Consider the following 138,644-nt stretch of genomic DNA (forward strand, 5'->3'; position numbering starts at 1 on the left):
ATTTGGTAAATAGTTGTTGAGAAGTTGCATTAGTGAATGCCTTTGATGAAGTACTGTCTGTCCTCCCTACTAGAGTGTCAGCACCACACAGGGCAGGTGTTTGCTTTGTTCACCGTATTTTCACAGGGCAAGATGTGTAGTCAGTGGAGTAACGTGCCTCCAGGATGGTCCCCAAATGATCTTTGCCCTCTAGTATTCACACCCTTGTATAATCCCCTCCCGCAATGAACAGAGCTGGCCAGTACGTGGCCAATAGCATACTGGTGAGAACGCGTGACTTTCAAAGCGGCTCTGAGGATCACTTGCTCTGGGGTATGCCAGTCCGTATGTCATGAAGACACTCTTAGCAGGCTGGTGGATAGTCCCAGAGGGAGAGGAATTGAGGTCCCCAGCCATCAGCCAACATCAACTCACCAGCCAAAACTATGAGTCATTTTGGAAGGAGATCTCCCCGCACCCCAAGCCATCAGAAAGTTGTAGCCCCAGCTGCCATCTGACTTCGTCCCTATGAAAAACCTTGAGCCAGAACTACCCCGCCAAACTGCTCCTGAATTCCTGATTCACAGAAACTCTAAGAGATAACAAATATCTATTGTTGTTGTAAGTCCTTAAATGTTTATATAATTTGTTCCATAACCATAACCAACACAGTAGGTATTGCTACCCTTTTCTGAATGCCAGAGTCATATTGCAAAAGGGGAAGAAATATCTATCTCTGAGGTTCATAGAGAATGCACCTCACTGGGCAAGGTCATAGAACATGTGCGTGCATGTGACTATGTGCTAAGGTTGCTTCAGTTGTCTGACTCTTTTGAGACCTAGTGGACAGTAGCCCCGCCAGGCTCCTTTGTCCATGGGATTCTCCAGGCAATAATACTGGAGTGGGTTGCCATGCCCTCCTCCAAGGGATTTTTCCGACCCAGGGATTGATCCCATGTCTCCTATGTCTCCTGCATTGGCAGGCAGGTTCTTTACCACTAGGTCAGAGGACATAGTAAGAGCTTAATGTACCACCAGAAGTGTAACTTCCTGAGGAAGCATGTGGGCCTGGGTTTGAATCCTAGCTTCACTACTTCTAAGATATTAAGACTTTGTTTGGGCCACTAATACTTAACTTTGCTGGATCTCATACTCCTCAGCTATGAAATGGGAATACTAAAGGATATATCTACTCTTCCAAGGGTTAGAGAAATAATCCATGTAAAGCCCATTTAAGCTCCATGAGAGGGCAGATACTGTTTTTTCCTTTTCACTGTTCTATCCCTAGCACAAAGATTGGTGGTTGACAGTTTATTAATAAATATTTGTAGACTGAGCCATAAAAAGGCACTTTGCCTAAGTACACATTAGCTATTACTAGCCTATAACATCCTGCACGGGGCTTTCCAGGTGGCTCAGTGCTAAAGAATCCGCCTGCCAATGCATGAGACATAGGTTCAATCCTTGGGTTGGGAAGATCCCCTGGAGAAGGAAATGGCAACCCACTTCAGCATTCTTGACTGGAAAATTCCACAGACAGAGGAGACTAGTAGGCTACATTCCTTGGGGTTGCAAAGAGTCAGACACAACTTAGCGGTGGCGGTGGTTTAGTTGCTAAGTCGTGTCCCACTCTTGCAACCCCATGGACTGTAACCTACCAGGCTTCTCTGTCCATGGAATTCTCTAGGCAAGAATACTGGAGTGGGTTGCCATTTCCTTTTCCAGGGGATCTTCCCAACCCAGGAATCGAACCCTGGTCTCCAGCATTGCAGGCAGATTCTTTACTGACTGAGCTCGGAGGGAAGCCCCACAACTTGGTGACTAAACAACAAAAAAAGTCCTAGTGATTTCCCACCTGCTTCATTTTATGATTTAATCTTGTGCCATTTGCCACCCTCTCACTCTGCTCCATCTGCCCTCCCCTCTCCATAGCTCCTCAAATATGTCACATGTGCCAGCTTCAGGGCTTTTGCACCTGCTGGCCCCACCACCCCAAAGAAATACTCCATCTACATAGCTTGTTATTGCAGGTCCTTCAGCTCTCTACTCAATGTCACCTTTTCTGAGAGACCTCCTCTGGCCGCTCCTGTCACCCTCTAGTCCCATATCCTGTTTTACTTTTCTCCAAAACATTTACTGAGGGCCTGACTTCCCCTCCCTCTTCCCCCCTTAGGGCTCTCTTCAGTGTAATGTAAGCTCCATAAGGGCAGGGCTTTGTCTATTTTACTCGCCACTCTATTTCACAACTCCCGCGTTGCCAGGATTCAGCCGATTTCATTATATTTGCTGAATTAAAATGGCAACCCACTCCAGTACTCTCGTCTGGAAAATCCCATGGACAGAGAAGCCCGGTAGGCTACATTCCATGGGGTCACAAAGAGTCAGACACGACTAAGCGACGACAAATGACCACCTGGCTTCCCTGGTGGCTCAGACGGTAAAGCGTCTGCCTGCAATGTGGGAGACCCGGGTTCGATCCCTGGGTCGGGAAGATCCTCTGGAGAAGGAAATGGCATCCCACTGCTGTACCCTTGCCTGTAAAATCCCAGGGACGGAGGAGCCTGGTATGCTACGGTCCGTGGAGTCGCAGAGAGTCCGACATGATTGAGCAACTTCACTTTCCTTTGCTTTACAAACGACCAGCTGGGTAGCCCCGTGGGGCTAGAAGCCGCGGGGATTTTTGGCCAGGATTGGCCACAGACTCCGTCACATGACTGGCTGTGTCCCGCCCGCCTTGGCGGCTAAGGAGGTCCACGTGGTTTCGACTCCAGGGACGGGGCGGGGTGGGGGTGGGGCGCCTGGAGGCGGTACTGCGCAGGCGCAGTTCGTGGCGCAGGCGCAGACGCCTCCCGGGCGCGCGGCCGGCGGCGGTTGGCGGCGTGTGGGGCCGGCTGGCGGTTGCCGGGAGCGGGACCAGAGCTCAGGCAGCTAGAGCCGGCGCCATGGTGGAGAAGGAGGAGGCGGGCGGCGGTATCAGCGAGGAGGAGGCGGCGCAGTATGACCGGCAGATCCGTCTTTGGGGGTTGGAGGCCCAGAAACGGTCAGGGCTGGTGCGGCTTGTGGAGGCGGGGGGAGGGTGATTGAGGATCTGCAGGGGGCGTCTGGCCTGAGGCGTTGGCGGCCTTCGGGGAGCCGGACGGTTTCATTTGAAAAGAGCAGGCGGGAATCGTGTCAGGCGTGGGCGCCCTCCTGAGAGGACTGGAGGGGGTAGATTTGGTCTGCTTCCTCAGAAGCTTTGGGAAGCAGGGACGTCCCAGGTGGTGGGAGGGTCGTTCCGAGGGGTTGGCGGCCTCTCGAAGGGGAGGTTCAGGGACTCGACGCCCGAAGGGAGTAGTGGTGGGGTTTGGATCGGGGTTGCGGGCTTACGGACTAGGAGAGGGGAGGAATGCCTGGAAACGGTGAAGTGGGGGGGCATAGTTGATTCATTCATAGGTAGCAGGAATCTCGTCTCGGCTGGACGCTGGGGGAGACTGGCGAGCCAAACAGATGCGAACTTGTATTCATTCTTGTGGCCTCTAAGTGGTGGGCCAGTCTGAAAGAATGAGGACTTTTTTCTTTTTTTTTCTTTTTTTTTTTTTTTGAGGAATTTTGGAGCACTTTATTTCAAATGGGCATCCCAAGAGGCTCGGAGGGTCTCGGGGCGCTGGAGGTACCCGAAGAGGCTGCTTATGTGTAGATCTGGGGATGCCTCCAGAGAGGACAGGATTGGGCATGCCTTCGTCTTGGGCGAGTAATTTTCGGAGGGGATGAAGTCTTTCAAAGAGGTGATGGATTTGATCAGATATTTATTGAGCACCTACCACAGACACCGTTGTAGGCACTGAGCGGGTGTCAATGAACGATGGAGACTACATTCTTGTGGGGAACGCAGTAAACCTAAAGAAATAGCAAAATATTGGGCAATGCAAGAGCCAGGGAGAAAAAATAAAGCAGGAAAAGAGGGTCAACAGAGGATGGTGAGGTGGAAGAGCTATTTTAAAATTTTATTTATTTTTGGCTGTGCTGGGTCTTCTTGCTCTGTGGGCTTCTCATTGTGGCGACTTTTGTTGCAGAGCGGGGGCTCTAGGGTTCTCAGGCTTCAGTAGTTGTGTCTCCTGGGCTCTAGAGCCAGGGCTTAGTTGTGGCACACAGGCTCAGTCGCTCCGTGGCATGTAGAATCTTCCCCGGATCAGGGATCGAATCCTTCATTGGTAGACAGGTTCTCCACCATTGAGCCACCAGGGAAACCCTGTTGTGTTTTTTTTTGTTTGTTTGTTTTACTGGAGTATAGTTGCTTTACAGTGTTGTGTTAGTGGGAGAGCTGCTTTGATAGGGTGGCCAGGGGAGTTATCTGAGAGGTAACACTGAGCCTCGGTTCTCTATGCAAGGAAGGAGCCAAAGAGCCGTGTGGTCATCTCGAAGGACCTTCCAAGCCTAGATAACAGCAAAATCCTGGAGGCCAGGGCATGCTTGGCAAAACAGAGCAACAGAAGTGGCTGGAACCAAACCAGGGGAAGCTTTTTAATACTAAGTGCTGAGGAACCTGTTGGAGAGTTTTGAGCAGAGGAGTAACACGATCTGCTTTGTGTTCAAAAAGGATCAGTCTTCTCTGTTCGAGTGTGCAGAAGTGGGAAGAAGGATTCTGTTTAAGAAGTAGCTGCAATAATCCTCTTGAGACGGAAGTAGTGACGGCTTGGAACTCTAGAGAAGGGGTCAAATTAGATTCTTACAATTTGAAGGTAGAGAGAACAGGCTTTGCTGAAGGATTCAGTGTGTGGGGTGTGAAACACAGAACTCAAGGATGCCTCCAAGGTTTTGGGCCTAAGCAAGTGGAAAGATGAAAGTGCCTTTACTGAGTGAGGTGGGGAAATTGGAGGTGTGGTGTGAAGAATCGGGAGTTCACTTTTGGACTTAGGTTTTAACTGTTTACTAGACATATAAGTAGCAATATGAAAGTGGTTGAGTTCAGTGATGAGGTCTGGGTGATGGGGAGTGATTATGTGATGTGAGGGAGTACAAAGTGGAGAATTACTTGATTGAAGGATCGGGGAGGCAGGCAGGTCACGAGAATTTAGTTTGAGGGGTGAGAGCTTGTAGAATTTTTGGGTGAGTGTGTGTGTGGGGGGGGTGAGGTGGGGGTTACTTCAGGCTCATTCTGGAATCTTCTCTGATTGTGGAGGAAGGTACATCATGAGGTATTAGTAAGCAGTGGTCCGAGGGTTGGAGGCACCTGAAATAGACGATTGGTAATTAAATAATGAGAATGGGCCTGAAGACATAGGTGGGGTGGATTGAACTTAGGGTCTCCTGATTGAAGGATTGAAGCGTTAGGAGGTCCTAAAGAATTGGGACGCGAATCCTAGATGTTCTGGAAGGGTTGATCCAAGGGTTTAGGAGCAGCAGGTAGGTCTTATTTGAAGTGGTGTAGTGTCGGTGAGGATTAAAGGGAGCTGTCAGAGGCTTAGGAACCAGTGATTTATCTGAGGAGCAATAAAGGATGGATGGGGGCTCTTGAGGGAGAGAAGACCTAAGGGGCAAATCAGAGTCAGGGTAAGGAATTCTTGGGAGGTTGGAGTTATTCTGAGGAAATGGAGATGTACTGAGCTCAGTGGAGAACCTGTAAAGGGTTGGCTGAGGGTCCTGGGGGAAGGAAGGGGTTACCTATCGTTTGAGAGCTATAGATTTGTAGACAGTCTTACAGAGTTGATAAAATGCTCTTGAGTCTCATAGCAGCTCTTTGGAGAAGGAAGGCAGTGGTTTCCTCCTCTGTTCAGAAAGGAAGGAAGCACCACAAAGCAAACTGATTCGTCTCTAAGGGAACTCCAGGTGGGGTAGGAGAGCTTCGGAGACTGGAGCAACTTGGTGAAATAGAAAGCAGCCTGGGAATCGACAACTGCATTCTGGCTACAGGTTTGCCTCTGACTCTGTCATGTTGGACCAGAGTTGTCAGAGAACTGTAAGGGAGAGAAATTATAATAAAAATGGCCTTCAGGGGAACTCATACAGTCTGGAGGTTAAAAACGGGTGTCTCTCTCATACAGTGTTTTAATTTTTTTGAAATTAGTTGCCAGCATTAAAAATTCTAAAAGAATTGGCCAAATTTGGGACAATTTGAGCATGGAAAGAATAAAATCGACCTCACTTAGAAATATGTAATAATGTATTTTCTGATGTGGTGATATAAGAACCTCAATGCATCATCTTTGATGTTTTCCTACCAAATATCTTTTACCCTAATCATGTTTTTAGAGAACAGGGGAACAGGTTAAAGGACACTATTGAGGTAATGATGAGATGTCCAGCATGTGGAACATTTTACAAGACAGCTGCCCTGGTTCTCTTCCAGAAGTCAGTGTCATGGGAAAAGCAAGCAGTGGGACTGTTCTCAATTAAGAGAGTAAAGTGGTGGAGCCCAATGCAAGGTGTGATCCTAATTGGATCCTGGTTCAAAAAGAAAACTTCTATAAAAAATATCTTTTAGGCAATAGGGAAATTTGAGTATTTAGTCCTGTTAGACGATTTGGGGAATTATTTTCTAGATGTGATAGTAGTGTGGTTATGAAGGAGAACATCATATTTTTGGAGCTGCAAGCTAAAGGTGTGAAGTGCTGCCTCGTCAGCACATGGGTGAAGCCAACAGGGCAGAATATTAACTCTGCTTTCTATTTTTCTGTATGTTGGAATTTTTTAATGAGAAGTTGGGAAAATGTCTCTGTCTCCCAACTACTCTCCATGCTCCCCACATAAGGGGATGTCACAGTTTCTGATTTATGTCTTGAAAAGTAGTTAAGGTCAGACAAACAGTAAGGTCAGCATCTATCCCTATATCGGTTGGATCGAAGTGGAGGCTGCCTGTCTTACAGAGAGCTTATGTGGCCATCGTCTCTGTCAGCTCTGCTTCAATCACTGATGGAACTGCCCGGCCCAAAGCATGTGAGTTTGTAGCTCTTGGTGTGTCCCCAGCCCATGTTGTGGTTGAGGTTCAGGGAAGGGAGCCAGCTCTCCCAAGGTCACGCACCAAGTAAATAGAAGTGGGACTTCTATCTAAGCTGCTAACTTCAGGTTCACTGCCTGTTTCCATGATAGCTCATTTGCCACCCTGAGGGGGCTCATTCTTTCAATTAAAGTAACATAAAGGAGAGTGTTGAAGCTGGCAGCCCTGGTCGTTCTCAGACCATGTGCTTCAGTAGTTTTGCATTGCGTTTGTGCCAGAGGCCCATTTATCCCCTGTTTCAGAGTGAGGAAGAAAGGTGCCTGGGAAGAGAGAAATAGAAGATAAGCTCTGTGAGGGTAGGTGCTTTGAAATGTCCGATAATTGAGATGTGGGTTTTGACTGGTCACTGTGAAATTCCCAGTGCTTTGTTGAGTGGATGGAACGGTTGTACACTGCAAAGACCTGGGAAGTCCAGAAATCTGGGTTCAGTTCCCGGCTCTGCTCACTGGCTCTCTGGCCTTGGGTGCGTCACACAGTTCCTTGGCCTTAGGTCCCATGTGTGCACAAAGGAGGGGTGAGTGTGACTAAATCTTTAAGGACTCAACGTTGAGTTTTAACCTTACAGGATTGGGACTCCCCAAAACTTCGCTGTTTGGAAACACTCATTATCCTACACAGCTGCTGTTGAGACAGCACTTCAGTTGGATCCATGGGCACCTAGTTGTCATGAAAGTGACTGAGCTTGTACTGGAGGCCAGTCCTAATGGTTTCATATAAGGATCCATTTTGTAGTGGTTAATAGTTGAGTTTGAATCCAGAACTTCTTAGTTATCTAACCTTGGATACATTTCATAACTTCTCTGTGCTTCAGTTTTCTCACGTATCAAATGAAAATAACAATCTACGTTATAAGATTTTTGAGAAGATGGGACTTTCCTGGCGGGCCAGTGGTTAGGACTCCTGGCTTTGACTGTGAAGGACCTGGGTTCAGTCCCTGGTTGGGGAACTAAGATCCTACATGCTGTACAGTGCAGGAAAAAAAGAGAAATGAGATGAAGCATGAATAGGGTCCATGCACAAATACCATTATTTGACAAATATAAATTATAGCCACAAAAGACAAGGAACTAAGTAGGAAATGGGTTGTAATAAATAAGATACAGCAGGTGTCTGTGGATGCCAGGAAACTCCAGAAGGACAAGCTAGACTGTGGGAGGAGCAGGTTTGCCCAAGCAGATTGAGGTGGGGAACAGTCTTAAGTTGTATCTTGGATTCTGACAAGACATTGATGTAAGTATAATGAATAGGCAGTTGGATTGAGCGGGATCATAGATTTAAATGACAAGTTCTGTACTGTGTGTCTTGCCTGGTGTCTCAGCAGTAAGAATCCACCTGCCAGTGCAGGAGATGCAGGAGACTTGAGTTCTAGCGCTGGGTCGGGAAGGTCCCCTGGAGGAGGGCGTGGCAACCCACTCCAGTATTCTTGCCTGGAAGTCCCATGGACAGAGGAGCCTGGCATGGGGTCACAGAGAGTTGTATATGACTTAGCAACTAAACAACAACAACTGTACTGTTAATTGAAAAAGAGAAGTATTTTTAGAAGCAGGAAATGGTCAAATCTGCCAAGTGGTCCCATCATTTATCTGGTTGCACTGACCAGAAACCTAGGAGCTCTTTATTGATCTCTGTCCTTTCTGTCTTCGTCCAGTCTGCTGGGAAGTCCTCAGATCTCTGCTTCAAGGTTTATCTCACCTGCCTTTTTTCATTATACCCATCATCTCAGATCACCTCTACAGTTCCTCCTTGGTCTCCCCGTTCCACTCTTGACTCCTTATAATCCATCCTGCACTTAGTAGCCAAACTGATTTAAATGAAAAACAAACAAACAAACATCTTAACATTCCTTCTCAAAGCCTTCCCGGTGATTTTCTGAGTGCTCAGATCTTTTAAATCTGGTGCCCTTCTTGCCCTGCCTGTCTGTCCTTGCCTGCGTCTCCCTGGCTTGCTCCATTCAAGCTAACGGTCCTTGAACCCCTCTGTTCCTCAGATATGCTAAAGCTCTGCCTGTCCTTGGGGACTTTGTGTTTGCCCTACTAGAAATAGTCCTATACAAGATTTTTGCATTAGACTCTCAATAAATGTGGTTTGAATGTGAATTTGGTAGTCTCAGAATTTTTAATCATGAGTGAAGTTCATTGGCTTGACTTACTTTGCAGTATGTTTTGTGAATTTAGATTATGGTATAAAGATTGGTTCCTTCCTTCCCAGAAATTTAAAAGGTATTTCTATACCAGAAGTTAGAGGGAAGTGAATCCACAAATGCTTATGTAGAACCTACTTTATCCTCATTGAAAAAGACCCTGATCCTGGGAAAGATTGAGGGCAGAAGGAGAGGAGGATGACAGAGGACCAGTTGGTTGGGTGGCATTGCCGACTCAGTGGACACAAGTGTGAGCAAGCTCCGGGAGATGGTGGAGGACAGGGAAGCCTGGCATGCTGCAGTCCGTGGGGTCGCAAAGAGTCAGACACGACTGAGCAACAACATGCAAGGCAGCATGGGGGAGATGTTGAAAGAGGGAAAGAAGAGCACAGATCCTGGTTAAAACTGAATTTGGATCCCCAGTGCTGGACACCTGTTAGCTGTGAGAGCTTGGACATCTTTGCTGAACCTCGGTTTTTTTCCTTTCTCAGGATAGGCATGAATCCTTTCCTATGGAAACATAATGGCCCATGCTGGGGCCCGTGGAGCCACCTTGCCTTTTAGGGAGAGAAACTATATGCAACATTTAGCGTGTGTGTGCTTTCTGAGAGAGGAAAATGGTGAACCATAATCAAGGTTTCAGTGAGGCACTGTATGTACATATCTAGCTCAGTGCCTGTACCCTGTGAGCCCTCTGTGGATAGTAATTACTATTATTGTTACTGATAGACTGTACACAATATGTCATAATGTGACTTTACATTTATTTGCTATAGAGAGGCATATAACTTTATTTTTTCCAAAGATTTTCTTATGTGGACCGTTTTTAAAGTCTTTATTGAATTTCTTACAATATTGTTGCTCTTTTATGTTTTGGTTTTTTGGCCCCCAGTCATATGGAATCTTAGCCCTCAGAGCAGGAATTGAACCCGCATCTTTTGGAAGTATGGAGCCTAAATCCTGAGAGGCATGTAACTTGATGAGCAGACTCTGGAGCAGTATTGTGCAAGTTGATATCTGCTTTGCTAAGATCCCACATCCCATGCTGCGGCATGGCCAAAAAAACCACCCAAAAAACACAGTTTTTGAATGCCAAGCACTGTTCTAAGCAACTTAATATATATATTAACTCTGCAAGGTTGGTAGTATTAGGCTCATTTTACAGATAAAGGAAGCTGAGAGTGGCAGACAAAATAATGCCTGTTGGGTAGCTGTTTTATCTTCAGCAAGGTCCCTAAGAACTCCGTGCCTCAATGGGTTAGTTTCCTTTTGGCAGCTGTAACGATTACCACAAATTTAGTGGCCTACAGCAGCCCAAATTCTGGAGGTCAGAAGTTTGGAATCTGTTTCCCTGGCTAAATGAAAGTCAAGGCAGGGCTGTGCTCTCTGGAGGCTCTGGGAAGAATTTGTTTACTTGATTTTTCTAATGTCTAGAAGCCACCTGCATTCCTTGACTTGTGGCCCCTTCCTTCATCTCCAAAGCATCTTCAAGCCTCTCTTCTCTGAGCAAAGCCCTTGCTTTTGTCATCACTTCGCCACCTCTGACCCTTCTGTCTCCCTCTCTAAAGGACCCTTGTGATTATTTGGACCCACCTGGAAAATCCAGGATAATTACCCCTGCCCCTCCCCCAAATGCTTAATTTGATCACATCAGCAAAATTCCTTTTGTCCTGAAGTAATTTATTCATGGACCCCAGGAATTAGGGGCATGGACGTGGCGAGAGCAGGGCTGCATTATTTTGTCTGACACTCTCAGCTTCCTTTATCTGTAAAATGAGACTAATAATGTAGCCTCGCGTTCTGGGAAACAAACTCACTCAGAAGGACAATGCAGATAGTGGAGTGGAGTTTATTACTCCGGTGGGCCCAAGGCAGAGTCTCCTCTTAGCCAAGGACCCCGACCAGTTTTAGTGAAAACCTTATATACCCTAAGTGTACATGCCCAAAGCCACCCCCCAAATTCCCTGAAACTAGTCTGAACAAAGGAAAAGAAAGATACAATCAAAGTTAACCCGTGATTCATATGCCTTAAGCCTGGGTAGGTAACAGAAGATAATTATCAATAGTCCTGTGGTCATACTCCAATAAGCATAATAGAATTTATGATTCTATTTGGTTGCGCAGATAATTAGGGTATTCTTTTAGGAGACGGAGAGTCTAGATACAGGCCCTGGGGCTCTTCCATCCCGGGGGTCTGGTTTTCCAGTTGGTATGTCATTTCCATAGATACTGGGCATATAGTTCAAAGTCCACAGTCCGGGCCAAGATGGAGTCCTGCTTTCAAGATGGAGCCTGTTCTGTTTCCTCCTTCAATAATACTACCAACCTTGCAGAGTTAATACACATAAGTTGCTTAGAACATGGCTTGGCATTCAAACATTGTGTTTTTCGGGTGTTTTTTTTGGCTGTGCCGTGGCGAGGCATGTGGGATCTTAGTTCTCTGACCAGGGCAAACCCATGCATGCCCCCCTGCATTGGAAGTGTGGATTCTTAAGCACTGAACTGCCAAGGAAGTCCCTCAGTAACTGTTTCCTAAGTGTCAACTACTGGTATTTCATTCTGTTTTATGACTGCCTCACGGGCTCCCCTGGTAGCTCAGCTGGTAAATCCACCTGCAATGCGGGAGACCCCAGTTCAATTCCTGGGTTGAGAAGATCCTCTGGAGAAGGAATAGGCTATCCACTCCAGTATTCTTGGGCCTCCGTGGTGGCTCAGATGGTAGAGAATCCACCTGCATCCGCCTGCAATGTGGGAGACTTGGGTTCAATCCCTGGGTTGGGAAGATCCTCTGGAAAAGGGAATGGCTACCCACTCCAGTATTCTGGCCTGGAGAATTCCATGGATAGAGGAGCCTGGCGGGCTACAGTCCATGGGCTCGCAAAGAGCTGGACGTGACTGAATGACTTTCACGTTGATTTTCCTAGCAGGTGCACACCAGGGCGCCGTGGCCTCTGAGCCCACCATCCCAGTCACTCCGCCTTGTTGTTGCCCTTCTCTGCTGCTGGTTCTGTCAGTTACTTTTAGCTGTGTAACCACTGTGTAAGCTAGTTCACTTCTTAGTCCCTGTTTTCTCAGCTCCAGAGTAGGGATAGCAAGGCACCAGCTCATGAGATCCTCATGGGGGTTAAATGGCATTATACAAGTGAAGAGTTTACAACAGAGGTGGGTGGTAGTGTGAGTGTTCACTGACTGTTAACTATTCTTTGTTGTTGTTTTTTTATTTTTTTGCTATCTACCAGGTTTATGTAATTCTGCTGGGATTTCTTTTGCTGTATCTGTAACAGCTACTGGATTAACAGTGTCATATATTTCCAAGCACAGTCATAGACGCTAGAGATACTGTGGTTTCTGAAGCTCGCTTACACTCTAATGGAGGAATGAGCAATGAACACATGAACAAATAGCATAACTCCAGATGTGGACCTATTTTGGATGAGGTGGCCAGTGTGGACCTCTCTTAAGATGGAAACAGTTGAGCTGAGACCTGAAGAATAGGTCATGTTTGAGGTAGGGGAAGAAGCAGAGAGAACAGCTAATGCCAGAATCCAGCAGCGGGAGCCGACGTGGCGGCGCTTTCTAGGATCAAGGATGGCCAGCCGGGCTGTAGGCGATTACCAAGGGCGAGAGTAGGATGAGATGGCAAGGCTGACGGTACCAAGCTGGCCTGGGAACCGTTGAAGGGACTGAGCAGGAGAGTGGCATGATCTGGTGTCGGAGCTCTCTCTTCCTGAGATGGGGACAGCGGCTTGCAGAGGGCAGGGATGGGAGCAGGGAGGCTGGGTATCAGGGTGTTGCGGTTTTACAGGTGAGAAACGGAGGCCAGGGTAGGGTGGTGGCTGTGGAGTGGTGGCCCATGCTGCCGCGAACATCAGTGTGCCTGGTTTTGGCCCACCTCAGTATTTCTGTAGGCTTGATTCCCAGAAGGCAATTCCTGCCTTAGAGTGAGTAATGAGAGCGGACATTCTTTAAGTGCTGACTACGTGCCAGGTACTATTTTAAGTGCTTTTCATCTAATTGAGCCAGAAATAAGCAGTCCTCTCAGGGCCCTAGAATGGTTAAGGATTAAAAACATACCGTGATATTCGGTGTTGTTGGCAGTTGAATAAAAAAACCTCCTGAGCAGTCAGAGTCCGAGGAGCTCTGTAGGATGGAGGGATCCTGGAGAGGCCGTGGGCTCCATGGGATTTCTGTCAGAGGTGTTTATATGGAGCAGGCGCTTGAAGACTTCAGAGAGAACACTGAGTCGGTTGTGATAAGGACTTCTTGAGGAAATGGTGTCTGAGTTGGGATTTGAAGTCTGCAGGAGAGGCTAGGCGAGGCCGAGGGAGGAAGACAGGGTGCGCGTGTCAGCCGGGTGCAGTGCTTCGATTTAAAGTCTGCAGGTGGGGAACTGAAGGCATGTTGGGAGGAAGCTGGTAGTAGTGGAAGATAAGGTGGCGGAAATGGGAGAGAGCCAAGACTGAATGGATTTAAACGTCAGCTTAAATTTTGTTTCTCTGTCAGATTTTTTTTTTTTTAATCAGAATCAAATCGATCACTGAGCCCTTTTGTAATTAAGGCAGTGGAGATTGAAGAGATGTTCAGGTAACTTTTATTCAGCATCTGGTAGTTGGCTGGGCCTACATTAGGTGGTTTTGCACACGTTTGACCAGGTCTTTGGGGAGAGTTAATGATACAAAGTAAGAATGGGTGTCTCCATTTTACAGATGAATGGAATGAGGTTCAGAGAGATGGCTCAGTTTGCCTGGGTCACCAGTTAGGAAGTGGCAGAGCCAGAATTCAAACCCAAGTCTTCACCCCTGAAGGGCGTTAGTGCTGGGCCCTGCCTGTTGCCAAAGGAACGGCAAGGAGAACAGAGCCTGAGAAGTTAGTGGGTTTGGGGGCATCAATTTCTCAAAAGCAAGCGGGGCTGGTCTAGCTATATCCTTGGGGTGATGGAGCAGCCAAACCAGAAAAGACCATCACTCAGACTAAGAGGGACCATGAAACCTGGAATTCCAGGCACAGCAGTGTCGGGGCCAGGTGAAGGGAGATGAAGAACAGTGACAGCAGAGACCTGGGAGGTACCGCTGAATGCATGGCTGCTCAGCCTGTCTGATGTCAAAGGTTGATCTGTGCACAATATCCTCTTTGGAAACATTGCTTGTTTATTATCTGTGCTGTTTCTGGAGGGATCAGAGTGCCTCTGGAAAGATGCATAGCCTCTTTCCTCCTTCCCGCTGCTGGTGTGATGCTGTCAACCTGTAATAAGAGACCCCCCTCATTGCTAGCATCTCTGTTATTTATCTTGCTTGTATGTCATAAGTCCTTTGCCCAGTTACTCTGGTTAAGTGGATTTGTCGCACGAAAGGCTCCTCTCTGCTAGGGTGTGGTTGGCAGTGGCAGGGCAGTGTAGAAGAACAATAGTGAACAAGCTGGAACCAGACATATGTCTCTGAGGGAAATATTGTCAGAGTTCTTTCCCTCCCTCTGATTTTACCCTTTGAGCATACCACTGAAGGAAATCCCAAATCTGCTAGCATCAAGAATCAGTGCAGGACTTGATTTTATCAGCCCTCATTCCCATTCAAGATTTCTAGCCTGATGACATGCAAGTGTCCATAATTATTAGAACCATTTTTGGAAAAGAGTTTCTGCATGTTCTCCCTATAGTGGTACTATATGAGAATGGACTCATTTCCTAAATTAGGAGCAGACTCATTGGCCAGCAGACCCTGAATTTATGTGTGACTGTTCTTAGTTCTTACTCATCCTTGTCAGTGTGAATAATCATAGATTTGCTGCAGAAATATTAATGGGTTTGATTACAAGGTGCTAAGACCTGTAAGACCCTGATGGGGTTTTTCATGATGCAAACTCTTTATTTCCTGTTTCCAATTGGAAAAATTCTGATTCTGAAACACTTTTGGTTCAGGAATTTCACATAAGGGATTGTGGACCTCTGCTGCTTTCTGCTGACCTCACAGTTAAGTCCAGACTTCCTGGGATATAGCCCAGCCTCTGATTACTTTAAGCTTCCTCTTCTGTCACCCTACAGACTTAGAATGGTATAAACACTCCCCAGATGTCCCCCTTCTCATGCCATCTTGTGTGTGATAGCTTAAATAGTGCCCCTTCTCTTCTGCTGTCACACTAGTCCAAGCCATCGTCCTCTCTCAACTCGGACACTCTTCTAACCGCCCCCCCGGCCCCACTCCATGACTTTCCATCTTGTTTAAAGTCCAGCGTCCTGACGGTGCCTTTGTAAGAGCCTTCATGGTGTGAGCCCTGCTTCTCTCTGCAGCCTCATCCGTCATTCTTCCCTTTGCTGTCTGCTCTTCAGCCGCTGTCTCTGCCTTCCTGTTCCTGGAACATACCGCGCACCCCTCTGCTTCAGGGCTCTCGCACTTGGCTGTTTTCTCTACCTGGCACGTGCTTCTCCCAAATACTACCTGTGTGCTTGTCCTTCATTTCATTTTAATTTTTGCTCAGCACCTCTGTGGAATGGCCTTCACGATCAGGCTGACAAAAGTAGCATCGTCCATCACTGATCCATGTCACGCTTGATTTTCGTCACTTTTGGACATGTTATGTGTCTCTCTTTGTCTCTACAAAATACAAGCTCTGAGAGGGCAGGGATTGTGTCTGTTTTTTCACTGCTGTATTTCCACACTTTAGAGGGGTGCCTGGCATTGTAGGTGCTCCATAAACAGTTGTTGAATGAGTTGTTCTCTGTAGGATAGAGTGGAGCCTGTCTCTTTTTCAAGATCTGAGGTCTTGGTGCTTAAGTCCATTCAGTGAAAACCAAGGTTACTTCTCTTTGTCCTGTTTTGTTCTTCAGTGATTCGCGGTACTTCCAATGTTCTCTCTCATCCTGTTAACAATGTCTGCCTTGTAGGCTTCGGGCCTCCCAGGTGCTTCTTGTCGGCATGAAGGGACTTGGGGCTGAAATCGCCAAGAATCTCATCCTGGCTGGAGTGAAAGGACTGACCATGCTGGATCACGAGCAGGTGAGATGCGCTGTCGCGGGATCACTGTCCTTCACGGTCTCCGCCCCTCAGTATAAACACATGGAGATGGCGTGTGTTCCTGCTTGCCCCTTTGGGGCTGTGAAAGAGGAGGGCTGGCGTTAATGACACTGTAGCCGTGGAGACTGACAGTGCCGACGCCAGATTTGAATTCACTGCCACCATATCTTACATGGTCTGCCGGTGGAGACTCCCGTCCCCTCACTGAGCTTGCTTGTCTGTAAGGTGGAGTTACCATCTCCCTTGAAGGGTGATTGGCACCACAGTGCCCCCTAGTGGCAGGAACACCTCACCCAGAAGAAGAATTTGTGACAGAGGAGCCTGGTGGGCTACAGACCATGGGGTTGCTGAGAGTCGGACACGACTGAGCGACTTCACTTTCACTTTTCACTTTCATGCATTGGAGAAGGAAATGGTAACCCACTCCAGTGTTCTTGCCTGGAGAATCCCAGGGACGGGGGAGCCTGGTGGGCTGCCATCTATGGGGTCGCACAGAGTCGGACACGACTGAAGTGACTTGGCGGCAGCAGTAGCAGAGAGGGTAATGGAGAAGGCAATGACACCCCACTCCAGTACTCTTGCCTGGAAAATCCCATGGACGGAGGAGCCTGGTAGGCTACAGTCCATGGGTCGCTAAGAGTCAGACACGACTGAGCGACTTCACTTTGACTTTTCACTTTCATGCATTGGAGAAGGAAATGGCAACCCACTCCAGTGTTCTTGCCTGGAGAATCCCAGGGACGGGGGAGCCTGGTGGGCTGCCGTCTATGGGATCACATAGAATCAGACATGACTGCAGCGACTTAGCAGCAGCCACAGCAGCAGAGAGGGTAGTAGCGAAGGAGAGGAAAGCCTGGCATGCTGCAGTCCCCTGGGGTCGCAGAGAGTTGGACATGTCTGAGCAACTGAACAGCAAGAGAGGGTAAGAGTGGAGACCCAGGGAAGGATGGTTCCAAAACTTGGAGGTCCTTGGTGTGGAAAAACAAAACAACAGTGGGCCGATAGCGTCTTCATTTGGTTGTGTGATTTGAGCATGGGGAACCAGGAGAGAACGCTGAGGGCGAGTAGCCTGCTTCTGCCTCCGCCTCAGCCTGGGGACGAACGCCACTCAGTGTCGGAGCCACCCCTTAGCTCTGCAGTGCGAGCGCTGGTGGTGCTTTCTGCTTGGCTTCCGCTGCAAGGCCTAGCTCCTCTGACTGGTTTTCAAAAGCCTAACATGTGGTTCTCAGTCCCATCTGTGCTGTAGAATATTCGGGTAGTTATTTAAGAATAAAAGTTCCCCAGGTGAGTCTAAAAGTCAGGGAGGGTTGAGAAGCACTGCCTTCGTGTAACCTGGTCCCAGTCAGCTTACCCAGCCTGATGCCCATCTCATAAATTTCGTAGTTCACGAGCACGCCTCAGTAGTTCTGCCTTTTACAGTTTGCTTGAGCTTTTGTCCCTGACTACAGACATCTGTGGGAAATTCTGAAAGAGATGGGAATACCAGACCACATGACCTGCCTCTTGAGAAATCTGTATGCAGGTCAGGCGGCAACAGTTAGAACTGGACATGGAACAATAGACTGGTTCCAAATAGGAAAAGGAGTACATCAAGGCTGTGTATTGTCACCCTGCTTATTTAACTTATATGCAGAGTACATCATGAGAAACGCTGGGCTGGAAGAAACACAAGCTGGAATCAAGATTGCCGGGAGAAATATCAAGAACCTCAGATATGCAGATGACACCACCCTTATGGCAGAAAGTGAAGAGGAACTAAAAAGCCTCTTGATGAAAGTGAAAGTGGAGAGTGAAGAGTTGGCTTAAAGCTCAACATTGAGAAAACGAAGATTATGGCATCCGGTCCCATCACTTCATGGGAAATAGATGGGGAAACAGTGTCAGACTTTATTTTTCTGGGGTCCAAAATCACTGCAGATGGTGACTGCAGCCATGAAATTAAAAGACGCCTACTCCTTGGAAGGAAAGTTATGTCCAACCTAGATAGCATATTCAAAAGCAGAGACGTTACTTTGCCAACAAAGATCCATCTAGTCAAGGCTATGGTTTTTCCTGTGGTCATGTATGGATGTGAGAGTTGGACTGTGAAGGAGGCTGAACACAGAAGAATTGATGCTTTTGAACTGTGGTGTTGGAGAAGACTCTTGAGAGTCCCTTGGACTGCAAGGAGATCCAACCAGTCCATTCTGAAGGAGATCAGCCCTGGGATTTCTTTGGAACAAATGATGCTAAAGCTGTAAGTCCAGTACTTTGGCCACCTCATGTGAAGAGTTGACTCATTGGAAAAGACTGATGCTGGGTGGGATTGGGGGCAGAAGGAGAAAGGGACGACAGAGGATGAGATGGCTGGATGGCATCACTGACTTGATGGATGTGAGTCTGAGTGAACTCCAGGAGTTGGTGATGGACAGGGAGGCCTGGCGTGCTGCGATTCATGGGGTTGCAGAGAGTCGGACATGACTGAGCGACTGAACTGAACTGAACTGAACAGACATCCCAGGGAGACAGTGCTGCATGATGCAAAAACTTTGGAATCGTGCAGACTTGGGCTCAAGTCCCACCTTCTGAAGCTGGGCAAGGGCATTAACCTCCCAGAGACTTAGTTTATACATCTATAAAATGAAGATATTCATTCCCACCCCTTAGAGTTCTTCATTTCAGTTACATCAGCATGCATCCAAGAACACCTGCTGGCTGCCTTGGAGTAGTCTAGGTAGGGGCAATAGAAAAGTCCACAAGAGGGACTTCCCTGGTGGTCTGGTGGTTCAGACTCTGGGTGCAGGTTCCAGCCCTGGTTTGGGAACTAAGATCCCACATGCCATGTGGTGCAGGGAGGTGGGGGGAAGGGAGGGATGCACAAGATTTGTTTCCCATTCTCAGTTTTTTCCAGAAACCAGAGAAGGCTCCCTGACTCAGGTTGTGTCAGGGAGACATGAAAGGCTTCCCGGAGTGGTAAACTCAGTCTTAAAAAACAAGTAGAGATTTTTCAAGGTTAGAGGGGCTGTGTTTTAGGCAGGGGACATTAGCACAGCATGGTAGAAATCAAAAATAACAAGCAGTTTGGTATTTGTAGAGCATGAAGCCCAAGGGATGGGGGTGAGGGTGCAGATTGCAGGTGAGGGCCAAGTCACGAAGGGCCTGCTGGTAAACTCCGCTATGAGCCTTCCCTTACTTCTCTCGGTGGCGTGGAGTCATCGGAGAGTTCCAGATGGGCGAGGCGGGCCTGAGCTTTGGGCCTTGTGTAGATCACTGATATCGTGTAGACTGGATGGCACAAGGCATGGGACAGAAGACTACTTAGAAGGCTGCCTTAGTAGTTTAGGAGAGTTGGAAAGAGTGAGGAATGGCAGTGATGATAGAGATGGCGAGAAGCACCCAGAGGTGAGAGGTGCTTAGGTGGTAGGGGTGGATGGATTCTGTATGGGGAAGCAAGGAGTAACCACGGCCGCTGCCATGGACTGGAGGTGCTGGACACTGTGCTTAGGGCGGTAGGTGTAGTGTATCATTTAGTCTTCAAAACAGCTCTGAGATGCAGGGATTATCATCCCTCTTTTACACATAAGAAAACAGAAGGAAAGGAGGTGAAGCATGGCCCACCCAAGGTCTCAGTAGTTAGTGGGAGCACCAGAACCCAGGCCCCGACTCCTGGCAGAGCCCACCTGCTTAGTCCCGTCACCTGGTGGCTGCTGTCAAGGAAATGTCGAAGATACGAAGACCAGGTTTCTGGCTCGGGTGACTGGTGGGCTCATCAACAAAAACAACAAATGTAGGAATCACATATGATTGGCCCCTGGGATCTACAGCAGGAAATATCCAATGGACAGTTTAACATAAGACTCAAATGGATCAGGACGTCTGTATCAGTAAAAGCAATTTGAGAAACAACAGTAGACTTTGGTAGATACTAAAAGGTATGGAGTTGGTTTATGGAGCTACATAGAGTGAAAATATGAGTGATTCTGAATGGAATCCTGAAGACAGCTGCACTGAAGAGGGCCATATAGAGACTGGGGTGTCCGGTGAGGGGGAAGGAGAGCTGGGAGCTGAGAGGCCAAGGAGCAAGGCCCAGATGACCCAGGTAAGCCAGGCAGAGTGTTGAGTAAGTGCATTGCTTCTAGTAAGGTCGTCATTTTCAGGCTTCTCTGTCCATGGGGATTCTCCAGGCAAGAATCCTGGAGTGGGTTACCATTTCCTTCTTCAGGGGATCTTCCCGACCCAGGGATTGAACCTGGGTCTCCCACATTGGAGGCAGATGCTTTAATCTCTGAGCCACCAGGGAAGCCCCGTTTTACATGGGATTTCTTCATATTTGCTCAAAATCACACATTTAAGTCCTTGAGCCGGGATTTGAATCACAGATTTGAATCCAAGCTTGATTATTCCAGAAACCGCTATGATGTACAATCTCTCTGTGTTGTGAGATCCCAGGATGGGTCACAGGTACTGTTAGACGGCTGGCCTGAAGCGGGAGGAGGACCAGCGCCGTGTGCTTGGAGACAGGATCCTAGGGACAGTGTGTGCTGTGCATAGTTGGCAGGAGAGCAGGATTTCCTCTACTGAGCCCAGTCTTGGTGAAGGTGGTGAGGTCATCCATGGAGATGAATGATTAAATTAGATGTTTGATGTGTGAAGAAATGCATTTTGAACAGTGGAATCTAATCCTACTTGTGGCTATCAGGGGATTATATTATCTGTCTTTGAGGCTCTCTTCTGGTGATGTCCAGCCTTCCGAGTGAAATTGTCCCTCTGCTCCAGCCTCTGCTCATCTCACCTCCTTTCTGAGTTTTAATTGAATTTAAGAGTTCGTTTCCAGCGTTCTTAATTGTGTCTGATTTTTGCATCGGTTTGATTTGAAACCACTTGTAGGCAGGGAGTGCATCTTTTAAGCTACTTATGTTTTTCTATGAATGCTTCAAGTTGGGCACATGGTAGGTATTTTTGGTCAATTCTTAGCACTCATGATTATGTCATTTTGTTGGCAGTTAAAAATTAAGAAAGCATGTACTTTTTTGTTTATAGAGTGAATTTTCATTATAAACACAAGGGGGTGCTCTTTAACCATCAATGCCCAGTTTAAAAAAGAAAAAAAAGTTAAATGTCTGTTTTAAAGCTTCGGGAGGAAAGAATATAGGGAATCTGCGTTGGACAGATTCCTATAGAAATAGTCGTAATACAATTAGATGGTAGATATTTTAGTTACTCTTTAAAATGGAAAAATTCAGGGGAACTTCCCTGGCTGTCCAGTAGTTATGACTTTGCTTTCCAATGCAGGGAGTTCAATCCTTGGTCCAGAAGCTAAGATCCCACATACTCTTAGCCAAAAAACCAAAACATAAAACAAGACACACTGTAACAAATTCATTAAGGAATTAAAAAAATAAAATGGAAAAGTTCATTTGTTATTTCCTGCCAAATTCAAATATTCAAAAAAAAAATTCCTTCCCAGGTATCTCCAGAAGACCCCGGAGCCCAGTTCCTGATCCGTACTGGGTCTGTTGGCCGTAACAGGGCTGAAGCCTCTTTGGAGCGAGCACAGAATCTCAACCCCATGGTGGATGTGAAGGTGGACACTGAGAATATAGAAAAGAAACCAGAGTCATTTTTCACCCAATTTGATGCTGTAAGTTTCATAGAGAATGTAAAGTCTACTGGAGGAATTAAGCCCTAGTTGTATGTATGTTAGGTCCCCTGGGGTATTAGACTCGCAAATCTGAGCTTTTCCCCCATATAGTTTGTAGGCTGTTCTGTTCTTCGCTTTTAGTATTGGGTGGGCCAAAAAGTTGCTTCGGGTTTTTCTGTACTATCTTAAGGAGAAACCCAAACCAGGTTCTTGGGCAACCCAAGCTGTGCCCTAGTTAGGTGAAGTCTTATATTACCTTAGTGCATATATGCCTCATTAGTGTGTGGCCTTAGTTTACTGTGTGTGGGGGGTAGGCAGACCCAGGCTGTTGAATCTGCTTTAGCTGCTTGTGAGTTGCTGCCTTTTGGTTTCTTCTTTGGGCATATTTCCTCCAAGACCAGCTTTCATCATTGGTGTTTTGTCTTCCTTCCAGAATCTCCGCACACAGCTTTAATACATTTCACTGCAAATGTTTTCTTCCAAAAACTTAACAAGTTGGTGATTAATTTCTGTAGCAGAGTCATTTTTTTGTTAGAAATACCAAACTCCAGTCTGTGTTTTGTCTTTTGAAAGAGCACACCTGATCTTGGTCTGTCTATATCTCTCTCCTCCACACAGCCGCTTTGACCATGTTGCCATGGACAACTAGACAGAATCACTGCAGTCATAAGCCAAATGAAGCATATCCGACCTCACTTGATTTTACTGCCAAATCTCTGCAGAGGTGAAAGGATAAGTGAAATTCTGCTTCAGTGTCTACATGACCTTTCAGACATGGTTCCCTCCGCCCTGGAAAAGCTTAGTAAATGTTGGATAACCATGTAATAGTCAGAGATGATCTGCTTGGTTTTTCAATGAAAGACCCATTACATGAGAGGTTAGGATTTGAGTTTGGTTTCCACGCCGTTGTATCTCATATGTGCATGTATTCAAATGTGGGCTTCAAAGGACGGTTCATCTGTGCGTTTTGTCCCTTTAAGATTTTTTTTCACTCTGTTTTGTAAGTCCAGGTATTGGAACATTTTCCATTTGGACATAAGTCATCCTTCATTTCTTTATCCATAGCAACCACATTTGGTTTCTCTAGGTGTCCTTGAACTTCTAGCCACTAAAGCTTTGTTAGAAACGAAACAAGGGGTTGTTGCTTGTATTAATCTGAGGCATGTTCACAGGGCCAGCGTGACTTGTTTGAGCCGTGTTTGACTGGCCCTCATAGGTTTTCACACTCGATTTTGACTGCAGAGCTCCGTTGAGACAGTGTGCATGTTCAGCCGCACCTGTCTTGTCTTTTAGATTTGGTTTCTCCCTGGGTGGCTGCGTCCTTTGAATGGCAGTGGAGACACATGTTTCTCTGAAGCAATTATGTCAGTGTTCAGGCTCCCAGGCAGCAGCAAAGAGGTTTATCAAGTGAAAACATCCTTTGGTAATTTCTTCTCCAACTTTCTCTGTTCAGAAGAAAACATGTACGATTTAGAAGTTGTCTTCTGCTCCTGATCACAAAACTTTTCCTGAAAAGATGGTGTCCTGTGCAGTAAAACTTAGCCGTTTCCAATACCTCAACTTACTGGAACATGACCTGGAGGCCTCAGAGCAACATTGATGATTCCCCTGAGTGAATCACCAGCTCATTGTCTTAACTCTGAATGGGAGGTCACTTGGGCTATAACCTTTTCTTTTGTCCTTAAATTCAGATTAAGTTTCACATCGAAAACTGTGGAAAAATAATCTCAATGGGACTTGTTTACCTTCTTTATCATCACACATCAGTCAAAAGAAGGGGGGGAATAATGCCCTTGTATTTAAACATGACCTTTGGGTAAATTTTAAAAACTGGTTTTGTTTCTTGCTGTAGCTTAATCAGACTTTAATAGGTGTAATGATTTAGAAATAACTTATTCTGAGTTATATTACTGTCTTTTCATGAAAACTGTGAAGTGTGGTTTATGTATGTTCATGGTTTAGGGGAAACAAATTCATTGAGTGCCTGTTACTTAATAGCTCAACGTGTTTCATTTTGGTCGCGGAAGGTGAAATGATAGTCTCAATAATTTACATTTTCTGCACACTGAAGCCTGCAACTGTTCTTTTGTCTTCTAACCTGAGGATCCAAAGAACCTGTTGTACCAGTTTGAAACCGGCTTTAGACATGCCCAGAGAGACTGTTCATTACGGTTTATTTAGACATCTGGGCGGTGAGTCATGGTCTGCCTAACTCACATGCAGCCACTTTCTTTTCTTCTGCAGGTATGTCTGACTTGCTGCTCCAGGGACGTCATAGTGAAAGTTGACCAGATCTGTCACAAAAATAGCATCAAGTTCTTTACAGGAGATGTTTTTGGCTACCATGGATACACGTTTGCCAATCTTGGAGAGCATGAATTTGTAGAGTAAGTTGAGGGAAAGAAGGAGAGAACATAGCATTTTAAAATGTACTTTTATTCACAGGTAGGAAATGACTGAAATGGTTAGATAGCATCACCGACTCAGTGGACATGAATTTGAGCAAACTCTGGGAGATAGTGAAGGACAGGGAAGCCTGGTGTGCCGTAGTCCATGGGATTGAAAAGAGTTGGGCGTGACTTAGCGATTGAACAGCACAACGGCAACAGGAAATGACCCGTTAAAGAAAAGTATTTTACTTTAGGACTTAGAACTTTGGGAAATCAGTTAACAGCTTATTGACTACACAGATTGTGTGTTCAGAATTGTAGGAGATGTGGCTCCTGCCTTCCAAATTGATGGTCTCCTCTAGAGCAGGGGTCCCAAACTCCCAGACCCCCGACCGGTCCCAGTCTTTGACCTGTTAGGAACGAGGCCGTGCAGCAGGAGGTGGGCAGAGCTTCACCACCTGCTCCCCATCACTTGCATTACCACTTGAACCATCCCCTGCCCTGACCATGGAAAGATTGTCTCCACAGAACTGGCGGTGCCCCCCCAACCCCACACCGTGCCAAAAAGGTTGGAAACAGTTGCTCTAGATCATGAGACAGGCATTTCTAAGGTGATCAAAGCACACCACAGGGGTGTCTGATCAGTCTGGATCAGACTGATTTTGCTTTCTGTTTAGGAACGACTTGATTAGATTGTATACATTTGTTCCCCAGCTTGGGCTTGTGTGTGTTTAGGTTTGAGAGCTAATAAAACTGAGTATTAATTAGTTAGATGGGCAACTCTGGAGGCACTCTTAGCCAGAGTCTACCTTGGAACATCTCTAGGGTCCAGAGGCAGCTCTGGTGGAACAAACAGACCTCTTCTTGCATCTTGAGGTTGCAGATCCTGATAAGTCTCACATGATGAGACCTACCATATTTTGAACTTACAGCTTCTAGATGAAAGATGGTGATGATACCATTCTTGTAAGATGACAAGAGTTGGTTTGGGGGCTGTGACTTTTGACCACCGCCTTTCCAATGAGGGATAAAGAGAGACCCTGTGTGGTAGTGAAGCCCCCACCAGGAGTCAAGACAGGAACTGCTTTCTTTCATTGAATTTCTCAGGGGAGCCCCTGAACTCTCTTCAGTTTGCAGGTTTCTTGCCTGTGAAGTCAAGATGGGGGAAGGATAGACATGTTGAGAATCTCTTGTAACTCTAATGTGTGATGGCTTTAAGAAAATCTAGTCTTTGAGCATGTTCTAAATGGATAAAGAAGTCACTGTAGAGAAAAGAAGGCCAGATTATTTGAAGGTGAGCTCCCCATGGTAGATGGGAGGAATTGAATTCAGGGAATGTTTACAGCATTTCTTGAGAACATACTATGTGCTTGGCAGTCTGCTAACAATTGGTTATTTCTCTTAATCCTGCAGAGGTTATTATTCCCACATAGTAGGTAAATGCCACATCAGGTGGTCTTGGCTCCTGGGCTGGGATTTGAGCCCAGATCAGTGTGAGATGTTGCTCTTAACCACCATCCATTCCATGCAGTGAGCTGGTGATGCTCTTTTTGTTCTCATGGCATAATTCACAGAGTAAAACTCGATTCCCCCGCTTGTCATCCTCTAGGGAGAAAACCAAAGTTGCCAAAGTCAGTCAAGGAGTAGAAGATGGACCTGATACCAAGAGAGCCAAACTTGATTCATCTGAGACGACCATGGTCAAGAAGGTGTGTTGATGCAGCTGATTCACTTTGCTGTACAGTAGAAACTAACACAACATTGTAAAGCAACTGTGTAATTGTGTTGTTGTTGTTTTAGTTGCAAAGTCATACTTGTTTTAGTTGCTAAGTCATATCTGACTCTTTTGTAACCCCATGGACTGTGTAGCCTGCCAGGCTCCGCTGCCCACAGGATTTCCCAGGCAAGAATGCTATACTCAGTAAAAATTAAGAAAAAAGTTATGTTGGGGGGAGTGTTAAGTCAAAAAGCCCTGGGGTCCTGTAGGCTCCAGGCCATAACCAGGAAAGGAAACATGTAGTCCTGAAGGGAGGAGTCTGGACAGAGTGGGCCAGCGCTTGTCCCCTTTAAAGGGGGGCAGATATGCTTAGTGCCAGCTAGCTGTTACCATGAGGTTGTGTGTTCAGTAGCTAAGTCATGTCTGAGTCTTTGCGACCGCATGCAGCATGCCAGGCTTCCCTGTCCTTCACTATCTCTCAGAGTTTTCCCAAGCTCGTGTCCATTGAGTTGGTGATGGCATTCAACCATCTTATCCTCTGTGGCCCTCTTCTGCCCTCAGTCTTTCTCAGCATCAGGGTCTTTTCCAATGAGTCAGCTCTTCACATCAAGTGGGCCAAATTATTGGAGCTTCAGCTTCAGCATCAGTCCTTCCAGTGAATGCTCAGGGTTGATTTCCTTTAGGACTGGTTTGATCTCCTTGCAGTCCAAGGGACTCTCAAGAGTCTTCTCTAGCACCACAGTTTGAAAGCATCAGTTCTTCAGTGCTCAACCTTCTCTGTAGTCGAACTGTCACATTCCTACATGACTATTGGAGAAACCGTAGCTTTGGCTATATGGACCTTTGTAGACAAAGTGATGTCTCTGTTTTTTAATATGCTGTCTGGGTTGGTCATAGCTTTTCTTCCAAGGAGCAAGCATCTTTTAATTTCATGGCTGCCGTCATTGTCTGCAGTGATTTTGGAGCCCAAGAAAATAAAATCTGTCACTGTTTCTGCTTTTTCCCCATCTATTTGCCGTGAAGTGATGGGACCAGATGCCATGATCTTAGTTCATTGAATGTTGAGTTTTAAGCCAGCTTTGTCACTCTCCTCTTTCACTCTCAAGAGGCTCTTTAGTTCCTCTTCGCTTTCATAGCTGAGGCTCTTCATATTTCTCCTGGCAATCTTGATTCCAGCTTGTGAGTCATCCAGGCTGGCATTTCACATGGTGTACTCTGCATATCAATTAAATAAGCAGGGTGACAATATACAGCCTTGACGTGCTCCTTTCCTAATTTGGAGCCAGTCTGTTGTTCCATGTCTGGTTCTAGTTGTTGCTTCTCTCAGGGTCAGGTAAGGTGGCCTGGTGCCATCTCTTTAAAAATTTTCCACAGTTTGTTGTGATCTACACAGTCAAAGGGTTTAGCGTAGTCAATGAAGAAGTAGTAGATGTTTTTCTGGAGAAAATGTGGACCGAGTGATGCCCAGAGGTGATTTTTCTTTTCTTTTTTTTCCAGAGGTGATTTTTCAAGAGAGTGGGAAATGTAGAATTTTTTCATATGCCCTGTCCCAGACTTGTTAATGCCAGCAGCCTTTTTGCATGCTGTTCCCTTGCGCCGTGTAGAGACTGAAGAGAACATGTGCCCTCCTTACTCACCTGCTGTGGGCCAGCAGTTTGAACCTTTGGGGTATGGAGTAGCATAAAGAAGACTGTTGTTGAGCATAAGCCATTACTCTTGTACAGATTTTTTTGTTTTCAAATTGGTAGACAATTTAGTAGGCTCCTTAATGGGCAGGGAGACAGTTTAAACTTGAATTGCTTATTGCTTTTTTAAAATAAAGTTTTTGTTTTTTTCCCCACCAAATAACCTTTTAAGAAGAAAGGTCTTGCTATTGACAAGTGTTCTCAGGTGTATATATGTATTTTTTTAACGTAGTTTATGATACTGTAATTCATTTTACATAAGAAAGAGTGGAAAGGGCATCCGTAGATAGATGATGGTTTCATAGCTAGTGCTGGAATTTGAGAAGGGAATTCACGTGATGAGGAAAACAAATCCAAGTGGCCAGAATTGGTTTTGTTAAACCAAGAGGAAAGACATGGGCAAGCCCATATTTACTCTTTACTTTGTAGATTTAAACGTTGAGAAAAAAAATCAACTGGTCAGCGCGTTGAGTTAAAATTGCTCTAAAGGGGAGATTCTAAGAGTGCAGAAACCACAAAAGAGACTGCAAAAAACCACAAAAGTGGAACTCTTGAGTTTCCAGCAAAGCTGCGCTGGAGATTTTCTTTCTCTTGCTCTTTATGTTTGTGTTGGAATAGTTTGATGCTGTGAGTGCGATACAGAGGAATTATTAAGCCCTAATTTTAGTGTCTATTCACAGGACCATAATTATCCAGAGCGAACATTAGTGTTTTGGCCAAAACTTGCGTCTTTTTCTTTCTTCCTTTCTTTCTTTCTTCTTGAGGCCCAGTCAAGCTTTATCTGAATGGCTCCGTGAGTTTGGTTGGGGGAGATAAATTGTTAACTAAGGGAGGAGGACAAAAGCAGCTTTGTGGGTGCTGTCAATTTATAAATCACACCCTCTTACAAGTGTGACACTTGGCCTTGGTGTGAAGGGTTTTATGGCTTAAGGGCCTTCTCTGATTGAGGCGGGCCTTTCACATTCAAATAGAGAGAGCCCTAGCTTTGTGAGCCCTGCACAGCGGGAAGTTTCCTGGGAGTCAGTCTGCTGGTGCCCACTGGGGCGAATCTGGAAACCTCTTTTGGGAGCCACTTTAGCGAGCTATGAGGAGAATGTGGGCAGCCCTGGCAGGCCCTGGGTGGCCTCTGCGTACCATTCTGCGGGCTCTTCAGGCACACAGCTCTTTGTGTAGCCTCTTCCTCCACAGGGCCCAATTTGAAGGTATCAAAATATTCCCCAGCTGACATTGTTAGTCAGCTGTTTCATGGGGACAATTCAGGCTTGGATTCCAACCCTGAGCCGTGAAGGTTGTGAGGCATGCAGGGCATTCCTCATGACAATCTCCGGGATTCCAAACCTTGTCTTTGTGTAGCCTCCCCGGGAGCTGCAGAAGGCCGGGGCTGGGCCGGGGCTCGGCCACCTTGCAAGAATGTGCCGTCTCCATTTTGGCAGTGACTGCTCCACAGTTTTGAAGTTTTCCTCCAATTCAAAAATCCCTGGGTTTAGATTCTGCCCTTTCAACTAGCTGGGCTATGCTCAGCCTTGCAGGATGGGGGTGGGGAAGCAGCCACTTCCTGTTTCCTGTGAAAGGCTTCTGCTGAGGGTTCCCTTCCCCTCCCCCTTTTCCTTAGTCTCAACCCTATGTTGTACACCCACTTGTGCTTGAGGGTACACATTGTGCTCCGAAATTAGAAACATTAAAAAACAAAGAGGAAAAACAGAGCTTGTGGTTTTCACACCGTCTAGGAAGATGCTTGGCCGGGCCTTTCTAGCACCTGTGCTATGGTGAGAACTACAGTGGTGGGCAGATGCCCAGCCCAGAGACTGGTGCTCAGGAGGACACTGTGCGCTTCCTTTGGTGCCCAGGAGGAGTCACAAGAGAGATTTCCCCAGAAACAGGTCTTGGGCACAGGCGTGAAGTGGGTACCCATATACAGCACCTAAAGGAGATGGCAGCGGTTTTATGACGAAGTGTCTGGAAAGGTTTCCCCGAGGAAGAGTTGTCAGAGTTGAAATGTGAAGAACAGACTGGCAAGCACCAAAGCCAGGATCCGCACCCAGTCACAGGAAACAGGGTCAAGAAAAAGCTTAGATGTTGAGACTCTGACTTCCCTGGCTCCAAACAGCCAGTTCTTTATGATTCTGTGAGTTGTAAAATGCCTACTGTGTACAAGGCACTGCATTGGGTGCAAGGAAGTACGTTAGTTGTCTTGTCTCCATTTACAGCAGACCCTGAAGCCCAGAGAAGTTAAAGGACGTGCCTGAGATCACACAGCTGTGTCAGAAGGAAGGACTAGGTGGGCTTCCCTGGTGGCTCAGATGGTAAAGAATCTGCCTACACTGCAGGAGACCTGAGTTCGATTCCTGGGTCAAGACCCCCTGGAGAAGGGAATGGCAACTCACTCCAGTGTTCTTGCATGGAGACTCCCATAGACAGAGGAGCCTGGCGGCTACAGTCCATGGGGTCACAGTGAGTCAGACAGGACTGAGAGGCTGACGCAGGGAGGGGAGAACACAGACAGTGGCCCAGGGTGCAGGTGCGCTGTATCACCACAAGGTGCATCCCCTTGGAGTTTCCAGGATGACTTGAAGTTGGGTTAGGATGCCGGGGTGAAATACCTGAAAATCAGGATCACTTCTGAAAACTTACGGGATGAATGACGACCAGTGTGCTCCCACATTGCTGCTCATGTTTCTTTATTGTTAGGGGGCTGCCGGACAGGAGTGGATAGATTCCTGGGGGTGGATACTCTCTGTGATAGCTTTTTAAAGATTAAACATAAAGATTTGCTTCTGACATGCTAAGGAATACAGACTTAATTTTACCCCTTCTGAAGTAGTGGGTGTCTAATTTTGGCCCTGGAAATCCCTTTTTTCATGAATTAGTTGTGAAATTCCACAGTTGAAGAGTGATTCATTGTTTTGATTTCTCCTTCCTGAGACATTTGTTGACAACTCTCATCCTCCTCTCAGCCCTTTCTTTACAGCAGCATTCCTGGTGGCTGGCTAGTGTGGCTCCCCCTCTCCTGTGGCATGTTGATTGCGGCACCCATTGCCCCTCCGATGACTTGGCAGTGTCTCCCTCGTTCACATAAACTCCATTTGACCTGGGCTGGGGAGTTGTGTTCCCAGCTGTGTCCTGGTGCAGCGCCCACACATTCGCGTTCAGGACAGGTTCAGTGCGCGGTGGTAGTGGCTGTTGCAGCAGCATAATATGACCCAACTTGGGAGATCATTGTCATTGTAGAAAGAATTTGTTCATTAGTTAGAAAGGATTTAACTTTCTTTGTGATTGAATAAATTGATTAGTGTTGTAGTATGTTAGTTCTCATAGTTGAGGTTATTTGAACTGAGCTGAGAGAACAGACTTTTAAAGAAGACAAGGTTCTTGGCGAAGAATGTGTAGAAGTCTGTTACTGAGTTGTTGCCTGGACCAGAACTTGCAGTCCAGAGAGTTCAAAACTCACTGTCAGAGTGACTTGGTATGTTTGTGGCTGGGGGGCAGGCAGGGAGGGGGCAGGGTGTACATTGCAGAGGATTTGGTGGGAAGCTGATGGCAGGTTTTCCAGGTAGAAGAGTTTTGGAGCGGGTGCTGCTGGTGCCTTGTCTCATTGGAGAGAAGTTTCTCGGTTCTATGGATGAGGAATAGAAGTCCCTGCCAGCATGACAGCACAGTGTGTGTGTGATATTTGATACACAAAAATCATGTGACATCAGTGCAAGTTATAAAACATAACAATAAAGCAAACACTATCCACCTTAATAATGAGAAGGTTTCCAGGACCCTTGTACCAATCTGCATGTTCTTTCTCTGTCTCCTCAGGTCTGCTGGTACATTTGTGTGGATTTACTAAGGTATCCAGAAAGAGTAGATATTATAAGCCGGCTTGGCATAGTGTTTTATCATGTGTTTGTAAATCTCAACAATGGAATGATGCTTACTAGGTGATGATGTAGGTTAGAAATTAAGAATGTAGAGCGAAACCACTGTGAAACCACCACCCAGATTAAAGCAGAAAACACTATTGGGTGGTCGAGGCCATTTGGATGCCCCTCGCCCACATGAGTAACCTCTGTCCTCAGTCATGTTTCTCATTCCAGTGTATTTCTTCTTCCTGCTCGCCTATGTTTCCAAGCAATACAGAATTGTTTGGCGTGCTTTTTAATTTCTTAAAAATTGGTTTCACATGCTTTTTTTCCACATGCTTTTCTAAGAGCAGCTTTGTGAGGACATCTGTGTTTGTGTGTAGGTCTGGAGCTTTGCTGTCCATTATGGTAGCCACCAGCCATGTGTGGCCATTCAAATTAAAATTAATAAAATTTAACTTAAAAATTCAGTTCTGCAGTCTCACTAGCCACTTTTCACATGCTCAGTAACCACACACAGCCTATGGCATCCATATTGCAAAGCACCCATATACAGAGTGTTCTTGTCATCATTGCAAGTTCTCTTGGACAACAGTCATTGCAAGACAGTTTTTTTGGTGGGTTTTTTGTTTATTTGTTTTGACCACAGAGTATTTGTTGTGTGAAAACAGTACTATTTATTCTCCTATTAACAGGCATTTAGCTATGTAAGCTATTGCTGTTACAGATGGCGTTGCAGTCAGTGTTGTGTGCGTGCATAGATAATCTCTTTGGGTAGGTGTGTGATTTCTCTAGGGCATAGGAGAATTAGAATGTGCACACCTTCAACTTCACCAGACTCTAAAAAATAAGTCTTAAGGTATTTTCTCTATTTACATTCCAACCCAGCAGCATGTAACAGTAACATTTGGTAACTTTGGGCTCTTTTGCCACTCTGCTGAGTGTGAAAACTGTCTCAGGTTGTGGTTGTCAGTTGTTAAAATGCTTTTGAAAACTATAGTCTCTGATAAGCAGGTGTGGAAATTAGACCTCGAAATCTGTAGTTTGAAAGTTGTTTCAATTCTGATTTACATGCTGCTTTACATCCAGATCTTTATCACTTGTTATAGATGTTCAGCCTAATTTTAAAAAGTAAAATAGGGTACTTCCCTGGTGGTCCAGTGGGTAAGATTCCATGCTTCCATTGCAGGAGGCACGGATTTGATCCCTGGTTGGGGAACTAAGATCTCACATGCTGTGCGGCACAGCCAAAAAAAACCCACAAAAAACAAAATGGTTTCACAAGTTCCAATGTGGAAAATATAGAACAAACTGAGAAAATGTGAATCCTGCTACCCAATAATGTCACTATTCTTTTTATGCATGTACATAATAAATTGGAGTGCTAGTTAATATATGTAAATATATGCAAGACATACATAATGATCTAATGTATGTGGCATATATATATATATGTATTGTCTTTTCCTTTTTTCACTCTGTGTATTTTCATAAGCACTCCTCAAATCTTTGTGTCTACTTTGGAGAGCATGCTTCTGTTCTACTCTATTTTATTTATTGAGGTATAGTTGGCATACAATTGGAGAACATGATTTTTAAGTGGCTGTCTGGTAGGTCTTCCTCGCTTTGCCTTGCTGTGATCTATTGAGCCAGTTCCCTATTGCATAGAGGTTATTGCAGTCTCCCACAATCTAAATGGCTCAGCGAAACCCCTTAATTTGATAGCTGATAGACTGTGTGGAGAATTCATCTTTTATATTTACTGTTGGGCTTTCTGGCAAATGAAAGGCAGGTGGGTCTTATCAACTCCTGGGTATTTGTTGAAAATCTGCTCCATTTAATGCTATGCCTTTCACTGTGGTCTCTGCCTCAGGAAGCTGCTACCCAGTGTAAGAAGGCTTGTTATGAGTCTTAACTAGACTCTCAGATTGAAATCCTCAAGGCCCAGAATGATCAGGGAAGAAAATGGACAGTGGAGGGGAGTGGGTGAGGCCTACCAGACAGGGATTCGTGAGCGGAGGGCATGGTGGAACAGGAGGGGTTACTTCGTTTGGGTGAATGGTGGCAGCTGCTACCTGGGAGGCTTTGTGGCTGCTTCATCTGACGGCTCTTCACTCCCTGAAAGCACTGTCAGGCAGCATATTCTCTTTATAAACTCAATGCCGGTGAGGTGGGTAAGGTAGGCACTGCCTTTTGCATCTGTTCTACTACAGATTAGGCAGCTTGGTTAAGTTTTATTTTTGTTATGAGCCACAATAGTAGAATTTGGATACTTTGAATGAAAAAAGGGGGCATTAATTGAAGGCAGGCTGCAGTAGCCCAAGAAGCATAGAGTTTTATTCCTGTGATCTGAGAAGAAGAAAAAACCAGGGCAGCTGGGAAGCCCTGGAGGCAGCAGGAATCTGGCCTTTCTCTTTAGAGTTCTGCCATGAATGTGTCTCTATTTCCAGCTTTCATATTCTTGATTAAGGAATCTGGTGGGCCTGGCTTGGGTCGTGTGACCACCTCAGACTCTGTCACCTGTGCTGGTGGGTTGGTACACATTAAAGCCAAGGCCACAGGGGCCTCCTCCTTAGATCCCAGGAGACTTCTCTAAAAGTTGTCTGCCACAGACCCAAAAGAGGTGAAGTCATTGGTCCACGGTCACAGACTAGTGGCAGAACTGGGACTAAATCTGCCCTAAAGTTGGGAAGGGCAGAGGGCCTCTACCCTTGGCCATGGTGCTGTAGAAGGTCCCACTCCGGCCTTCCTCCAGCCGTTCCCCTCACAGGGTGAGGCTCCCATGAGATCAAGAAGGTGCATCTGCCTGGGTCCCGTAGCCTTCCCCCAAGTTCTGAACCCCATTCTGGGTACCTGGACCCCTGGAATCTCCTGGCCAGATAGCCTCAGGCTCACTTTCTAGGCTGCTTCCCTGTCTGCCTCTGGAGTGTGGACCTTACCACAGCGTCTGAATGCCTCGGCCTGAGGATTGGATGTTTTGGTGGGGAAGGATGGGCAAAACCTTGTGCAAAGTCAGGTTCAAAGCTCCTTACATTGTGGGTGAGCCAGAATGAGACGGGGGCAACCTTCCCAGGGTACCTCCTCTGACACGGGACTCCCACGGAGTGTGAGAATTCCAAATTTGAACCTAGTTTTCCAGGTGGTTATGAAGGAGGTTTATTTGTCAAGGCAGGAGAATACAATATACTTTACTTAATAGCTTATTAGTGTGATTTATAACTGAATATGTAGACATGATATATGGGTTTTCATTTGTACTCTTACCCTCAGGCCCTGAAAGCGTTAGAGGCAGGCCTGCTTCAGACTGATTCTAAGAACCAACTTTTTCCCCCCTTATTCTTCATATAATGGCCTAACAAATCAGTAGATTCTTAGCATTGGTCTTGGCCAGGCAAACTACAAAAATTTTGAATGAAAGTCTTGGTGGGTTTTGAAACCTGGTAAGACTTTTCTTCATTGTGATGGCATCTCCAGGTCGTACTGCTGATGGCTTGATCTGTGTGGTAAGACTTGTCAGGAAGGGTCTGGCAAGTCTGTACTAAGCACTAAATGTCACTCTGGTTGACTGCATGACTTATCTGCTAAGGTCAGACAGACCCATTGACCAAAAGGTTTGAGGGCAGTAGAGGCATCTTGTATACTAGCTTTTACAGTGGATCCAAACCCCAGAGGAGTGATTATGGGGAGGCAGAAAGCCACCTTACACACCATGGCTGGTTTTTATTTTCACCAGCAGTTTGAGTTTTCATCTTTCAGATCCATTTTGATCTTCAGCAGGGTGTGGAAACTGCCTGGCAGCTAATGGATCTTGGCTCCCTTAGCCTGTAAATTGCGCCATTGTTGTCTTCTTTCTGTTTTCTTTTTCTTTCTGATGTGTGGGGGGGTGGGGAGTTGGTAAAGGAAAAAAAAGAAGACACACACCTCTGTAAGTGTGAAGTTTTATACACTTGGCGCACACACATGTACTAGCTTAAACTTGGTAGAAGTACCTAACAACCATATGAGGATAAGGTGCCACTGCCTTACTCCCAAATATTTTAGTCTGTATTTTCTCAAATAAGGTATTCTCCGTGATCAGAAACCAGCCATCACAGTCAGGAAAAATACATGGATAAGTCACTGCCATCTAAATCCTCAGACCCTGTTTCGGGTTTGCTAGTTATTCCCGTCATGTCCTTAACAGCAAAAGGATCTGGGTCAGAGTCATGGATGATCTAGATTTTCATGACATCTAAAGGTTGCAAGCCGGTTATTTTGTAAAATGTCTCTCAGTTTGGGTTCCTCTGATGTTCCTTGTAATTAGACTCTTGCTACACATCTTTGGCCAAAATAGCACAACATGGATGCTTCTCATTGCATCCTGTGGTCTGGTGCATGGTTTCCATGTGTTGCTTTACTGGTTGTGTTAATTTTGATAATTTGAGTAAAGTTAGTTTCCATACTGGTCCTTTGAAAACAATTTTTTTATCCCTGTGTGACTAATAGGTATTTTCTGAAGAAGTATTTTGAAAATATGTAAATACTTCATTCCTTAAAAAACTTTGCTCATCAGTTACTTTTAGGTCTAAAGGATTATAGTTTACTTAAAAGTATTATCTATTATCCTTTACTTTTATCCTCAGATTGCTCCAGATTTGACCTGAATTTAAGCTGAATTGTTACCTCTTGACATGTCCCATCATTCTTTGGGGCACTTTTCCTTGTCTCAGGCTCCTCTCATGTTGCAGCTTTGAAATCAGTCATTTCTCCAAGGAGAAATGTGTCTCTTAGTGGTGATTAGAAACCAGAGTCTGTGTTTGAGATGTGCTCATTGCTGCTAGAGTATCATTGCTTTTAGACGTTTTCAGTGGACACAGCAGGTAAATATTTGTATGTGTACACATATACTTGCATTTACATTTATTTATCTGTCTGTATATATGGAAAATGAGTTCAGGGCAGTAACTCTTACCACAGGCTTCATTCTAATTCTCTCTGTTTCCATAGTTCTGATTCTCTTCTTTGACAGTGAAGCCTTGCTGCCCAGATTCTCAGCGCATTTTCTTGTTGCATCAAGTCCTTGGATGTGATCGGACTCCCGCTGCTGCCCTCTGGGGATGCCCTCCTTACCCTGCCCTGCTCTGTCCCCTCCAGTCCAGCCACCAGCCCTCCACACACACTTTCTTTACCTGTCTTCCTTCGGTCCCAGAAAACGGCTTTTGGACTTCATTGTTTAGGAAAGGAAAAGAAAACCATTTTCTTATTCATAATTAGTTGTTTGTATTTTAACATATATCTCTCATGGCATTTTTAAAAGAAAATTTGATGTAGGTTACTAGGTTTCAACTGTATTTCCTCCTGCCATAGGGAGAAGGAATGCTGTTATTTATGGGTATTGTTGTTTGTGTCTGTTTACTAACACAGAGAACATTTCATTGAGTATCTTTAGACACATTTTATTGGTCACTTGTGAAGGAATTTCCGTGGCATAAATACCGCCAGAATTCACCAGAGAGTCAGAATGGACAGAGCTTTGCACTGTCTTCCTGCAGTGAAGGGAGTCCGTGGCATTGATCTCTGTGACCCCGGTGCCCAGGGGAGCTCATAGTAAGTGCTCAGGAAGCATTTGTTGGATTTGAGTTGGCCTCAGCTTCTTTTCGGAGAAGGCAATGGCACCCCACTCCAGTACTCTTGCCTGGAAAATCCCATGGAGGGAGGAGCCTGGTGGGCTGCCCGTCTATGGGGTCGCATAGAGTCGGACACGACTGAAGCGACTTAGCAGCAGCAGCTTCTTTTAGTGAACAGGAAACCTAGTAATGGTGATGAGTTACTGCCTGGTGATTTGAAGTCAATGTATTTTATCCTTGGGCTTCCCTTGTGGCTCAGCTGGTAAAGAATCCACCTGCAATGCTGGAGACCTGGGTTCGATCCCTGGGTTGGGAAGATCCCCTGGAGAAGGGAATGGCTACCCACTCCAGTATTCTGGCCTGGAGAATTCCATGGACTGTATTGTCCATGGTGTCACAAAGAGATGGACATGACTGAGCAACTTTCACTATTTTATCCCTAAGCAATCTTGTCTTTTTTTTTTTTTTTTTTACACAGAAGGTGGTCTTCTGCTCCGTCAAAGAGGCGCTGGAAGTGGACTGGAGCAGCGATAAAGCAAAGGCAGCTCTGAAGCGCACGACTCCAGATTACTTCCTCCTTCAAGGTGAGCCCTGAAAGCAGTTTCTCGGCACGCGCTTTGTGCTCTCATTTCTGCATGTGAGTCTGCAGAACCCAGAAGGTTCCTTGAGGTTGCCCTGAGCCTAGTTCCCCCTTAGTTGGTTCTAAGTGGTCACTTAGGACAACAGAGTGAATGGAGAGGAGGCCCATCATTGAGCTCTAGTTTCTTTACAATTTCTGTTTTTTTTTAATTATGTGTTGAAATGAACTGCTTTCTGAAATTGAGCCCAAGATAACAGTGTTATAAATCAAGCTCCTGTCATCACTGTTCCCTCTTTAGAGTTCTTCCTGGTGCTCAAAACCGGCGTTCCTCTCCTGAGAGATTTTCTCCCATCTCTCACCATCATTCAGAGGGCGTTAGGTAGGTGTTGGTTGCCATCTCAGTGTTCTTGTGCTTGGCACTTTATTATTATTATTATTATTTAAAATATCCATGGAATGTGGGATCTTGGGTCCCTGACCAGGGATCGTACCCTTGCCCTCTGCATTGGAAGCACAGAGTCTTAACCACTGGACTCCAGGAAAGTCCCTGTACTTTAATTTTTTAATATTATTTTAAAAACAGTAATCATGAACATCGAGTGCTTACTAGCAAGAGCCAGTGGGAGTTGATGTGTTATCCCTTAGTTCACAGACAAGAGACCTGAGGCACAGAGAAATTGAGGTTGCTCTTGTTCTCAGGGTGAGCAAGTATGTAAATCACATGGGTTTGTTAGCATAAAAATAATCCGTATCTGTTACAGAAAATACCAGAAAAGCCCCCCAAAAAAGAATCACCTTGACATTTTTGTACTGATGGGGATGTGCTTCTCAACTCCCCCTCCTCACTGGTGGTACATAGACACCCCTCTGTAAACAGCTGTTAATTTGCAGAGGTTTGGGCATAGCCTTGGTGTTTCTAACTGCCAGTTATAAGAGGAGTCAGCTAGTATTTGAGTTTACCATAACCTGGGGATCCTCAGCCAGGGGCAGTCTTGCCCTCCAGGCAAGTGTCTGGAGACATTTTTGGTTATTATGACTGGTGTTGGGGTGGGGAGAGAGCCCCCAGAGTCAGCAGTGTTGAGGTTGAGAGACCCTGATCTACAACCCTTTTGCAGTTTCCAGAGTACTTTCTTGTCCACCTCCTCATCACATCTCCCTCATGAGATGGACAAGGTAGGAATTATCCCCAGTTTGGTTTCCGGGGCTGAGGAGGCAGAGACCCAGAGAGGCTTGTGTTTTGCCTTGAGAGGACACCGAGTGAAAGTCACTCAGTCATGTCCAGCTCTGGCCCTGTGGCCTGCAGCCGCCAGGCTCCTCTGTCCATGGCAGTCTCCAGGCAAGAGTGCTGGGGCAGGCTGCCATGCCCTCCAGGGAGCTTCCCAACCCAGGGATCGAACCTGCATCTCTTACATCTCTTCTGCATTGGCAGCTGGGTTCTTTACTACTCGCGTCACCTGGGAAGCCCAAGAGGACACCAAATGCAGATGTAAAAGAGGTGGGACCTGAGCAGCCCGGGTCTTTGAAATCTAATGAATTAAATACCGTATGAGGTACCAGGTAATAAGAGCACGCATGCTCCATTCTCAGTGCCCTGTGAGTGTTAGCTCATTGGATCCTCGCCTCATGCACATGAAGCTGCTGCTGTGCGCTCCTCTATACACACAAGGGATAGACTGGTAAAGACACAGGCCCATGGCCATCACTGCCCTCAGGAGCCTGTCACTGAGATGGGGAGGCAGGACTCATGCCCTGGAGACAGGATGGGGGAACGTGTATATTTCATCCAAGTAGATTCTGCTGAGCATCACCATCAGAAGTTATAAGGGGCAAAAAAAAAAAAAAAAGTTATAAGGGGCTGGGGAGTCAACAGGATGTGATGAAGAAGCAGGAGCTTTATATCACTTCGCACATGGCAGGCAGTGGTTCACGGTCATTCAGAACTGGCGCTTTGGAATCAAAACAGACCTGCCTTCCAGTCCTGGCAGGTGGGTGAGGTTGAGCCACAGACTTCAATTCCCAGAGGCGCCCTCAGATTCCCCTCTGACCATGGGGGTGGTGACAGTGCTGGCCTCAGAGGGCTTTTGTGAGGCTTGGATGATACCCGTGCAAGAGGCTTAGCCCAGAGCGAGTCCTAGAGATCTGTCTAATCTAGCTGTGTGCTTGGAGGTCGGAGGTGCTTTCTAGTGTTAGGGTTGACTCAGTATACCCTTAATTCCATTCTTGAGTAGGTATTATCATAGCAGCAATCCTGTCAGGCTTTAGTTTTTTTGCCCGTAAAAAGCAGTTTGTTTTATAATATACTTCATGTGTTTACTTCCCTCTTCTAAATGGTAACTAATTCTCTTTTTAGTTTCAAAGCTTTGCATTTGGAGATTAAGACTATGTTCGTAATTAATAATATACAGTTTCTTTATTATGATAAAAACACGCACCATAAAGTTTATCACCTTAACCATTTTTATGTGTAGTTTTTTTTTTTCTTTTTGGCTGCATTTGGTCTTGTTGCTGCGTTTTTGCTTTCTCTAGTTGCAGAGAGTGGGGCTACTCTCTAGTTGCGGTGCGCAGGCTTTTTATTGTGGTGGTTTCTCTTGTTGCAGAGCATGGGCTCTAGAATGAGGGCTCAGTAGTTGTGACTCACAGACTTGGTTGCTCTGCGGCATGTGGAATCTTCCCAGACCAGGAATCAAACCCATGTACCCTGCATCGGCAGGCAGATTCCTAACCACTGGACCATCAGGGAAGTCCATGTGTATAGTTTTGTAACATGCGTGTGTGTGTGTGCCACTGAGTCATGTCCGACTCTTTGCGAACCCATGGACTGTATGTAGCCTGCCAGGCTCCTCTGTCCATGGGATTCTCCAGGCAAGAATACCGGAGTGGATTGCCATTTCCTTCTCCAGAGGATCTTCGCCACCCAGGGATCTAACCCAGGTCTCCTGCATTGCAGGCAGATTCTTTACCATCTGAGCCATGAGGGAAGTCCATAGTTTTGTAATAGGGAATTTTAAAAAAGGAGGCAACTCCACACGTCATACCATCTTGGTCAAGGCTGGCAGCCGTGTGCTTCCCACTCTTCCCTCCACCCCTGGGGCAGATGTGGCTAAGAAATCGTCCTTGTTGACCGGCCACTTCTCCCAGAGCCTCAGAATCCTCTCGACAGCACTGCCTGCAGTCCTCTCTGACTGGGCATACAGATGAGTCCACTTCTAAACTTATAAGAATAAGGCCTAGAAGGGAAGTGACTCCTCCTCCTCCTGGCTATACAGCACACCAGTGGCAATATCAGGCCTAAAACCCAATTCTCCTGATTTTGTTCTTTTACACCACCGCGTGCGTCCGCGCCCCACACACCCAATTCTCCTGATTTTGTTATTTTCCTTCGCTTTTCTCTCTGTAGCAGATGACGTGTCCTAACTTTTCTTGTGTGTTGTCACCTGCGTATTCCTGATGTTTTGCTTTATTTTGCCCTCATGGGTCATCCTGTGCCCTGTTTGTTTTTCCAGATATGCTGCACCTGGAACTCTTAGTGTCCCAGCAGTGAGCATAAGGGGCTGGTTAGCTTTCTGGGGGCTTTTCACATGTGATTAACTGCTTGATTAAGGACTGGACTGAGCTTCTGGAAGTGGAGGGCAATGGCTCTCATGATCTCTTTCCCTAGGGGAGTCTGGCCGGCAGGTTAGACTTCTGCCAGAATTCAGCTTGTAAGTGTTAAGCGACTTCCTTTCTTTCACTTGATGGCCTTACGTGCTTCGGAAAAGATCTTGGAGCATACATAGAATGACCTCATTTGTCTTGTTGGCTGCAAAATGTGTTTCTCTGGGTATGCTGTCTTTTGTGACTCGTCTTATCAAATGTAAGTTTTCAGCTTTTCTCAGTCCTTGGAGTTTGTCCCCAAGAGCCTTTCTAGGAATGTGACTGATACACCTGATGATGCCTTAGGAATTCCTGGTGAGGTCAGAGTGCAAGGTCAGAGTACTTGACTGTGATACGTATAGGAGGATACCTTGCAGATAACCCAAATGGAACACTTAGTAGGTGCTCGACAAGTAGTTTATACTTGAGTGACTAGTCTGCCTGTCTGGTCATTTCTTCCCCCTCCCTGCTGCTGTCCCCAGAGGCCCCTCCTGCCTCCCTGCTCCCCTGGGAGCCATCAGGCTTTCAATCCCAGTGCCACCCGGCTCTGGCTTGTCCCGCACGTGTGGACGGTCCTCACCCCATTCACCATCCAGCCCCCGGTGAGACAGTAGCCCTGCTGTCCGTATGCGTGTGTTTGCCTTGTTGGGGTGTGAGTGTTTTTCCAGTTTACTTCATAAGATAGTGGCCAGACTGCACGTTTCCTGCTGCATTTTCCACTATCTCAAGAGTCAGCCTTACCAACTGTGAGCAAAAGGTCTCATCTTTTTATTATTCTCCCATGGCATGTTGCAAAACATTAAGTGTGAGCTGGTTTCCTGTGGCAAAAAGTTGACTTTGATTTGTTCTTTTTGAGGTTACTGTGAGTTTATCATAACAGGAGTGCTAAAAATAATTGAGTCTTGTATGGAAACAGCATTCACTTAACAGCATGAACAATAACACGCAGGTTTAGCCCAGAGCAGGAAGATATGGACTTCATCTCGAGATGTGAATTACTGAGCAGAGAATCTTTGGCAATCCTAACTTTTCTCAGTCTGTTCTGACGAGTCATGGAAAAGTACTTGGGCTGTCTTTGAACCACAGAATTAATGCTGAAAATAATCTTAGACCATTTTTGGAGCACCTGCCATGCACCAGATCTCGTGCCTGGAGATCGTCACGGGAAGAAGAAGCCTCCTTGCCAATGGAAAAGACAGCATAGATAATCCTGCTCACGAGGGGAGCTGTAACAGAGGGCTATTGACAAAGCTGTCGTGTTGTGCTGGTCTGTTTTTCAATATGTGTGAATTATTCGGCAGTCGAAAGCAAACTGTTCTGAGAGCTCAAGGAACTTGAGGTCTGGGTGTCTTTGGGGAATTGGGAAGGCTTCAGAGAGGAGGAGACACCTGAGCCAGATTTTAAAGAATAGGTATTTGCCAGGTGGTAGAGGGAGGTGAGAGCGTTGTGGGCCAGAGAAGCAGCGCCTGCAGGCGGCCAGCAGGGTGGAGACCATGGTCCCGCAAGGCTGGAGCTTGGTGCGAGCCAGCCAGACATGAGACTGGGGCCTCACTTTTTTATGTTTTTATTCTTAGAGCCAGTGGTTTCCCCAGAGGATATCAGGCTCCCTCAGGGAACGTTTGAAATACAGATCCCTTGGCTGTAGCTCAGATGTACTGAATCGGAGCAGCTCAGAGTGGCTGGCATCTGCAGTGTTGCACACCTCCCAGGTTTCTAAAGGACCAGTCAGTCGGAGGGAGACCATTGCCCTAGGAGAAGGGGAGCCCTGGCCTGTGTCAAAGCCTCGCTTTACTCATCTGCAGTTTTATTTTAAGACATGTTAAATGCTGTATTTCAGGCGAGGACATGACTGAGGCAGGGCTAAGATGATAACCCCATGTGGCTCTTGAATGTGCTGTTTTGTCTATAGACCCTCATACTAAAAAAATAACTGTAAACAAATATTGAACTCGAGTTAGGTTTGTTTTTTACAGTGGTGTGGGTTAGAAATTCTGAAACTTATTTACTCTTTATTCTAGGATACCGTCTCAGCCACCAGGGAAGCCCTGGATGGAGCAAATAGGCAAATATATTGTGGATAATGAGACTTGCATTTTTTTATTGCCAGAAAGGGGAGTTCGTTACTTCCCCTTGTTTTAGTCGCTCAGTCGTGTCTGACTCTTTGTGACCCCATGGACTGTAGCCCTCAGGCTCCTCTGTCCCTGAGATTTTTCAGGCAAGAATACTGGAGTGGGTTTTAATTTCCGTCTCCAGGGGATCTTCCTGACCGAGGGATTGAACCCGTGTCCCATGAATTGTCAGGAGGATTTTTTACCATTGAGCCACCTGGGAAACCCTCTCTAGTTCAATTGGAATTGGAGTCATCTGGATGAACTCATGGTTTTTTTATATGTAGGTACAGAAATAGATGCGTGTGTGTCCATGTATTTACATTTTTTATTATTTTTAAAAACATTTATTTATTTAGCTGCTCCGGATCTTAGTTGCGGCATGCAAGATCTTTTTAGTCGTGGGCGGTGGGATCTAGTTCCCTGACCAGAGCTAGAACTCAGGTCCCTTACATTGGGAGTGCAGAGTCTTAGCCACTGGACCACCAGGAAAGTCCTCATGTGTTCACATTTATACATATGTATTTTCCAGCTCTAACCAATTGAGAGGGCTTTTAGAACTAATAGCCATGAACAGACTTCATGGTTGTTAACATGCTGAGAACCAGGACTCCTTGGAGAAAGGGCTGGTTTTGGGCCTGGGGTAGGAAATTTACAGATGTGCTTGGAACATCCTGCACTGCCCGAAAGTGAGGACGTGTACAGAGAATCACAGTCGTGTCTGCGTGAAGGTCACAGGAGTCAGTTTGAAGGGGCGCCTACTGATCAAATCTGGGAGAATTTGAGGATCAGGTAAATCATGATCGTAGTTGATTACAGCCCATAGAATAAAATAACTCATGAACCTATACTGATAAATATATAAGTAAATGAGGGAGAATAAATAAATAAATGAGGGAGAGGGGAGAGTTTATTTTTTTTTAAACAGAAGAAGAAGAATAAATACAGCAAGAATGAGGAAGATTAAAAGAAATCTGTGTTTGGCCATCATAGTAGTAGTTTTAAGGATCATTGTTTTAAGGATCATTGATGGATGCTAAAAGTAGGCTGTGAAGCAGCGTAGATGTCTTCCCAAGATACTTTTTGATTTATTACAGAGAGAGACTAGAGAACCCAGCAGGTTGTCCCTCCACCAAGAGATCACAGTTAACATTCCAAGAATAGGACAGTAGGTCTCACGCATCCCGCGTGGACGCACTGAGCAGGTAGGAGATAGTGTAAGTAGCGCCGCTCTGCTGAGCCAGCCAGCGGTGGCCTCTGGTTCTCGGCCCAACATGGGTGATCTCAGCCCAATTATGGGGAAACATCAGACACACTTGGACTGAAGAAGATTCTATAAAATAAATGGCCTGTACTCTTCAAAAGTGTCATTAAAGACCCAGGAACTCCATTTCAGATTAAAGAAGGATGAAGAGACAGGGTAACTAAATGGAACACGGACTTCCCAGACTGGATCTGAAAGCAGATATATTTTTTTTTTGCTTTTGCTTTCAAAGACATCAGTGAGACTGTCAGTAAAATTTGAAAAAGATCTGTTGAGTACATAGTAATACTCTATCGATGGTTAATTTTCAGTTTTGATAACTTTTGTGGTTCTATGAGAATATTCTTGTTTGGGGGAAATACACAGTGAAGTGGGCTTCCTTGGAACTGGTAGGTCAGACCTTGGGCCCGCTGTGGGGGAATTAGAATCTTTTCTAAGGTGGCCGATTGTTCTTGGTTCATAAGTCTAGCCCAGCAAGTTTGGAGTTCATGTCTACTTTCTGCTACCCCTAGAACCTTGATGTCTCCAGATTTGGATTTGGAAGAAAGGCATTTTGGTTCCACTCTGTCGTATAGTTCACCTTATGGCCTCTGTTTTCTCATATAGCAATGGGGGAGACGTTGATAACCTCCTCCCAAAGATCATGTATAGGAGAGCCTTAGAAATCGTTCTGTCTTCTTTTAATGTTAACCTTCTTAATAAAATACTCGGATGTCTCAGAGGAAACTGCCATTTCATGTGTATTCTTCCAGAACTTTCTAGTATTTTGTGCCTCATTCTTCCTCATCACTGCAGAGATTCTTTGGCAAGGTTTCTTATAATGGACAGTTTTAACTTTTTTATGGTTAGAAAACTTAGTTTCCTTGACTCCTCCTTCCTCAGTTCCCCCTGCCCCCGCCACACTCCCAGCCTACCTGTTTTTATGATTTTTAACTGACTTTGTCTCTAGACCTCAGCTTGATTGGGTGATCAGTTCTCTTCAGGAGGAACTTCTTATTTTAGAACCTGTAACCTTTGCACACCAGCCATTGCCAGTAGCTGGGCCCGGCGCTACCCTGCCGGTGTTTTGCTGTCCAGCGATGACAAGAATTGCTGAGGAAGAGACGGCCACAGGGAAATGGGTTCCGATAATGGGGCAGCCTCTGAGTGCTTGTTGATTTGCTGCTGTCATAACCACAGATGTTTAAAAATAATTTGTAGGGAGGGAAGAAGAAAGAAGTGGTGGGTTTTGTTGTGTTTCTTTTTTTTTTGTTTGGTTTTTTTTTTCTGGTGCCACTTGTCTTATCAGTGGTACAAAACGCAGACCACAGTCATTCAGAAAGGAAGAAGGCAGTGCCACACAGAGTGGAGAGGTGAGGGGGAGGGCAGAGGTGAGCCATGAGTGCAGTCCTGGGCTTCACTGCCGTCAGCGGGTAGAGACTCTTGCTGGAGAACCAGCTCTGTTAGGCTTGTGCTCCATTCCTCAACCTGAAAAAGAGGCACATAACCTGGAGTCTGCCACTGGGGTCACAGGGATTAACAAATGCGGGCCAGGCACATCTTGTGCATTCATAATTTTTTTTACTTTTTAATTTTTATTGGCATATAATTGATTTACAATGTTGTGTTAGTTCCAGGTGTACAACCCAAGTGACTCAGATATACATATACATGTGTTCATTCTTTTTCAGATTCTTTACTGATAGAGATTCTTACAGAATATTGAGTAGAGCCCCTGTGCTATACAGTAGGTCCTTGTTGATTAACCAACAAGGCACTCTCATGAGAGCAGATCTTACTATGACCATCTCATTTTCATAGACGGAAATAGAGTCTGAAAGAAGCTTAAGTCATTTGTCCAGGGTCACCAAACCTAGTAAGTGTTTAAGCATCCCCCAATAAATACCACGTCCCTCAAAGCGCTCAGTCAGACTTCAGCTATTCACCTTACTAATTAATACTTATGGCATTATGTCCATTTTTTAAAGTCTGAACATCACAAGAACCCGTGACGTTTTCTTGTTCCACTTCTGCAGATGGGAAACTGAGGCCCACCGTGGCCAGATTGAAATAATGGGCAACATTGTCAGCAACCTGCCTTGTCTTCTCTGCAGGCCCGTGTCTCCCCCACCCCCGTTGTTAGCTTGTGTTTGAGCTGCTCTCGGGCCCCAGCCCAGCTGCGATTCTGGTTGAAAGCCTCACATCTCTTCCCTGACTGTCAGACAACAGTCACGGGAATGTCCTGTGCCATCTTCCCTGGGTAAGAGCGGTTGGTGGAGAGCAGCAGATGCCCAGAGTCAAGGTCATGTGCCACTCAAGTGCTGGGCTGGAGAAAAGCCCCTGTCTCCCTGCTGCTTGTGACCAGGCAGGGGAGTGTGAATGGAGAGGGTTCTGTCAGAACAGCTCTGTGAGCCGAGGGTGCGGCTGGCCACGCTGGGAGACGGGGCCAAGCACTCGGGGTCCAGGGAGCTCCACACTTGGCCTCTATATAACCTGCCTCAGCATTTCAGAATGTTTATGTCCCCTTCTTTTTGTAAGTTACAGACTTCTCAGACTGCTCCATTGTAAAGATGAGAGTCAAGCTCAGGAATCATTAGACCGTTGTTTTGTGGGTTTTGTTTTTTTTTTTTAAAGAAGAGAAATGGGGGACTTCCCTGGTGGTTGGGATTCATGCTTCCACTGCAGGGGTCACGGGTTTGATCCCTGGCTGGGAATGCTGCACAGCACAACTGGGGGAAAAAAATTGTTTTTAATTTTTGTTTTAAAATAATAATTGTTTTTTGTTGTTGTTGTCTTTTAAGGAGAAATAGAATATTTGGCCAGATGGAGTCTGAATGGGTGGTTTGCATTATTCTAAACTGATGGATTCTGGGATGGGAAACTAAGTTCATTTGAAGTGGTTTTCTTTTTTCTTTTCTTTCTTTTTTTTTTAATTTAATTTTATTTTTAAACTTTACAATATTGTATTAGTTTTGCCAAATATCAAAATGAATCCGCCACAGGTATACCTGTGTTCCCCATCCTGAACCCTCCTCCCTCCTCCCTCCCCATACCCTCCCTCTGGGTCGTCCCAGTACACTTTCTTTTCTTTTTTTAAACCAGTCTGTATTCTCTCTTCTCTCTGCTTCCAGGGAGGCAGTACAACATAGAGGTTAGAGGTGTAGTGATTTTGGAATCTATCAGAAGCCCAAGCCTTAGTTTCCCACCTTGGACAGGAGGATGGTCACAGTTGCACCCACCTCATTCTGTTTTTATTAGAAGAGCTCGTTCTGAGTATAGGCTATTACCTGCCCCTGTTTTAAAAACCTAAATGTTAAGGAAACAAACATGTGACCGAAAACTGCTTAAACATAATTTTGATAGCTGAATAATACTCCATTTGGTCAATCTGTCATATTTTATATGCGTGCTTAGTTGCTCAGTCATGTCCAACTCTTTGTGATCCTATGGGCCGTAGCCCACCAGGCTCCTCTGACCATGGGATTCTCCAGGCAAGAATACTAGAGTGGGTTGCCATTTCCTACTCCAATCATATTTTATGTAATCATCCTATTATTGGATGTGAGATTGTTTCCAGATTGTGGCATAAATAACGGCGGCAACCATTTGCACATAATTAAATCACTGGCCACAGGGCCTGACCTTTTATAAAGCCGCTCAGTACTGCACCTTTGCACGGCTGGGTGAGCCAGTCTCTCCGCTGCATGCTCAGGTTGAGTAATCTGGGTCTTTCATTTGGTAGGCAAAACCCAGCAGGTCATTTCTGAGAAGCAGGACTCCCCTTTCTCCCATCAACAACTTTCATCCAGCTGCCTCAGGTTTTCTTCAGAAGACAGCAAGCTGTAAATAACCAGACAGCTTTCTTTCTCTCTCTGCTGAACTGAGATGGAATGTGGTCAGAGACTAGCTTTCATTGGCGAGATGAAAGGATGGCCAGGACTTGGTGCTCAGCAGGGGTGTTTCAGAAAAAGTCTTCAGGGCAGGCCAATCTGGGGGTGAAGTTCTCTGGAGAAAGAGGTCAAAGGCCCGGGCGGCCGTGGTGACAGACAGGGGCTTATGTGCGTGCCCTCTGTGGACTGTGATCTCCGCCTTTTGGGTCCCAGCACGGCTCAGCATATGGGGTGGAGGTGGTGTGCAGGTGCTCAGGAAATGTTTGTGGACAAGAAAATGAATGAAGGAATATGTGCATGCACATACTTTCAAGTTTCTGGGTTAAAGAGGAACACTAAGAAAGGTAAATGAAGCGGGTAGTGGGGTGGAGCTGAGCTGAGCAGATGACCAGATGCCACCAGATGCCTTGAAAGGTGAGAGAGGCTGAGAGCCAGTAGGCCCTCATGGGGGTTCCCGGAGACCGTGCCTCTGCTTCCTCCAGCCCAGCCCCTTCCCTCCTTTGAGCTCCACGCCCGTGGATCGGCTCTTCTGCATCTTTGGCCCTCAAATGTGGCCTTGAAAGGCAGGCTTCTATCTTGTTTCCCTCTTGAGGCAGATGTGGTACACTGTGTGTCTTTTTTTTTTTTTTTTCCTTTTTTTCTCTGGCTGAACATTCCTTGGTAAGAAACAGAACCATCCTGGGTATCTTGCGGTCTCCATTCAGTTCAGTCAGCATAGGAACAGGCTGGTTAGATCTTTGGGGGCCTGTGCCACCTTGTTGTGAGCCTTCTCGCCCTGTGACTCCTTTCCTTCCTTCTCCAAGCACCGACACTTGCTCAGTGTGTGCCGTGGGGGCCCGCCCCGTGCTGGGCACTCAGTAGGTAATGGTGAATGTGACAGATGTGTGTCTGCCCCGCAGAGCCCCAGAGGCTGGTGAGGAGATGGGTCCATCTTCGTACAGGTGAGCCGACACTTTGACTATGAAGTTTCAAATTGTGATCGAGACCATGAAGGCCAAGAGCAAGGTGCGGAGAGTTACTGGAGTATGCACAATTTAGAGCCAAAGCACGGTCGCATGCTGAGCTCACTGTTGAGTTGGTGGTGGTCTCAGTCATGTGAGGAGTCACAGCATAGGCCAGTGTGTCAGCCTCTCTGAGGGCCATGTGGGTGGGTTTATGGAGGTCGGACAGTTCCGGAGTAGCACCATGGACCCGACACTCCCCTGGCACCGGCCAAGGTGCCTGGCCTGTATTCATTCTGTTCATCCTTAAACCGCATGAGTTCAGTGCTGTGATGCTTCCCATTTTATGGAGGAGGCTTAGGGATGTTGTCAGGGTCCAGTGTTACAGTGATTTAGATCAGGGGTCAGAGCTATCTGCTGGTTCCAGGCTGCCCAGGCCCGGGGAAGGGCTCTGCACAGAGAGGGCACAGTGGTCCCTGATGAGCAGCACGGGCAAGTTCCAAGGGCAGGAGGTGGCAAGGGTCAGCGTTCAGGCCTGGAGGACCTGCCGAAATGTGGTGGTTGTGCCTGGTGGGCAGGGGGTGTCCGGCTGCTCGGGGAGACCGCCCTCTCCTCCCTGTCGTGCTCGCTCAGCTCCTCCTCTCGTGCTGCCTCTCGTTACCGTGCGTTGTGATGTGTGTCGCCCTCACACATACTCGGAACGGCAGAGCGTGCAGCTTGCTCTGTTGCACTCGGGCCCCGGCACAGAGGCTGTGCTCGCTGTGTGTTTATTGAATGAACAGTTGACTAAAGAGGAGACCTGGTGTCTTGCCTTAGGAAATGGGCTGCTGGCTAAGAGGATAACTCGCCTTTTCATTTTCTTGGAGATGTATGTCACCCAGGAGTGGATCCGATTTCCAGGCCATTCCCAGAGATAATGAGTCTCTTGAGTGAGCCAGTTTGGGGAGAATGTTGGGAAGCACCAGTGGTGTGAGGCAGGGGTGTCTGGTATAGAACAGTTCTAGGCACCAGCCAGGCAGTTTTACAGAGATTTGGCTTTTTTCCTTTAGATGAATTCTTTTGGGGAACAGCAATTGGGTTGGAGCTAGTTTGCAACGTTGACTTCATTTTTTTTCCTACAAAAATAATGGAGTTTTTGAATGGCCTTAGTGATTATGCTAAATATAGTTGTGCCATTTAAATGCAATGAAAGTTTTCAGAAAGAAATAGAATAATTAATAATATAGCTTCCCAGATTCCTATTATAACACTAATCTAGTAGTCTGATTCAGATTAAATTTGAATTTGGGTTAATTTCTCTTTGCAAAAGTAGTAGTTTATCCACATGTACAGGTTTTCTTCCTCCAGGAAAAGGTGCTTAGTGTCTCCCTTTCAGAGTTTGTCTCCTCCGTTGCATGGGCGAGTCCTGAACTCTAGCAGAGACCCCAGTCTGTCCTCAGTAGCAGTGAATGTCACCCCCCACCTCCGGACTTCAGCAGCCTGAGTTAATTAAAAGGTTCAGAGGAAGTTAATCAAGTTTGGAACTCTGATTTTGTGCAGTGTTTTGATATGTTTCGATGAGTCATCTTTTGGCATCCCTAACAGTATTTGATCTTCACAGAATAGTTTCATAATCTGGAAACTGGCTGGGAGGTGCTCTCCAGAAATGCAGAGTCAACAGTGATGTGTGTATGTCTGGCCATTTGGGAGGGCAGATGACAGAACAAAGAGGAGACTTTAATAAGCAAGAACCCGTCAGGGGCTCCGGTCAGTTCTGAGGCTGCTGCCCGTCTAGAACACTGGGCTTCTTCCCGCCCCCTCCAGCCCTGCTCACTGGAGTGCTGACATTAAAGGAAGAAAAAAAAAAAAAGAGTACAGAATACAGCCTCTGTTTGCTTTGCTGCAAATAAGTGGCTGGAGTGACTGGCCCCCGTCCCGGAGACCCTGCGCGAACTTCAGATGTGGTCAGTGAGGCCTCTAGACGGTGCCAGGCTGCCGGCCCACGTCCAGGCGGCCCGCACCAGGAACAGGCAAGGGGCCCAGAGAAACAGCAGGGCCAGCTGCTGGCGGCCTCTGCTCGTCCTCTGAGCGCCGCCTTCTTTTTTTCCGAGATGAAACCGGTCTTACCCTCTGAAGATGGATGGGCCAGGGCTCGTATGGCCCCTGCCTCCTCTTCTCACCCGAAGAGCTAGGAACTTAAAATGAATGGACCAGTTGAGAGAGAGCAGGGCCCGTCTGGAAAATGCATCTCACCAAAATGTGGTCGAGAAGGAGTTCTCTTAAGGTGGCGGGCAAAGAGCCAGACCACCTGGGGTCCTTGGGCTGCATTCCTCATGGTCCTGGATTTCTGCTGCGTCAGTTAGGGTTCAGAAGCAGAGATTCTGAGTGCCAGCATTGGCAGTTCTGTGCCACTCCTCATTGGCAGTCCCATGGAAAAAACTGTTCAGTCTCTGGACTTCAGTTTCTTCACCTGTGAAGGGGGGAAGCGAGCGTATCAGGACCTCCCTCCCTCCCTTGGTTATTGTGGACATAAAAGGTTTAGAAAGGTGCCTGGCATGGAGTAGGCACCGTTTGTTTTGGAGTTGTTACAATAGTCTGAGTTTGCTTCAAGAGCTGTGTTCCATAACCAGAAGGTGAAAAGTTTTTCGGCGAGGGCTTAAAAAATGAGCCTTTCTGGTGTCCCTTGTGACAGTTCGTGCTTCTGCCCCAGTGACACAGAAGAGGCAGGGCCCCAGCTGCAGTCCTGCAGCCTCATTCGCTTCCCACCTGCTTCTCCCTGGCCCTTGGACTGTGCATTACAAGCATCTGCTCAGGCAACACTGACGTGCACACTGGGTCTGTCTTCTCCAGAGTGATGGACAGGATGAGGGCTGACATTTGATACCGTCCGCTTAGAATGTCCTCTTGACTGGACCGGAGATTTCCAGGTTCATTTGTCTTCACAGGACCTTGTTGGCAAAGAGGCTCGGTCTCAGCGATTCCTCACCACTTCCACAGCCTTTCCTCCACCCTGTCCCCACACACTCGCCTGAAGGCACTTGTTTAGTCCAGATCAGAATCCCAGCGACACATCTGCAGAGGTAGAAGTTGAACTTAGGTAATGGCATGTCCGTGTTAGCCAGCATCCGGATGGACATTGGCTTTGAGTTGGCTGCCAAATGGTCGGGCCGAATCAAGGGTTGTAGAAGCTATATTCTTGGAAGAGAGAGGAGAGTAACATTCCCAGACTGCAAACAGTATCCGAAGCAGGTGTTCTGGAACCTTCTAAAGAAAAGAGGACAAGCCCTCTGATGTGCAGAGCCCTGTCCAGGGCGTGTGACTAGCAGTCTTTCTCTGATACTGGCACTGAGAAAAGCATAGCCCAGCAGCAGTTTGCATCTTCTTTAACCCGGACCTCCGCTGTGTGGGGTCTTCTGAGAACTCTGTATAACTGTTTATGAACTTCTCTCAGGCTGCAGTGGAGCTGTCTGTCCTGGCCTTTAATATCCTGTCCTCCCCCATCACCTTCAGGCTGCAGAGACCTTGCTCACCACTGGACTCTGGCACCTAAGTCCACCGGGCACACCTAGGTCAGCCCTGCTCACTTATGCTGGCGAATGAATGAATTCTTACTACTTCTTGGAGAGCTGTTCTCCACTGGGCTGCTCATCACAAAAATTGTGTGTGAGTCTGAAGAAAACAAAGAGAAGGTTGATGATTCCCTAGTCTGAGGTTAGATCCAAACATTTGCATTTTTAAAGAGCCCCACGACAATTGCCCATTCACCTTTAACTTTTTCCATTCACCTTTAACTTTTAGAGGAGAGCTCCTTGTACTGAGAGGGAGGAAGTATGATTTGGGGGATGAGTTCACTTTTTCAGTGAACTCGTCAGCAAACACTGATGAGACTTAGTGGAAGCACTTGGTGAACTGTGAGTGTGAAGGGCCCTCCCAGGGCCCCCCAGGATCTACTGTCTCTCCCTTTGCTCCAAAACAGCCTGTGTGCTGTGGGAGGAGCACTGCCTGGAGAGGAGGCTCTGCCTGCCTTGGAGAGCATGGTGGGGACAAGAGTGCCCCCCAGCCCGCCTGCAGTAACATCTGGACGAGGCAGTGGAAGGGGCTCATGTTTTGATCGGTCTTCTGTTCATGCCTGTGTCTTTTCATTTGGCTTACAAGTTCAAGTCTTGTTCAGGGCTCGTTCCACGGTAGCTCTGATTTGCTGCCATCATCTGAACACTTCCTCTAGTTCACATCCAAAATGAAACATCCCTTTCTGGAGGTTGACATAGCAGTTGTATTAAGTACGGGAGGGTTTGTTTGTAACGATCCGCCTGTCTGATGTGTCCGAGCCCTTGGCTGGCCTCTTCTGGCTGGAAGCAGTTCATCCTTTGAACTTGTGCCTAGCATGCATGCCTCCTCCACCTGACGTCTCTCCTGGGTCAGAACAGGGCCTTTTCCCTGCGCTAAAAGCTTCTTGGACCTTTCTTCCCAAACCCACACAGACTTCACTCATGGTGCTGACGCAGGGAAGCTTTGCTTAACAGACCCTATAGAGGATGTCAGACTCTGTTGTACTGTCATGGCTCTCGTCACAGGAATTTTAGTCATTTTTGTCATTATTTGATTACCTTTCTGACTATGTTTGTTGAATAAATGAAAAGTGTTAACCTTTCACTTGGCCCACATTTTAATTAATGTACTTCCTGTAGAATGAAAAAAATTTGTTTTATTATCAACATTTGTAAGTATTTATTACGAAAAAAATTATTGAAGTACTGTTGATTTAGTGTTGTGTTAATTTCTGCTCTACAGCAAAGTTGATTCACATATACAGACATTCTTTTCCACTGTGCTTTATCACAGGTTATTGAATATAGTTCCCTGAGCTATACCTTAGGATCTTGTTGTTATTCCGTTCTATATATAATAACTTACATCTGCTAATCCCAAACTCTCAATCCGTCCTTCCCCTTTAGCAGCCACGAGTCTGTTCCCTGGGTCTGTGAGCCTGTTACTATTTCGTAGATAAGTTCATTTGTGTCGCATTTTAGATCCCACGTATAAGTGATATGTGGTTTTTGTCTTTCTCTTTTTGACGTACTTCACTTGGTATGATAATCTCTGGGTCCATCCCTCTTGCTGCACATGGCTTTATTTCATTCTGTTTTGTGGCTGAATCAATATTCCATTGTGTATACACACCACAGCCTCTTTATCCGTTCATCTGTCGATGGACATTTAGGTTGTTTCCATGTCTTGGTTATTGTGAATAGTGCTGCTTTGAATATGGGGCTGCATGTGTCTTTTTGAATTGCAGTTTTGTCTAGATACATGCCCAGGAGTGGATTGCTGGATCATATGGCAACTTTTTTTTTTTTTTTGAGGAACCTCCATACTGTTTGCCATAGTGGCTGCACCAGTTTACATTCCCACCAGCAATGTAGGAGGGTTCCCTCTTCTCTGTAGCCTCTCCAGCATTTATTATTTGCGGATTTTTTTTTAAATTGAGGGCCATTCTGACCAGTGTGGGGTGGTACCTACCTCTTTGTAGTTTTGATTTGCATTTCTCTGTTGGTTAGTGACATTGAGCGTCTTTTCACGAGCCTGACAGCCACATGTATGTCTTCTTTAGAGAGATGTTCATTCAGGTCTTCTGCCCATTTGAGTTCTATGAGCTCTTTGTATGTTTTGGAAATTAAGACCTTTTTTGATCACATCATTTTCTTTTCAGTTGTGAAAAGACTTGCTTTTTTAACCTGGCTTCTTCCTTTCCCAGTGCTCCTGAAGTTTCGCACAGATAAAGGAAGAGATCCTAGTTCTGATACCTTTGGGGAAGATTCTGAGTTGTTGCTCCAGATACGGAATGATGTGCTTGACGCCCTGGGTGTCAATCCTGATCTGCTTCCTGAAGACTTTGTCAGGTTGGTCTGACTATTTATCACAGTTGAGTTTAGATTGATAAATGTCTGTGTTTAGCATTTGCCTTAATTTGGAGAGATGCTTTATTAAGACTGAAAAGCCCTGAGGAGAGAGCCTCCTTTGCCACATTCTGCCACACACACACCCACACCCACACCCACCCCGCAGCCCTCCGCCCCTCTGTTGGTATAACAACAGTATATGAAAAATGGAGGTGACCTTGTATGTGTTCAGAAATAACTGCAGGGTCAAGGGAGTGGCGGGTCAGAAGGATGGGTTTATCATTTGGTAGATACTGCCCTTGCCCTCCGCTGATGACCCATCAGTTTATACCCTCGGCTGCAATGGCATCCTTGTTCCCAGCATCTTCACCCCTGGGCACTGCGATGCTTTCAGCCTCAGGGACCAGTCCTTTGTTCTTATACACAGTCAGGTTTTGGGTTTGTTGGTCTCTCCAAAGGGAGACTAAGTTAGGAATCCCTCCCAGACAGTTTTGGGATCATCTGCTTACTTCCACTCTCTCTCCGCATCTTTGAGGGACTCTATAAGCTGCCTTGCCGTGCCCCGCTTGTAGCTGCAATAATGATGGCTAGAATCTACTGAGCAGCTATTACAGTACCAGGCACTGTGGTAGCTGCTTTGTGTATGTGCCCTGTCTTGACAAGACCCCATTTTATAGGAGAGGGGAAGCTGAGTTAGAGCTCAGAGAAGTCCAGTCACTAGCCTGAGGTTACACAGATAATAATGGAAGCACGGTGTAGTGAAGGCTTTCAGTGCTTTACCAGTGCAGCCATATGGTTGTTAAAGTCCTTGAAGGGTGTATTATTATTTCCCTGTGAGTTAACTGAGGCTCCGAAAGATACAGTCACGTGTCCAAGGTTTTAGTAAGTAGCTGACCAAGATTTGCCCACACCACTGATCCCTGGGAACAGCCTAGTACCTTGGTTCCTATTCATCAAGAAAGTGAATGGTGGTCCCACCCTTCCCTAGTCTTTTCCTTGTGTACTCATGTCTGGGGACCTCACTTAGACACTGACAAGCCTCAGCCAGTTTAAGACCAGCAGTGGGGCTTTGAATCGCCTGCTGAGCCCTCAGCCAGAAAGAGGCACCTGGATACCAGGCACTCTTGTAAGTTGGCACCGGGAGGGAGTTCAGGGGCTAATGACACCACCGCCTGGGATGGGGTCCCTGTCCCGGGGGACGGCCCACGGAGAACAGGTTCCCACAGGTGTCCGGCTTCAGTAGTCCCATCCGGGCCAGTGAGCACACCTAGTGCCAGTGCCAGGCCATGAGTGTGCAGCCGAGTGACCGATTTGGGCATTGAGAGTGATGAATGGCCTGCTTAGGCATCACCAGCCAGTGGCAGAGCCCCCACTTCCCAGAAGGAGAGAGCCACAGCCTCACTGCTCACAGCCTGTCTCGCTGCTGGCTGGTTTCCTCTCCACAGAGTGTTGTATTCCCCCCACCCTCCCAGTCCTCTTTGCAGAAACAGCTCTCCCGTGTCTATGCCCTCATGTCTATGCCCTCCCGTGCTCAGGCACTCCCTCTCTATTGCCCTTTAAGTGAGAGGTGTTTGATGGCCTCTTAACAGCCGGCCATGGCCAGTGCAGATAAGGCTGGGGGAGATGCGCTGGGGATGTGGCGGGGAATCGAGCTGCCGTCTGGCAGCTGAGCTGCCTGCACAAATTGCCCACTGCCAGCTCCAAGCAGGGTGCGCTCACTTGAGGAGGGAAAGCTGTGCCCAAGTCTCCATTTCCCTCATCTGTCTGTGATCTGCTTGTCCCGTCCTTCATGTTATTTATTCTCTTCAGAGAGCTCAGTTGCTTTTCTGATTATGAAGGTAACAGATGCCCATTGCCAAAAAATAGAAAAGGGAAGAAAAGGATCTCCCATAGCTCCTCCCAGTGAGAAGTCACCAGTGCTGGCTTGGGGTTTAATTTGGGGGTTTAGCCTCTCAGACATCTGTGTGTGTATTTACTCATGTATCTTCTCTTTTTAAATACCAAAATGATCACACTTTTCATACCACAGCCTTCCTTTTCCAGCATCTCATGGATCTGTTTGTGTCACAAGTAAAGACCCGTAACCTCGCTTGTACTGCCGCATGTGTCATTGTCTACTGAATGGTTTTCATTTAACCGTTACCTGCTTGGTGGGTACTTCAGTTATTTGTAGTTTTTCACTGTTATAAACATCTATGACAAACATTCATAATGTATATATGTAATATAACTTGTGCTGTTAAATTTTTGCATTATGGTAAAATGCACACATCATAAATTCTAACACTTTAGCCATTCTTAAATGGACAGATCAGTGGCGTGAAGTCCATTCGCACTCTTGTCGCCTGTCACTGATACCCGTCTCCAGAACTTGGTCCTCATCCCAAAGTGAACCTCTGTCCCCACTGAACACTGACTTCCCATTGTGTGTCCCCAGCCCCTTGCAGCCTCTTTCTTTCTTGATGAATTTGACCGTTGTGGGCATCTTGTTTAAGTGGAATTGGAATGTAGTATATGTCCTTTGGTGAACTTACTGGTCCTTAAGTTTCAGAGATAATAGACATATTATGGAAAAAAACAGATAGTATGGAATGAATCCAAAGATGGAGATGAGGGGAGGTGGGAGGCACAGAGGGTGGGATATAACATAGGCTCGAGGATGCACTGTGTAACACACGGAATATTAGCCAGTATTTTTAATAACTGTAAATGGAAAATGACCTTTAAAACTGTATAAAAAATTTTTTAAATAGGGACTTCCCTGGTGGTTCAGTGATTAAGATTCTGCACTTCACCACTTCTGGGGGTGCAGGGTCAGTGCCTGGTCAGGAAACACAGGATCCCACATGCTGGGTGGTGTGGTCAAAATTTTTTTGTTTTTAAAATAATTTTAAAAGAAATTTAAAATTACTCATTCATGAACCAGAGAGGGGGGAAAATCACTGAATTTGTCCTGTGCCGTACTACACTGTCTTGATTACTGGAGCTTTGTAGTAGGAAGTTTGAAATTGGGACGGGGGTTCTCCAACGTTAGCTCTTCTTTTCCAAGATTATTTGACTATTCTGGGTCTCATGCAGAATTTTAGGGTGGATTTTCCCATTTCTACAAAAAAGGTTAGCTGGAATTTTGAGAGGAATTATGTCAAATATGTATAGAATAATTTGGAAAGTATTGCTGTCTTAACAAAGTTAAGTTTTCTGATCCATGAACATGGGAATATCTTTCCATTTATTTAAGTCTTTTATTTCTTTCAACAGTAGTCTTCAGAGAGTAAGTCTTAAACATCTGTTGTTAAATTTATTCCGAAATTTTTTATTCTTTTGGATGCTGTTGTAAATGGAATTCTTCATTTCATCTTGAGGGTGTTCGTTGCTGATGTATAGAAATAGATTGTTGTTGTTGTTGTTGTTTTTGTATGTTAATCTTGTATTCTGCAGCCTTGATTCAAATAATTCAGTAGTTCAGATAATTTCTCTGTGGTTTCCTTAGTACTGTCTGTGTACCAGATCGTGTCATCTGTGAAGACATATCACTTCTTTCTTTCCGGTCTGGATGCCCCTTGTGCCTCTTTCCTGCCTTCCTTAAATGCCCTGGCTGGAACCTCCAGGACAGTGTTGAATAGAAGTGGTGATAGCAGACATCCTTGTTTTGTTCCTGATATTTCAGTGTTTTGCCGTTAAGTGTGATATTAGCTGTGGATTTTTGTAGATGTCCTTTATCAGTTTGAAGAAATTTCCTTCTGTTCCCAGTTGTTGAGTGTGTTTATCACGAAAGGGTGCTGTGTTTTGTCCCATGCTTTTTCTGTGTCAGTTGAAGTGATCATGTGTATGTTGCTGTTTTGATTTACTGGCATTTTGTTGAGATGATACTCTTTATTTTTTAAGATTATATTCTTTTAAGAGAAAAAAAGTAGAACATTAAATTTTTATAGTAGGATCACATAGAATAAAGGAGAATTTTTTTAAAGGAAAAAATTGACTATCTTTGAGGAGTAGAATTATGGCGACTAGTTTCTCCTGGCTATAGTTTTCTCTGTTAGGTTTTATAGTTCCTCAGAGGACCTTGGTATGCAAGAGGAAAAGTTGCCTCCGTAGATTAACGGATGGGGGTGCTGGTCCCAGTCAGGGGGTAAGGAGATGGTCACCCCAAGCCTAGTTAGTGGGAGTTGAATGGATCGAGCCTTTCTGGAGAGCATCAGGACTCAGCAATTCTATATTTAGGAATTTGCCATAAGGAGCTGTTTGGACGGCTCTACCAAGGTGTATGACCACAGAGTCCACCAGCTTAAATATCCCTCCGTAGGTCATGGGGCACAGTGAATAGTAGTTGCTGTGACCTGGGTTTTCAATTATATATATTTAGATATGTGCCCTTTTAAAAATGTCTGGAAGGGTGTGTACCAAAGCAAGAAGACTGGAAGTGTTCTCTCAGTAGGGCTCCAGAGAGAAGTTTTCCGTTTAACTTGCCTGCACCTCAATCAATTCTAGAAACCCCTTTGTGTTCAGGAGTGGGAGCTGGCGAGGCAGGCTTCCTGGAGGGAGGTGGTGGGAGACAGCGTTTGACTGTCTGGGATGGATGATTGGGAGGGGCAGGTGACAGTATTAGCTAAAATTTGTCCTCTGGGTTCCCCCTCTTGGCCCAGAAGGGTTGGTATCTATGTGGGTAGTGAAGACTTTTCTTTCCTCCCGTGCTTTAATTTCAGACCCCGACTTTGCCAAGCTGTCTGCATGTTAACACAGGCCTGCTCTGGACATTTGTCTGGGACTAGCATATTGAACCCACTGCCCATTGTGGGACAGAAGAGAATTGCGAGAATGTGACCGGGGCACCAAAACATCTGGTATTTGTAGGGCTTTATTTTTAGGATGCACAGATATAGTCTTATCCTTTAACTTCAAAAAAAAAAAGAAGTTGTGAAACAGTTCTTGCCTGCCAAGGTTCAGATGTCTTTCTCGCCACCTACTAACCTGGATCAGATTTACTTTTCACACCTAGATACCAGTATTAGCATTGCTGTCTGAATTGACTCCTCCTGGTGGAAGATGTTTTCATTCAGGCAAACCCACCACTGACCTCTCCCAGATGTCCACACCAGCCTTCCTGTTGCTCAGAGCTCTGTTTCACATGTCTTCTCTTTTAGGTACTGCTTCTCTGAGATGGCCCCAGTGTGTGCAGTGGTTGGAGGGATCCTGGCCCAGGAAATTGTGAAGGTAAAAAGTCCCTGTGGCATGGAAGATCATTGGCCCTCCGCACTAGGACCTTGGATGTGCTGACAGAGAACCCAGAGCTGTCTTAGAGAGCTGCCTGGTTTCTCAGACCCCAGTCATCCTTGTCTCCTGACCTCCCTGTTCCCTTTCTCCCTCCCTTTTTCCACTTCATCCCCTTCTCTCCAGCCCATTCACGTGGGCCTTCAGCAAATGGCCTTGGGAGTGCCTACTTCGTGCTGATAAGCCCAGAACTGGACACAGAGCCCACGGGGCTGTCTGCCGTCCCCTAACTATACCACCCAGCTATCTGGTGTTGTGACATTTGCCACAGATTCTGCTCACAGCTCTGTAAAGTGGGCACTGTCCTGATTCACACTTAAGGGGTGGACACTGAAGCCCAAAGAAGGGCCTCCACAGCCTGTACTGCTCCTGTCTGCTCCAGTTTCCCTCCGCTCATGCCATGGCGTCAGAGTTCCCTCTCATTACTTCGCACCCCGTGGGCGAGTGTAGAGCAGGGGAGTCAGCACCAGAGGAACTCAAGCCCTGTGCCCAGAGCCCACAAGGCTCTGCCCAGCGTGCCCTGTACCCACGTTAGGCAGATGTCCTTCTCCCTCTCGAAAGGGGAGCTTTCACACAGGGTCATGTGTTTAGTACCTGGCACGGCACTTTGAAGTCTCTTCTGGAGCATTTGGGTTATCAGAACTGTAGCATACCCCCCAGTATGTGTTCCTTTCTTGGGGGACTTTGATATTTTCCTAAAGTGATGAATTTGCCTTGTGCACATCTTAACCACCGAAGTGGACTTGGAACAGTGGACCAACTTCCCCTGCTTTGTCTTGGTTTGCACACTTGCTTCAAAAACAGTTGACGCAATCTCATGGTCCCACCATCTTCTTAAGGCTTTTTCCCTCTCTTTTCTTCCCTGATCATTCTCTGGATCAGATTCTTTCTGAGTCTCACTCTGTGGCGTAGGCAGTGGGAGGCACAGTGGGAGGAGAGGAGAGGCACGCGCTGCTGTGTGCGGCCTCACCCCGCTTCTGCCTGCCCAGGCTGCTGGCAGGGTTCGGCTTGGGCCCCCGGCCTGGGGAGCTGGTGGTGGCTGCGGGAGGACTGTGTTGAGAAGGACTCTCAGACTGCCTGTGGAGAGACTTGGCAGGAAAGAGTACAGTGATGGAACAGCAAGGGGAGAGTGGGAACCTAGTATGTTTTTGTATCCTACGATGATGAGAGCATAGATAACACTTATTTATTTTAAACATAGTTTTCTCTAGGACTTTCTTTTTTTGACTCTGCTGGGTCCTTGTTGCTGCCAGAGGGCTTTCTCTGGTTGCAGAGAGTCAGGACTACTCTCCAGTTGTGGGGCATGGACTGCTCATTGTGGTGGCTTCTCGAGGACATGTGGGTTCCCTAGTTGTGGTGCACGGGCTTAATTGTCTGTCCCTCGGTGCGTGGAATCGTCCCAGACCTGGGATCGAACACGTGTTCCGTGCATTGGCAGGTCGACTGCCCACCACTAGACCATCAGTGAAGTCGCTAGATAGCATTTGTTGAAAGCCCATTCTGCACCCACTGCTTGGACTCCTTGTTCTCAACTTGATAGACTCGTTTGATCCTCACAACAGCGCATGAGGTAGGAGCCGCTGCGATCCCTGCACTGAGATGCAGAGCAGCGGTGAGGCCGGGATTCAAGCTCATGCCGTCCGGCTCCTGGGCCCATGCTCTTCAGCCCTTGGCCAGCAGGTCTCGGGTGCCCTCAGCCTCACCTCCACGCATCCCGCTGAGATGCTGCTTCCTGACTTTCTTGCATGGGATGGAGGTGGTGGGCTGGGCAGGCGGTCTTGCCCCGCTGTGTGCAGGGGCACGCGGCGCCTGCGCCCCAGTCCCGCCTCCGGGCGCCCCTCCTCCTGCCGCCGGGCACAGCTGTGGCCCGCATCTTGTTCCTGTCTGTCCCATGGCCAGAGCGTTCTGCGTTCCTGGCTGCAGGCGTGTTTGGAATCTCCCCTCCCCCTTCGGAAGTACATTCCCCCTGGCCCCGCGTTCACCCCATGCCCTGCTGTCTTGTCCCTGCCACTCCCCCTCACTTAACACCGGTCCAGCTCCAGCCAGCTGGCGGTAAAGGCCTGCCATCTGAGGGCGGCAGACCTCCGCCCTCTCCCTGGTGGGGCCCTCTTACCACAGTAAAACGTAAACATTGGGAGATGGGGGCAGATGTACAAGTCTGTTCCCTGGGAATCGTCTGTTCCCCTCCTTTCTTGTATCTTTCCAGACACCACACATTCTAGTCCTGTCCTGTCTCATCCTCCTTCCTTGGGTTTAATCATTCTTCTTTACCTTTCACTGTTGGTGGCCAGTCTCCCCTCCTACAGCACTAGAGGTGAGAGTTGACAGCAGCAGCCTTACCAGGCTCCATGTGAAAATGCGTCGTGCCATCTCCTGGACCGCGGGTTCTTGCGTCTGGGATCCACCTGTGTGTCCTTCGACCTGGCTGAGTGCCTGGGGGCCTCAGATATTGGGAAAGGACCTCCTGTTCGAGCAGTAGCAGCTCCCATTTATTGAGAATCTACTCTGTGGCCGGCATGTTACAAGCTGGATCGCGTTTCATACTCACCAGGAACCCTAACAGGCTGAGGCCGTTTGTTTGGGTTTTCCTCTGCAAGCTCAGAGAGCCACCCTCTGACACCAGGTCAACACCTCCTCTCCAGAAGAACAGTTTGTTCCAGAGTAAGCACTTGGAATAGGTATAATCATCTCCATTTTACAGACGAGGACTGGAATTGGCGCTTAGTTCAAGGAGGAGAGGTTCAGGGCCCAGCTTTGTAAAGGCAGGCCTGCCTGAGGAGTGACTGACTGCATGGAGCTCCCGGGCACCTTGGCAGGTTGCAGTTTGCGTGGGTGATGTCCTCCTCTTTAAACAGTAACCCTTCTTGGGTTGAGAATGTCTTAGAAAACTCACTGTCACCTCTGGACCTTGCCCTGGTCCACACAGGTCACTCGTGGTCCAGCATGTAATCCCAGGGACTGTCACTCCGTCTCTTAAAAGTGCTCTGACCTGTTAACCCGATGAAATGATGACCATTTCCATGGCCGACTAAAATCTCCCAGGCCCTCTGGATGCCCACCCTGGTGTGTCCCGTGGAGGGCCAGCAACACTGCCTTCCCCTCGGAGTGTCGGTGTGTGTCCCCCCAGGTGACAGAGGCTGTGCTCCCAGATGGGTCAGAATGATCATTCACTGCCTTTCTCAGTGGAATGTTCATAAGTAATTATTACGGCCATTTGCCATTGGTGCTTCTCTGAGTTAAGCATTGTTTTAGATATTGGAGGTAAAGCATCTCTCTTAATCCCCAGGATAAAACAGTTGTTGTTTTCATTTTACGCGGGGAACGTAAAGGTCTGAGAGGCTAAATGGTCTGCTCAAGGGCACACAGCTGGTAGGGGACAGAGTGCAGGGACAGGAGAGTCACAGTCAGAACTGTTTTCTGACCTGGCCAAATAGCCCCTGGGGAGCAAAGTCGGCCTCTTTCGAGAACCACTCTCCACGTTGCTTTGGGAAGGTCTCGGTTCAGGGGTCTATTCTCTTTTCTCCCTCGTATCCCCTTTTAAGCACTTGAGCTGAACCTTCTTATTTCCCTCCGCAGGCCCTGTCTCAGAGGGACCCCCCTCACAACAACTTCTTCTTCTTCGATGGCATGAAGGGGAACGGGATTGTGGAGTGCCTGGGCCCCAACTGAACCCAAGACTCTGCGGCCCCAGAGATGCTGACCGCACGGCGCCCTTGTGCGATCGATCCCCTCCCCTCCCCCATGAAGGCCTCTCCAGGCGAGGGAAAAACCAAGTCACTGAACCAGTACCAACCATTTCCTGTGAGGCACGAGGCTGCGCAGCACTAGTGGCTGCACAGCACTAGTGGCTGCACAGGGGCCTGGGTCCTGACAGTCTTCTCCTCGCCCCAGGCCTCCCAGCTCGCCTGCGAGGCCAGTTCCTGGAAGTCCCCAGCCAGGAACCAGCACACTTGGTTGCCTAGGAGCCTCTCGCCACCTTCTTGTCCTCAGTCCCCACCTGATGTCACACAGCGAGGAGCGTGACTTCAGGTGGGGAATAATGCCCTGGGCCGTGAAACCACACGTCAGAACCACAGTTCCAAGTGTAGACAGGTGCCCTTAAGAGAGCCAAAAACATGGCGGGCGGAGTGTATCTCCACCAAAGGTTGAAGCTCTGCGAAACAACAGGTGCCATCTGGTGTGCTGTTCTTGAGTTTTAGTTTAGGATTAGTTGAGTTCCAGCCTGGATTTTGAAAGAGAGGAAGTATTACCAAATTCTCTTGGGTATTAGGGTGAGGCCTTGCCAGTGGAATATTAATGGGAAAGCTTGTTTAAAAAGGCAGATTCCTGGGTCCCACCCCTGGGAAGCCAGCCTGACTCTTTGGCTTTGAGGTGGGACGGGGGAGCCGGCCTGTCTTCCTGCAGAGCCCCTCACAGGTGAAGGCAGTCGTGCTGCAGGCTGTCGCATTGAAGGGCTGCGTTGGTCCTTCTTGTTACCCCCCTGAATCGCAGCTGTTCGTGTGTTTTTTATATTTTCTATATTTCTTTGGTTCTTCAAAAAGGAATGACAGAAATAAAGTTATTTGCTTTAAGATTTGTTTTTCTTCCATGTGAGAAACTTCTTCCTCTGACAGGGAGCAATGGCCTGTTTAAACCTGAAGATGTATCCCTGGATGCTTGAACACAACACCGAGGCCCTCCCCTCTGTCACCATTCCTGCCACTGTTTTCCTGAGCAATGCAGCAAAAGTTAGCATGCTCATATTCTAAAGCACATAGAAGCTTGAGTCTTGTTGTCAAATAATTCCGTTAAGTAGTGGCTGTTCGCAGTGACAGCAATTGTAATGTAATAATAGTGGGAAAGGAGTAAAAGTGAGCAGTGATCTCATAGCAGTTAAGTGAGACCGAAGTAAAATGCCCCAAGTCCCACAGCTGGACGGGTCAGAGCGGTCGCTGGAGTGCCAAATGTATCTTTACTCAGCAGCCCGAGCGTGTGTCCACCTGGAATGCGTTCCTCACCCACACTTGGCTTTCTCCCCATATGTAAATTGGCTGGTTAGAATGAATAAATCAGCTTCTCTGTTTCAGCCCTGTTGATGTCAGTGAGAAAAGAAAAGCACGGATCTCCTCTGGGAGGAGGGACTCAATTCTCCCCCCTCCTGGTTCTCTCTGCCCCCTCCTGAGGTGAGGCTAGGCTCTATTTCTGGAGCAGCCCTTTTCTGGGCCCTAGAGTGTTGAATCAGGGGTTCCTTGCAAAAATTTCACAGGGTCTTGGAAAATCTGAGCTAATTACACCCTTTATTTTGCAATGTGGGGTGTCGGTCACAAGGGGGAGCAGAAGGGTCTGGATGGATTAAAAACAAAACTGTCTTAGAATCTTCTCTGCAACTTTTCAAACTTTTCCTCCCCTGTACCTGTAATGGCAGAGACTTGAGTGACCCCGAAATGACCCCTTGGGAATCTGGAGGGTGGTGCTGGAAACTTCCAGCCCTGGACAAGAAAAAGGCTTAATTCGCCTTGCTTTCAGATTTCATATTTTTCCATATTACAAGTTGGTGTTACCTTAAGAATAGATTTCCCTAAGTCTCCAGGAAGTCCACGGTGATTATCCTGTGGGTTCAAACACCTCGGGACATGCAGCCCACTTGGGAAGAAGGATCCTGTCTGAAGGTAGCGTATGTTTGGTGGGGGAGGTGCTGAAGTTAGCAAATGAAATGGTTCTGCCAGGCCTCTCCACTCCATACCCCACTTCTCTTGTCTCTGGTGTGCGTAATAACCAAACTTAGGTTCTCAGTGGTTGAACATTCTAGTGAACAGGTGGCTACTCAGAAAAGCCTCCCTTGTCTTAGACGTTAAGAATCCACCTGCCAATGCAGGCGACCTGCATTCGATCCCTGGTCCAGGAAGACCCTACATGCTGCCGAGCGGCTATGCTGGAGCGCCACAGCTGCTGAGCCCGAATTCTAGAGCCCCTGAGCTGCAGCTGGAGGAGGCTGGTGCACAGCAGCAAAGACCCAGCGCGGCCAAAAATCGTAAACCTTTGGCCCCATCACAGCCTTACAGTCCATGATTTCCCTTTCCACTGCGGACCCTTTTTTTCAGTTTTTTGCATTTTATTGAAAAGTATAAATGTCCCATCTATTGAGGTGTCCCCTACTTGGCCCTCCACAGGTAGGGAAATGTAAGTTTATGTATTAGTTGGCAAAGAGTAATAACAGCTGAAGTCCTCACACGACCCACTTGATACCTTTCAAAATAATGAGACTTCAGCTAAATTGCTTGAATCCTCACAGCAACTATGGGGGTAGATACTGTTGTACCCATAGCACAGATAAGGCAACAGCCTCACCCACCCAAGTCTGGCGTAAATAGAGAAAAAAATTTTTTCCTTTTATTTCTTACTGTTTAAAGCAAAAAATACATGTCTAAGGATGTCCCTGCAGGGGGACCTGGGTTTGAGCCCTAGTCAGAAAACTAAATCCTGCAAGCCACAGCTAAGACCTGGCACAGACGGGTAAATACATATTTTTTAAAAAGTTAATACTTGTGGGCATTTGTAAGGGGTGTTGATATGCTCCGTATGACAACTACAGCATGAAATGATGGGGAGAAGAGGGTTAGCAGGGCTGTGTGTTGGCAGAGCTTCTGCGCTGTAAGTGATGTGACAATCCATAAATAACGAATAGGTAAGGATATGTTTGTGATCCCGGGAGCAATACTAAAAGATGCTGATACACCTAAAGATAAATTTAAAAGAAAGTATTCAAATAATCCAAGAGGAGGCAGGAGAGAGGAAACACAAAAACCTGATGAAGAGAAAACAAGAAAACGACCTGATCCAAACAGATCAATAGTTCAACGAGGGGACTTCTCTGGTTGTTCAGGGGTCAGGACTCCCAGCTCCCACTGGGCATGGGTGCAATCCCTCCCTGGTCGGGGAACTAGGATCCCACAAGACTTGTGACACAACCAACATGCTCCCCGCCCCCTCCCCCCCAAAAAAAAAAAAAACCTTGGGGCCTTGGGCCCTGTGTGTATGTAAGCATGAAGGAAATACAGAGAGGCACAAGATGAATACCCAGTACCCACCCACCATCATTTCGCTACTTGCTGTTTCTGCTCACCATTATTTGCTGTTTATTCATCGTGATAAATTTCAAGTTTATTCCAGTTCACTGCTGTGTGTTGTATTGTGTGACAGCAGACTTGATTTACCCTTCAAACTGATGGCTCTTGCTACTTAGATGGTGGCTTTGTGTCTTGCCAACCCTTGGACACCTGTGCACGTCCCCTTCTTTTTATTTATTTCTGGCTGTGCTGGGTCTTCGTTGCTGCACAGGCTCTTTTCTATTTGCGGAGAGTGGGGGCTCCTTCCTAGTTGCGATGCTTGAGCTTCTCTTGTGGAGCACGGGCTCTAGGGTGTGCCGGCTTCAATTGCTGTGGCACGTGGGCTCGGTAGTTGCGGCTCCCGGGCTCCAGAGCACGGGCTTAGTTGCTCGGTGGCACGTGAGATCCTCCCAGATCAGGGGATCGAAGCCGCTTCTCCTGCACTGGCAGGTGGATTCCTTACTGACCCACCAAGAAAGCCCCGAACATCCACTTGTGAAGGAGACACCCAGGAAGGCGCTTATTGCCATAGGCAGGTACATCCTCAGCTTGACAAGCTTTTGCCAAATTCCTGTCCAAATGATGGTTCGCGTTTCCGTTTCCCTCAGCCTGCCCTTTGAGAAGAGCCACTTCCGGGGAATGCCCTGGTGGTCCAGTGGTTAGGACGCTGCTCTTCTACTACAGCGGGTGCACATTCGATCCCTGGTTGGGAAACAAAGGTCCATGTGCACCACACCCCCACCAAAAAAAAAAACATTTTCTCTGAACTGCCCCTTTACTGGGATACCCAGGGGAAGGGGCAAGGCTGGGGTCTGAGCCTGTCTGGGCCAGTCCTCTGGAAGATGCCACAGGAGAAACATTTGGCCCATTACCCTGTTTTCCAGAAGATAGCAGTAGCAGCGCCCCTTCTTATATTTTCCTTTTTGTGGGGGGCGGCCATACCACTTTGCTCTTGGGATCTTAGTTCCCCTGACCAGAAATGGAACATGGGCCCCCTGCAGTGGAAGTGAGGCATCCTAACCACTGGCCCACCGGGGAAATCCCTCCCCTTCTTGTATTAATTCAACACAGGGCTTTTGTGTTTTTAATTTGGCTGCACCTAGTTGTGACATGCAGGAATTTTGGCACTTGGGATCTAGTTCCCTGACCAGGGATCGAACCCAGGCCCCCTGCATTGGGAACGCGGAGTATTAACCACTGGATCGCCAGGGAAGTCCCTCCCCTTGTATTAATTCAACACAGGGTTTTAACACTAGATTAGAGTGTCAGACTTTATTTTTTGGGACTCCAAAAATCACTGCAGATGGTGACTGCAGCCATGAAATTAAAAGACGCTTACTCCTTGGAAGGAAAGTTATGACCAACCTAGATAGCATATTGAAAAGCAGAGACATTACTTTGCCAGTAAAGGTCCGTCTAGTCAAGACTATGGTTTTTCCAATAGTCATGTATGGATGTGAGTGTTGGACTGTGAAGAAAGCTGAGCGCCGAAGAATTGATGCTTTTGAACTGTGGTGTTGGAGAAGACTCTTGAGAGTCCCTTGGGCTGCAACCAGTCCATTCTGAAGGAGATCAGCCCTGGGATTTCTTTGGAAGGAATGATGCTAAAGTTGAAACTCCAGTACTTTGGCCACCTCATGCGAAGAGTTGACTCATTGGAAAAGACTCTAATGCTGGGAGGGATTGGGGGCAGGAGGAGAAGGGGATGACAGAGGATGAGACGGCTGGATGGCATCACTGACTCAATGGACGTGAGTCTGAGTGAACTCTGAGAGTTGGTGATGGACAGGGAAGCCTGGCGTGCTGCGATTCATGGGGTCGCAAAGAGTCGGACATGACTGAGCGTCTGAACTGAACTGAACTGGAGGGTGCTTTGGCTTCCCAAGTGTCACTGGCGGTGAAGAACCTGCCTGCCAGTGCCCACCAGGTCTATCTCAGGACTGACACATTCCCCAGGGCTCCTCATGGTGGGACTTCTGAGTAAGTTAAAGGTCATTCACTCATTCTGTGAATCTTGAGCCCCCTGATGTTTTATCCAATAGGAATAAAGTGAGAAAGTCCCCCCAAAGCCCTGTCTTTGCAGGGCTTAGCTTTTAGTGGGAGCCCAGGTGGGGTGCATGAAGGTTGGGCTCCCACAATGGCACAGAGCCATCTTTTAACCAGAGTGACAGACACCCCAGGGTGCTCCAGGCACCACCCACCCACCTCCTCCCAGCAAAGGGTCACAGGCTGGGCCCAGGCCCCGCCGCGGGGAAGGACAGCTGACAAGAGTATCCACTGTTCCAATCTGATTTTATTGAAAAGGAAACATACAAAAATCATGTACAAAAAAAATTAACCAAACATGTACAGAAAATTCATTCCGGTATCTACAGCAGCGCATATACAGTATTTTACAGGCTGGGCCATCCCTCCCCACTCCCAGACTCCTCCCTCTTCTGAGATTTTCCCCCCCTCCCTGACTCCCCGTCTTCCCCCAGCGCTTCGCCCTGGGGACTAAGGCTGGGGTGGCTTCCGCCAAAATATCCCACCCCCCAAATGAATGCCAGTGGTCACGCGTGCTCTCTCTAAACCTATGCAATGGGATTGATGGGGGGGAGCGGGGGGTGGTCACGGGCAGAGCACAGGATTCACAGTCTGGGCCCCTCCTGGCCACCCACCCCCAGATGAAGGTGAGGCAGGCATGCCCACCACCTACCGGCTGGCTCAGGGAAGATGGCTGGGCGCTGGGCCGGGGCACCCGTCAGGACGCACCCCACTCTCTGGCTCCAGGAGGCTAGTGGTCACGTTTGGCTCATTTGCTCTTCATGGGCCCCCTCCCCAGGAGGAGGGGGGGGAAGCACCAGGGGCCTGAGGCCAGGCCCAAAGTGAAGGAGCGCCGGGGGGAGAGACCCCCGCTCCCCAGTGTCACCGCTGCAGCTGGAATGGGCAGCCAGCACCAGCAGCCTTTCCTGAGATGGTGGTGGGCAGCAGAGGGAGGCAGCTCAGGCCCTGCCCCCTTGGTCCCCGCCGCCTTCAGACGCCAAGTCCGTCAGCCCTCTCTCCCCTGGCCCCTCAGCCAGGGGCCCAGGAGTCCACGTCTCCATCAGTGCTCCCCGGGGCTACGCCAGGGCTGGGTCGGGAGTGGCTGCCCTGGCCCGCCCCTGGGTCGGGCAGGGCTGTAGTCCAGTATGCTACATGGTGCAGAAAGAGTCCCCCGCGCTGGCCAGGGCATCAGGAGTTGGGAGGGTCCTGCCCCCCTGGGTCCCCGACGTCCACCGGGCGGGTACAGGCACCTAATTGGGCTCCACCTCGGGGGCTCCGCGGCCCCCGGGAAAGGGCAGGAGTCCCATGATGAGATTGTACAGGACCCTCCAGGGTGAGGGGCGGTGTCGCTGCCGCTCCTCTTGTCTCTGGGGAAAGGGAGCAGACAGGAAGTTAGACGGGCTAGAGCCGGACAGGTGGGTGGGGCGCGCAAGGGGGTCAGGCTGAAGGGCAGCGAGGCAGGAGGCATAGACCCTCCACCAACCTGCTCAGGGCGGTACTGTTATTATCGTTCATTGGGTCATCTCCTGGCCTGGAAGAGACTAGGAGGGACAGGATGTGGATGAGGCCCTCAGCATAGGGCCCGTGGGTATCAGCTCTGATCTCCTAGTTCCTGGTCTCCAGATGAAGACAGTCACTCGACCGAAGTCACCCAGGCTTGAGGGGTAGGCTGGACCACAGCCCACCTGCCCTCCCATTGAAAGCTGATGAGACACACAGAAGGGAGCATAGAGTCCCCCTGTCTCAGTGATTCTAGAACACTCTGTGTAAGAACCGGGAACTATTCAGTGCTGAAGCTGTACAGAAATATGTTTGGGTCAAGCAAACCCCCAGCCCTTTCCCGAGTGGCAGGATAAAGGCTGGGGGCAGCCTCCGGGACTGTCGCAGCTCCACAATGCTAGAAAAGGGAGAACGAAGAAAGCTAGATACAAGAAAAAGTTGCCCTCCAATAAAAATCAACAATACTCAATACTTATGGAAAGCTACAGTTCTCTCCACTCTGTGCTGAGTGCAGGCCTAGGTCCTGTGCCAAGGAACTAATCTCATCCCCACCAGATGGGAAGAAGAAACCCATTTTACAGATGCGAACAAGAAGGTCAGATCAACCATGCTAATCTTACTGGGTGCCTGGGGGTGTGCTGCCTGGTACCAATCTGTCTCTGCCTCAGTCCCCACCGAATTTTCCAGCCAGGAGAAGGTGACCAAGGGGTCACATGAGATTGGCAGAAATGCCACCGTCCCACTGTGGAGTGCCACTTGGCATAGTCACCTTGCTGAGCAAGCCAACTATTATTTACCAAGGCTAGGGGCTGGCAGACCACCCAGGTATCTACTGGGGAGACATGTGTGTGCCTGGAGATACGCATTTTTTGGAACAGCCAAAAGAAATAACAATAAAATTAAATTACGTTAAAAAATTTGAGACACTTCTGGAATATCCTAAATACCCACCAATGAGAAAATGAAGATGGATACTACATGGTGATCCAACAGAATGCTACGCTATGTGGCAGTAAAAATGAATGAACTGAAGCTCCCTTGCCCGTGGATGTATCTCAAGCACAACACTGAGGGGGTGGGAGCAGCTTTGAGAACACACCAGATCACGTTTATTAACTCTGAAACGCCTCGCAATCCTAAGTATTGTTTGTGGCCTGGTGAATGTGTTGTAAAAGAATCAACACCTACAGACCAATGGGACAAGCCAATCTGTGAGGTTTCCTTTGAAAGGGGTGGGGGGGGTCAAGGGGCTTCGCAACATCCGGTTTTTGTTTTTTGCCTCGAATAAGCAAGCAGTGTGGCTGTAATGTTCAGGTTGGACAGAGCTGGGTGGTGGGCGCCCCGGTGTCTGTTATTCTCCGTTCCACCGCCTTAGGCTTCAAGTATCTGGTAGTAATGAGAGGCCTGGCTGCGGGCCCCGGGGGCGGGGCCTCCGGCGGGGCGGAGCCCCAGGCTCCGCCCCCAGTCCCCCGGGAAGCAGGGTGGCGCGCCGCCGCCGCCGCCGCCGCCGCGCTGGCGGGCGGGAGGGGCGGGCGCGGCCGCGCCGCCGCTGCTGACTCATCGGCTATAAATAGCCCGGGATATATGAGCCGCTCCACCTAGCGCCGCCCTCAGTCCCCACGGCCGCTGGCCCCGGGCGCGCAGCGGCGCTCGCGGACGCTCCGGCCCCGGCCCTCAAGCCGGGCCGTGCCGGCCGCGCCGCGGGCCCTACGGCGGCGGCTCGGCGACCACGCCGCCCCTCCCAGCTGCCTGTCCCCGGCGCGACCCCGCCGCGCAGGGCAGCAGCTGCCGCACATCTGGCTGGGCCGCCGCACCCCCTCCCCAGCGGGAAGTCCCACCTGCCGTCTGCCCCTCCCCCAGCACTCACCCGCCGCTCGTATAGCGCGTTGAGGTCGTCCGCCATCCGCCGCAGCTGGGCCCCGATCTCTCGGGCCCACTGCTCCTCCTCCCCCCGGACTCCCGGGGCCGCTTGGGTGGGGCCGCCCGCCAGGGCCCCCGGGGCGCTGGGCACTGGTGATTCCAGGTGCTGCTCCGCGGGCGAGAGTGAAGGCTGAGGACCTGGGAAAAGCCGGGGCTGGGGTCACACCCACCACCCCTCTAAGGTCCTGCAGTGGCCCGGAGGAGGGCCGGCTGGCTAGGACTTGCTTCTCCCTTTTCCCGTCGCCTGACTTCTCTTCGGCTCCCCACCTCATCTCGAGCGATGCCACTTTGCCCTCTTAAGAGCTAGATGTTTTAGCTCCTACTTCCCGGGGGAGAACAAAAGTGCTGGGGGGGCCTTCCTGGGCTCACCTGTCTAGCCAGCTACCACCCCACTCCCCGTGTTATTCTGGAAGTGCTTCCTCTTATCCTACCGAAGTTGTTTGTTGATGTTTAAGTCGCTCAGTCGTGTCCGACTCTTTTTGCGACCCCATGGACCATGGCCGGCCAAGCTCCTTCCAAAACGATTGCCAAATTTTGACTGCTCTACTCAACCGACAGGGAAACTGAGGCTCCCCCTAGGAAGTTGCCCAAGGTCACACTGGGATACGGTGACTGACTACACCCCGAGTCACAAGCCTCAGGTCTCCTGCCCTCTAGTGTCCAACCACAGTGAGGCCACACCCCCGGATGTGGCAGAGGCCTGGAAACCCAGAAGGCCGGCCTGTGGCCCCCTGTGAGCCTGGAGGATAGGATGCGGGACGTCCCCACGCATTTTCTGAGTTCCTCTGACGACTCTTTCTCCCTCTGTCACGCCGGGTCCTGGCTTGAGGGATCCCTGAGAACTAACCTCAGGGCCTCAGTTTCCATGCCTGTCACTCTGGTCTAGGAACCGTGTCTCCTCCAGCCTCCGCTGGCCAGGGAAGTCTGCCCTCTCCTGACCTCTCCGGGCTCCGGGGACAGGTGGGGAGGGGAGTGGAGACAACCTCTCCCTTGCCAGCGTGCGGGCCGGCCGGGCACCACGGAGTTAACAGCCCAGCAGGCAGGGGACCTTTAACCCTTCCCTCCCCAAGACCCGCCCCCCCCTACCCTTTCCCCCAGACAATGGACCCTCCCCCTCCTTCCTCCTCTCTGACTGCAGAGAGGGCGGGCCCTGGTCAAAGAGATGCAGATAAAGGCACCAGGCCACCCTCGACCCCTCCCCGAAGTCCTGAGAGTGACAGTCCCCTCTGCCCACACTCTTTCCAGCTGCAGTCCTCAAGAGGCTCCCGGGGACCCAGAACTGGAGAGGGTGGGGGGCTGGAAAACAGCTGTTGCCCCGGGCCCGGAAAAGGCAGTGGGCTGCAGCTCGCGGACTGCAGTCCGATTCCAGGAGGGACTTCCCAGTCGGCCTCCCCCCACCCCCCAGCCTCCCACTCCGTCTTCCTGCTTCTTGCAACACAAAGACCACACTGGCCACACCCTCCCAGTGGCCCCGCCGGCTCACCACCTCCCCCGACTCGCTCCCCTTTCCCGGGTTCCTCGGGGTCTCTCTTTCCCCAGCTCCCGGCATCTCGGGTTGGGGGCAGGCACTCACCGTCGGGTCGCGGGCCTCGGGGCCGGCTGCGGGGACCCCCAGGCCAGCGGGGGGCCCCCAGGGCGGCGGTGACGGCGGGCGGGGCGGTGGGGGCGCAGAGGTAGGCGGCGGGCAGCAGGGCGGGGGCGGCGGGGGCAGCAGGCAGGCCGGGTTCGCAGAGGCCGCAGGACACCGCCGAGGGCACCAGGCGGCTGAGCGGGAAGGGGCGCGGGCCGTCGCGGGCCAGGCCCTCTACGGGCTCCGGGGAGCTGCCCTCCTGGCGTGCTCGGGCCATGGCGCTCCCTGGGGCCTGCGGGACAGGGCAGACGGGCGCGGTCAGCAGCGGGGCAGTGCAGGGGGAGCCCCACAAGGTACACAGGGTACCCCACTTCTGCCCTCACGGCGGGCTGGGGCAGCCCACGAGGGTCCACGACACACAGAGCTGTGATGGAGGGAGCTGTAGGTGTGTGTGATGGCCCCTCAGACAGCCCCCTCCCCAGGCTGACCCCAGGCCCAGCCAACCCAGACAGCCTCCCCCAAACGTGGTGACCAGCACACAGGAGGGACCAGGGACAACATGGTGACCGGCATACAGAAGGGACCAGGGATGAGGAGGCACAGGACGGTTCTCATAGCAAGGACAGGGGCTCACGCAGGTCCCAGACTCGTGGGCCTGTCAGCAGTGTGTGTATAAGGGCTGACAGCCCCCTAACACAAACTCACCCAACCTGGGACTCACAAAGGGCCTGGGCTGGCAGGGTTAACTTTTGGAACACAGCGATGGGCACGCGCGCACGCGCGCGCGCGCGCACACACACACACACACACGGAGGGCAGCCAGGCACTGCGATTGCTCCCACAACAAACACCAGGACTCACACAGGACCAAGAGGAGGTGTATGTGGAGCGAACACAACGCACACACAGGACTCAAGCAGGACTGGCCCGCCCGACCTCCCACCAGGCCTCCTATTTGCACCCCAAGACACCGAAAGGTCCCAGGACACACACACACACAGACCACGGAACAGCTATCCACACACTGCATGCTGGCTGGTACACCCCATCTCAAAAACACAGATACGCAAACTGTCAGGATGTCACCCACTGACCCGCTGTTAATATACCCACAGAGCCACAGAGACTCACAATGTGGCCGTCACAAGCACAGACAGAAACACATACCAGCTAGGGCACTGTCCCTTCTCAGGCACACGTGCCCCTCCCCGTAACGCACCCGCAATAGATAAGACCTACACCCCTCAGGACTCACACACATATCAACACAAAACAGACCTCCGTGGACACACAGGGAGCTGTACAACTGCAACACACCCACTTGTCACCAACTCTTAGGTCCCGGGACACATGTAAAGCAGGCACACATGTCATGAGATCCGGATGAACCACCGCATGCCAGCAGCAACACGGAAACACAACAGCAGACATCAGCCTACCCTCCTCCCCGAACCTCCAAACACCATTACCAACTGTCAGCCCTGGACACACGCGCGCACACACACTACAGCTAATCCCACACTGGCCTGGCAGGGCGCACACCTGAAGCACCCTCAGAAAACACTGGTCTCACGTGACTGACATAAACACTACACACACACACAGCCCACATGACACACACGAGCCAGCCGATCACAGAGACAAGCCCCTCAGACTCAACACACACACTCTCTCTCTCTCACACACACACACACACACACACACACACACACACACACACACACGGGCTCAGACACATCCCTGTACAAGAGGCTGCCAGCAGCATCTACTGACTTTCTACTCAGACCCCACAGAGCCTAGCTCCTCAATTCCCAGACGCGATGCCAGACACACAAGCCAAACACAGACTGAGACAACCCCCCACCACACACACACACACACACACACACACACACACACGACGCAGAACTCACACAGACACCTGGACAGAAAACAGACATCCGCAAACGCTGAGCTGAGCCAGATGCCCTGGAGATAGACACAGATACAGTCCACACTGACAGGACACACAAGCACTCACAAACACAGCCCGTCGGGCAAGACGCACACGTAAACACACAAACAGCTCACTCAGGCAACGCACACACACACTATAGCGCAAGCAGGCAACCAGGAGCCACAGACTCACCCCCAAACAGCACACACAGACAACTCTCAGAGAGAACACACACAAGTACACCACACATCAACAGAGCGCCCAGCCCTCAGGCACGGCAGCACACACGGAGAGAACCCCCTCACACACACAGGGGGACGGCGCCGCACACCCCGACGGGGCCACAGTCCCAACATGCCCCGGGACTGGCACAACCACTCCCTGCAGACCCCAGCACAAACTCGGAGCCAGACACGCGCACACACCCAGGCGAGACACCTGCAGATCCACCACCCCGCACACGCGCGCTCCCACGGCGGGCCCAGACGCCCCCCTGCGCTGTCACAGTCCCCCCACCCCCCACGCCGCCGCCGCCACGTGCGCCCGCCCCGCCCGCCAGGCGAGCGCGGGGCCAATAACCGGCTGTTGCTGGGGCGCAGCCCCCGCCCGCAGGAGCCGCAGACTCCACGGCCCGCGAGCCGCCCCCTGTCGCCGCCCCCAGCGGGCGCGCGCCCGGGGTGTGGCTGCCCCTCCACGCCGTCCCCCCCACCCCCACCCCCCGCCCCTCCGGGACTGCAGGGGCCGGGGCAGTCCGGGGCGACTTACTTCCCCGGGCCCGCACTGGCCACCAGGGGGCGCTGCCGAGCCCGCACCCCATTGTTTGTAAACAAACCCGCCGGACCGCGGAGGCACCTGCGCTCTTGGACCCTCAGTGCCTCCCGCCCAGGGACCCCAGCCTCGTGGAGGGTAGGGAGGGCAGGGAGAGAGGGGAGCCCGGTGTGGGGACGCAGCGCGCCCTGCCCCCGCACTGTCTATCCGAGTGCACTCCCGCCACCTCCTCCAGGGAGCCCACCCGGCTTGGCCAATCGCGGCTGGCGGGGACTCGGGGTGCGCACACTCACCCCGGGGGCATGAACACGCCGGAGGGGATGGTGATGGGGGGCGGGCGGCTTCCTTCAGGAGGGCGCGCCCGCCGAGCGCCGCTCGCTGCGGCTGCTGCCGCTCTAACTGCAGTGGCTGTTGCTGTTGCTGCCGCAGCTGCTCCTCGAACCTCAGGCGCGTTCGCGTCCTGGACGCTGCTGCTGCTGCTGCTGCTGCTGCTGCTACTGCTTGCTGCTGCTACTATCGCTGTTGCTGCCGCCGCCGCTAGGCGCCCGCTCGCATGTGGCTCGCGCCGCGTCTCAGGCCGCCGGGCTGATCCCGGGCCCGCTCGGAGGCCGCCCCGCCCCGCCCCGCCCCCGCCTGGCGGGTCCCACGCCCCGCCCCCGAGTGACGCCACGGCCGGGCCCGCCCGCCCGCCCGCCGCGGACAAGTCGGGACTTGCAGGCGCGCGCCGCGCCCCCTACCTCGGCGCGGGGGGTTTCCCTGCAGCCGGGGGCGGGGCAAGGCTTGGGCCTGGGGGCGGAGGCGCGCCGATCGGCGGTCCAGGCGGGCGGAACAGCTGGACACACACACACTGACACACTGACACACTGACTGGGACCCACAGACACACACCCCGAAACGTGTATGCGGGCTGACCGTCTGGCGCTCCAGGGTACATAAAGTCACGTGCTGTCAGGGCCACGGGGCCAAGCCCACTCGCAGACACGCCAGATACACTCCCTGGACAGGGGCGTGGACACACAAACTCACGCACTGACGAGGCACTCTCCCATTCAGGCACAAATACATACGTAACATGACTTCCTACCAGTCTCACTGGGACGCAGTGTCACAGACACAGAAGTTGCACAAACACCCGCACCGCTGAGCACACCTAGGCTCACAAACCAATCCTGTTCACAAGCTCTGTTTAGGTACCCACAACACACACACCCACTAAGAGCTTGTCTTGTCGGCACACAGAAACTTCCTGATAGAGCAGGACACACACACACACACACACACACACGACACCTGTCACTGGGACACCTGGACACACTGCTTGATCTATAGTGTGTAGAAACACCTACAGGGACACACCTCCAGCAGCTCACACACAAACACACCCCCAGCAACTCATAGCTGACACATGAAAACTGTCAGAAATTGACCCTCCCGGACACAGATCAAGCTAGACATAAAAAGACGGACTCCCCCAACAGACAGTCACAAAGTCACACCTGTGACAGGTTCCTAAGTGGCCCACTGCTGGGACACGCTCCGGAAGCATGTGCACCTGTCCGCACTCACCACGAATCTGGTGGGGGACCCAGGGGGAGAAGAAAGCCCCGGGCAGCTGGCAGGGGACATGCCCGGGCAGCCTCTGCAGTGGCTCTCACCCGGGGTTTTCTGCCTTTCAGTTCCCTTTCCTTTCTCAGTCTCCCTTCGTCACTCCTTCCCCCACTCTGATGTGGTGAGGTGACGCAAGGTGGTGTCTAAAGGCTCTGGGGCTCTGTCTCCCCTGCACCCTCCATTCCCTTTGCATCACCCCCAAACCCCACGGCATCATCAGAGGGCAAGGGGCCTCTGAGTGCCCAGCAAAGGGGGGTTCTCAGGGGGTTGTCCAGGTTCTCAAGTTTGGCCAGATGCTTCGATTTCCCAAGAGCAGAGAAGGCAGGTCTCACATGTGATCTCCCTCCTTCAAATACTGGGGACCAGTTCACCCTCCCTCTCTGCTTCCTTTCCTTCATTCATTCAATCATTCATTCATTGACCTTTCCTTCCTTTCTTTCTTCCAGTGTGTTTTATTTTTCTTTTCTTTTTTTCAATTTATTTTTATTTATTTATTTTGGCTGTGCCACCCAGCTTGTGGGATCTTAGTTCCCTGACCAGGGATTGGACTCGGGTCCTTGGCAGTGAAAACAGTGTAGTCCTAACCACTGGACCAGATCATCAGGGAATTCCCCTTCCAAGCTGTGGGTCATGACCCTTGTGTGTGAACCATGTATTGTGAAATCACTGGTGTGGATCTTATTCTGAGTTCACTGAGATGTATTTACATATCATAACATTTACTCTTTTTACGTGTATAGTTTGGGGAGTTGGGACAAATGACACTGTTGCACATCACCACATCCAGATTTGGACCCTGTCTGTCGCCCTCCGCAAGACTTCTCTTGTGCTCCCCCTGTTTTATTTTTTGATATTTTATTTATGTATTTATTTGGCTGTGTAAGGTCTTAGTTGCGGCACACAGGATCTTTGATTGTGGCATGTGAGCCTTTGTTGTGGCATGTGGGTTGCTGCAGGCAAACTCTTAGTTGCCACATGTGGGATCTAGTTCCCTGACCAAGGGTCGAATCCAGGTCCCCTGCATTGAGAGCACGGAGTCTTAGCCACTGGACCACACCAGGGAAATCCCCCCTTGTGCCCCTTTATAGTTAATCCCTTCTGCCTGCAACTTTAGTGGCTCTTGACCAGACTCAAAACAAAACAAAATGATACCATTTTAAAAATGTTGAAGTCAAAGGAAAATATTGTTTTTGTGAAAATTTTATTATAGCAGTTACATCCCAAGTCACAAAGAAAATGGATGTATTGCTGCCTCTGGATCGAACTTAAAGGCGTTTTAGAAATGCTGCTGTAGACATTTATTAAATGAGATCATGCGTGGAAGTCAGTGAGCACAGTGTCTCGTATGTATGTGCATGTGTATATGCTCACACGGTGTAAGTGCCTAATAAATGTTAACTCCAGGGAGGTTTCCAGGTGATGCTAGTGGTAAAGAATCCACCTGCCAATGCAGGTGATGTAAGAGACATGGGTTTGATTCCTGGGTTGGGAAGGTCCCCTGGAGGAGGTCATGGCAGCCCACTCCAGTGTTCTCGCCTGGAGAATCTCATGGAGGGAAGAACCTGGCAGGCTATAGTCCACGGGTTCACAAAGAATCAGACACGACTGAAGTGACTTGGCACGTGTGCACACACACAGTATCACTAGTATAACTAATTATTGTCAATGTTTGCTCTGGACCTGGCAGTGATGCAATCGGGAGAAAGGCTCATAGACCAGCCTGGACTTCTTATCCACTGGCCAGTGCCCTAAAGCTGCCTTGTCTCTGGCTGGACACCAGGAGGTCAGATGTGCTGGAATGTTCTTCTGAGAAGAAAATGAGGGTGAAGGAATCTGGCTTGGTGAGTAAGGGTGGGAGAGGAGAAGGCCAAGAATCTACCAGGCCACAAGCAGTGGCACCAGTCAGGACCCTTCCCACAATCTAGTCCAGATCCTGTTCCAAATTCTGGTATCCTCTCACCCACCAGACCGGAGGGTCTCAAACTCAAGACCATCATGAAATAAATGAGAGAAATGAGTCCAGTGTAAGACAACAGGGCATGGTGGGGACTGTGGCTAAGTGGAAAAAATATGTGTTTTTTGGAGGCCTACAAAGTCAAAATTAGAAACTATATGAGCAGGCTTGCCTGGCAGTCCAGTGGTTAAGAATCTGTCTTGCAATGCAGGGGACACTGGTTCGATTCCTGGTCTAGGAAGATCTGACATGCTGCGGGGCAACTAAGCCTGTGCGCCACAACTACTGAGCTCGTGCCCTAGAGCCTTGGAGCCGCAACTGCCGAAGCTGATGCGCATAGAGCCTGTGCTGCGCAATGAGAGAAGCCACTGTAAGGAGAAGCCTGAGCACTGAAACTAGCGGCTCCTCCTGCTCACCGTAACTGGAGAAAGTCTGTACAGCAACAAAGACCCAGCACAGCCAAAACTAAAAAAATAAATAAAATTTAAAAACCCTATATGGGGGAAAAAAAAAATTGTGACTGGCTGAAGGGCTGCCTTTTTGAGACCCGCATCCTAGGGGCCCAAGGAGGGATAAGTCCCAACCTCCACTTTCCAGACTAAATTTCCGCCCCCCACCACCCCAGCAGGTCTTCTGAGGGACCCAGGGACTCCCTCCTCTAATTTTCTGAAGAACCATTCCCTCCAACCCTGCCTCTGGTCCCTGCTCCCCTGGAGAGGGGACAGAGGGTTCTGAAGCTCTGAGGGGTCACCAATACCTTTGACAGAGGACGAGCAACAGAGGCAAACAGAGATACAAACAGAGACAGGAAGACCCAGACCAGGGGAGTGGAGGGAGTTGGAAAGAGACCAGGTGGAGAGAAAATAAGAGGGGTCAGGGATGGGTTGGCTGAGGGTGGGGGAGGTCAGGCTTGGCAGAGAGCAAAGTTCTGCTTTTCGGCCCACCGGCACACAGGATCTTAGTTCCCAGACCAGGGATGGAACCCATGCCCCCTGCAGTGGAGGCGCAGAGTCCTAACCACTGGACCGCCAGGGAAGTCCCTAGAGCAGCCTGTTAATCTCCTCTCTACTGACATGTGAGGTCGGATGAGTCTTTGTTGTGGGGACTGTCTGGTGCTTTGTAGGATATTTAGCATTCACCCTGACCTCTATCCCCTGGAGGCCAGTAGCAGCCTCTCCCTTTGTGACAATCAAAAATGTCTGCCAAAATTAAAAAAGTCTGCAAACACTGCTTAATATCACCCACATGCATGCTAAGTCGCTTCAGTTGTGTCCGACTCTTTGCAACCCTATGGACTGTAGCCCGCCAGGCTCTTCTGTCCATGGGATTCTCCAGGCATGAATACTGAAGTGGGTCGCCATGCCCTCCTCCGGGGGATCTTCCCGACCCAGGGACTGAACCCTCGTCTCTTACATCTCCTTCATTGGCAGGCAGGTTCTTTACCACTAGTGTCACGTGGGAATCACCTGGGGGAGGCAAAAATCATTGAGAACCACTGGCTAAAAGAAAGTCACCAGAATCTCCATAACTGAAGCTCATTTCTCCCCTCCCCCAAGAATGCACAGAATCTCACCAAGGAGCTGATGCTCTGTGGACTTGATGGTCTGACCTAGAATCTCCAGCTCTGCCACCTTCGGGCTGTGTGACCCTGGGCAAGTGGTCCCATCTCTGTTCCTCGATTAATTTCCTCCCCTGTGAGTTGGGACAGCACAGGTCCCTACCTCAGAGGATTCTTCTGAGTAAGGTCAGTAAAAATAACGCACTGGGCTCTAATAAGTCCTTCACACATCATTTCTGTGTGGGGGAGCTATTGATTCTGAGAATCCAGACAAGGTCTTCCTGCTAAGACCCTCAGGTTGGGGAAGGGGTTTCAAGTCTGGCCTGTGGGCCAGCCATTAGTGTGTTTCACTGGCTGGCACAGTTTCTCATTTTGAATGTTTTCTTTATTTATTTGGCTGCACTGGGTCTTTAGTTGTAGCATGTGAGATCTAGCACCCCAACCAGACCAGGGCTTGAACCTGGGCCTCCTGCATTGGGAGTGCAGAGTCTTAGCCACTGAGCCACCCGGGAAGTCCCTCATTTGGACTATTAATGCCTCTCAAAGGGACAGTCAACACAGTCTGTTGATATACACCATCCAGATTTTGGATCCAGGCTGCCTAGGTTCAAACGATGACCTTGAGGAAGTAGCTTCCTCCTTCTGCGCCTCAGTTTCCCCACGTGTACAAAGACGATCGCCATAGGACCCCAACTTCAATGTGAAGATTAATAAATGAGTTCCGATTTGTAACGCAGGTAGGACAGTATCGTGTCGGGCAGTGCTGGGCTCCAGGTGAAGTGCTGGGTGAAGAAAAACAACGTCCCAGCTAGTTTACTGCGGACCCGCAACCTGCCCCGGTATCTTGAATGCCGTTCCGGAGAAGGAGATTTCTCAGCATCGGAGAGGGAGTTGGGAAGGACTTAACTTTTCAGAGCAGGCTGTGAGTCCTGGCTTTCCGCGGTAGGGAGGGGGGCCTCCTGGGTCCCCTCGGTGCGGCCGGCCTCCCAGGCCCCGGGGCTGGACTGGAGCCGGGTGGGGGCTGGGCGGGGGCGTCGGTGTCCGCAGGGTCCGAGCGGCCGGCGCGTGTGAAGGTTACCGCTCCCCGGCGGGGCGGGGGCCGCGCGCTGTTGCTGGGGTCTGCGGGGCCTGCCCGTGCCCGCGCCCCCCCTCCTTCCCGGCCAGCCAGTGAGCGGTACCCGCCGCCGTTGCCAGGGGAAACTCGCCGCCCCGTTACCCAGCAACAAGCCTGGCCCAACCAGGCGCGAGGAGCCCCCAGGCCCCGCCCGCCGCTGCCCACCGCGTGCCCAATGCCAGGCGGGCAGAGCCGGCCCGGCTCCCGGAGACGGCGAGCGCGCTCATTGGCCGCCGACGCGCCCGCGCGCCTGCCCGCCCGGATCTGGGGGAGCCCTCGGCGCGGGGGGCGGGGAGGCGGGCCCCGGGGAGCTGCCGGGCTCACTGCCTGCAAGCCTGCGGCCGGCTGGGGTGAGGCCCGGGCTGGGCACTGCCGCTCTCCCTCCCCGCCCCCCCGCCGGCCTGCCCCGTACTCGCACTCCCTGACGAGGATGGGCACTTGGGATGGGTTGGAAATAGGGGCCGCGCATCCCGTCCCTCCCCAGGACGGCACGCTGGAGGCGGCCTTGTGGAAACAGGGAGCAAGCCTCCCCTTCTCAGAGGGAGACCTGGGCATCCTGACCCCGCAAAGATAGGAGCTGGTTGTCTGCACATAAACCCCCCAGACCCTCCCCAAACAGGATTTAGGCATCTTGACTTTTTAAAAAAAACAGGGGCTGGGGAATCTCTCCCAGAAAAAGATCCCATAAAAATAGGGGTCTCCCCTTCTCCCCAAAGGACTCAAGCATGCCCTGTCCTGTGACAACGAAGATATGAACCCCCCACCAAGGGATGCTAGTTTCCCAGCCCCTGGAAAGAAGCATTCAGGATGCCCCCAGAAGGGAACCCAGGCAGGGCTGCTTCTGAGAAAGTTAGAACTGAGCTCCCCACCCCCACAGGAAGCAGGGACTCTGGTCTTTGGGCTCTCAGGCAACGAGATGGCTCAGAGTCCCTGGGCATCCTGGCGCCTCACCGTACTGATGCTGGGAGACCCCACAGGTACACCAGTTACCAGATCCTCAGGTGTCCAGTTCATCCAGAGTACCACCTGCCCAGCCCCAAGGGGTAGACTACGAGCTCGCCTCCCCTCCGAGTCATTTCCCCCAGGGTCTAGCTTGTTGATCTCCTAGGTCGCCAACATCTGACCCCACAGCCACGCCCTCTGCTCCCTGGCACTCAACCTCCCCCCTTCCCCCACCACGCACATGCCAGGAACCCAGGAGTCTAAGCCCCAAGTGTCACAGAGACTCCCCCTCTTCCAGACACCTGGCGAAGTGACCCAGCCCCTCACAGTGTCCAGGGGGTCCTTTCCAGGTCCTGGGGTCCTGGGATGCCCAGGACCCTAGGTCTGGTAGATCCTGTCTCCCAGTGCTTTTAGTTGGCCACCAGGGATCCGGGACTGCGAGCCTGCAGCCTCAAGGGACCCTGATGTGAGCGCCCAGGCTACTCCAGAGAGGCTCAGATTCCTCAGTCCTCACCCCCAGGAGACCCAAGCAGCCGAGCCCCCAGCTCCAGACGCGGGTTGAGTCCAGGTGCGGCCCGCCCCTACCCTGGTACCTGGGGGGGTGGGGGGTGGAGTCGAGGATTACTCAGCCTCCAGAATGAGGCGATGACATCATCCTGGGGGGGGTGACTAATGGCCGCGCTGGGGGGGGGGCGGGGAAGTTTACCCGGTAACAGCGGCTGCCGCACGGCCCCGCCCCCGGGGAAGGGCCGGGAGAGGGAGGCATAAGCACACACACACATACACACATACACACAAGCACACACATACATACACAAGCCCACTTAGCATTCCCCCTTCCCCCGAGCATCCCACATCACACACATCCTATTGGGGCAAGGGCAGGGATGAGTGCCTGTGTGTGTGTGTGTGTGTGTGTGAGACTGTGTATTTGCGTGACTGTGTGGTTTGTGTACTGGAGAGTTCTCTGTCAGTCTGCTGGGCTACTGTGCTGTGTGTCCAGGGGTTGACTTATCTGAGCTGTGTTTGTGTAAAGTTGTGGTGTGGGACTGTGTCAGTGTACTGTTGTGTATCAGTTGATGGTGTGTGTCAGAGGGATGATGTTGTATGATGGCATTTGTCCCACGGGATGGCTCTGACTCTGCGATTGTGTGTCAGTGTGCTATTTGGGCATGCTGTGTGTGAGTGTGATGGTGTATCTGTGTGTTTGTGTTCATGTGCTGTTTTGTGCAACTTCCTGGTGTGCATAGATGAGATGATGTATGTCCCTGTGGTTGTGTTGGTGTGACAGTGGGATTGGATACGCATTGAGTGCTGTTGTGCATTAGCAGAAATGTTTGTGGACGTGCTGTCGTTGTATGCAACAGTGTAACACTGTGTGATTGCATCACTATGATTGTGTCTGCAATGTGTCTGTGACGGTGGAATTGTGTGTGTGTACCATCATGGTTGTGTGTGTGCACAAAACTTCACATCCTTGGGATTATCTAGGCCACTCTGTGCCTCAGTGGAATTGTGAGATTTTGTGTGGTATGTTTGCGTCACTGTGATAGTGTGTGCCTGAGTGCTTTGCTGTGTGGCAAGGGGAAAATGTGTGTGCCTGTCACTGCTAATGGGTATGTTTGGACAATGCTGTGTATAGCAGGACACGCTTGTCATTGTACTGGAAATGTTGTGAGTCTGTGGGACTGTGTGTTACTGAGAGTATGTACATCAGTGCAGTGCTGTGTGTCCTGATTTTGTGTGTCGTTGTGATTGTGTTTGTCAGTGTGGTGTGTGTCCATGGGACTGTGCCTTTGTTAATAAGGTTGTGTGTCTGTGCAGTCTTGTGTCACTGTGATTGAATGAGTCATTGTGATTGTGTGTATCACTGCGATAATGTGTGTGCCATGACCTCTGGCATTGTGTGTGCCACTTATATTGTGTGCTCTAGGGTCTAAGTCGTGAAGAATGCATGGGTCTGGGCAACACTGGGTTTCAGTGTGCTGTGTGTTAGGGTAATGTTGTGTGTCATTGTGATTGTGGATCTGGGCAGTGCTGTGTGTCCTGGAACTGCGAGTGTGTCCCTGAGATTTTGTGCGTCTGCGATGCTGTGTGTCTCTGCGTGTTCCTGGGGCCGCGTGTGTATGACACGATGTGTGTCTCTGTGATTGTGTGCGTATAGGGGGCAGGCGATGCTGCGTGTCCCTGGGACAGGGTAAGTGTGTGAGCCACTGTGATTGTGTGGCCGCGTGCTTCGCTGGGTGTCGGGGGAAGGTGCATCTCCAGGCCTCCTGCCCGAGAACAGCGACGCTGCTCTCTGATTGGCTGCGGCCTCGCCAGTGAGAAGCTTCCGAATCCTGCGGTAACTTGGTAACTCGGAACTCGGCCGCCGCCGCCGCCGCCGTGGTGGGGATTGGGGGGTAGGGAGGGGCCCCGCCTATATCCCGCAGGGCCCGCCCCTGCAGGCGACCCTAACCCCGAGTGCCCCTCCCGGATCGCCCTCACCCCACCGCTCCCCAAACTCACCTCGGTCTCTGCAGCACTGACTCCCTCTCCCTCTCCTTCCCCATCTCGGCCACTCGCTAGGACTCTCTCCGCCTCTGTCTTCCCCGTTTGTTTCTCCCTATGTGTGTGTCCTCGTTTGTCTCTTTCTCTTTTTGTTTCTGTCTCCCACCTCCCCAGCTCTGTCTCTCCCTGTCTCTCCCCTACCTCTGTCTCTCCTTGATCTCTCTCTCCCCCCATCTCTCTCTTCCTGTCTCTGTCCCTCCTGAGACTTTCTCGGGCTCTCTGTCTCCCCCTCCTCTGCCTCAGTCTCCCCATCTTTGCGTCTTCCCACGTCTTGGCTCTGCCTCCCTCCCTTCCCCGTCCCCTTTCTCTCTCACTCCCACACCAAGCTCAGAATTCACTTTTCATTCTGCGGAAGCCCGAGGACCGACCATTTGCTACTTCACCCTCGCCCCTCCCCGCAAACCCAGGCAGGCTTCAGCCAGCAGGCCCCACGCAGGGCAGACTTCAGGAAGGACTTCCCTCCCTGGTTCAGCACTGGAGTTTTATCGCTCGGGCCAGGCAGAGCCCCGGAGGCCCCGTGGCTTCCGGAGGCGCCCGGGCGGGATGAGCTCACTGCAAGTTGGCTTGGATTTCATCAGCTTCCTCCGCCGGAGTTGCCCCCGTTCCTCATCCCGCGCGGGCCGAGCCGGTGAATCCGCTGGGCGCCTGCTGCCTCCGAGCGGCGAAAGGAGGAAGCGCAGGCTCCGGCGTAAAAACCCAACCTTTGCAGTTAACGATGTCACCAGCTCACGAGTGCGGCAAATAGGAATCCATTTCATCCTCACAGCAACCCCAGGAGACAGAGACAATTTTGTATCCCATTTACAACTGGGAAACTGAGGTCAGAGCCTTGAGGTCGGCCGCCTGAGGTCACATATAGGGTCATAAAGGGTGAATGGAGCCCTTTAGAGGTTCACATGTGAGAAGGGAATGCTAGTAATCACCCAGATGTCTGCGGTCATTTCTTCTTTTTGTTTTTAAGATTTTTTTTTGATGTGGGCCATTTTTAAAGTCTTTATTGAATTTGCTACAGTACTGCTTCTTTTTTATGTCTTGGCTCTTGGCTGCCAGGCATGTGGGCTCCTGGCTCCCCGACCTGGGACAGAACCCGCCCCCCCCCCCCCCCGCAACGTTGGAAGGTTAAGTCTTAACCACTGGACCACCAGGGAAGTCCTTCATTTATTCGTATATTCAGCAAAGATTTGACTTTCTGTGCCAGGCACTGTTACAGGCGCTGGGGACACAGGAGTGAAGAAAACAGACAAAAACCCCTGCCTTCCTGGGGCTGATACTCTAATCTGGAGGAGATAGGCAATGGATAATAAAATTAACAATACAAAGTGAGTCTCAAAGTAGATAAAAGAAGCAGGGAAGGTGGACCGAGAGTGTTGAGAGTGGTCTTAATCACCATAGTGACCAGGGAAGATCTTCCAGAGAAAGTGATACTGGAAGGAAGAGCCCAAAGGAGGTGCCCCTGCAGAGGGAAAGGCAGGTACAAAGGTCCTAAGGCAAGAGTGGACATGTCCAGAAGAAACAGGAGCGTCTGTGGGGCTGGAAGGGCGTGAGTAAAGAGAGAGGGTGAAGTCCATACACGATTAGATCGTGGTGAGGACTTTACTTTTTACTCGGCGTCAGGTGGCAGCCACTGGAGAGTTCCCAGCAGAGACGGGAGGTGAGCTGACGTCGTTCTTAAGGCGCCCCCTGGCGGCCAAATGGGAAACAGGTTGTAGGGTTGTGGGCGGAGCGAGCAGAGAGCCCCGGGAGGATGCGACAGGTTGGGATGGTGGAGATTGGACCGGAGTGGGTGCTGTGGAGTCAGGCTGAACGTGGAGCCGATAGGATTTGCCGAGGCACTGGGTGTGGATGTGTGGGAAAGAGGGATTTAGAGGGTTTTGTCCTGAGCATCTGGAAGGATAAAAAGACGGGGATGATAATAATATCATTATAATGGTAATTCCCACATTCTGTGCACCTACTATGTGCCAAACTCGGTGACAACTCACCACGTTAACACCCGTCCTGGTTAAATCCTTCTGACCATCCTGAGAAGCCAGAGGTGGAGGGGGCCAGTGTAGCGTTCTGGATTTATTGAGATTTTATTTTGAAAGTAGAATTACATGATTTACTCAGTAGCTATGTGTGGATTTGATGGATAATAACAATAATAGCCTACACATAGAGTGTGTGTCTGGAACTGTTCTCAGCACTTTAACTGTATCATCTTATTTAATCCTCACAGCCTGCCATCATTAGCACCATTTTACATACGTGGAAACCGAGGCAAGAAGGATTAAGTATCTTGTCTAAGCACAACTAGTAATTACAAACACTTATTATAGAGGTGTTAGTGTGGGCTCTAGGAATTAGAAGGATAGCTTTGGGTTCAAATCCCAGCTGGATGTATGACCTTAAACAGCTCACAAGGACTCCGGGTTTTGGTATCCTGCTTTATAAAATGGAGATTGCAAGAGTACCATTTTCACCAGGACTTGGGAATGAATTGCTGAGGAACAAAAGAGAACCACAGAGAGACTTCACTGGCGGTCCAATGGTCAGTGCATTGGATTGCCATGCTTCCAATGCATCAATGTAGGGGGATGTGGGTTCGATCTCTGGTCCGGGAACTAAGATTCCTCATGCAACACGACAAGACAAAACAAACAAACAAAAAACAAAACTCAGCGGCAAGAAAGACATATGTTAGTACAGACTCCTTTTGGGGCTTCCCAGGTGGCGCTAGTGGTAAAGAACCCATCTGCCAGTGCATAAGAGATGCAGGTTCGATTCCTGGGTTGGGAAGATCTCCTGGAGGAGTGCATGGCAACGCACTCCAGTATTCTTGCCTGGAGAATCCCATGGACAGAGGAGCCTCGAGAGCTACGGTTCACAGGGTCACAAAGAGTCAGACACGACTGAAGCGACTTAGCAGGCACACACAGACTCTCTTTAAGGCCTGGGGCTACAGAGACACGCTCTTAAAACAATCCTGATAAAACAAATATTCAGTCACCTCAGAGGGCCTACAAGGTGTCGTGGCCAGAGGGCAAAAGAACAAGATAAGCCCAAAGGGCCTCAGAACGCAGGAACGGAAAGCAGCAGACCCTTCCTGCCTTTCCCTCCAGGTTGCAGCTGATGCAGAATATCTGAGCCCTTTTTGTCTAAAGGTATCTGTCCTGTGCTTCTTCCCCATATAAGGAAAGTATACATACCTCATCCAATCAGCAAAGGACTCGCAAGCTGTCTAGTCCATTCTTTCGTTCCCTGGTTATAAAAACAGGCAAATGACCCATATTCCTTATCGCGCTCCCTTGAGCTGGCCCGCTGTTCTAAGTGTCTCCCACTCTGATAAATTCTATTCTCCTCTTGTTCTGCCTCCTGTCTGAAAATTCTTTTCAGGGACCACAACACAAGGTTTGAGTCTTGCGAGGACTCCTCCAGGTAGGACTCCCCGGTTGCCTCCTTGCTTCCCCAGGCTCATAGGAGCTCTGTCTTGTCTGTAGCTCTGCCTGCGCAGCTTGTGTCAGGGAATATGCCTCCCAGTGCCTCTTACTGGGCCTGGATGGGCCTACCTCAGCCTCCCTTTCTATCTTACAGCTGGGAATGGAGCCACCATATTCCCTCTCTTCACCCGGGACACGGCACTATTCACTTGGCTTGCCCCCACGTTTCACTCTGATCTCTACTGAAACCGCCTTCCCCAAGAAGCCTTCCAGGACCATCTTTGTCCCCTCACTCTGCCTTATTTTGCTCCACAGCTCTCCTTTTACATATTCATTTGTTTAGCTAGTTACAGTCTGTTTTCTTTAGTTGAAAGTCACCGCCATGGCGGCAGGGACATAACTGTACCTTCGACTTTCCATTTCACAAATTGAAAAAAAAAAAAAAAACAGATCAAGGCTCCTCCGCAAAGCAGGTTTCATGGTTCAAGGACTATTTGTTGAATGAATGCGTCTGGGGTGGAAAGCAGAGCGGAATGCGCCACACCGCCCCCTGGTGGCGAGTGAGAAACTCGCACCGCGGAAGTACCCTGCAGGCTGTCCCAATTTTCTACAGACGTTCAGGCCTTCTGTTATTACCTGTGTACTAATACTAGGACGTAACTCCATTTCACGTTAAACACCAAGTATTGTTTACGATTATTTTTTGAACTTTCAAATTTTAGTTTTAAAATGCTTTAAAACGTTGCTTCAACTGAGGCATAACTTCCATACTTTTGTAAGGCTCACAAATCCCACACGTGAAACTCCATGTAATGCGTACACTCTGCCCAGGGTCCGAGATGGGGGATGCAAGACACAGACATTACCCCTAGGAGCTTCCCTCAGACCCCCTCTAGTCACTTCCCCCGGGGGAACCATTATCCTGAATGCTAACAGCAGAGATTAGTGTTGCCTTTTCCAGAACTTCAGACAAACGGCACCATGCATGTGTGCCCCTTGTTGTCTGTCTGGCTCTTGTCGCTCGGCTTCATGTCTGTGCCATTCATCATGTCGCTGTGCATCATCGGAGGCCGTTTGTTTTCTGTTTCCTTTTTGGCTGCGCCTCGCTGGCACGTGGGATCTTATTTCCCTGGCCAGGGATCGAACTCACAACCCCTGCATTGAAAGCGCAGAACCTTAACCACTGGACCACCGGGGATGTCCCCGTTTTCGTTTTCGTATAGTATTCCCTGGTGGGAAAACACCACAGTGTGACTATCCCCTTCCCTGACAGGCATTTGAGTTGCTTCCGGTTTGGGATTGGGTTAGTCTACTTAGGGCTGCCAGAAGAAAATAGCACAGACTGGATGGCCTAAACAACAGATACTTATTTTTTCAGAGTTCTCAGACATCCGGATGTCTGAGATCCAGGTCCCGGTGGGGTTGATTTCTTCTGAGGCCTCTCTTGGTTGGTAGAGGGCCACTTTCTCTCTGTGGGTTCCAGTGGTCTTCTCTGTGTGTGTCTTAACCTCTTCTCATTCATTTTTTTTGGCCTCAGCACAGGGCATGTGGGATCTTAGATCCCCTACCAAGTATTGAACCCACACTCCCTGCATTGGACGTGCCAAGTCTTAACCACTAGATAGCTGTGAAGTTCCCCCAATCTGCTTTTCTTATAAGAATACCAGTCATATTAAGTGATCTCATATTCACTTAACTACCTCGGCAAAGAGCTGAGAGACACGTAATCTGTCTCAGTGAGGTCACACGCTGGGGTCCTGAGGTGGGGGTTAAGACTTCAAGATACACATTTTGCGGTGATACAAATCAGCCCCTAAGAGGGTCTATTATGTAAAAGCTGCTATGAACATTCTGATTCGTGGCATATCTTTTGGGGCTCACATGTATGCGGAGCATGTGTTCTCAGTTGCTTCAATTGTGTCCGACTCTTGCGACCCCATGGGTTCTAGCCCACCAGGCTCCTCTGTCCATGGGATTCTCCAGGCAAGAACACTGGCGTGGGTTGTCCTGCTTGACCGCAGACTAAGTCAGGTGCTCCTCAAGGCTGACCCTGCCAAGGAGGGCTTCCTTGCTTCCCTTTTTTGTAAATTATTTATTTATTTGGCTGCACTGAGTCTTAGTTGGGGCACATGGGATCTTTCATCTTAGTTGCGGCATGCGGGATCTAGTTCCCTGACCAGGAATCAAACCCAGTCCCTTTGCACTGGGAGTGGGGAGTCTTAGCCACTGGACCACCGGGGAAGTCCCAAAGGAGGGCTTCCTGGAGGAGGTGACATCAGAGCTGAGCTCTGAAGGATGAAGAAGACTTAGTGGAAGAGGCTGTGAAGGGTGTTCCAAGCAAGAGGAATGGCTTATTTCCAAGGCTCAGATGAGGGAGAGCATGTTATTTTCAAGGAGCTAAAAATATTGTTCTGTATGGCTAGAGGAGTGTTTCTCGGCGTCAGTTCTATTGACTTTCGGGGCTGGATAAGTCTTTGTTGTGAGGGCTATTCTGTTCATTGGAGGATGTTCTACAGGTTCCTGGCCTCGACCCAACAGATGCTAGGGGGACCCTCTCCTTAATCTTCTCTAATCCAAGATGATCTGGGCTCCACCTCCTTGCTGTAACCACATTGGCAAGGCCCCTTTATTCCAAATAAGGTCACAGTCTGGGGTTTTAGTTGTGATAACCAAAAATGTCTCCAGACATTGTCAAATGTCACCTGGGGGGCAAAACCGTCCCTGTTGAGAACCAGGAGGTAAAACCGTGGAGGGTGAGGATGGCAGAAAGGGAAAGAGGAGGACCGAGAGGTCAGCAGAGGGCTGGGCACCCTCAAGTCTGCTCTTTCCGCCTGAGGGACTCTATGGAGGATGGGCCATATGGAGGCTGGCCAGCCTGGGGACTGGGTTCAAATTCTGACCCCACCACTGCAGTGACTGGATTGTGGTCTCCAAGATAGGTCCACTTGGAACCTCAAAACGTGACCTTATTGGACTTCCCTGGTGGCGCAGTGTATGAGAATCCATCTGCCCACGCAGGGGACACAGGTTCGATCCCTGGTCCGGGAAGATCCCACTCGACAGAGGAAGTAATCCCGTGTGCCACAACTACTGAAGCCCGTGCGCCTGGAGCCTGTGCTCTGCAAACAAGAAAAGCCACCACGATAAGAAGCCTGTGCACTGCAACTAGAGAGTAGCCCCCACTCAACTAGAGAAAAGCCCGTACACAGCAACGGAGACCCAGTGCAACCAAAAATAAAACAAGAATAAGTACATTTAAGAAATGTGAACTTACTGGGAATAGGGTCTTTTCAGATGTAGTGAAATTTAGGAACTCAAGCTGAGATCATTCAGGATTAGGGTGGGGCCTGAATTGAATGACAGGTGTCCTTATAAGAGACAGACAAGGAGAAGATACAGAGAAATCCAGAAAGGAAGTCCTGGTGAAGGCTGAGGTGGAGACTGGAGCCATGGGTCTGTAAGCCAAGGGGAATACTTGCCGGCAGCCTCCAGAGGCTGGGACAGAAGCAGGGCTTCCAGAAGGAAGCATCTCTGCTGACACCTTGATTTCAGACCTCTGGCCACCAGAACTGCAAAAGAATGTATGTCTGCTATTTTGAGTCATGCTGTTTGTGGTCATTTGTTACCCGACACCAACCCAGCCGCTCAGCAGCTGTGACACCGTGGATGGAGAAGCCTCACTGCCCTGTCTTCTTTTTCTGTAAAATGGGTATAAACAAGGCACCCACCTTTTAGGACTATGACGCAGATGAAAAGAGAGTATCCTTTTAATCAATAAGTTAGCAAACATTTGTGACATGTTCATAGATCATCAGTTGGCCTGTTATGTGGTCAGTGGTATTACACGTAACAGAAATATAATCAAACCCCGGTCTCCCACATTGTAGGCAGAGTCTTTACCAACTGAGTCACCAGGGAAGCCCAACAGAAATATAATAGTGGCAGTTAAATGCACTTAATGTGTTTTGGGGACAGGTTTTTTTTTTTTTTTTTTAATTTATTTAGCTGCGCTGGGTCTTTGTTGCGGCACATGGGATCTTCGCTCTTTGACGCAGCTTGTGGGATCTTTTAGCTGTGGCACGTGAACTCTTAGCTGTGGCATGTGGGATCTAGTTCCCTGACCAGGGATCAAATCCCAGCCTCCTGCATTGACATTATGGAGTTTTAGCCACTGGACCATTAGGGAAGTTCCTGGTCACAGTGCTAAGTGCCTCTTGCTGCTATCAAACAACACATGTGTATTCTCTTACCATTCTGGGAGTCAGAGATGCAAAGTCTATTTCACTGGACCAAAATCAAGGTGTCGGCGGGACCACACTCCTTGCAAGGCTTGCGGGGAGAATTGCTCACTAACCGTTTCCAGCTGCTGTTCCAGCTGTGGTCTGTGCATTCTCTGACTTCTGGTTCCTTCCTCCCTCTTCAATATGAGCAGTGGCTGCTGCTGCTGCTGCTAATTCACTTCAGTCGTGTCTGACTCTGTGCGACCCCATAGACGGCAGCCCACCAGGTTCCCCCGTCCCTGGGATTCTCCAGGCAAGAACACTAGAGTGGGTTGCCATTTCCTTCTCCAATGCATGAAAGTGAAAAGTGAAAGCGAAGTCGCTCAGTCATGTCTGACTCTTAGCGACCGCATGGACTGCAGCCTACCAGGCTCCTCTGTCCATGGGATTTTCCAGGCAAGAGTACTGGAGTGGGGTGCCATTGCCTTCTCCCATGAGCAGCAGAGCATTTGCTTTATCGGCATGTGACCTTCTTCCTTGTCAAATCTCCCTCTGCTTCCCCCTCTTTTATTTGAAAAATGTAATTAAATTAATTATTTTAATTTCTTGGTCATCCCGTGTGGCATATGTGGGGGTCTAGTTCCCTGACCAAGGATTGAACCTGGGCCTCCTGCACTGGCAGCATGCAGTGTGAGCCACTGGACCACCAGGGAAGATCCTGCTTCCTTCTTCTGAGGACCCTTGTGATTGGCATTGGATCCACCCTGATGGTGGATGGTGCAGGGTTATCTCTCCATCTCAGGTTTCTTGACATGATCATATCAGCAAAGTCCCTTTTGCCACATAACATAATGTTCTCAGGCTCCAGGGATCAGAAGGTGGGTATCTTTGGGAACCACTATTTATATGAGATCCTTGGTGGCTCAGTGGTAAAGAATCCACCTGCAGTGCAAGAGATGCAGGTTCGATCCCTGGGCTGGAAAGATCCGTTGGAGGAGGAAATGGCAACTCACTCCAGTAGTCTTGCCTGGGAAATCCCATGGACAGAGGAGCCTGGCAGGTTACAGTTCACAGGGTCACAAACAGTTGGACATGACTTAGCAACTAAATTACGACTACTATTCAGCTTGCAACACCCCCTGGCCAGTAGCCCACTGGGGTGGGCACTTTATTTGTCACTCTACAGATGAGGACCCTAGGGTTCAGAGAAGTTAAGTGACTTCCTTGTGGTCCCACAGCTCAAGTGGCAGAGCAGGGATTTGAACCTAGACAACCCGGTCTCAGAGCCAAGATATCACTTGTTCTCCTCACTGTCTCTCTGGGGTCAGGCAGCCTCAGGTTCAAATTCCAGGTCGGCTGCTGATCAGCTGGATGACTGGGGGCCAGCACCACCAGCTGAGTCGTCATGTGTAACGTGTGTGTGAACACACTACTCCAGATAAAAGTGATAAACAATAAGTGTCTACTGTAGAGCACCGGGAACTGTATTCAATATCTTGTAATAACGTATAATGGAAAAGAATCAGAAAAAAGGACACATAGGTATGAGTACTTATGCTAGGTTGCTTTAGTCGTCTCCACCTCTGTACGACCCCATGGACTGCAGCCCACCGGGCTCCTGTGTTCATGGGATTCTCCAGGCTAGAATACTGGAGTGGGTTGCCATTCCCTTCTCCAAGGAATCTTCCTGACCCAGGGATCGAACTTGGGTCTCCTGCATTGGAGATGGATTCTTTACCAATCTGAGCCACTAGGGACATCCACTTTATATCAACATATATACACAACGGAATCACTTTGCTCACCTGAAACTAACACAACATTGTAAATCAACTATACTTCAATTAAAAATTAAAAGAAAAAAAAATAGAGACGTCTCTAATGGTCCAGTGGTTAAGACTCTGAGCTTCTACAGCAGGGGGCGTGGGTTCGAGCCCTAGCTATGGAGCTCAGATCCCACAAACCCCAGCAGTGCAGTCAAAAGAAATAAAACTAAATAAAAAATTTATTTAATAAAAATATAAAATGGGAGTGAGAATGCTCACCTCTTTGACTGGCTGGGTGGGGCAAAGGGATCAAGACCATGTGGGGCCTGAACCCGTGGCTTTGCTTCAGGCAGCGACCCAGGCACTGGAAGCTTTGTGGACCTTTGAGTTCTTCTTACTGGGCCTCTGTGCTCTCCTCTGTAAAGTGGAGACGATAAAGAATTCCCTTCATTGCCCGGAGTTCTGGTGAAGATGCTGAGTTTCTCAAGGAGGGATTCTCAAGGTCTGGCTCACTCTTACATCTCATCTTCTCATCCCCAGTAGACATACCAAAAGTGCTCAGTTTCTCTTTTGAAAAATAATTAATTTTTGGCTGTGCTGGGACCTCATTGCTGCGTGGGCTTTGCTTCAGTTGCAGTGAGCGGGGGCTACTCTTTAGATGCGGTGCGCCGGCTTCTCATTACAGTGGCTGCTCTTGTTGCGGAGCACGGGCTCCAGGGCGCGTGGGCTTCAGGAGTTGTGGTTCACGGGCTTAGTTGCTCAGAGGTGTGTGGGATCTTCCGGGATCAGGGATCAAACCTGTGTGTCCGGCACTGGCAGGCGGATTCGTTATCATGGAGCCACCAAGGAAGCCTGAAGTCTCACTTTTCAATCAGAGAGTGGCCAAACTACACTGAGACAGACTCTTTGGCTGTGATATTGGCAAAGATCAATGAGTGAGAATACCCCTGTCCGTGAGGCTGCCAGGGGACCGTGCACCACTGTCCTGCCTGGAAAAGTGGAAGTGAGCACTAGGCCTTTCCTGAGTGGCCACCATCAGAGGTGGCTTTCCTGTGAAACGGAGGAAGTGCAAGCCTCCGGGTCCCCCCTTTCCACAGCTTCGCCCAACACCCTGGGAGGTGCCCTTGAGGTCTTGTACATTTTTTTTAAGGCTGTGGGATCTTAATTCGCTGACCAGGGATCGAACCCTGCCCCCAGCAGTGAAAGCGCCAAGCCCTAACCACTGGACCACCAGGGAATTTCCTACTCCTTTTTTTCAGGAGGGTTTCCAACTGGTATAAACTTCAGGTTCTACAAACCCTGGGTCCACCTCTTTTCATTCTTTTTTTCCCCTGGAAAATAAAAATGGGAATTAACCTGTGATTCAGCAATCTGCTTTCCTAGAACACAGAAGAATGGTTTCCATTTATTGAGAACTTACAATATTTCAGGCCAAGCACTGGGTGTCTATTAATTCATGAATCCATTGAATTCTGCACAACAAACAGTAGGATGGTGTTATGATCTCCGTTTACAGATGGAGAAGATGAAGGCCAGAGAAGTTTCCTATGCGTGTTGCCCAAGATCACACAGTTGGTAAATGACAGAGCCAGGATTCAGAGCCAGATTTTCTGGCTTCAGAGTCAACAGCCTTAATCATGACATTAGGAGCCCTTTTTTGAACAAGATCACAGATCATGTGATCACATCAAGCTATGTGCCTATAGAAATTCAGTGCCGCATTGTTGGCAACCTCCCCAGTTGGAAACAACTCAAACATCCATGAGACCAGTTGGACTAAATTATGGCTCATCTATAGGACAGAATTTCACGTGGCAGTTTAAAAGGCAGTCAACCATCCATGGCTAACTTCAAGGTATAGAATTTCAGTGCATACGTTCTGTTTCATAAACAAGGAAGAAAATAATAGTACTAGCCAAGATTCAGTCAGGGACTTCCCTGGTGGTCCAGTGGTGAGGACTCCTCGATCTCACTGCCAAGGGTTGGGTTCAGTTCCTGGTCGGGGACCTAAATTCCAACCCCCTGCCCCCAAAATCACTCATTTATTAAACAAATAGATTTTGAGAGACTCTTATGTATGAAGCACTGTTGGAGGTACTGCAGACATAACACAGACCATATAGTCGAGAAAAAAGTCAGTAAACAGTCAATCCTATAGGAAATCAACCTTCAGTATTTACTGGAAGGACTGATGCTGAAGCTGAAGCTCCAACTCTTTGGCCACCTGATGCGAGAACTGACTCATTGGAAAAAACCCTGATGCTGGATAAGACTGAAGGCAGAAGGAGAAGAAGATGACTGAGGATGAGATAGCTGGATGCCATCAGTGATTCAATAGATATGAGTTTCAGCAAACTCCAGGAGATAGTGAAGGACAGGGAAACCTGGGGTGCTGAAGTCCATGGAGTTGCAAAGAGTCGGACATGACTTAGAGACTGAACAAGAAGACAATAAAGTGAAACATGGTAGTTTAGAGGGTAAACAGTAAGATGGAGAAATAAAATTGAAAGAGAAAAGGATGAGAGATTTTGAAATTTTCAAACGAGTGGTTTCAAGGAAGACCTCTAAGAAGAGGCGACAATTGAACGCACAACTGAAGCAGGTGATGCAGTGATTTGGAAGGTATTTGAAAATTTTTTATTTATCTATTTATTTTTGTGGCTGTGCCTCGAGGCTTGTGGGATCTTAGTTCCTGATCAGAGATTGAACGTGGGCCCCATCAGTGAAAACACCCAGTCCTACCCACTGGCCCACCAGGGAATTCTTGGGGAATTTTAACAGAATTAAATTGTATGTGTAGAGAAGGTCTCTGAAAGGCTGTTAATGATAACCATATAGGGGCAGTGGGTTGCCAGGTATTTTCCCTTTCCATGTTTTAGACCACAAACTAAATTTATCACCAATCTCAGGAAATCTGGTCTGCCCACTTACAACTGTCATCACCTCCTGTAAGGGTGTTCCATAGCATTTATCGTCACTTGTAACAATAAATTATGTCTAAGCTTTGTTTAATGTATGTAACCCTCTTGACTCTGTTGCCAAACCCAGTAGATCCTCCTCTGAGCATCTTCCAGTTCCCTAGAAGCACCAGTTCACCCACCACAGAGCCTTTGCACAGGCTGTGTCCCCTGCCTTGACAGCCACCCCCTCACTCTATCCTCATCTCTCTCACAAGACATCCCCACAGTTCTGTTTTCTGTCATTTCACATGGACTTGTGCCTTCCCTCAAGAGTCCAGGGATGGGGTCTGCCTTGTTCATCACCTTAACCCCCACTTCCCTATCCCCCCAGTACAGAGCTGGCACTCAATGCTGATTCAGAGGATGAAGGAGAGATTCTTTCCATTGAAAACTGTGAGCTCCTACAACTAACTATAAGGTTTCACTGGCAGGAGGGTGGGGGACCCCCGCCCACCTCCCAGCACAAGCTGGCAGGTCAGGCTTTCAGGAGTCAGTCCAGCGCCTGGCACTACTTGTAGGAACCAAGAAAGACGAGACGCAAATAGAGACCAGAGAGAGGATGGTGTTTTCTTTCCCTGGAATGAGGTCATTCAGGTAGAAGACAGTAGAACAAGCTTGCAGAACACTCTGTGCACCCGCTCAGCCCACTCCCGCTTCACCGGCGTGGGGGGTTCGGAGGAGGGGGGGTTGGGAGGAGGGGGAGTTGGAGAGGAGGAGCGCCGCGCCTTTAAGGCTCCCGGAAACAGGCCTGCAAGACCGGAAGTAACCCGCTTTAGTTCCCTTCTTCACGTGGTGCAGGCCGGAAGTGACGCGCGTGGCCCGGGAGCTGCAGACGCGGAGGCCGACGGAGCCGGAGTAGCGGACGCCGCGGGGTCTCCGGGACAGGTGACCGGGGGAGGGGGCCGGGAGCGCGCCCGGAGAGGGCGGGGCCTGATGCCCCACGTGGGGGGAGCGGGCGCCGGCGCTGGCGGGGTAGCCCGCCGGCCGCGGGGCGGGGTCAGAGTACTCCGCGGGGGGCGGGGACTGGACGCCCACATGGGAAGCTAGAAGGGTGCTGAGGGGGCGGGCCGTCGGTGGGGCAGGGCCTGGGTGGGCCGGGCTCCGGACGCGTGCGGAGCTTTGGTGGGCAGCTGGGGCGGGCCCGAAAAAAGTTATGCCGCGGCTGGGGGCGGGGCCAAATAGTACCCGGCGGACTAGGAGCGGGGCCGGAAAGTTTCGCGTGTTCTGGAAGTGGGTCCTGGAAGTCAGGGGCGGGGCCAGGGGCTGACCCGAGGGTCGGGGCGGGGCCAGGCGCCGGTAGGGCGGAGCCAAAAAGTTGCGCAGGAACCCGGCCGCTGAGCCAGAATTTAGGGGCGCCGGGTACGGGGCCAGATACGGGGCCAGATACTGACGTGCGGAGCGGGGGCGGAGCCAGGGGGCGTGACCAGAGGCTGGGCTCAGCAAATCGGAGGCGGGGCCAAAGTGTTGGCTGGTGAGCCGGGGGCGGGACCGGTGCCAGAAGGCGAGGAGGAGGGGGCGGGTTTAGGCTACTGCCTGGGGCTCCTGTGGGCGGGACCAGGAAGTTGGCCGGGGCGGTCGGACGCCGGAAGGGGGTGGGATTAGTGACGCGAATGTGGGCGGGGCCAGATGTTTGGCGGGAAAGGCGGGGCCGGAAAGTTTGCCTCTCTTCGGGGCGGGGCTGTGGCGTTCTGGACCGGGTGGAGACTGGAGCCTTTCCCTAGAAAGCCGCGTGAGGGCGGGGCAGTTTTGTCTGCGCCTGGGCGGGGAGGGTATTCACCCGGGAGACCGAACCAGACCCGGGAAGCCTCGCCAGGGGGTCCTGGGTCTGTTGGAGGAATCTTTGTTGGGGTGCTGGCGGCGGGGCTTTAATATCCCTGAGGGTAGGGGCAGCGAATAGGAATGGGGCTCGGACTATTTTTTGAGTGTAGGGTTGTAAGACGTCACTGAAATTCCGGGGGAAGAGTTAGGTGTAGATTATTAAACGGGATGTGAGCAGCACCAGGTTGGGCGTGGGGAGTCGGGCTTTCTCGCTTAGGTCGTGAGAGAGGCTCTTCCTAAAGCTCTCTTGGGGTAGAGGCCTGGGTTTTAAACTCCCGGCACAGGGGTGTGGAGACTGAACTAGGATTTTCGTTTTGAAGGGAGCAGTGTCGGGTGTTTCCCTAAGTGGTGGGGCGGGCCCAGAACTTTCCCAGGGCGTGTGTGACTACATTGTTTACAGAGGAATGGATGGGTCCAAAATCCTCTGGAGAGTACTGAGTCTAAACTTTTCCTGGTAGAGGGTGGGCTAGAAGAGGGGCTTCGAGAAGAGGGACTGGGAGTGAGGGCGAGAATTCCCTTGGAGTGAAGGGTGTGTGTGTGTGTATGTGTCCCTTGGAGTGAAGGGTGTGTGTCTGTGTGTGTGTGTCCCTTGGAGTGAAGGGGTGTGTGGTGTGTGTGTGTGTGTGCGCACATTTGAGGAGCCCCCAGTCTGGGACAGGAAGAGACAGATTGAGTGGAGCCATTGGCCTTAGTCCTTCTGTTCCCTCTGCCCTCAGGAGCCCCCAGTGCTGTGTCCAGATTCTGCAGGGGAGGTTTGCTGGGACCCAGGTCCCACCCTGCCAGTGGAATGGTGAGAAGAAAAATGGGGTGTTTGAGATCTGAGCTTTGGGGCAGGGGGCTTGGGAGGAGAGGTTCCCGGCCCACAGACCCTGGGGCGGGTAGAGATTTCCAGCCTCTTATCTGTCCGCCCCTCTCAGTCAGCCGCACTGGATCTGAAATCGAAGGAGGAGAAGGATGCTGAGCTGGACAAGAGGATCGAGGCTCTTCGGCGGAAGAATGAGGCCCTCATCCGGCGCTACCAGGTGCCCTAGCCCCGCCCTGGGAGACCCCATCCCCTCTCCTCCCCGCAGTGAGTTTCCCTCACCTCTCCCTTCCTTAAAACGTTTTCATGACTCCTCATCACTGTCAGGGTAAAAGCCGAGGGCCTTAGCCTGGGATTCCTCCTTTCATTCCATCATTGGTTTGTTCGTTCACAAATATTCACCAGGGCCCATTGCTCAGTGGCACTGTGGTGGCAGCGGTGATGGAGGGGACCCCGGGCCTGCCTTTCCAGGGCTCACAGGCCAGTAGGGGCCCAGCCATGGCTTCAGTCAGTGATGAGCAAGTGGGCCAGCCTGGGATGGAGGAGCTCAGGGTTCTTTGAGAGCCCAGGTGGGGCTCTTCACCCAGCCTGGGGGATATTAAGGAGGACTTCCTGGAGGAGGGGATTCTGAGACTTGAAAGGTGAGTAGATGTTAGCCGGTCTTTTTTTTTTTGGCTGCACTGCATGTCTTGTGGGGAGTCTTAGTTCCCTGATTAGGGACTGAATCCGGGCCCATGAAAGGGGAGCATGGGGTCCTAACCACTAGACCACCAGGGAAGTCCCAGCTAGTTGAAAAGGAGAGCAGAACACACTTCACACAGAGGGGCAGGTTGTGCAAAAACTTGGAGCTTAAAGTTGGAGGGTCAGATGGAGGATATTGACCTGGAGAGACCCTCTGGGGCCCAGCCACACAGGGCCCAGAAGGCCATAAGGCTAAGAGTTTGGACTTTTTCCTAAGGACACTAGGGAGCCATCGAGGGCTTTGAGTAGAAGTGGGGCCAGGTCAGAATAGGTTTGTAGGAGGACTCCTTTAGTTGCTGTGTGGTGGTAGATGGGAGGAGAGGACTCTGGATACAAGGAGGAACCTGGGGCAGGGACTTTGGGGGGGGCGAGGGGTGGGGGCCATATGGAGAGGAGGTGCCTGGCCTGGGACAGGGCTGTTGGGAGGGACTCAGTGACTGATGGGCGGTGGCGGGAGAGGATCCAGGATGAGGCCCAGGTCCCTGTCACAGGTGTCAGAGTAGGTGTTGGGGCTGTCCCTGAGATAGGAGGAGGAGTAGGTTTCATTTATTCATTCTTCATGCATTCATTCATTTAAAAAAAAAAAAAAAAAAAGGATGTTGAGCCTCTGTTGTGTGCCAGGCGGTGTTCCAGGCTTGGGGTATACATCAGTGAACGATACAGATATCCCTGACGCAGAGTAGATTCTGTTATGGGGAGGAACCAGATAAGAAGCAAAATAGACATAATGTCATGATGTGAAGGGGGTGGGTGGTGTGTGGAGAATGGCAGGCGAGCTGGTCAGGGTAGGCCTTCCTGAGAAGGAGACCTTTGAGCAGAGACCTGCAGGAGGTGAGGGATTGGAGAATCTATGGAGAAGGGGCATTTCCAGCAAAGGGAACAGCAGGTGCAAAGGCCCTGAGGCAGGTTTGAACCTAGTATGTTCCAGGTACAGTGAGAGGGTCACAGTGAGCCAGAGGAGAGAGTGGGAGATGAGGATGGGATGGTAACGAGACCACACCCTGTGAAGCCCCATTGGCTGTGGGGGAGCCTTTGGCTCAGAGGGTCTGAGCAGGGGCACCGCCTGGTTCGCTTAGAGGGAAGAAGTGACCAGCTTTCTTGTCTAGAGCTCCAGACAGAGGTCTGCGCTGGGGCCGACTTGGGGCTATTCAGGGGGCTGTGGGAATCTGGCTGGTACACAGGACCCCTGATAGCCGCTATCTCTGATCTCCCAGGAGATTGAGGAGGATCGGAAGAAAGCTGAACTGGAGGGAGTAGCAGTGACAGGTCCCCGGAAGAGCCGCTCGGTGGAGAAGGAGAATGTGGCAGTGGTGAGCTCCACGCCAGGGTGGGACTCGCGAGAACGGGCGGGTGAGAGTGAGACCTAAGAGCCTTCCCCGCTGCCCCAGGCCTGTGGGGCCTCGACCCTGGCAGCCGCCCTCTGGGCCTGTGGTGTCCTGGTCTCCCTGCCCCAGTGACCTTTCCCCCCTCCCCCCTTTCCAGGAGAAGAACCTGGGTCCTTCCCGGAGGTCTCCAGGGACCCCTCGGCCTCCAGGGGTCAGCAAGGGAGGCCGGATCCCCCCTCAGCACGGAGGCCGGGCAGGCATGGGCCGGACATCCCGCAGCTGGGAAGACAGTCCCGGGGAGCAGCCTCGGGGAGGTGCTGGGGGCCGCAGCCGGAGGGGTCGGGGCAGGGGGTCCCCTCATCTCTCTGGAGGTGGCGATGCCTCGACTGCCGACCGCAAATCCAAGGTAGGAGCCGAGGGGGCTGACGTCTGCCTGACGTCCATTGGGAAGGCTCAGTGTTGCCTGTTGCTCTTTCTGTTCTGCTCACAAATGGATTTTCTCCTTCATCCGTCGTTTACTGTCTCTGTTTTCTTTTTTGGACCCTCACTCCGGCTCTTTTTCATCTCTTTCCCTTTCTTCTTCTCTCCCCCAGACCAGCACTGTGGTCCCTGTCTCTTTCTGTCTCCCATTTTGTGCTCTGCTGTGTGCTTGGTCATCTGCCTTCCCTACCCTTTGTCTCTTTTTGGTGGTATCTGGTGGGTTCTGTCCACCGTGCGTGCTTTGCTCATTCGTGTGTGCGTGCACATGTGCTCTCTCTCTGTCATTCTCTGAATTAGTTGGTAGGGAGCGGTGAGGTTCTTACTGTACCTGCTCTCAGCACCCCACCACGCAGATTAGCAGAGGGGGAAGTTGCCAAGCCTGGTCATTTAGAGGACAACTTTCTATGAGTTCCGTGTCCTTGGGCAGCTCACTTCCCCTCTAGGAGATTCCAGTTCTCACTCTTAAATAGGAATGAAAATCAGGTTTAAAGTTTTTTATAAGCATCGTGTGACATCAGGCATAGAAACCCTCAGATTAAACGCTCAATGTATGTTGCTTAAGGATGTTTAGAAAGACGCCAAAGTGCCATGGCGTTAATCAAATGGAAGTTTATTTCTCTCTTGTATGCTGAGTCTTGGAAATGCAAGTGTTCCCAGCATCTTGGGCACATGCTCATCTAAAATTCTGTTGTCACCTAGGGGGGGAAAATTGACCTAAGAAAGGGAGGAGAGAGGATCGTGGGGATCACCTGGCCATCTGTCAGGTTGTTACTGTGGCAGCCATTGCAGGGGTCCCCAGCCCCTCTCCCAGGTTCAGCATTTTGCCAGAAGGATTAACAACTGAGATTTATTACAGGGAAAGGATAGAAAGCAAAATCAGTAAAGGGAAAAGGCCCATGAGCCAGAGTCTGGAGGATACCAGGCACTAGCTTCCAAGAGTCTGCGTCCAGTGGAGACACAAATTGTTGTTTAGTCACTGAGTTGTGTCTGCCTCTGTGACCCCGTGGGCTGTAGCCCGCCAGGCTCTTCTGTTCATGGGATTTTCCAGGCAAGAATACTGGAGTGGGTTGCCATTTCCTACTCCAGGGGATCTCCCCCCCCCGACCCAGGGATCAAACCTGTGTCTCCTGCATTGGCAGGCAGATTCTTCACCACTGAGCTGCCAGGGAAGCCCAAAGACACATAGGCTGCACTTAATTGTTCTTCATTGACAACATATGTCAAAGTTCATCTACTGGGGACTCATTAGAGAGCTAGTACCCAGGCTTCTTATCCGAGGCTGGTCACATAGGTCCCCTCTGCCTAGTACACACCCAAATTCCAGACCCTAGAAGGAAAGTGGGTGTTCAGCATACACTGTATTGTTTGCAGAAAAAGTCTAGGCACGTGGAGCCCCGCTTACTGGTTAACTGTTGACAGGACGTGCAGAGAGCCAGTGTCCAGGTGCCAGCCAGGGGCTGCCTTGCATAACAGGTCTAAGGAGGGAGCCTCAGATGGTGACGAACGCTCAGATTGAGTGATTCTTTCTGACGCTCTGTGTGTGTCTCTCTTTGTCCTCCCCTCCTCCCCCGAACAAGGAGTGGGAGGAGCGGCGGAAGCAGAACATCGAGAAGATGAACGAGGAGATGGAGAAGATTGCAGAGTACGAGCGCAACCAGCGGGTCAGTGCCACGGGCGCCCCCTGGCTGCGGGGCGGAGCCGCCGGGTCGGGGGAGCGCTCCAACACCCCCACCCCCAACTAACTCCGCCTGCCCGCAGGAAGGCGTGCTGGAGCCCAACCCGGTGCGGAACTTCCTGGACGACCCCCGGCGACGCAGTGGGCCCCTGGAGGAGCCTGAGCGGGACCGCCGGGAAGGCAGCCGCCGGCACGGGCGCAACTGGGGGGGCTCTGACTTTGAGCGGGTGCGCTACGGCCTCGAGCAGGAGCGGCAGGTGGGTGCGGGCGGCTGGGCCATGACTGCTGCCCAGCAGCCGGTCCCTGGGTTCCACGGGGAGGGATGTGTGTTGAATGCGGGGCTCAGAGTAGGAAGAGGCTGCAGCCCTACGCTCAGGCTACCCTCCAGTTGATGGTTGCCCCAGAGCCATACTACCTTCTTTTTGTAGCTTTATGATCTGTTTTGGTGTGATTTTCCTCCTTACTAACGTTAATGATGTTTACTGGGTACCGGTCGAGGGCCAGGCACTGTTTAGGGTGCTGGGGCTAAATCAGTGGCCATGTAATAAGATGTCAGATAATGCTGAATGTTGGGAAGAAGGCTCCAGCCCAGCCAGGTGAGGGCACGGAGAATAGAAAAGGATCTGGGGTGGCCTCTCTGAGGTGCCACGTGAGCAGATACGGCTTTGATCTCCATCCTGTCACCTCCTCCTCCTATGACCTTGAGCCAGGGGCTCTACCCAGGAGCTTAGAAGGCCTCAGGAAAGGGGTGCAGGGGCGAGAGTGGTGGGCGGAGCCCTGACTGCCCATCTGCTTGGGGCAGGGCCGCCGGGCCGGCCTGGGCGGCGCCGGGGACATGACGCTCTCCATGACTGGCCGAGAGCGGTCTGAGTATCTGCGCTGGAAGCAGGAGCGGGAGAAGATAGACCAGGAGCGGCTGCAGAGGCACCGCAAGCCCACCGGCCAGTGGCGGCGGGAGTGGGATGCTGAGAAGACGGATGGCATGTGAGTCTCCGCCCTGCCCACCCCTGTGGGGCTCCTCTGCCTTCGCGCTGACTTCTGACTCCTTGGCCTTTCTTGGGTTTTTCATAGTGTGTATCAGTTAGCACGAGCTGGGTAACACTGCATAACCATCGCCAAATCTCAGGGCCACAGAAAGCGTTTCTTTTTCTTAAACACCTAAAGCATTTTGTATTGGGGTATTGCCAGTGTAACAACAGATGTTGTGATAGTTTCAGGTGAACGGCAGAAGGACTCAGCCATACTTTTTTACAACCGTTTGTTTATTTATGTATTGGCTGCGTCGGGACTCAGTTATGGTGTGTAGGCTCTTCACTGTGACCCGCAGGCGCCAGGGGGCCTGGGCTCAGCTCTTGCGGGAGGCAGGCTTAGTTGCTCCAAGGCCTGTAGGGTCTTAGCTTGCCCGATCAGGGATTGAGCCCAGATCCTCTGCCCTGGAAGGTGGATTCTTAACCACTGGACCGCCAGGGAAGTCCCGAAACATTTCTTTTTCCTGTGCTCACCGGTCTTCTAAGTTGGGCTGATTCAGGCTGGACTGGAAGCTGTGGGTCCAGCTGGGGTTGAACTCACTTCTGCCCTGCATGTGTGCATTCTAGGGTTCACGCTGAGGGATGGGGCTACTGGGGGAACCACTGGCCATAGTATTGGCAGATGTGCAGGAGGGAGAGTGAGACACTTCCCCGTTCTGTTAGCCAGCAGACCCCACCTTGCTGTGGCAGGAAATTAAACTGTCAGCTCGATAGTACTGCCGTGGTTCTACAGCCAAGGGTGCGGATGTGAGTTCTCATGCAGGGAGGGCATGAAGAATTACAGCGATGGCCCCTTGGCATCCTCCCTTCATCCCTCTGTGTCCCCCACCTACCCAAGCACCTTATCCTGGTGGCATTATTATTCTCAGGTCTGACTCTGTTGCTTTTCGGGTCCCAGGAAACATCCCATTAGTCAAAGCAAAGGCATCATCCACAGGAGGGCTAACTGCCATAGCAAAGGTGGAGAAGATTCCGGAAGAGCTGTTGAACGGCAGTCTTAAGATGGACAGCTGTCGTTTTTACATCATCCTCTATCCTTTGCCACAGCGTTGGCTAAAGAAAGAGGATCTTGTCTGTGTGCCTGGAGGTCGGAGCATTTATTTTTGGATTGTGAGCTAAGCCTTTGCCAGCGTGAGAAACATTTTGCACAGATACCGTAGCTGATGTTTCTGAGGGGGAGGCAGGTGAGCTTTTTGGAGATGTTCTTGGGCTTAAGACTGAGAAAGTCCTCTTACGTCCCCACAGCAGCCTGCATCAAGTCTCAGGTTTGCATTGAATAGAGCAAATTGTGCAGTGAATAGAGCTAATGTCACATGCTGAAGAATAATGAAGCAGAGTATGGAGAGGTTTGGAGGCTTCTGTTTTAGACCTAGATAATGTATGTAATTGGGCTTCCCAGGTGGCACTAGTGGTAAAGAACCCGCCTGCCAATGCAGGAGATGTAAGATATGAGGATTCAGTCCCTGGGTCAGGAAGACCCCCTGGAGGAGGGCATGGCAACCCACTCCAGTATTCTTGCCTGGAGAATCCCATGGACAGTGGAGCCTGGTGGGCTGCAGTCCATGGGGTCGCAAAGAGTTGGACACGACTGAAGCAACTTAGCATGCAACACAGTGTATGTAATAATACGTGATTGGAAAGGTTAGGAAGGCCTCTGAGTTGAGGCCTGAAGGAGGTAACGGAGCGGGCCCCGGAGAGATCGGAGGAAGCGAGCCCCAGAAGCAGCACGTGCAAAGGTCATGCGGCAGGAGCTCTGTGGTAGGAGAACTTGCTAAGCTCGGGAGGTGAGAGAGAGAGATTTAGATGAGGCTGGACAGGAAGCTGGCGATGTTGAACTTGCACATTCTTGTTGAGGTGGGGAATTGCTGTCAAATACTGACCATTTTTCTGCGTTTGTACTACCATGTCACACCTGCCTTTTGTCTTTCACCTGATTCTGAGCTTTAATCAGTGACATGCTCCCCCATTCGGTTGATGACCTTGTGGTCTGTGATCTTGATTTCTAACCGTGGCCCCCACCTCCCCCAGTGACTCTTCCCGCCCTACCTGTTCTCCCTGTGCCACCAGCTGCCTGCTCACCCCTTTCTCTTTACCCAGGTTCAAGGATGGCCCAGCTGTGGCCCTGGAACCATCCCACCGCTATGGTGAGTGGGAGTTCTTGGGTGGGGTGAGGCAGCTGGCTGGGCCGGGGGAGTTGGGGCAGGGTGGGGTGGGGGTAGCTTGTACTGTGCCCTCCACCCCTGACTTCCCCTGGGTTTTGTTGCAGATGACCAGGCTTGGGCCCGGCCCCCCAAGCCCCCCACTTTCAGGGAGTTCCTGTCCCAGCACAAAACTGAGGTCAGCCGCAGAAAGAAGAAGAGCAGCCGACCCCAGCCTAAGGCGGCGCCCCGTGCCTACAGGTGGGGGCCCCCTTCCCCTTGCACGTGCACAACCCTAGCGGGCCTGTGTGCCTCTACCCCTGCTTGTTCTCTGGCTGTGGGTTTTGGGGATATTTCTGTCCTTTCTTGGCCCTATCTGTCTCTCAGGCACTTGTCTCCCTGTGGGTCAGGCACTTGGTTTCGGGGGTGTCGGGGCTGGCTGTCACTTTACCCTCATCTGTCCCCTCCTGCCCTCCCACCCATCTCTTCTGCCTGCCTGGCCCCTCTCTGCCTGGTCACCTCTGACACTGGGACACACGCCCTGTTTCCTCCTCGGTGCTCTAGCCTGCCAGCTCCTTGTCTGGAAATCCCGAAGACCCGCTCTCTCCACCTGTTGAATTTTGCAGCTCCGTGTCTGGGGACGAGCCTGGTGTGGGAAGCCCCTTCCTCCTGTCCATCTGGGTTTTATTCCTTTCCTCTGTGCCCTCCAGTGACCACGATGACCGCTGGGAGATGAAGGAGGCCGTGTCCACAGCTCCTGAGCCCCCGCAACCTGCTCTCCCCAAGGAGGCGCCCACGCAGGTAGGGCGGACTGTCAGCTCCCGGCAGGCAGCACGGTGTGGGGGTGCCTGGGGCCTGCAGCCTCTCCCTGACCTGCCTTGTGTTCTCACAGCTGCCTGAGACCCCAGCCCCTGCCCATCGACCTCCTGAGGATGAGGGCGAGGAGGGCGAGGATGAGGGGGAGGATGAGGAGTGGGAAGACGTGAGTGAGGATGAGGAGGAGGAGGAGATCGAGGAAGAAGAGGAGGCTGATGATGAGGAAGAAGAACCAGCCGGAGATCACCAACCCCAGGAGGCTGAGCCCAGCGGGAGCCCCGCCAGGGAACATGGTGACAAAGAGCCCGCCAGGCCGGAAGAGCCCCTGCCGCTCCCCCAGGCCCCTGCCACGCCTTCCAGCCCCTTCTCGCCCCCTGGGGGCCACCAGCCTGTGTCCGACTGGGGTGAAGAGATGGAGCTGAATTCTCCCCGGACCGCCCACCCGGCAGATGCTGTCTCTCCGGGTGAGGCCTGGCCGTTTGAAAATGCATGAAGCTGGCTGCTTGTGTGTGTGCTCGAGGGGTGCATGGAGGACCCTGGGACCCCGTGTGCCCTGATGGCTAGGGAGGACAGTCCATGCCTGTCTCTAGAAGGCCCACCCCCAGATCCTGCCCTGCCCTGAGCCATTCAGAGTGCCCTCCCCAATAAAGAGATCACTTCCTCAAATGACACTTCCACGTGTGTCCTTAAACCCCCTCTCACTCCCCCAGAGCCTTTGTCTTGGTGGGGGGCGGGGGGGTGGTATTTGGAGGGGAATGGGCTTGATTGGGCCTCCCCCTTTCCCAGGAGGTGACCAGCCAGCCCCTGCCTCCTTGGAGAGTGGGCCCAGCGCCCCAGGAGCCCAGAAAGCTGAAGAGGAGGGGTCTGAGGCAGCTCCAGGTTGGGGGAGTGGCTGGGGTGGTGAAGGTGGCTTTCCTTCCGCTTCCTCTTGGGTTGAGGGGAGGAGGGTTTGGGGGCAGTAGAATGGAGTGGATGCGTCTCCATTATGGGTGTGGGGTAGCTGCTGGCCCGGGGATGGGGCGAGGGGGGCGGGGCTAGGCTGCTGGGTGGGAACGAATCCAGGGTCAAGGGGGTGGAGCTATAGGGAGGACCTCCCGGAGGAGCCACTAGGAATTGAGTGTGTTTGGGGGTGAGGGGGTGGAGCCAGGGTGGGATTAGGAGGTAGAGGGCTACCCCAGGGGTTCTGCAAAGTAATCTAGAAACAAGGGGGTGGGTTAAATTGATAGGAGCTCAGAGCAGGATTTGAAATACAAATCGGTCAAAAAGAACCGGGGAGGAGTAATGGATCTAGCTGTGGGTGTGGTTACAGTTTGGAGGTGTAAATTAGTAAATGGGGTAAATTAGAAATACGTAACATATTGAGGTAAAAATTGTGGAGTCTAGCGGACCTGGAGCAACAGGCAGAACCCAGTCTCCACCTCCACCAGGCGGAAGCCGGGTTGTGGACCTCCGACCTCCCCAAGGAGTAGGGGTTAGGATTTGGGGGCATAGCCAAGGAAGGTCTGGTTAGGACTCAGAAGGTGGGCAAGGGAAGTGGAGGTAGATCCTGTAGGGCAGGCTTGCTAGAGGTTGGCATATGTCCGTGGGGTGAGTCTGGGATGGGAGAGGACAGAGTTTAGGATGGCGGATGAGGTCGGGGCATCCGGAGCGCTTTGTCTTTGGGTCACGTGACTTCGATCTCGCTCTGTCAGATTATGTATTCGATTGTAAACAGGGATCTGTTGCGGGGGGTGTGTGTCTCCGTAGATCCTCTCCGAGGATTAAAGGAGCCTGAGACTCGTAAACCGCTTAACGCAGGGTGGGCGGCTGCCAGGGTTGGTGGGGCGGAGGGGCGGGGCTAGGGTGTTCGGGGCCGGCGGTGGGGGGCGGGGTTACTGTTGCCCTCAGGTGACCGCCCCTTCTCTTCGCAGAGGCGGACCCCGAGGGCCAAGAGACAGCAGAGATCGCCGACTTCCAGAGGGTGCGTTTCTGCAAGGTGGTAGCGGCCGCTTCGCCACCGGGGGCCGCCCGCTGACCGCGCCCGCCGACTGCGGCCTCCGCGCTCTGCACTAACCTTCCGCCGCCTCGCTCCTCTACCCTCTGCTTCCGCCACTCCAGCCAGGAGAGGGTTAAATGTAAGGGCGGGGGGAGGAGCCAGGGATAGTGAACCGGGTGGGGCCAGGGCAATAGTCCAGTCTCACAAATAGGGGGCGCCGTGGCACCAGGGTGTCTTGAGACACCCCTGAGTTACCCACTTTTGGAGGCCATGGGGGTATAGGTGCCAGTTCCCGGGCCGTTTTCCGCCTCCAGGAGCTTACATCTGGGGCATGGCTTAATAACCGGTGACTCTTGACGGACCTGATTTCCCCGGCCGCAGAACTGGTCCTTATTAAACGCAGTGCTTCCGCTAACCTTTGAACTGTGTTTCTGGCGGGGGCAGGCTGGGTTGCTGTGCTTGTGGGTTTGTCCGTGGTGACAGAGGCGGGAGGAAGGGGCTCGCTCTTTCTCCACCCCCCTGATACGTCTTCCCTCCCCCCCTCCCACAGGCCTCCCCGAATTCCTGAAGACGCTGCTGGGAGGGGACTGACGCTTCCCCGCCTTGATGGGGAGGGGGCGGCAGGAGGGGCTTAGTCTGGATCTCCGAGCTGTGCTCTGTCCTCCCCGAAGCCCACTTTGGACCCCATGGTTTTAGAGAGGGAGAAATTGAGGGTGGTGGGGAAGGAGACGGGGAGGGGGCGTGGCTGGGTTGTGGGGCGGAGCTGGAGCTTCGGGGCCTGAATTTAGACCTGAACACAGAAAATGTGGAGGAAGAGGCGCGTCCAGCGAGGGGCGTGGTTAGGGTGTTTGGGGCCCGCATTCTAATGGAGTTTAAAACAAGGAAAGGTGTTAGGAAGTGAGGTAGAACCACAGCGCAGATTTAGATGGGAATCCCTAACGCTGGTGTGGGGCGCAGCCAGCAGCAGAGAGCTTGGTTTAGAATGGGGTGCTCAAACTAGTGGAGTGAGGAGGAGAAAAGAGGCGGAATCTGGATTGAAGATAGATGAGGGTAGGGGGAGAAGACGGCGAAATCGAATGCTGGAGTAGCGTTTAACTTGGCTAAAGGCACATTACAACTGGGGCAGGACTTAAAAGGCTTGAGCTTGGCAAGGGAGCGGCGGAGCTAGATGCCGGGGAGAAGTCTGAGTTCCGAAAGGGAATGGGTAGGGCGTGGGGAGGAGAAGAAAAGAAGAGAGCGGAGGTAAGCTCCGGGGCCGGTATAACACCGAAGCCTGGTAGAAGTCGGCTGGGCCGAGACCAACGTTTGAGAAAAAGCGAGGTATTGCATGCTTGGGGCGGGGTCAGAACGCTGTGGTTAAGCCTTAGCTTGCTAGTGTTTGGCCGGAGGCTGAGGAGGGGGCGGGACTAGAGCGCGGAAGAGGCCCGCCCTGCAGGGGCGGGCCCACGCTGGCGGGGGCGGGGTTGGACGGGGGAGAGTTAGAGGCCGCAGGAGGCCCGCCTACGCGGGGGCGTGGCCACGCTGGCGGGGGCGGGGTTGGACGGGGAGAGTTTAGCGCGGAGGCGGGCCTCCGGAGGGGGGCGGGCCCTGTGCGGGCTGTGGCTCGGGGCCGAGTGGGCTGCGGGGATGCGGGGCACGAGCTGCGTGGGCGGCGGCGGCGAGAGCCCGGGTGGCGCAGGGCTGAGCGAGGGCCCGCGGGGCCGTTGGCTGCGCCTAGCACCGGTCTGTGCCTACTTTCTCTGCGTCTCGTTGGCTGCTGTGCTGCTCGCTGTCTACTACGGTCTCATTTGGGTTCCCACGCGGCCCCCTGCAGCCCCAGGCGGCCCACCGCCTAGCGCGCAGTCCTCTCCGTGCGGCGGTCGCGCGGGTGCGCTGCCTGCCCCAGCGCCCGCCGCCGCCTCGGTGTCTTGTCTTCTGGGAGCCCCTGGCGGGCCGAGACCCCAGCTCGAGCTGCCGCGCAGCCGCCGCCGACGCCACAGCGACCCCAGCCGCCGCCGCCCGAGCCACCAGACGCTGGGGGAGACGCCGGAGGCCACAGGGGGGCGAGGACCCGGGTAACCTTCCTTTTCACCCAAAATGGACCGCCAGCCTTCGAGAGCCTGGCGCCCTCGCCGCGGATGCGCCGGTCCCGAATTGGTGTCTGGCTCCTCCTTCATGACATCGTCTAACGTCTGCGGAGCTGTCATCCTGAAGAATGGGGGGCGAAGGGGAGCCGGCCCTGGTTCTCGATCGTCGCAGCTCCTCCGCCGTCAGGCCGGGTCCTCCACCAGGCAGACCCCATACTGATCACTGCCTCCTGCTCCTCCCTCCTAGGATTCTGTGCACGGACCCCTCAGCCTGCCCCTCTCCTTCCTCCCTGAATCTCCGTGTGCATCTATCCACCTGCAATAAACTCCAGCCCCAGCTGCCTCGTGCTTGTTTGTCGTGTTGTCTGCAGAGGGGCCTCCCCTCTCAAGTTTGTGAGGGCAAGCCTTTCCTGGCATCAGGGCATCGCCTCTCACTCTGGGTGGGCTGTGTGCGTTCTCCCCTTCCCTGGCGGGGTGGTGGTGTCATTTTTTTCTTCCATCGCCATCGTGTATTTTCTGGGTTGGGATGAGAAGACGCTTATCCGCAATAAGGTAGTTGAAGGTCAGACGGTATGAAGGGCTTAGCAGGTTTTTGCATGCTTGCAGAGGACAAGTGCCTCTGGAGGGGAGAAGAGGCCTGGCCTCCGGTAATAGCACAGGAGACAAGACAAGAGATGGGGTGATCTCAGCGAGAACTGGGTTTCTGGGGACTGTGATTTGTATAACTATAGTGTCCGGCACGGAAGCTAAATCACCTGGAGAAATCAGGATACTGCTGGAAGAGCATGAGTTCACATTCCTGGGAGCTGAGAGATGAGCGTGGACAGGGGTGGTGGTAGGACCCTTCTGGAAATCACAGAGAAAGCTATCAAAGCACCCAGCTGTCTTTGAAGCTTAGTACTGCCTCTCTGGTCTGCAATGTTGCCTGCAAACCAAGGCTGAGCAACCTGAGTCCTGCTAAAAGAGTCAGAAGTGGCTGAGTCTGTTTTCCTACCCAGACGACTAAGGTCTAGCTCTGGGCAGGGTATAGGACCCTACCCTAAGCAGGAAGTGATTTCATATCTGACCACCTCCCTTGAACTGGAGACTTCCTTAGGATGGTGAAGTGGAGCCTCCTCCTTCAGACTGGGACAGCTGTCCCTCTGTACCCGGCTAGGAACGTCAATCTGTTTACCTCCCCTCCTTCTTTCTACGCCTTCCAGCACCACTTCCCAGAGGGTGTCTCCAGGATGAATGGAATTCAGGAAGCTGGCACCCCTTTCCAGTTAGTATAGATGGTAGTTAGGAGCACTGATCTTGGGGCCAACATACCCAGGTTCAAATCCCAGCTCTTCCTCTCACTAGCTGTGTGACTGGGCAGCTAACCCAACCTCTCTGGTCCTGTAGAATGAAGATGATCATAGTATTTATCTCATAAAGTTTTTCTGAGGATTGAGGAAGCTGGTGATCTGAAGCCTTTAGAGTACCATGACATGTTCTTGCTCACCACTCTCTTCTGTCCGTGGGGCTTTAAAAGCCACAGCTTGGATCCCAAGGGATTGCCAGTCAGTCTAGAGCTCTGGACCTCAGCCAATGGTGAGTTAGAGGGAGGGACTCTATCCTTGTTCCCACCGGCTCCCCTCTCTGATTCTCAACGCTCTTCTCCCAGCCCGTTATCCTGCTCTCTTTTCTCTGTGTTTCCCTCACCACCTTTTCCTCTATCTTCTTTCTGTCTGTTTTTGTCTCTTTGTTTTTCAACGTTTGTGTGTCTCTGTCTCTCTCTCACGTCTCTCCATGTCTGTTTCTATCCCTCACTCTGTTCTGACTCATTTTCTCAGCTCTGATGCTCTTGCTTCAGCTCTCTATTTCTTCTCCCTTCCTCACTTTTCTCCTCCATCTTTTTTTTTTTAACTTTGGGCTGTGCCACATGGCATGTGGGATCTTCCCTGACCAGGAATGGAATGCACCCTCCCCCCCACCCCATTGGAAATGTGGTATCTTAACCACTGGATCAGCAGGAAAGTCCCCTCTCCTAAACATCTCGACCCAACCCTCCTCTCTCTCCCCTAGTTCAGCTCCCCTCACTCCCCTATCTTCTCCCCGCCCCCTCCCTTTTTGGTCTCTCTTCTCTCTTCCTGTTCCTCTCAGGCTCTGTTTTGGTCGCTTTTAATCTTTCATTTAACAAATATTTATGCAGCATTTACCATGTGCCAGGCTCTATTTTAAGCACTGGGGAAACAGCAAACAAAACAGGGAGACATTTATACTCAGTGGAGCCAGTATATCAGTGGGGAGACAGACAAGAAACAGAGATGAATAACTTACATATGTGTTATGTCAGGTAATAATAAACACAGAGGAGAAAACTAATCAGGGGATAGGGAGTGATGAAGTTGCTGGTTACTGGCTAGAAGCCTCAGAGAAGTGAGGGCAGGACCTGCAGGTCTTGGGGGAATAGTGGTCTAGGGATCGGGAACAGCAAGTGCAAAGGCCCTGAGGCTGGAGGTGCTCAGCTTGTCCAAGGAACGGCAACGATGTCAGTGTGGTTGGACCAGAGTGAATGAGGGGGCTAGAGGGAGGAAAGAGAATGCAGGTAGTTTGTACAGAACCCCATGGGCCGGGGTGAGGAGTTTGGCTTTTAGTGAGGTGGAGGCTTAACCTCTGTTAAGAGGTCCTCTTAACGGGACCCTCTGACTGCCCCGTGGGGAATGAAATGTAGGGCCCAGAAAGGAGATCACTGCGGTGAGTTGGATGAGGGACAATGGTGACTAGACCAGGGTGGTGATGGAGAGGAAAGGAGGGGTGGGTGGTCAAAATGTGTGCATATGAAATACATATGGCATGTGAAAGAAAGTGAAAAGTGAAGTCGCTCAGTTGTGTCTGACTCTTTGCGACCCCGTGGACTGTAGCCCACCAGGCTCCTCCGTCCATGGGATTCTCCAAGCAAGAATACTGGAGTGGGTTGCCATTTCCTTCTCCAGGGGATCGTCCCAACCTAGGGATCCAACCCAGGTCTCCCACATTGCTGGCAGACGCTTTAACCTTTGAGCCACCGGGGAAGCCCGATACATATGGCATAAAAGTTAATATTTCCACCAGTCTGAACTGTGCAATTCAGGATATTAAGTACAGTGTGTGCAACCATGACCCATCAGTCTGACAGTTGTGAAAGGACAGAGGGAGGGGCTTCCCGGGTGGTCCAGTGGCTAAGACTCTGCACTCCCAATGCAGGGGTCCTGGGTTCGATCCCTGGTGGGGAACTCGATCTCTTAAGAGATTGCATGCCGCAAGTAAAGATCCTGCATGCCCAAACGAAGATAGAAGATCCCACCTGCCGCAACTAAGGCCCGATGCAGCCAAATAAATAAATATATAAAAAAATAAAAAAGAGAGGAGGGAATGGGTCAGGGGAGCCTCTGGCTGTACCTCTCTGGGTGCGGTGGGGCTTATGTGTCTATGGAGCTGTCCTTGAGAAAGAATTGCCCATCAGAGGACTCCTGGATGGGGCTGCAATGGACTGGTGTAAATACCCACTGTGTTGAGCCCAAGGGAGGCATGGCCTTGGCACCAATGCGGTAGGGCTGTCAGACGGCTGTGCTGTCAACCTTAAAGGGAGAGCTGCTCAGTGCTATTCAATGGCCACCAGAGGGATCTAAACTGTTCCCGGTTCTTTCTGGCCTCATCCCCAAGCGGCTTCACCTGGTGCCCACAGATCCAGGCACCTAAGCACTTCTCATTACCGTCCTTCAGAGATAAAGGAGGCCTGGTGGCTTTCCTTCAATCTGATTGGATCAGCTTGGGTCACATGACAACCCCAGAGCCAATGCTTGTGCCAGCGACCTGTCCCTGTCAGTTGCTAATTGGTTAAGATGTGGGTCCCTGAGCCACTCACTGTTAAGTGAAGGCGGGATTACGCTGAAGGTTTAGACCAATCAGGACCTACCGCGGTATCTGGCCCAAGCCGGTAGACAGCCCAACTCCTCAGCCAAACTGCAAGGACTGGGGCTGCCAGGAAGGGGCGCTAAAGAGCCGCCGTCCCCCAGGCTCCTGGCATCTTCCCTCACGTCCAAGTTGAAGTGGAAGATCGTAGATAATGTGTGAAGGGCCTCCGGATAGAATCCGCTATTGCTTATTTGAAATTCCGAATTTCAAAAATCCCTGAAAACCAAAAAAAAAAAATTTTTTTTTGTTCTTCTTTTGGGGGTTATTTTGGCCCAGACTTACATGGTGGCAAACCAGCTAATCTGCATTCTTTTTTTTTTTTAATATAATTTTATTTTATTCTTAAACTTTACAATATTGTATTAGTTTTGCCAAACATCGAAATGAATCCTCCACGGGTATAATCCGTGCTCCCCACTAATCTGCATTCTTAACAGTCTTTATTTATCTCCGTTGGCGTGAATTTTCACACGTTTTGCTGCAAATATATTAACATGTCTGATGGAGAGGGGTCGGCTTCAAGCCCCTGGGAGTGTTACATAATATACGGCATTCGCTCAGAATTACCCTTCTAAAATTAGAACATTTCTGAGTTCTGAAACGCGTCTGTCCCCAAAGACTACAGCTAAGGGATTGTGGGCCTCTAATTGGGCACGCTGCCAAACCTAGATTCATCTTAATTATTTGTTCAACATTTATTTAATGGCTTTGGGAAGAAACTCATTTTCCATTACAATCTTTTTTTTAAAATAGAGGATGATGTTCATTTACTTGGTCCCCTTTGTTAACAACGCGCTATTTTTAGCGTGTGTGTGTGTGCATGTAAAACTGTCTGTGTGTATGACTCTATGAGTGTGTCTGTGTGTGAAACTGTGTCTCTTTGTGTGTGTGACAATATTTCTGTGTGTATGTATGGGGGGGTCTGTGTGAGAGATTGTGTGTAAATGAGTACATTTGATCTTGTCTGTGTGACTGTATTTGTGAACATCTACTTATGTCTGTGTGTAATTTTGTGTGTGTGAATGTGACTGTGGGTTTCCGAATGAATATGTGTGTGTGTGTGTGTGTGAATGTGCAGGAGAGGAGGCATAGTTCAGAGTTTAAAGTTAAAATGCTGAAATAAAGTCCTCATTTCATGAGACCATCTCTGCCTCCGTTTTAGAATTTCAGCAAACTACAAATGACTCAGAAATTTTGCGTTGCCAAGCAATACCTTATATGTCCACCAGAGGGCGCCTGTCTACTTGAGCCAGAAGAAACTTTAATTCCTGGGAGTTTGCAGATTCTTGCAATGGCATCCCCCTCCAGTACTCTTGCCTGGAAAATCCCATGGACGGAGGAGCCTGGTAGGCTGCAGTCCATGGGGTCGCTAAGAGTCGGACACGACTGAGTGACTTCCCTTTCACTTTTCACTTTCACGCATTAGAGAAGGAAATGGCAACCCACTCCAGTGTCTTGCCTGGAGAATCCCAGGGACGGTGGAGTCTGGTGGGCTGCCGTCTATGGGGTCGCACAGAGTCGGACACAACTGTAGTGACTTAGCAGCAGCAGCAGCAGCAGAGAAGTGCCAGGGGCAGCTAGCTCAGGCTCACCTCAGTTGTACGTGGAACAGCAGTTCTCACACTTGTTGGTCTCAGGATTCATTTTACACCCTTAAAAATTCTTGAGGACCGAGGAGTTTTTTTCTTTTTTGTATATGTGTTACATCTATCAATAATAAGTATTACCATTGAGAAGTTAAAAAATTTAGTAATTCATTTAAAAATAACCATGGTAGGTCCATTGCATTTCTTCACCGATTTAATTGTGGTAAGAGATACACAAAAATTTTGTTGTTGTTTAGTTGCTAAGTCCTGTCTGACTCTTTTGCAACCCCACAGACTGTTACTCACCAGGCTCCTCTGTCCATGGGATCCTCCAGGCAAGAATACTGGAGTGGGTTACCATTTCTTTCTCCAGGGGATCTTTCCCACCCAGGGATGGAACCCATGTCTCCCGCACTGCAGGTGGATTTTTACTGCTGAGGCACCAGGAAAGGTGGTATAAATGGTTAAAATGGTACATTTTTTAAGTATGTAAGTTCAGAGGCATCAAGTAAATTCACATTGTTGTGCAAGCATCACTACTATTCATTTCCACATCTTTTTATCTTCCCAAACTAAAATTCTGTACCCATCAAACAATAATTCCTCATCTTCCCAATCCCAGGTCACTTCTATTCTACTTCAGGTCTCTGAGAATTTGCCTATTCTACTACCTAATGTATAGGAAATCATGCAACATTTGTTCTTCTGCATCTGTCTCATTTCACTTAGCATCATGTTTTCAAAGTTTATTCATGTTGTAGGTGTCTCAGGCTTTCCTTCCTTTTTAAGATTGAATTGTATGTTATTGATGCCGCATTCACAGATACCACATTTTGTTTACCTATTTGTCTGTTGATAGACATTCAGAAATCAAATTTTGACATAACACTTTAAATGAGAAATGCTGTATTGTCCAAAATAAAAAAAATTAATGAGAAGATTGACAGTATTATACATTTCTGAGAATGTGTAATGTCTGGCTCAAGAGAAAACAACTGGATTTTCACAGTCGCTTCTGCATTTGATCTGTTGCAATATCACAAGTCATCTGGCCTCTGGAAAAATCTGGGTGAAGTCCAGTCAAGTCATGGGGAATCCTGAGCATGGGCTTTTCCAGCCTGTTAACCCCCAACCACACTACCCTGAAACTTCTGTGGTTGCAAAACCACCTTTAGCCTTCCTTGTCATCTGCACTTAACATCTGGTCTGGGTACAATTAATTACGATTTTGCCAGTGCCATCTTGCTATGTGGTCCATGGATCAAAAATAAAATAAAAATAATATGGAGGTCATGAGGTCACATTGTAGCTATGTAATGATGATAAGTCTATGGATATATAAGTCTGGTAATATATCAGATGGGCTTCTCCTCTGGCTCAGCAGTAAAGAATCTGCCTGCAAAGCAGGAGACTTGGGTTCGACCCCTGGGTCAGGAAGATCCCCTGGAGAACGAAATGGCTACCCAGTCCAGTGTTCTTGCCTGGGAAATCCCATGGACAGAGGAGCCTGGTAGGCTACAGTCTATGGGGTCACAAAGAGTCAGACACGACTTAGTGACTAAAACAACAACAGTATGTCAAATATATTAAAAAACTATTTAGTAATAATTGAGTAATTAACTATCATTGGATAACAAACAACCAAAACCTGTGTGTTGATGTACACACGTTGCATGTAACTGAAAGTGAATGGGGTCTGGCTGCTTGCCATTCAGAAGCCAACAAAGAGGCAAGGTTGGTGGAGAGGAACGTTTGCTTTATTTTGGATGCCAGCAACCAGGGGTGGGGGAGGGGAGACTGCTCCGCTGACATTCAGAGCGTTACTGTAAACGGTAAGAGCGTTTATAGACAGAGGGAGGGGGCTCCACACAGAAACAGCACAATCAGCTCTGACAGTCACCTTGAAACGGGTCATCGATGGTGTGCTTAGCGTCATCTTAAATACAGTCAGCCTTCAGGTCCAGTTCCCATTTCCTTGATGTGAACTCTCAGAATTGTGGCAGCGTGTCTCAGGGCTACACTTTGGTCATTATGTAGTTAACTTCTTCCACCTGGTGGGGGTTTCAGTATCTACCAGACAGATCACAGGATATGGCTCAGAATATTATCCATAGCCCTTGAGGAGAAAGGTCCTTGATGATGCTGAATGACTCAACTATTATTATTTAGTCTTGTGGGGCTGTTTCCCTTTGCTTCTGCATTTTCTCACTTCTCTGATTAAACTGATTCTTTGGCTAAAGTTTTTCCACAGACAACAGGCAGGTGGAGGACACGACGGGGAAGGACCATAGTGTCCTGCTCCATTTCAATACGAACATGTATTGAGCTCACGCTGAGAGTCAGCTGATTGTGGCTGGAGGCTCTGCTGATCTTGGCTGGGCTCTCCCATGCGTCTGAGGTCATCTGGGGCTGGAGGTGACTGTCTGCCTTGCTGATCTTGACTGGGCTGCCCCAGGTGGTTCTGGATGGGCCGATCTTGGCTGGCCTTGGCGGGTACAACCAATGCTTGGCACTTGCAGTCTATTCCAGGAATGTTCCTCTTACTGTGATGGCAGAAGTGTGAGTTTAACTATACAGGTACACGTCAAGCCTCTGTGTTCTGTGTACCATCATGCTATTGGCCAAACAAGTCACACGGCCAAGCCCAGTATAGAGTGGCAGAAGTACATTCCTTCCAAGGTGATGAGGTGGATGGAGTGAAGGTTTCCAAAGAGGAACCTAATCTGCTGTGTGCTAAGTCACTTCAGTTGAGTCTCTCTTCTGTCCATGGTATTCTCCAGGCAAGAATACTAGAGTGGGTCGCCTTGTCCTTCAGGGGATCTTCCCCACCCAGGGACCGAACCCTCATCTCTTATGTCTCCTGTGGTTCTTTACCAGTAGCGCCACCTGGGAAGCCCCAATCTAATCTGCCACAGGTGGTCATGTCCCGGCCTAGGCCTCATGGAGGACAGTAGGGGTCTGGAAAGGACCTGGATATTGTGCTGAAACTTGAAATTGAGAACCGAAGTATGAGCATCCAGCAGGGATGATATGAATGGCATTAACATTAATATTGTGCCTCAGAGGGGTTTGATAGCAATTTGCAGAACAGTAAGTGTGTGTGTTGGGGTGGTGGGTGGGTGGGAGGATGAAAACCCAGGCCATCTGACTCTGAACAGTTTCATTTCACTATTCATTTTGCTTCTTAGCCCAAACCATATGGAGAGCCCACATGTAGGCACTCTGGTTAAAAATCCCTGCTGTGCTCCCACTTGACAGACAGAATCGACTGCCAGCTGGGTGAGCAAGCCCCCTGCGAAGGTTCAGTCGAACCTTCAGATGAGTTCTGTCCCAGCCCACATGTGATTGGCCAAAGGAAAATTCACAGGATGGTCAAGCACGTGCATGCTCACGCACGATCAGCATTGTCTGCCTCTTTGTGACTCCACGGAGTGTAGCCCACCGGGCTCCTCTCTCCATGGGGTTCTTCAGGCAAGAATCCTGGAATTCTTCAGGGTTGCCATTCCCTCCTCCAGGAGATCTTCCCCACCCGGGGATTGAACCTGCATCCTCTGCGTTTCCTGCATTGGCAGGCAGATTCTGTATTCCTGAGTCACCTGGGAAGCTCCAGGTCGAGCATGTGGTAGTTCTTAAAATCCCCATACTGAATTGGCACGTATTCCTTCTTCTCACATTTCACTGGGCAAGGAAAGTCACATGGCCCCGCCAAACCTCCAACAGGCAGACATGTGGAACCATACTGTGTGCCCCGGAGGGCTGGAATGTTTGAGACCATCTTTTTTTTTTTTTTTTAAACTTTATATAATTGTATTAGTTTTGCCAAATATCAAAATGAATCCGCCACAGGTATACATGTGTTCCCCATCCTGAACCCTCCTCCCTCCTCCCTCCCCATACCCTCCCTCTGGGTCGTCCCAGTGCACTAGCCCCAAGCATCCAGTATCGTGCATCGAACCTGGCCTGGCATCTCATTTCTTACATGATATTTTACGTGTTTCAATGTCATTCTCCCAAATCTTCCCACCCTCTCCCTCTCCCACAGAGTCCATAAGACTGTTCTATACATCAGTGTGAGACCATCTTTAATGACTATTGCAACGGGTTGTTTCTTGCTCTGAAATACCAGTCACACCTTCTGCAGATCCTCCTGTGAAAGGCACACGTTTTGACTAGTAGTTGGGCTTGTTTTCTTTATCTTTGTTGTTCAGTCGCTCAGTCGTGTCCCACTTTTTGCGACCCCACGGACTGCAGCACGCCAGGCTTTCTTTATATATTTCTCTAAAAGAATAGAATCATCATCATCCATTAGTGTCACAAGCAAAACGTGGCCAAAATCCCCCTCACTTACGCCCTTTGAATTGTGACTTTGCAGGTCCTCCTTTCAAGGGGTAGGATCAGTTCCCCCTCTCCTTGAACTTGAGCTGGCCTTGACCAGTAGAATATGGCAGACGTGATGCTATGTCAGTTCTGAGTCTACATTTTGAGAGTCTTTGTACCTTCCATTTGCTTCCCTGGAAAGTTGTCACTGCCATGGGAATAAGACTCGGCTAAGCCTGTTGCGCTATAGTCCCTGGGGTCACAAAGAGCGGGACACGACTGAACGACTTTCACTCACTCACAGCCTGCTGCTGCAGGAGGGCTTCCCATGTGGCCCTAGAGTTTGTAAGGAACCCACCTGCCAATGCGGGGGGAGTAAGAGATTCGGGTTCCATCCCTGGGCTGGGATGATCCCCTGGAGGAGGGTATGACAACCCCCTCCAGTATTCTTGCCTGGAAAATCCCATGGACAGAGGAGCCTGGCGGGCGACAGTCCATGGAGTTGCAGAGTCAGACACGACTGAAGTGACTGAGCTCGCACACACAGCCTACTGGGGGATGAGTGCCTTCACCAGACAGACCACAAGCACCCATTGAGCTCCCAGAACAGAGCCGCCTACCCAGCCCCCAGTTGACTGCAGATGTAAGGATGAGCTCACTCAAGACAAAAACCCATCCAGCTGACCCATGGACTTGTAAGCAACAAAAATAGTTATCGGGGCTTACCTGGCGGGTCCAGTGGTTAAGACTGTGCTTCCACTGCAAGGGGCATGAGTTCAATTCCTGATTGGGGAACTAAGATCCCCCTTGCATGCAGAGCAGCCAAAAAAACCCCACCTCAGAGTAGTTATTGTTTTCAACCATTATTATTTGGGGATATTTGTTACACAGCTGTTGGGGTCCATTTGGGCTCCTGTAACAAATGATCAGAGACTGGGTGGCTTAAACAACAAATATTTATTTCTCATAGCTCTGGAGGCCGGAAAGTCTAGGATCAAGGGCCAACAGGTTCCGAGTCTGATGAGGGGTCACTTCCTGGTTTGTGGACACCTGTGTTCTTGCAGAAAGAGACAGAGAGCTCTCTGAGATCTCTTTTATAAAGGCACCAACCCCATTCATCAGGCTTCCTTGGTGGCTCAGTGGTAAAGAATCCGCCTGAAAGGCAGAAGACTCGGGAAGGAAATGGCAATCCACCCCCGTATCCTTGCCTGGGAAATCCCACGGACAGAGGAGACTGGTGGGCTATAGTCAGTGGGGTCACAAAAGAGTCAAACACAGCTGAGCGACCAAACAACAATGCCATTCGTGAGGAATTCCTCATGACTTAGTCACCCCAAAGGCCCTACCTCCTAGTTCTATCACATTTGAGATTAGGTTTCATCATATGAAGTTTGAGGTGGGAGACACAAATATTCAGTCTGTAGCAATAGCCACAGTTAACTGATACGCTATGGGTTCTTCATTTTTTCTCTTGGTGCGACAATAAAGGTCTTGGAATGTTTTAACCCTCTGTTATCCTGTCCTCTTTCAGGACAGGAGAGGAAAAATGTGCAGACCATGAGAAATCTCTTTGTTGTCGGTCCCTACCGCCTAGGAACCCTGGGGCTTGCGGCTGTGGACGATTGAAGAGTCCACTCGCTGGCAGAGGACGGGAGCATGAATGTTACCACCTAGGGATTCTTGGCACTGAGTTTGATAGGGAACCAGGGAAGAGTGTTTCTTGTTATCTACTCTCTGTTTTCTGATGTTCTAAAATCCCCACTTTGTTGTATTATTATAAAAATAATCAAAGTGAAGGGCTTCCCTGGCAGTCCATTGGTTAGGACTCCACACTTCCAATGCAGGAGATGCGCGTTTGATCCTGGGTCTAAGATTCCACATGCTGCAGGATCAAATAAATAAATGAATCTTAATAAAAATAATCAGTGTGTGGTTTACATCAAGAGAGAAGAGGTGGCTGTAATTCTGGCCATCAGATCAATAGAAAGAGAAGGTGTTGTGAGGAAATGGAGAAGAGGGAGGGACAGGGAAAATGAAACGTGGAAAGACCTGGGAGATGGGTTTGGGAGATGGAAATAGAGATGGAGACTGAGATGAAACTGAAATGAAGTCGCTGGCATTCTGAGAAGTATAAACCGAGAAACCTCTAGACATGTGTGTGGGGTCCCCAAGACAACTGTCAGGTCCGGAGACTCACTAGAAGGAGAGCTCACAGGAGTCTGAAAGGCTGTCATGACCACGTTTATGGTGTACTGCCGTGGAAAGCTAGAGATTAAAATCCGCAAAGGTGAAAGGCGCACGGACTAGAGTCCAGGAGAGAGCAGGCACAAGCTCCCCAGGGGTCTCTCCCAGTGGAGTCGTAGGTCTGTGCTTCTTCCTTTCAGGCATGTCATGTGATGACCTGCCCAGAGTATTGCCAGCCAGAGATGCTCCCCTGAGCCTCTGGGTCCAGGGTTTTCACTGGGGCTCAGTCACGTAGGCATGAAGAAGCCAGGGACCATTATTCTACCACACTGTTCCATGGAAAGCTAGAAAGAACAGAGGTATAAACTCCTGGTACTTGCAATGACATGATGAACCCCCCAGAGCATTATACTGAGTGATAGAAGCAGGTCAAAAGAAACCCGTCCACATACTGTATGCTTCCACCCATGTGAAATTCTAGAAGACGCAAACTAATCTGTAGTGACACCACCGAGGGACTGAGCTGAACTGAACTGAATCTATAGTGACAGGAAGCAGATCAGTGGTTTCCTGAAAATGAGGGTGGAGGGAGTGAGGGGTAGATCGAAAAAGGCCTCAGAGGAGCTTCTGGGTACCATGGAAATGTTTGTTAAATCGATCGTGGTGATGGTTTCCCATGCATATTTCATTGTAAATATATGCTGTTTATGGTACCTCAACTATACTGCAATAAAGCTGCAAAAAAGATAGTGTCTAGTGACTGTATTATTATAAGGTTAATGTATTTACCAAGAGACTAATTAAATATCTTACTTCAGTTTCAAATCCTCAGCTTTTAGTCAATTGCCACGGTCACCCTACAGTCATTAAAACAATTTTCTATTTGACCATGACCTTCTGACAATAACTCTATGAGGTAAATGTTCTTCCTCTCACTCTACGAATGAGGACTAGGGCTTACAGGGAGTCAGAAACCTGTCTAGAGTCATATTTGTTGTTGTTCAGTCACTAAGTCGTGTCCATCTTTTTGTGACCCCTCCAGGCTCCTCTGTCCATGGGATTCTCCAGGCAAGAATACCGGAGTGGGTTGCCATTTCTTTCTCCAAGGGATCTTCCCAACCCAGGGATCAAACTGGCATCTCCTGCAAAGGCAGGCGGATTCTTTACCTCTGAGCCACCAGGGAAGCCCCCATAGAATCATATTTCAAAGTTTATTTATCTGACTGCAAAGACCTCTGTGAGTTCTGAATTCTTTAAAAATATTGATATATAAATGACATAACATTATATTAGTTTCAAGGGCACAGCACGAGTCAACATTTGTATATATTGTGAAATGATCGCTGCAATAAATCTAGCTGATATCTATCACGATTTATTGTTATGACTTGTTTTCCTGTGATGAGCACTTTCCAGATATGACCCTGGGAGCTCATATCTCACTCTGGTTTGCTTTGCATTTCCCTGATAATTAGTCAAGGTGAGCATATTTTCTTGGCCCTGTTGGCTATCTGTTATGTCTTCTTTGGAAAAACGTCTGTTCAGATTCTCTGCCCATTTAAAAATTAGACTGGATGAACTTACTTAACAAAGCAGAGACAGACTTTGAGAGCGAGCTTATAGTTGCCAGTGGGAAGGGGAAAGGATGGAGGAAGGGATAGTTAGAGAGTTTGGGATGGACATGTACTCACTGGTATATTTCTTCATTATTTTTTAAAATACATATTCTTTTTGGCTGTGCTGGGTCTTGATTGCTGTGCAGGCTTTTCTCCAGTCTCGGTGAGGAGGGGCTGCTGTCTAGGTACCGTGCGTGGCCTTCTTGCCCCGGCTCCTCCTGTGGTGGAGCTCGGGCTCTAGGATGTGTGGGCTCTAGGTATGTTTCGGCTCCCGGGCTCCAGAGCACAGTCTCAGTAGCTGTGGCGCACAGGCTTAGTTGCTCCGGGGCATGTGGGATCTTCCTGTATCAGGGATCGAACCTGTGTCTCCTGCACTGGCTGAGGGATTCTTTACCACTGAGCCACCAGGGAAGCCCACTCACTGGTATATGTAAGAAGGATCACCAGCAAGGACCTACTGCAGAGCACGTGGAACTCTGTGCAGTGTTATGTGGCAGCCTGGATGGGAGAGGAGTTTGGGGGAGAATGGGTACGTGTACATGCATGGCTGAGGCCCTTTGCTGTTCACCTGAAATTATCACAGCGTTGTTTTGTTAAACGGCTATACCCCAGTACAAAATAAAAAAGTTAAAAAAATCATTTGCTCTTTTGCTATTGAGTGGTGTGAATTCTTTACGTATTTTGGATGCTAACCCCTTTTCAGATATGAGGTTTGCAGATGTCTCCTCCCGCTCGGGACACTGCATTTTAACTCCGTCGATAGCTTCCTTTGTTGTGCAGGAGCTTTTTAGTTTGATGCGGTCCCACTTGTTTATTCTTGCTTTGGTTGTCTTTGCTTTTGTGTCCACACCAGGCTCTTGGATTGTTTTTTACTCCCATGTTTCACTGAGTCTATCAGTTATATTCCTGCTACAGCTTTGAAAATTTATTTTAAAATTCACTTTAGTTTTAAAAGGTTCTTGGCTGCATTGTGTGGCATGTGATGTCAGGGATCAAACCCTCGCCCCCTGCAATGGAAACTCAGAGTCTTAATGACTGTGCTGCCAGGGAAGTCTCTGAAAGTTTTAATATCATCCTTTAGTGATTCCCCTTATTGAGAGGCAATACTGAATTCTTATTTTTTTCTTGTTAGTGTTTGAATCATCAGGCTTCACTGGTAGCTCAGCTGGTAAAGAATCCTCCTGCAATGCAGGAAACCCCGGTTTGATTCCTGGGTTGGGAAGATCCTCTGGAGAAGGGATAGGCTACCCACTCCAGTAATCTTGGACTTCCCTGGTGGCTCAGCTGGTAAAGAATCCACCTGCAATGCAGGAGATCTGGGTTTGATCCCTGGGTTGGGAAGATCCCCTGGAGAAGGGAAAGGTTCACTCCAGTACTCTGGCCTGGAGAATTTCATGGACTGCATAATCATATCAGTATCTATGTTTTCCCCCTAAACAAGACAAAATCTAAGCATCCTTTCATCTTCTCCTCCACACAGTCCACCCACATCATGCAACTCCCATTTGGATATCATCTCGAGTTTTATATATAAATTTACATGGACAAGCATTTCTTTTCCTGAGTGGCTTGGGTGGTAAAGAATCTGCCTGCAATGTGGGAGACCCGGGTTTGATCCCTGGGTCAGGAAGATCCTCTGGAGAAGGGAATGGCGGCCCACTCCAGTATTCTTGCCTGGAGAATCCCATGGATAGAGGAGCCTGGTGGGCTACAGTCCAGGGGGTCGCAAAGGGTTGGACACAACTGAGCAACTAACATATTTTATTTGGATAAACATTTGTTTTTCTGATAATTACCTTTTAAAAAAATTCACCTTATTTCCAACAACTTGTCATTTCCTCCTGAATTAACTTCTGCTCTTGTTTGTTTCAAGTTCTTTCAAAAAATGTCTATGGGAAGCAAACTTTCTGAATTATCAAATATGACCTTCCAGTTAAATGACCATTCATCTGGTTGTACCATTTTACATTGAGACAGCAGTTTAGCATTGCATGGAGAATGTCACTCCATTGTCTCTTTGCATCTAGATTTGCTGTGGTAAGTTAGATGCTCTTTTTGGTGTTCTGAGACTCGCTCCCAGCGTGGGGGAGAGGTTTCCCACACTTCCAACAAACAGTTCTCAGAACATCAGCTGAGAATTCACCTCAATTCTGACACTACCTACACGGAGATAGTGTCAGATGCGATGGGTTGAGGGCTCAGTCCTACAAGAATTCACACCCACCTTCTCCCACTTCCCCCACTTCATTTATTTTATTTTATATTTTTTGGCTGCATCACGCTGCAGCATGTGGGATCTTAGCTCAGTGACCAGCGATCGAACCCTCACTCCCTGCACTGGAAGCGCAGAGTCTTAACCATTGGACTGCCAGGGAAGTTCCCCCACTTCAGGTATCGGTTGCAAGCCTGTGCCTCTGATCACCCAGCTACAGATGGAGGTTGTTATGACCTTCTCCTTGGACTTCAGACACCAGTCACCAATCTAGGTTGTTACCTGAGCTTCTGACCAACTGGGCATAAACCAGAGGTTCCCAGGATCCTCTTCCTTGGGTTTAATTAATTTACTAGAGCAGCTCACAGAACTCAGAGAAACATTTTACTTACTAGATCAATAGTTTACGATAAAAGGATATAACTGAGGGACAGCCAGAAAGAAGAGATGTATGGGGCAAGAAACAGGCGAAGGGGGAGGGAAGGGAGTGGACCTTCCATGAGAGGGCACCCCACTACCCTGCATCTCCTGTGTTCACCAACCCAGAAGCTTTCTGAACGCCCTCCTTTTTGTTTTGGTATTTTATAGAAGCTTCACTGGGCTTCCCTGATAGCTCAGCAGTGAAGAATCTGCCTGCAGTGCAGGAGATGCAAGAGATGCAGGTTTGATCCCTGGGTTGGGAAGATCCCCTGGAGAAGGGCATGACAACCCACTCCAGTATTCTTGCCTGGAGAATCTCATGGACAGAGGAGCCTGGCAGGCTACGGTCCATGGGGCACGAGTCAGACATGACTGAAGCGACTTAGGACACACACACAGAGGCTTCACTACATAGACATGATTGATTAACTCATCAACCATTGGTGATTGTTTCAACCTCTCTCCTCCCTGGAAATCAAGAGCCGGACTAAAGGTTTCAACTCCCAGTCATGGTTGGTTCCCCTGGCAACTAACCCCTATCCTTAGGTGCTTTGCAGAAATCACATTCATTAACAGAATCTCAGTTGTGATGGAAAGCAGCTTGTTATGAATAATAAGACACCCATTTCACCTTTAAGGCTCTGAAGCATTTTCAGAAAACCGAGGACAGGGAAATTCCCCCGGGGGTCCAGTGGCTAAGACTGTGCACTCCCAGTGCAGGGGGCCTGGGTTTGATCCCTAGTCAGGGAGCTAGATTCCACATACAGCTAAAGATCTAGCATGCCGAATGCTGCAACTAAGAGTCGTTGTGACCAAAAAATTAATTAAATAAATAATAAATATTAAAAAAAGGAAAGAAAATGAGGATAAGAGATCAAGTACTTAAACAAGATTCTCCTATTGCTCTTAGTACTCAAGAAATTCCAAGGGTTTTGGGAACTGTGAGCTAAGAACTATGAGTGAAGACCAAATACACCTGAGAAATACATTTTAGTCATCTGAATGATTAAATAGATATATTTCTTATAAATCACAATATTACAGGTGACAATCTGATTTTTATTCTTTAATAAAGAATCTTTTTTTTTTCTTTTCCTTTGCTGGAGACTTTGTGATTTTTTCTCTGGTTCTTTGGTATATTTTTTAGAAACTTTAGAAAAGTATTAATTTTTGGGGTGTGTCAGGCCTTAGCTGTGGCATGTGGGGTCTTTTGTGGTGGCCCATGGGCTTAGTCACCCTGTGGTACGTGGGATCTTAGTTCCCCAACCGAGGATGGAACCCACATCCTCTAACCACTGGACCATCAGGGAAGTCCCTCTAGTTCCTTGGTATTTAAAAATTCCACAAATATTTGTTCGATTTTCTTACTCCCATCCCCTTCTCCGCCACAGGTATCTGGCTCACTGTACAATAAATATTTCAGCATGAAGTATTGTGTCTTTAGTTCTTGGTTAAGATTCTTAGTTATTATCTATAACGATATATTAGCTGTAAAATTCTCACTATTTTGTTTTGTGTTTCTTTTTTTTTCTCTTTATAGTCTTTTTTTCACGTAGTGTTACCCTATCTCTCTTTGGTCTTCCTCAGAGAGATTCTATCTGCTAGAAATGAGAATTTTTACTTATACCTTCTGCACGTCTTGATTTTTTCTCCTTCGAGGGTTTCTCTCTATCCTTTACAGTTGCCTGTTGGGAGAGTTTTTTCAGCTCACTCATTTATTCTTTAGTTGGATCTGTTCTGCCATTTAACACACCTATTGAGTTCTTTATTTCAGTAATTATATTGTTTATATCCCTTATTACCAGTTAGGTTCTACTTCATAAGGCTTCTTCAAATTTTCGATACCCTGCCATATGTCTCAAAGGATATTTATTATACTTGTTTCACAGGCCTTATTAGCTCCACTTCATTGGGCATGGTTTCTTTCAAGCCTGACTGAGCTCTTTGAGCCTCCTGGGCATGCTGGTAATTTTACACTTCAGAAAAGGGAACAATTCAGTGCTCCTTAAAGCTGATCGTTTTACCTTATTTTTCTCTGAGCATGATGGAAAGGTGAAGAGAGAAACTGCTTTTTATTCATAAAAAAAAAGTTACGGGGAGAAGGGAAATGATCGCTTCTGGCCACAGAGGAGACCCACTCTTCTGATAAAAATAAATCGTCAAGGATCATTCGTGTGTCGTAGAACTGTGGGTGCCCCTCCCCACCCCCTCTGACCCGCCTGCAGCCGGAGCAGACAGCTCCCGCCACGGACAGCTTCTCACCTCAGCACCCATGTCACTCAGCACCCACGTCGTTCCGAGCGACTTTTCTCTGGCATCACTCAGTTTTCTTGTTAAGTTACAGGAGGAAGAATTTAATGTCTCCTGGGGCGACCTGTACCCAAAGGCAACGAGAGTGACCGCATTAATGCCCCCGCCTCTCCATCCTTCAGTAGCAACATCCCGAGGCACGTTCTGCCTGGTTCCTCCGAGTCCCAACAGGGTTGAGCCCAATTGCCTACGGCTGCACCCCACAGATTAGCTTACTCTTTTATTTTTATTTTTTGGCTATGCTGGGTCTTTCTTCCTGAGCCCGGATTTTCTTTAGTTGTGGCAAGCCAGGGCTACTCTTCCTTGCAGTACGCAGGCTTCTCATTGTGGTGGCTTTTTCCTTTTTTTCACTGTTGTGGAACACAGGCTCTAGGCACATGGGCTTAGTTCCTCCATGGCATGTGGAACTTTCCCAGACCAGGGATCAAACCCGTGTCCCCTGCATTAGCAGGCGGATTCCCATCCACTGCTCCACCAGGGAAGTCCTAGCTCACCCTTGATTGACCCTTCTCCCTTCTCTGACTCAGTTCTCTATGTCTCCAGTCCTCCACTCCACTCCTTGGGACCGCCACTCCCAAGGTCACCTCCTAAAGAGTTCATTTCAGTTCAGTCGCTCAGTTGTGTCCGACTCTTTGTGACCCCATGAATCGCAGCACGCCAGGCCTCCCTGTCCATCACCAACTCCCGGAGCCTACCCAAACTCATGTCCATCAAGTTGGTGATTCCATCCAGACATCTCATCCTCTGTCATCCCCTTCTCCTCCTGCCCCCAATCCTTCCCAGCATCAGGGTCTTTTCCAGTGAGTCAACTCTTTGCATGAGGCGGCCAAAGTATTGGAGTTTCAGCTTCAACATCAGTCCTTCCAATGAACACCCAGGACTGATCTCCTTTAGGATGGACTGGTTGGATCTCCTTGCAGTCCAAGGGACTCTCAAGAGTCTTCTCCAACACCACAGTTCAAAAGCATCAGTTCTTTGGTGGTCAGCTTTCTTCACAGTCCAACTCTCACATCCATACATGACCACTGAAAAACCATAGCCTTGACTAGACGGACCTTTGTTGGCAAAGTAATGTCTCTGCTTTTCAATATGCTATCTAGGTTGGTCATAACTTTCCTTCCAAGGAGTAAGCATCTTTTAATTTCATGGCTGCAATCACCATCTGCAGTGATTTTGGAGCCCCCAAAAATAAAGTCTGACACTGTTTCCCCATCTATTTCCCATGAAGTGATGGGACCGGATGCTATGATCTTCATTTTCTGAATGTTGAGCTTTAAGCCCACTTTTTCACTCTCCTCTTTCACTTTCATCAAGAGGCTTTTTAGTTCCTCTTCACTTTCTGCCATAAGGGTGGTGTTGACTGCATATCCTAAGTTATTGATATTTCTCCTGGCAATCTTGATTCCAGCTTGTGCTTCATCCAGCCCAGCATTTCTCATGATGTACTCTGCATATAAGTTAAATAAGCAGGGTGACAACATACAGCCTTGACGTACTCTTTTTCCTATTTGGAACTAGTCTGTTGTTCCATGTCCAGTTCTAACTGTTGTTTCCTAACCTACATACAGGTTTCTCAAGAGGCAGGTCAGGTGGTCTGGTATTCCCATCTCTTTCAGAATTTTCCACAGTTTATTGTGATCCACACAGTCAAAGGCTTTGGCATAGTCAATAAAGCAGAAATAGATGTTTTGCTGGAACTCTCTTGCTTTTTCAATGATCCAGAGGATATTGGCAATTTGATCTCTGGTTCCTCTGCCTTTTTTAAAACCAGCTTGAACATCTGGAAGTTCACGGTTCACGTATTGCTGAAGCCTGGCTTGGAGAATTTTGAGCATTACTTTACTAGCGTGTGAGATGAGTGCAATTGTGCAGTACTTTGAGCATTCTTTGGCATTGCCTTTCTTTGGGATTGGAATGAAAACTGATCTTTTCCAGTCCTGTGGCCACTGCTGAGTTTTCCAAATTTGCTGGCATATTGAATGCAGCACTTTCACAGCATCCTCTTTCAGGATTTGGAATAGCTCAACTGGAATTCCATCACCTCCACTAGCTTTGTTCATAGTGATGCTTTCTAAGGCCCACTTGACTTCGCATTCCAGGATGTCTGGCTCTAGGTCAGTGATCACACCATTGTGATTATCTGGGTCATGAAGATCTTTTTTGTACAGTTCTTCTGTGTATTCTTGCCACCTCTTCTTAATATCTTCTGCTTCTGTTAGGTCCATATCATTTCTGTCCTTTATCGAGCCCATCTTTGCATGAAATATTGCCTTGGTATCTCTAATTTCCTTGAAGAGATCTCTAGTCTTTCCCATTCTGTTGTTTTCCTCTATTTCTTTGCATTGATCACTGAGGAAGGCTATCTTATCTCTCCTTGCTATTTTTTGGAACTCTGCATTCAAATAGGAATATCTTTCCTTTTCTCCTTTGCCTTTTGCTTATCTTCTTTTCACAGCAATTTGTAAGGCCTCCTCAGACAGCCATTTTGCTTTTTTGCATTTCTTTTCCATGGGGATGGTCTTGATCCTTGTATCCTGTACAATGTCACGAACCTTCGTCCATAGTTCATCAGGCATGCTATCTATCAGATCTAGTCCCTTAAATCTATTTCTCACTTGCACTGTATAATCATAAAGGATTTGATTTAGGTCATACCTGAATGGTCTAGTGGTTTTCCCCACTTTATTCAATTTAAGTCTGAATTTGGCAATAAGGAGTTCATGATCTGAGCCACGGTCAACTCCCGGTCTTGTTTTTGCTGACTGTATAGAGCTTCTCCATCTTTGGCTGCAAAGAATATAATCAGTCTGATTTTGGTGTTGACCATCTGGTGATGTCCATGTGTGGAGTCTTCTCTTGTGTTGTTGGAAGAGGGTGTTTGCTATGACCAATGGGTTCTCTTGGCAAAACTCTATTAGCCTTTGCCAAGCTTCATTCCGTACTCCAAGGCCAAATTTGCCTATTACTCCAGGTGTTTCCTGACTTCCTACTTTTGCATTCCAGTCTCCTATAATGAAAAGGACATTTTTTTTGGTGTTAGTTCTAAAAGGTCTTGTCTCCCAAGTCGTATTCTTAGAGTATACTCTTGGGGAAACTCCAGCGAAACTCCATTTCTCTCCAGATCTTGTCTATTTTAATTCTTCTTATGTGTGTGTATCTGTGTGTGTGTTTTCACAGACTTTGTTGTCTTCTTAGGGGAGCATATTAAACAGTTAAAAATTAGAGAGTAATATATATATTACTCATTTCCAAGAACACATCTCTGCCTTCATTTCAGATTTCCAGCAGATTACAAACATATGCACCCACAGCCCATTACAGATAGACTCTGAAAAGGAGAGGGCTTTCCAGGTCGTGCAGTTGGTAAAGAACCTGCCTGCCAAAGCAGAAGATGTAAGAGACATGGGTTCAATCCCTGGGTCAGGAAGATCCCCTGGAGTAGGAAGTGGCACCTCACTCAGTATTCTTGCCTGGAATATTCCATGGTCAGAGGAACCTGGTGGACTGCAGTCCACTGGGTCACAAAGAATCAGACACGACTGAGCAGGAACACACACTCAGGATGAAAGGGAGAAGGCTGAGAGTATCTCCACAGGAGGGCAGCATTTGCATAGTGAGGGCTGACGGCACACTTGATCAGTTTCTCCCAGGCATGCTCTGGTCCAGCACCTCTTAGCCCTTAAGGTGCCCAGGAACCACCTGGGTCTCTTCTTAAAATGCAGGTTGTCATTTAGTAGCGCAGGGGCGGGGTCTGAGATTCACATTTCTTACAAAACCAAGAGATGCTGATGCTGCAGTTTGTGGTTGCCCCTTGACCAGTGAGGGGCTTAAAGATGGACTTAAAGATGGATAACCTAAGGAGGCACCATGTCACCCCACCTGGCCCATTTTATCTGGTTTCCCCTGAACCCAGCTTTTTTTAAAAAGTGAAATCTTTTAAAAGGGATTGAACCGATCCCCTTGCACGTGAAGCACTGGACTGTCAGGGAATTCCCTCAATTTCTTATGAAATTAAACATGCACTCACCATATGACCCAGAAATCCCACTCCTTAGGGACCTACCCTGAAGCTTCTCTGAGCCTCCATTAGCCTGTCTGCAAAATGGGAATCTCAGGTGGCCCAGTGGTAAAGAATCCACCTGCCAATGCAGGAGATGCAAGACATGTGGATTCGATCCCTGGGTCGGGAAGATCCCTGGAAAAGGAAATAGAAACCGACTCCAGTTTTCTTGACTGGAAAATCCCGTGGAGAGAGGAGCCTGGTGGGGTATAGTCCAGGGGGTCACAAAGAGTCGGACACAACTTAGTGACCAAGACCAAAAACAACACAGGATCACAGAACACCCTGTGGAGAATATTTGCAGAAGCTTTTAAAGTAATTGTTCCAAATGGGAAACAACTCATCCTTCCACTGGTAAATGGATACACAGACTGTGAAACACCCAGACAATGATAAACTCCTCAGCTATTAAAAGGAATTTGTGGTCCATGCCATGACATGCATGAATTTTAACCATCGTATGCTACGGGAAAGAACTGACATTCAGAAGCCTGCATACTGTTTGCTTCCATTTATAGGACATTCTGGATAAGACAGAACTTTGGTGATGGAGAATAGATCGGTGGTTGCCAGGGCTTACAGGTGGCAGTGGTGTTGACAGAGAGGAAGCCCCAGGGGAATTTTGGAAGGCAATGTGTCTTGTTTCTGGTAATGGCTACGTGACTCAATGCCTTTGTTAAGACTCATAGACTGGGAATTTCCTGGCGGTCCAGTGCTTAGGATTCTGTGCTTTCATTGATGAGGGCTCAGGTTCAATCCCTGGTCCCCAAATTGAGATCCCACAAGTTATGTAACTGTAGCAAAAAAAAAAAAAATCCATAGACCTGCTCCCCCAAATGAGAGGAGTTCATTTGTATGTAAGTTAAAAATAAATTAATAGAAAATTTTAAAATGACAGAATCTTTCAGTTCAGTCAGTTCAGTCAGTTCAGTCACTCAGTCGTGTCTGACTCTTTGGGACCCCATGAACCGCAGCATGCCAGGCCTCCCTGTCCATCACCAGCTCCTGGAGTCCACCCAAACTCATGTCTATTGAGTCGGTGATGCCATCCAACCATCTTATCTTCTGTTGTCCCCTTCTTCTCCTGCCCTCAATCTTTCCCAGCATCAGGGTGTTTTCCAATGAGTCAGCTCTTCGCATCAGGTGGCCAAAGTATTGGAGTTTCAGCTTCAACATCACTCCTTTCAATGAACACTAAGGACTGATCTTTAGGATGGACTGGTTGGATCTCCTTGCAGTCCAAGGGACTCTCAAAGTCTTTTCCAACACCACAGTTCAAAAGCATCAATTCTTCGGCGCTCAGCTTTCTTCATAGTTCACCTCTCACATCCATTCATGACCACTGGAAAAACCATAGCCTTGACTAGACAGACCTTTGTTGACAAAGTAATGTCTCTGCTTTTTAATACGTTGTCTGCTGCTGCTGCTAAGTCACTTCAGTCGTGTCCGACTCTGTGCGACCCCATAGACGGCAGCCCATCAGGCTCCCCCGTCCCTGGGATTCTCCAGGCAAGAACACTGGAGTGGGTTTCCATTTCCTTCTCCACTGCAGGAAAGTGAAAAGTGAAAGTGAAGTCGCTCAGTCGTCTCCGACTCTTTGCAACCCCATGGACTGCGGCCTACCAGGCTCCTCCATCCATGGGATTTTCCAGGCAAGAGTACTGGAGTGGGGTGCCATCACCTTCTCCGAATATGCTATCTAGGTTGATCATAACTTTCCTCCAAGGAGTAAGCGTCTTTTAATTTCATGGC

The 138,644-nt window shown here is 49.6% G+C and overlaps 4 protein-coding genes across 10 annotated transcripts; 3 read left to right on the top strand and 1 right to left on the bottom strand.

Annotated features, from left to right (window-relative positions):
• Positions 1-2,811: 2,811 nt before the first annotated feature.
• Positions 2,812-65,078, top strand: SAE1 (SUMO1 activating enzyme subunit 1). Of its 4 annotated transcripts, XM_061388778.1 has the most exons (10): positions 2,816-3,019; positions 15,970-16,081; positions 21,546-21,719; positions 23,964-24,106; positions 25,719-25,818; positions 37,444-37,549; positions 37,844-37,924; positions 55,095-55,239; positions 60,381-60,450; positions 64,084-65,078. In XM_061388778.1, the coding sequence occupies exons 1-10, from the start codon at positions 2,922-2,924 to the stop codon at positions 64,174-64,176; spliced, it is 1,122 nt and encodes a 373-aa protein (XP_061244762.1). In that variant the 5' UTR covers positions 2,816-2,921; the 3' UTR covers positions 64,177-65,078. The 4 variants fall into 4 exon arrangements, with proteins under 4 accessions (XP_061244764.1, XP_061244762.1, XP_061244765.1 ...); XM_061388779.1 differs by lacking the exon at positions 37,844-37,924 and having other exon boundaries at positions 2,817-3,019; XM_061388780.1 differs by lacking the exons at positions 23,964-24,106; positions 25,719-25,818 and having other exon boundaries at positions 2,812-3,019.
• A 4,789-nt stretch (positions 65,079-69,867) lies between these two features.
• Positions 69,868-79,002, bottom strand: BBC3 (BCL2 binding component 3). Of its 3 annotated transcripts, XM_061388784.1 has the most exons (4): positions 78,878-79,002; positions 74,611-74,899; positions 72,985-73,175; positions 69,868-70,984 (listed from the first exon to the last, which is right to left on the bottom strand). In XM_061388784.1, the coding sequence occupies exons 1-4, from the start codon at positions 78,935-78,937 to the stop codon at positions 70,868-70,870; spliced, it is 657 nt and encodes a 218-aa protein (XP_061244768.1). In that variant the 5' UTR covers positions 78,938-79,002; the 3' UTR covers positions 69,868-70,867. The 3 variants fall into 3 exon arrangements, with proteins under 3 accessions (XP_061244768.1, XP_061244766.1, XP_061244767.1); XM_061388782.1 differs by lacking the exon at positions 69,868-70,984 and having other exon boundaries at positions 70,991-73,175; XM_061388783.1 differs by lacking the exon at positions 69,868-70,984 and having other exon boundaries at positions 70,991-73,175; positions 78,808-78,959.
• Positions 79,003-101,087: 22,085 nt separating this feature from the next.
• Positions 101,088-110,896, top strand: CCDC9 (coiled-coil domain containing 9). Its single transcript, XM_061388786.1, has 12 exons — positions 101,088-101,282; positions 101,937-102,010; positions 102,138-102,242; positions 103,978-104,073; positions 104,246-104,494; positions 106,146-106,229; positions 106,327-106,500; positions 107,046-107,227; positions 109,369-109,415; positions 109,538-109,670; positions 110,120-110,210; positions 110,302-110,896. The coding sequence occupies exons 2-12, from the start codon at positions 102,008-102,010 to the stop codon at positions 110,716-110,718; spliced, it is 1,581 nt and encodes a 526-aa protein (XP_061244770.1). The 5' UTR covers positions 101,088-101,282; positions 101,937-102,007; the 3' UTR covers positions 110,719-110,896.
• A 454-nt stretch (positions 110,897-111,350) lies between these two features.
• INAFM1 (InaF motif containing 1) lies at positions 111,351-114,604 on the top strand. Of its 2 annotated transcripts, none has more exons than XM_061388788.1 (3): positions 111,351-111,812; positions 112,136-112,185; positions 112,751-114,604. In XM_061388788.1, the coding sequence occupies exon 3, from the start codon at positions 113,827-113,829 to the stop codon at positions 114,256-114,258; it is 432 nt and encodes a 143-aa protein (XP_061244772.1). In that variant the 5' UTR covers positions 111,351-111,812; positions 112,136-112,185; positions 112,751-113,826; the 3' UTR covers positions 114,259-114,604. The 2 variants fall into 2 exon arrangements, with proteins under 2 accessions (XP_061244772.1, XP_061244771.1); XM_061388787.1 differs by lacking the exon at positions 111,351-111,812 and adding an exon at positions 111,821-112,023.
• Positions 114,605-138,644: the final 24,040 nt, after the last annotated feature.

Source organism: Bos javanicus, chromosome 18 (genome assembly GCF_032452875.1).
Source record: "Bos javanicus breed banteng chromosome 18, ARS-OSU_banteng_1.0, whole genome shotgun sequence".
Classification (NCBI taxonomy): Eukaryota; Metazoa; Chordata; class Mammalia; order Artiodactyla; family Bovidae; genus Bos; species Bos javanicus.

Bases quoted from the DNA above. Each gene is read 5' to 3' on its own strand.
- SAE1 (XM_061388778.1), top strand. From the start codon at position 2,922: ATGGTGGAGAAGGAGGAGGCGGGCGGCGGTATCAGCGAGGAGGAGGCG. The intron at 16,082-21,545 runs GTGAGATGCGCT...ATTCCTTCCCAG, and splicing joins CCATGCTGGATCACGAGCAG to GTATCTCCAGAAGACCCCGG. The intron at 37,550-37,843 runs GTGAGCCCTGAA...TTCCCTCTTTAG, and splicing joins AGATTACTTCCTCCTTCAAG to AGTTCTTCCTGGTGCTCAAA.
- BBC3 (XM_061388782.1), bottom strand. From the start codon at position 78,937: ATGTCCCCTGCCAGCTGCCCGGGGCTTTCTTCTCCCCCTGGGTCCCCC. The intron at 74,900-78,877 runs GTGAGTGCGGAC...CCTGTCCCGCAG, and splicing joins GGTCCCCCACCAGATTCGTG to GCCCCAGGGAGCGCCATGGC. The intron at 73,176-74,610 runs GTGAGTGCCTGC...GGCTTTTCCCAG, and splicing joins CCGAGGCCCGCGACCCGACG to GTCCTCAGCCTTCACTCTCG.
- CCDC9 (XM_061388786.1), top strand. The intron at 104,074-104,245 runs GTGAGCTCCACG...CCCCCTTTCCAG, and splicing joins AGAAGGAGAATGTGGCAGTG to GAGAAGAACCTGGGTCCTTC. The intron at 109,671-110,119 runs GTGGGGGCCCCC...TGTGCCCTCCAG, and splicing joins GCGGCGCCCCGTGCCTACAG to TGACCACGATGACCGCTGGG.
- INAFM1 (XM_061388788.1), top strand. From the start codon at position 113,827: ATGCGGGGCACGAGCTGCGTGGGCGGCGGCGGCGAGAGCCCGGGTGGC.